At 37.9% G+C, this 132,487-nt stretch overlaps 4 protein-coding genes across 9 annotated transcripts in view; 2 read left to right on the top strand and 2 right to left on the bottom strand.

Moving 5' to 3' along the window:
• Positions 1-34,088: 34,088 nt before the first annotated feature.
• Positions 34,089-96,667, bottom strand: tfap2c (transcription factor AP-2 gamma (activating enhancer binding protein 2 gamma)). 2 transcript variants are annotated; one of them, XM_055221728.1, is made up of 8 exons: positions 96,662-96,667; positions 44,521-44,574; positions 43,638-44,099; positions 43,091-43,142; positions 39,956-40,178; positions 37,935-38,053; positions 35,807-35,948; positions 34,089-35,232 (listed from the first exon to the last, which is right to left on the bottom strand). In XM_055221728.1, the coding sequence occupies exons 2-8, from the start codon at positions 44,566-44,568 to the stop codon at positions 34,947-34,949; spliced, it is 1,332 nt and encodes a 443-aa protein (XP_055077703.1). In that variant the 5' UTR covers positions 44,569-44,574; positions 96,662-96,667; the 3' UTR covers positions 34,089-34,946. The 2 variants fall into 2 exon arrangements, with proteins under 2 accessions (XP_055077703.1, XP_033823006.1); XM_033967115.2 differs by lacking the exon at positions 96,662-96,667 and having other exon boundaries at positions 44,521-44,869.
• rtf2 (replication termination factor 2) lies at positions 52,711-63,968 on the bottom strand. Its single transcript, XM_033967004.2, has 9 exons — positions 63,831-63,968; positions 63,019-63,113; positions 62,802-62,895; positions 62,130-62,269; positions 61,964-62,042; positions 55,256-55,366; positions 54,727-54,781; positions 54,573-54,638; positions 52,711-54,257 (listed from the first exon to the last, which is right to left on the bottom strand). Exons 1-9 carry the CDS (start codon positions 63,897-63,899, stop codon positions 54,076-54,078), a joined length of 891 nt encoding a protein of 296 aa, XP_033822895.1. The 5' UTR covers positions 63,900-63,968; the 3' UTR covers positions 52,711-54,075.
• gcnt7 (glucosaminyl (N-acetyl) transferase family member 7) lies at positions 57,536-60,969 on the top strand. Of its 2 annotated transcripts, XM_055221729.1 has the most exons (5): positions 57,536-57,733; positions 58,170-58,424; positions 58,800-59,535; positions 60,281-60,376; positions 60,740-60,969. In XM_055221729.1, exons 2-5 carry the CDS (start codon positions 58,224-58,226, stop codon positions 60,967-60,969), a joined length of 1,263 nt encoding a protein of 420 aa, XP_055077704.1. In that variant the 5' UTR covers positions 57,536-57,733; positions 58,170-58,223. The 2 variants fall into 2 exon arrangements, with proteins under 2 accessions (XP_055077704.1, XP_033822893.1); XM_033967002.2 differs by lacking the exon at positions 57,536-57,733 and having other exon boundaries at positions 58,143-58,424.
• Positions 96,668-111,056: 14,389 nt separating the features above from the next.
• The window catches only part of eya2 (EYA transcriptional coactivator and phosphatase 2), a 34,634-nt gene continuing 13,203 nt past the window's right edge, over positions 111,057-132,487 (top strand). Inside the window, exons 1-8 of one of the 4 annotated variants that reach the window (XM_055221934.1) lie at positions 111,057-111,413; positions 122,872-122,947; positions 123,534-123,582; positions 124,373-124,495; positions 124,572-124,688; positions 130,851-130,927; positions 131,010-131,190; positions 132,330-132,466. In XM_055221934.1, coding sequence (XP_055077909.1) covers positions 124,393-124,495; positions 124,572-124,688; positions 130,851-130,927; positions 131,010-131,190; positions 132,330-132,466 — 615 coding nt within the window. In that variant the 5' untranslated portion in view covers positions 111,057-111,413; positions 122,872-122,947; positions 123,534-123,582; positions 124,373-124,392. Of the gene's footprint in view, positions 111,414-122,871; positions 122,952-123,533; positions 123,583-124,367; positions 124,496-124,571; positions 124,689-130,850; positions 130,928-131,009; positions 131,191-132,329; positions 132,467-132,487 lie in introns of all 4 variants that reach the window. The other 3 variants (XM_055221936.1, XM_033966603.2, XM_055221935.1) reach the window with 3 other exon arrangements.

Here is a 132,487-nt window from a genome sequence, read left to right as displayed (position 1 = left end):
GTAACAGTCACTCGTTCATCCACTGATCCAAAGATTGACAGTTCGAATCTTGCTCTTGACATAAGCATCATCAGTAGAGCGGTCAAATCCACTGACCCACAGGTTGGCGGTGCGATTCCAGCTCCCTCAGATGAATGCTGTTGTTGTGTCCTTGGGCAAGACACTTAACGCACCTCGCCTCCAGTGTCTGTGTACACCGGTGTATGAATGTGTGAGTGAATGGGTGAGTGTTTCCTTAATGTAAAGCGTTTTAAATGCCTTAAAAGTGTAAAAACGATATATAAAAATGTGGCCATCTTACATTAATCAGTTTCTTGGATAAAAGTTCCATACTGTAGCTTTAAAAAAAATACAGGGACAACAAAGAATTACATTGCAAGGTTTAATTCTTAATCGTCAAAATGCCATTAGTTTGATTTGTACTTTTTGGCTCGTGTGAAGGAGAACCTGGCACAACATTAAAAGTCTTCTCCGTCTGTACAGATAAATATAAATTAAACGATATATTTATAGATTAAAATCATCCCTTGACCTATTTCCACATCGTCAAATTCTTAAACGTCAACCGCTAATCCAGGAGCCACTAAAACAGCAGTGATTTTTTTTATTCAAAATTCCCACAGCCCATGAAGTCGGCACACCTGAGACAACAGAGACGAGTAGTTGGACAACAAAAACATACCAGTCTGTAGTACACACAGGGAGAGGAGAGTTTGTATAGAGCTTTATGTGGTGAACAGGTCCAGTGGATACATTTAAAGGGATTTGATGATAGGATCAGATGGTATTCACACAACTGGCAACCATTCTCCCTGATATTTTCCAATCTCTAATCACAATAAAGTGCAAGTTTGTGTAATTGTTTGTCTATAAGCATGGGGGTTACTAGGTTACCAGTGTTAAAATGTTTACAGGTGTAGCTAAGAAGATGAGACAAGCATAACACAAAAAAGTAATGTGAATGTTGAAGGGAGTTTGCCTGCCTTGTTTTAGATTTAATTTATCTGATTTCTGCATTTCTGCAAGAGGAAATGCATAAATCTTTCTACTTACTAATGATTTAAGTTGATTTGATTGCCAAGTAATATTGCTTGAGCTGAGTAAAAAAGTAATGTGAGTGGTAACTGAATTAATAATAATAATAATAATAATAATAATAATAATAATAATAATAATAATAATAATAATAATAATAATAATAATAAATTTTAAAAAAAATAAAAAAATAAATAGTAACCTGTATATTGATTATTGTTCCCAAAAATACTGTAGAATATTATAGCCAAAGGAACAGGAAAAGACCTCCATCAAGCCAAATAAGAGTCAGGTCTGTGGAAATGCAAGCCCACTCACAGCAACGGTGCAGTTTTGTGTTGTTTTTAAATATTTTTCAGAGCAATGAAAAAAAGAAGAATTTTGTAGTAGTTTATTGTATTTATTGTAGTCTTACATGTTATGCAGTGGGAGGGCAAAGACTTCCTTCCCTCTTTTCATTCTACCTTCAAACAATGTTCCCATTTTTATCTCTGCAACATATTTGTCTAACATTGACCATGTGATCTCGGGTGATGTCTTCTGACCTGTATTTGTGTTTTGGAATTGTTTCTTTTGTTGTGATGCAGTTTTTGGACCTAAATCGTGTCTTTTGTACAAATCCAGACAAATCTCCCTGGTTGTGTGCAGCTGGATTCCAAGAAACACTATAAGGACAAGAGTCTGGGAAGAGCAGACAACATGGCCGCCGTCAGAACTGCTGTTTGTCTTGGAAGTGTCCAGCCTGAGGGGAGGACAAGTGTAGCACACAGCAGACTGCTCACGACAAACCCACCTAAAAGACACTACAGAAGTACACATATGTGAAGTCTGTGTGGCATAACGGTGGCAGAGAAAGCAAATCATATCAAAGAATTTATCTGTTTTGACACTGGTATAATTTACTTTTTTTGTTTTCAGGCACAAAAATCCTAACAAAATATGCTCAATTTGGTATTTTTCTTGAAGGTCTGCCAGTGTTGTCATCATGGATATGTCATTATTTTGCATGGAATTTTCCACAGTATGGTATTATACTATCTATCTCCATGGAGACAAGCAGGTGGCACCCCTAAGTCAAGTTACAAGTCATATCTGTGGAGGGGTGGCCCTGCTCATAGTAAAAATACATATTTTTCCAGGTATTTTAGTTGGAATAATTGCAAACAATGTAAGGCAGATCAATTTAATGTTGTTAATGCTGTGGAACATACGTAGAACACTAGCGTCTTCATGGAAACGAGCATCCAACCCCAGACTGAGCCCCACTGGAAAAGTTACATAGTGTATCTTTGAATATCTTAAGAGTTATATTGATTCAATGTGCAGTAGTTTGTGCTGCTCTCACAATACTGAGACCTATCACACATATTTTCTTGGGTTTCTGTTATACAAGCTTTCAACACCACTGTACAAGCTGAGAATAATAATCTGATGTTGACCAGTTGCAGTGTTAACATTTACAAAAGAATCCATCTCAGACTTCATTTGGCATGTCAAAAATTGTACTTGCAAATGACAAATTGTTCGTGTAATGTCACTTTCATACTATATCAAGAAACAAAATGCAAAAACAGAATCTATTTATTATTTTTTTAATCTCTGTGTCAACAACATACACATTTACTTTGGCGCTACTACTGCCAAAGTCAACCAAAACATAAAATGCTGTTTTATTTTTGTGTCCGCATTGTCCCTTGATAGCGCATCTCCTTCCGGGCTTAGCTTCACGCAGGTCAGTGATGCTAAAGTAAAACATATGGCCAAAGCAGATGTAAGTCAAAGAAAGCAAACAGATCCACGACTGTCGGGCTGTCCGCTCCGAACCTCCCGCGTCAGATTTTCCACTGGGCTTTCCATCAGAACAAACAGGCTAAATTTGAAACATCCTCCCAATTGTTCCCATTTTCAAGGCCCCTAAAGTCATTTATATACAAGTATGTTCGTAATATGTCTGTCCTCTTGTGTGGGCCGTGGTATATTGGCATTAGAGCAAGTTGGGTACAGTGTCTTGTGCTTTAGGCTTTTCCAAAAGGGTGAATGCAATATTGCTAGGTTTGGCAAATGCATAGTTGACTTCCTGATCTTACTGTCTTAAAAATGTAAAAATAACCCCAGAACTAGTTCATTCTAAACAGTTTGCAGTGGTCCAAACGCACTTCTCACTTTTCAGTTGCAGTCCTAGCATCTTAACTAGTCACAACAATTTTTTTTAAGTGCTTTTAAGAGTTTTTAAGTGCTTTCCGCAACTTTCGGAGGCTAGAGTAGAGTTTGCCATCAAGGTAAAGCTAACAATAACTAGTATACTAACAGCGCACTTCCTAGTTCTTCGAAAATGCCCTCATGAACACTTTGTAATTAGATGCAGACAGTGCAGAGCCGTGTTATTTTGCTCCTATGAGTTGATTTTACAAAGTTGGTGTAATCTCTCAGTCAGGTTAGATCCATAGTAAAAGAATAATTTTGTTCTATCAATTGGACAAAAAGTTCACCCAAGCCGCTTTTTCAGTTCCGGTCAGGTTGCTGGTGGACACTGCCTTATATCTATCTGAAGGGAGGAGATAACTACACTGAAGCTAACACATCTAGGTCTGTTGAGCTACAAAAGTGTGAACTGTGCCTGAGTCATATTTAGAATAATCATTCAGGCCCCTAATGGCTGTTCTTACACTTATTAGAATGCTGCCTAGCCCTGTTGTTTTCTTTGTTTTGATCTAGGTCTGAGGATGGAGTTATAAATAGGAGATAAATGTCTAAACCCCCTGATCCTGTTCTTGTACTTTGATTTCACATTATATCTATAACTATAACTATTTCTTGCTGCTGTGATAAAACATGCTGCAAAATGGCCTAAGGATTTGGTCACAATGCACGTGCGATAGGTTCAAGGCCGGCCTCGGGATTATGACATCTTTACCCGATTCTGACAGTTTGATTAATGTCTACCCACTTCACCGCCGTTTCACACTGCTAACTGTTTGGTCTTGCAACGAAACATAGGCTAAATAAATAAAAATCAAATGCAAGTATGTGCATGATTACATAATGGAAAGTTGTACTGACGGCAAGTTGTAGTTAGCCCAACAACAAGCTAACATTGGCTTTTGCTTGCATAAATGTGGTCAGTGAGCATCGCCAAATAGCAGTTTTGTACAAATAAGGAGAAATTGGAACAAACAGAACTTGGGACTATTTACTGTGCAACATGGTAGTACTTCAAAATGTAATAAATGATCTTTAAACATTCCATGCAGGTTACTTACACATAAATATAAAAACTTTCTGAACTGCCTAATCAAATTAAATCTGCATTCTCACATAAAATAAAATAACTTGCTAATGCTTATATCCCTGAATGACAGAAATGCAGTTTTAGCCTTAAGTCGTCATCGTGTACTAAAATCTCGTCCTTGAATTGTTGAGGAAAGAGTGAAATGGGATAAAAAGATGTGAGTGGATATGACAAGAGGGACGTTATAATTTGGTTTGACATTTGGGTCACAGTGTTTCCAACTGCTGCTGCTCTGGTGGGCTGTGTCTGGTCTGCTGTCAATATCTGTCAGTACATCAAACACGACATAAGATCTGTCTGAATATAACTAATGTTGTGGATACAAGTTTTTTGCTATAAAGTTCATGAACGAGTCGGCTCTTTTGAACGGTTCCTTAGCGTGACCGGTTGGAACTGAATCTTTTTCTATATATTTATTTTTGCATTTTTATAATGAACCAAAACAAGAATCAGCACAGAAGCAAAGCAGGTGGCACGAGTGAGAGATCTGTGCTAAAAAAAAAAAAAAAAACCTATTTGACATCATAATTACAGTTTTAAAATTATCATTACTGTAGTGCAGTGTTTTATAATGATAATATATATGCATAATTCCAAAGAGTAGACACACTCCCACTCTCAGTTTGAATGATTTTAAACACATTTAAACCTTGGTTGTTTCTCTCTGTGATTAGTTTGTTGTTAAAATGAGATTTCACATTGACTTCTGTTTTATAAATAAATATTAAAAGAGCCAGTCTTTTGAACGGCTCTTTGATATGAATGGATCCAAAAGATTTGCATCCCACAAAGGAGCTGAAAGTCCCATCACTAAATAAAACTACACCATGTGCAAATAAATGAACAGTTGGGACAGACTTAAAGCCATTGCATGTCATTTTTTGACAAAAATGGATGTTTTACTGCTCTGAAAATCACAGAAAAACATGTGTCCTTACTGAGAGCAGGCTTGCATCTCCACAGACCTCACTATTATTTTTCCTAGAGGAGGGCCTACTCCTGCTTGTTTCCATGGATATGTTACTCCTTTAGCTATAATATTCCACAATATGGAATAAACCATTCTCCATATCAGGGAGAATATTCTGAAGTATGGTTTTAACTTCCCACGAAATCTTTCCACCACCAGAAAGTTACATATTATCACTTTAATGTTACTGAACTGAGTTGTCCTAAAACATCTGATGTGCTACTTGCTTGTCTGTATTTCTTTCCATGGAATGTTCCACAATATGGTATTAGGCTTACAGGTCAGGTCTGTGTAGAGGCGAGCCTCACAGTACAAATGAATGTTTTTTACGTCTTAACAATAAAAAACCTGTAATTGAAAAAATGCTAGAAACAGTAGATACATCAATTTAATACCATACTGTGGAACATTTCAAACAAAGCCATAACATCTAAGTCAAGCAAATTAGTGAACCTTCAAAGAGCAATTGTCCTGAAAGTTTTAATACGTTGCTTTTTAACAAAGTGCTTGGCCTGGATTAGACCTAAACCAGGTCTGTGATTTGATAAACAATTCCCAAGTTAAATTAAATTAAATCTATGAAATGATACAGCCACCAAGTATTAGTCACATGTGTGCACTGTAAAGGACTGCTGTCATTTTCACAGTACTTTACTGTAATATCAATAGTATCATACTGAAAGTTACTTTTACTGTAGTTTACTGTAATTGGCAAAGGATGCTGGGATATAATTAGTTGGTTCAGTGAAGTACTGTAATATTACAGTAAGATCTATGGAACTGTAAATTACAGTAAGGCTACAGTAAAAACTACTGTAAAAATAAATATACTACAGTAAATATTTGTAGTAAAATAGTACATTATTGTAAAAAAAAAAAAAAAAAAAAAAGTACAGTAATGTAACTGTAGAAGGCTATTACAGTAGTGAGTTTAGGTGGGAAAAAACTGACCAATCACAGGAGAACTTCACTTAACAGACGGTGGAAGACAGAAGGAGAGACATTACTGTTCCTCATGGGGGAAATGAGTAAGTGTATTTACATTTTATAACTATTTATAAGTTATGATTAGAAACAGAATAGTTGTGAGTTCAGCAAAGATAATAGTGAATGTTATTGTTCAGTTATGTCAAAATGTTGATAATAATGTAATTTAGTCGTGGTTCTGTAGCCTATGACGATCTGGCAATAATGTACAGGCCTGACTGTACAAATGACACCTTCAAACATCTGGATTGTAAAAAGAGTTACATTATCACTCATTTTCAAACTGCTCTTCACTGTAAACTGTCAGCACTACTGTAAGTCTGTATTGCTGTAGTTGGACAGTAAGGTCTTGGAAGAAGAAGAAATTAAACTATCAATAACTGTGCGTGAATGAGAAATGCAGTTCATAGTTCAGTCTCATACAATACAAGTGTAAAGTCTCTGTACTTTGTAAGTTGCATTCCTTTATATTGTCTGTCTTAGCACACTGATGAGTGGAGTATCTGTAAACTGTATTTTTTATATGAATTGTTTTTGTATTTCTGATGATTTTTAAATTATGAAATCTTTCTGTTGTGATATTTTCAGAGCAACTCCAGAGGGATTGGAATGTAGTCCATTACATGGGCCTATCTTTGAGGCTAGCAGTAAGAAAGGACAATATACACAAAAGTTTAAAATGTTTTATTCATAAATGTATCAGTTAATTGTTTGTAATTGAATTGTTGCAAATTTTAACTTACCCATGTTGTCTGCCTTAGGTGTTTCGGCCAAATGCGTCCCTGGGGAGCCGAAGCACCTTAAAAAGGTTCCGGGGCAGACAACTGGGTGCTAACAAGGAGGGGTGTCCTATATTTTAGCTTTTTCGGTGTTTAATTAGTGTTCACTGTTAAAATAAAGTAAAGTAAACATAGAGCTCTGCTTTAACTAACAATTTAATTAAATACATTTGTACACTGTTTGGAAAGAGCTAATTTTTAACAATAGAATTGGATGTGGGAAAACTTACCTGTAATAAAGAGTGGGCTCAGCCAATTAGGGAGGTGCTCTATAAAAAGAGCAAACCTCAGTTGGGTAGGAGAGGGTGTAGTATGTACAGGATGTACAGCCATGCTGATTCTTTTAAAATGTTTCCTTGGTTTTTGTAAATATTTTTGATGTTTAAATAAATGCATTTGGGTCTGCACTGGACACACTGTCTCAGCTCTGATCTGTTCCTCATTGAACCGCTAAGGTTACTATCCAGGTGATTACAGGGATCAAAGTGAAATTTCTGAATCAACATTGAATTAAAGGGCCCATATTACGCTGTTTTCTGATCTCTGTTTCCTCATCACAAACATACCCAGAGTCATGTTTTGATTCATTCACACATGTTTAACACACAAATCCTGCATGTTTAGGGTGAGTTCTCTCAGTTCACCCTGTTCCACCTTGTCATGTCATATTGTAAAACAGGAAGTGCTCCACCCCATACACCTTCACTAGAATCATTTAGATAAATTCAGCTCTGACATTGCCCATCTCTGCTGAACAAAAGGTAAAAGGCAGCTGATAACTTGAAAACTATCACTATATGACATCACGAGGTGGAACAGAGCATTTTGACCTTTGGAGATGTACAGACTAATAATAAGGTGTTACTCAAACCTGTGTGAATGAAACAAAACACAACTCCAGGTATGTTTTTGAAGAGGTAACAACATCATAACAGGACTTAAAGCCACTTAAAGAGTCAATTTTGTGTAATATAAGCCCTTTAACCCTTCGCTGTATCATTTAATGCGCTGTAGACTGACTTTATAATAATATACTGTAAAGTCCATGTCACGGCTGTATCGTTACACTACAGTAAGCATCTAGCTGCTGGTAAGTTACTCTAGTATCTACAGCAAACTCTTTACAGTGTAGTCTTTCCTTTTAAAACCATTGCAAGTGTTGTCATTATGTTGAGTTTGAGGTTGTGTTGGGGTTGGGGTCATGCCGTCCTGTCGAGGTTAAGTCTCTGACACGTTTGTATTTGTTCATATGCGTGTGAGATTTAGTGTGTGTCCTTTGTGTGTGTGTTGTGTATGTGTGTTTTGTGCGTGTTTGCGTGTCCGTGCTCCTCAGACATCCGAGAACAAGCAGTGTCACAAGTCATTTGGCCTTGATGGAGCCACGCGGCACGTTGGCATTCACTTCAAATCAGCTCGCCACAGAGAGATGCCCCGTCAGGCCTGGAGGGCACACACACATATACACACACATACACACTCATATACACGCACACACACACACATACACAAACATAGCCCCCTCGCTCCCCTCACCCTGCCCCGTGTGCCACAGACGGGACAGGCTGCGGACCCTCCCACGCCTCTGCCCCCGACCCCCCCAAAGACACCAGGAGGAACACAAAAGGGAGGAACGAGTAGCATGAAAATCAAGAGTGTTAAATTATTGTTTTGGTTTTTTGTGTGTGAGATTTGGAAAAAATTATGCATTAAATTAAGTAAATATAGCTCAGTTCATAATGCTAATGTCACTGCCACTACATATTGCTATTTATTTATTTTTATTTAATAATTGAACTGTATTTATTTAATCTAATGAATTTATTTATTGGAATTATTTTAGATGCATTTTAATTATTTATGTGATGTAATATATTTGATTATGTTTTGTTTTTTTTGGGTTTTTTGTTGTTGTTTTTTTCCCCCCCAAAACAATGAGTCCAGCTAGTGCCGCTCAAAATAATACGGAAAATCTGAGCCTATTTATTTATTTATTTATTTATTTATTTACTTGCTTAACACCAATACCTTGAAGTCAAAGAAACCCTGCTGCTTTAGGCTTTCAAATGAGGTCATATAATAGTGTAATAGTTTAGTCTTTGCTATTTACACTCTTCTGCCTCCACCCTTCTCTATCTCCTTATCCTCTCTATACTTTTCTTCATTTCTTTTTTTTCAGCGATTTCCATGAAAATAGCTGAAGGCCAGATTAGAGCCTGGCTGCCTCTTTGCGTTACGGGCAAAGATAAGTATTCCCAGGACGGCTGTGATTGGCCAAAGGGAGCGTTCAGGGGTGAGGATGTTGCACTCTGTTCCTCCTTCTCTTTCCTTCCCTCTCCTTCCCTCTCTTCTTCCCTTTCTCCCCCTTATCTACTTCCCTCTTCTCTCCTTCCCTCTCTCACTCATTTTCTCCTCCCTCTCTTCTTTCCCCTCTCCCCCTTATTTCCTTGCATCCTCTCTCTCACTCCTTCCTTCTCTCCTTCCTTCACTCCCTTTTCTCCTTCCCTCCCTCTCTCCCTCTCTCCCCTTAACTCCTTCCCTCTCCCCCTTATTTCCATCCCCCCTCTCTCCCTCACTCCTTCCATCTCTTCTTCCCTCTCTCCCTCTTCTCTCCTTCCCTCTCTCTCCCCTTATCTCCTTCCCTCTTTCCCCGCTCTCTCCTTCCCTATCTTCGTCTTCTTTCCTCCCTGTCCTTCCCCCTCTCTCCCCACTCTGTCCTTCCTTCTCTCCCTCCCTTATCTCCTTCCCTCAGTCTCACCCCCTTATCTCTTTCCCTCTCTCTCCCCGCACTGTCCTTCCTTCTCTCCCTCCCTTATCTCCTCCCCTCACTGTCCTTCCTTCTCTCCCCCTTATCTCCTTCCCTCTCTCTCCCCACTCTGTCCTTTCTTCTCTCCCCCTTATATCCTTCCCTCTCTCTCCCCGCTCTGTCCTTCCTTCTTCCTTCTCTCCCCCTTATCTCCTTCCCTGAGTCTCACCCCTTATCTCCTTCCCTCTCTCTCCCCGCTCTGTCCTTCCTTCTCTCCCTCCCTTATCTCCTTCCCTCTCTCTGTCCTTCCTTCTCTCCCTCCATCTCTCTGCCCTCAGTATATGACAGAGGGGATCCCCGTGTTTATTTACCTGCCGGAGCGTCACCTCCGATCCACCTGCTGCTCCGCTCCAGTCCTGTCATGGCGGATGTCGAGGAGGTGAGAAATAGAAACAGATGCTAGGAGCTGTCAGCGCCGCAGAACGCTACAGGACAAAGGTGAAATCAATGACTGTTTAGTGATAGATCTCCATGGGGATGTTCCGCAGTATGGCATTAAACATATCTATCTTGTGTTTTTTCAGTTACATTGTGCTTTGCTTCTTTAAAGACGCTGTACCTGATTTTTACTGTCTTAAAAACGTGGAAAACACAACTAGTTAATTTTAAATAGTTTGCGTTGGTCCAAAGTTATTTTCCACTTACTGTATACATTCTGAGCATGCTAAGTATTCACCGTGAGGAAGTACTTTTCACAACTTTTTGAGATCAGTGCAGACCAGACTGTGGCAGTAAAGCTAACAGCAACTAGCATGTTAACATTGTTCTTCCTGATTACCGGAAATACAAAGCTTTATAATTAGATGCAAACTGCAAACAGCTGACTTTTTCTTTTTTTTTTAACCTCAAGAGACTCAATATTTCTCAAAAATTTGACTCAGATACATAGGAAACAAGCAAATACAGGGCCTTTAAAACATACCTTGTAACTTGGCAGGTGGGCATCATCTGATTGTCTCCATAGATGCATAGGATTAATGTCATATCATGGAACATTCCAGGCAAAACTATAAGAAAATAAGCAAGTTAAAGTGATTAAGATGTGTTGAAGGGTAATCCAAGAGCAAGTGCAAGTCCAAGTCCACTGACAGTTTATGGAGTGTATGGAGGACGGATAAGAACTTCCTGGAATACCACCTAATGATGTCACATGGTGGAATCAAGTGTCCTCATAATAACTCAAAAGGAGGCAACATAACAAGATAGGAACATAACATAATAACCATTACTTGCTTAAAAAGTCAGTTTAGCATGGACCTTTAAGTCAGAAATCACATTATTTAAACATGAGAATAAAATTGTTTAAATTTGAAGCCTGTGAATTACAAATATAACTTGGCTTTTAAATTTGTACCCAAGTAAAATAAATTTAACTTTGGTAGAATAAACTGAAGTCTATTTATCGTCAGTGCGAGGCCTGAAACTCATAGATTTGAACCCAAGGCAAGGCACGGCAAGTTTATTTGTATAGCAAGGACATTAAAATGACAATACAAACAAATCAGAACATAAATAATCACAAATAATCATCATAAAATTAACATTAAAAAAGAAGAGTGCAGAATAAAAACCTTTCAGTCGTATGCAAAGCTAAACAGAACCATTTTCACGGTTGTAGTCAGGACCCCCAAGACACTGTGATAGTATTGTCCATTCCAATCAAATTCAGTCTTGCTATGCTTCGATTGTAGGGAGTATTATACCTCTGATGACGTAAGCCAAGATAACGAGAACTTAGCTGGCAGTGTGGGGCTGGCATAGCAAAAAAGTGCAATTTCTCTATCATTAACCTAACCATACTGTCTTCTGTACAACGATAAACACTTATTAAAATACACCAGAATATTCATTGTGACATCTATGGAAGCTGGCCAAGTATCCCAATGTTCCTTCTACGTACTCTGAGTGACAGAAGGGCCAACTACAGCCCTCTTTTTAGCATTTGAGCAAGACCAGATATGGGCCGGAACATTCATATCACATAATTACAACAGAATTTGAGGTGCTTACGATAAAACTCTGTATGATTTAAAATAGCAGCTAAGAATTTTTCAATAAAAGCATGCATTTCCCGGTTAGTGGTTTGTTTCTCGGTGAATGCTTGCGTACAGGGACACTTGCATGCGATTGGATTCAGATGTAGATTAGACAGTATAAGTAGTGGGTTCCAGACAGGGGTAACGTAAGGAGAAAGGGCAAATGGAGCAGAGGAGCAGGGAAGTGGTTTAGCTCACAGCAGCAGTGACCCGCGGACACAGGAAATACACTTATGCTGTAAACGTACGAGCTAATTCACAAAGCTCCCAGAGGACATATAAGAAGCTTTTGTGCACCAGGCCCACGTCTATTTCTCGTCTGGTTCTATTTAACCAACTTTTATGGTGGAGAGCCAGATGTATGTGAGTTTTAATGCAGTAATTGTTTATTTCGTATTAGGCGTATTGCTTTGGTTTGTGCTGCAGTTCGTTTTTGAAAGCGAGAATTTGTTTTTAGTCGGCAGTCGAAGTAGCATTATGGTGATGGTTGGAGGGGCCGGTGGCACAGATTGGCAGCCTTGTTTCAATCACCCAACCCAGCTGAGGTGACACACACAGGGGCATTTATAGGAAGTGGTCAGGGTGGACACAGGCCACCCCGATATATGATTTACCACCCCACATAGAGAGTGTAGTGGTGTATTATAACCGCTTTTTAAAACAGTTCTTATAAAATTGGACCAAATCATTCACAAAAAATATTACATTTAAGTGTTAAACCCAAAATTAAAGACTTGGGCTGGCTCTACTACCACCTTAATGCCACCACAATGGAAAAAAGCCTCGACACGCCCCTGGACTATGAATGAAAAAACACAAATTTGAGATGTAATTTTCGATTTGTTTCAGAATTACGGTCTATATTTGTGTAAAGACATGGTATAAATATGGGAAAAACACAATTTCTTCTTACTTCCTTGGACATTAGGAACCCTCACCTTGTTGTTATGTATTACTACTGTGTCCATTGTGAAGCTACGGGCTGACAGCAGAAGTGCAGCAGTTGGTGGAAAGGAGAAAATGACAAAACGTGTCAGAACAAGACGGATGAGTTCAGGCTGTACATTTTTCTCTCCGCACTGCTCCTCACCAATGTCTGTTTGGACAACGCAGTAACTACACACAAACAGAGACACATACACACAATTTATACAGTTTTGTAAAGTTTTATTCTTTGGATTCTTTTTTTGAAACACACAAGGAGAGGAAGTAATAAGTATAACAGTTTCCAGAAGTAAAATACCTATATTTTTTCTTTCATAGATTATTATTTAAACGTAGCACAGCAAAGAATAACCAGCGACTGTGGCTTCAAACTGTATTTAATTCTTTAGATTTTATTATCCTGTAGTCATATACTAAATTTGATCAAATAAAAAACACTTTAAATGGTAAATAGTCACAATTTTAAACAGCACTTTTCCACCTTCAAGGCACTTTACATTAAGGAACCACTCATTCATTCACACACTCATACACCAGTCACCACAGACACTGGGGGCGAGGAGGGTTAAGAGTCTTGCACAAGGACACAACAATAGTGTTCATCTGTGGAAGCTGGAATGACACCGCCAACCTGTGGATCTGTGGATCTGACCGCTGTACTAATGGTGTTTATGTCGAGAGCGGGATTCGAACCACCAACCTTCAGTTATTGCTCAGTTATTACCTCTTATATTGAAAATAAAGTATAAATGTGATATAATTAATAATAGTTCAGTCATGGGTTTCAACTTTCTGTTAATCTGCAACATTTTGAGGACATTTCTTCATTCAAAAGATATAATAATGTGTTTGGTTGATTGCTATGGTAACGGTGCTAATTTGTCACCAATCTGCAACGGATAAAAGTAAGATGATTTTGTTTGGACTTGCAGAAGCGTTTTGGAGACCATAGTATTACTTATTCACATTGTATTACTTGTAATAACATCACTAATTACAGTGTAGACAAAATGTGCCCAATTGGTAGCGCGGCCGACTGTCCGTTTAAGGCGGAAGTCTAAACGAAGCGTGAGGTGTGTTCTGTTATTGTACTGTCATATCTCATTCATACTTATCCATTATCCCAGTGACAAACAGGTTCTGTCCCATCTGCTCCAAACAGCGTGGGCCAAGAACTACATTTCCCAACATCCCTCTGTCTTTGTTTGAACTACAGCGATGACATGTCCTACGACGTGTTTGAGTTCCAATAAGCTGTTGTGTAATAAGGATGTGAAAGCATGTTGACATTAGCAAAGGTTTCATATATGATCGCACACATTTTTGGTACTTTTTTGCTCATCTCAAACCACAATATTTGACTAAAACGCCATGTTGACAGATAACAGGTCAGTTAGCTTTTGAGTAAATTGTAGAAAGTCTGCAAAGTCTCTCTTACAGTGGCATTTCATTAGCGCGCAGACTGTCATTTTTGAATGTTATTTTTAAAGGACCACCAGTAAGTACAGAAACAAGGGTGCAGATAGGTGAGGAAATGGATTTTTTCTAAGCGCCTCAAATGCAGAACTCAAACATGCATGAATCACATTGCCACTCTAGGTATGTCTGCGTAATCCCTCAGTTGTCCAGGTATGCTCCATAGCAAAAGAAAACTTCAGATCTGTCAACTTTTTGTCCAGTTGACAGATTTTATTTATTTTTTTGACTCTAGGTATGTTAATGATGAAGGGAAGCCATTATATAACATGATTAAAAGCTCATAAAAGTCAAATATCTCTTTTAACCGAATGCATTTTTAAGGTTATTCTTGAACACTTTAGATTATAATGCTAGTCTCTGCGTGCACTGGTTGATTAATGAGTGACTGGTTCCATGTAAAAGTGCTCTGAGTGCCTTGAAGGTGGAAAAGTGCTGTATAAATAAAATGTTTGTGTGATAATGTTCTCTTTTGGGACTTCAGCATGGTGCTCCTACACATTGGAACGCTTTACAGAAGACGATTAAACTCAAGTAACCTTGTATTACCCAATTTTCCAAGTTACCATTCTTTACGATCTGAAAATGTAGTGATTCATCTTTTCTTATATTGGCTGCTCTGTTGCGTGTTGTAGTAATACCAGTTGCCTCTTGGTAAAGTTTCCATGGAGAAATATACCACGTGCAAACATGATTACATTCAGAACGTCCTCCTCTTATGTTTTCTGTTAAAAATGTTTGTATTCTTAGACAAATCGAGTGACACTATCTCACCAGACAGTCCGGATTAACACTACTATCAATACAAACACAGAGATACAAACTTCACGCTCGTATCAAACCATATCAAATCCTCTATGCAGGTCTTCATTTTCCTGTTTGGTTACGTAATCTGAACCGTTTTTCAAGGAATTCCCACATCTTATAACTGGACAGGTTATTTGATAGCGCATGAAATCCCAGGATCCAGAAAGAACGTTGTAAAAAATATGTTGTTATGGTGAAGCACGGTTGGTTTAACACTTATCGCTATGTACACAGAGAAAACGAAGTCTGCAGCCTGGAGATATGTTCGCGCTTCCACAATCTGACGTGCTCAAATGGGTTTTGGCTTTGATCAAACAAGCACTGGTTTTCAGAGTTGTTAGGTTTAGTGTTTATTTACGCTCTCGCACTCTGTCTCATAGCACATTGTAAACAAATAGAGACACATGGACCTTGTTTTTTAATGTTTTTTGGAGGTTTTAGAAGAGGATAAGGTGTAAAATGTGTGTGAAGAACAGGGAGAATATTTAGTAATTTGCAAAGGATCAATCTCATCATGCTGAGGTTGGTTCAGAGCGGGGCATTTGTGCAGCAGTTTAAACCACAGAACTATCGGGCAGCAGGAAAAGGCTGGTTTGATTTGTAAGAAAATGCCACAAATTACTGACCTAGTGATTACCGTCATTGTCATCAAGAAGAAAATATTTAGTTGCTACAATGGTGAATGGGAAAGTGTATTGCCCAAAAACACATTGTTACTTTATACACCTTATTCCGGGAGTTCCCATGGGCGCCATCATTGTCATTTGGGTTGTATTCATAGGCTGTATATATAAATGGATATTGCTAACTCTCTAGTCGCTGCGTTCCAAATAGAAAGTGAGCATAGGCTTGCTTCAGGCTCCATCGACTCCGGCTTCAATTCCCTTTGTTTTGAAAAACTGTTGCCCCTCTGCTGCTGTCAGGCTTGTCATTCTGGTCTTAAAATGTTCGTATTAACCCGCTCTACATGATCCTGGTGTTTTTATTTTGTATTTCGTCCGTAAATCAAGATATAAACATTAATAACAGACAAATCAGGCGCCTTCTTTTCCTGAGGTCGCTCCAGTTAGGGTTAGCAACAGGTTTGATTGACAGCGTTGCTAAGCGCCCGTTACCTGCTAAATCAGTGGTGCAGGTGGGAATGTGGCATTACCTCCAAGAGTCTTGCTCTGGATTGGCTCTTTGGTTGCCATAATTCTTCTGGTCGAAATTCAAAGTATGGAACTCAGCTTCAAATTTGCCCCTATAACTGCTGACCTCAATGAGCCTCGATGAGCTTCATTTGGCTGGAACTGAACGCTATGGCTGACGTCACACTACTACTTAGTCCATTTCATTATACAGTTTATGTTTGTATTATTTTACGTGGGGCTGCTGATCTTGACAGTAAATAAGTTCTATACGGACTACAGAGCCATTTTAAAGTCTCCTAGAGAATCCTTGCAGACTTGTTGGTGCACATGAACATTTTACATAAATAAACAGACTTTATATCATATTTTAGTGGTGGGACTTTTCTCAGATTCCTTTGTAATGAATGGGATTGCCGCTTAAATGGCAGTGCCACCACAAAGAAAGTGTGTGGTAAAGTGAGTGGGGTGAAATAAGGCAAGTAAAGCCAGTGGAAGTGAGTGAAGCACTAACCTATTGGGCTATTAATTAACTGTTTTGAATGAATACTTACAAATTATATTGTTCTTTTCTTCATCTATTGGATACTTCTCACTCATTTACAGACCAAATAGTGCGCACACTCTGGGGGCTGAGATGGGTCAAGTGTCTTGCCCAAGGACACGACAATACAGACTGGTGAGTGCTGGAATCAAAACCAGAAACATTTTGGTCAATGGTTGAAAGCTCTACCAACTAACTTTACGACAATGCAAACAATTACAGGTGACATTAATCCATATTGATGTTTTTGATATGCTGCTATGCTAATTCAATCCTGACCAGCCAAAACCACATGCTTTGGCAATACTTTACAAAGGCATGTGGGTCTGGAACTGTATCCTGTCTCTCCGGGTGCAGATAGGCGTGACTGACAGGTGGATTAACCAATTACAGAAACACATGGCCCTTTTCGGTTATAACAAACACAGTAGTTTATGAATAAAAAAGGAAAAAAATCGTGCAGGCGATTGAGAAACAGCACAGATTTCTGCAGAATCAACAATCGGAGCACTAAACTCTCATGTACCGCAGAGGCAAAAGAAGTGAAATATTTTGTTCAGAATAATACAAGAATTTTGAGAGGAGATGCCTTCTACATTTAACAGACATGTGACACAAATTAACGGCTGTGGTTGGACCGTCTCAAGTTGTGGGCGACAGTCATTCAGTCACAGTTTGTAGAGTGTCTGTTCACTGACCTGAAGGTTGGAGGTTCGAATCTCGCTCTCAACATAAACATCATTGGTAGAGTGGTCTGATCCACTGGCCCACAGGTTGATGGTGCAATTCCAGCTCTCGCAGATGAGTGTCGTTGCTCTGTCCTTGGGCAAGACACTTAACCCACCTCACCTTTAGTGAATGGGTGAGTGGGTTCTTGGTGTAAAACACTTTGAGTGCTTTAAGGTGGAAACGAGCTATATAAAAATACAACCATTTACTATTTGTGGTTGGACCGTCCCAAGTTCAGACGGTTGTTTGACCCTTTTTAAGGTCCGGTTGCAGACCCTTCAGCATTTGAAAAGGATGTAGGAGGGACTGGCTGGTCAGGCAAAATTCTTTTACTATTTCATGCCTCCCACGTTGTACACTGATATCAGTATTTAACACTGACCTGCATTCACGTCGACACAGCAGCCATATTGTGACCTCTCTAAACGTCTGTACAGCTTTCCAAAGTGCGGCCTTTCCCTGGCGGTGATGAGCACTTGTGTCTGTGTTATGGTGCGCGCTCCAAACAAGTCCGGACAGCTCAGTGTCTCATGGCCGCGTGGATAAACACAAGCAGGAAATGAATGCGGTTAGCAGTGGTGATTCACTCCATACTGGAAGCATTTGCTCTCAAAGAAACGCATTCAACGCCAGCTTTGGGCTCACGTGTTTACTATTTTCTCCAGCTTATTTAGGAGATATGGATCAGGTTGGCAATTTCCTATACCCCCTGAACACACCTTATAGTCTCATAGAGGGTTTAATGAATTTGTGCGTAGGGTTTTGCTCAGAAGGCAAAGCGAGGTAACATTAAAAGAGAAGAGTGCAGAATAAAAACCTTTCAGTCATATACACAGCTGAACAGAACCGTTTTGAGCCTGGATTTAAACACTTACACGTTGAAGCCTGTCTCACATCTTCAGGAAGACTGTTCCAGAAGTTGATGGGTTTTGGTTGTTGCTTGTAAAATGACGAAAGCTGACGATACACACTTTTTTTTTATGACGGTGCATGTATTTTTTAGTAGGTGTTGCAGTATTGTGAAATAACAGAAAATGCAATCAATTCACACCAATCAGCCAGAAGATTATGACCACAAAAACTGTAGATGGAAAAGTTTTTGTCTACTATTCCGAAGGTTGGAGGTTCAAATCTCACCCTCGACATAAATATTATTAATAGAGTGATCCACTGACAGGTTGGTGGTGCAATTCCAGCACCCACAGATCTCAGTGTCTGCGTACACTGGTGTATGAATGCGAGTGTGAGTGGGTGAGCGAGTGGTTCCTTGATGTAAAGCGCTTTGAATGTGACTAGTTACCATTTGCCATTTGCATGACACTGTAAATGTGAAATAACCAGATGAAAAGTGTTATTAAAAAGCAAATGGATTAGTGATAAATTGTGAATCGAATGGGTCCCAACAAGCAACATTTGTACAGGTATAAGATAAGATAGCCCGAAATTTATGACCGCAAACTGTATCCACAAGGGAGATTATGTGACACTGTAAACATGAAACAAACAATATGAAAAGTGCTAGTAATAAGCAAGTAGAATACAATCTGTCAGTTATATGAAAACCAATGAACAAGATTTCTACAAATATACAGAAGCCTTAAAAGTCGAGTATTGTTTTCAGTTGTATACTCTGTCATACTTCTTTGCAACTGCTGTACAAAAAGGTGTATATAATAGTAATGTATGCATCTCTTGCCTTTTTTATTATAGTATATGTACATCTTTAGATCACTAAGTCAAATGAACTTTAAAACCACGCTCATGCTTTTTGCTAATGTATGCTAACTTGCTTTATTCACATTTCTCCTCAGCCTCATTTTGGCCATGCTCCAGTCCGCTCTGTTCTCTTTATGAGTGGCGAGTTGAAATGCCCGGGGCCTAAGCTGAGACCATGCAGTACAGCTGGTTAGAGGCTCCTCAATGGATAATGACTTTTACCTTTACATGAACCATAAAGACCCGTGCCTGCCTCCGGGCTTTCAGACTCTCCGTTAGAGTTTCCCAACTTGGGGGACAAGAACCCAATGAGCAATTTAGAGGAGGCATGTCAAATGATTTAAGAAGTTTAAATATTTGTAACTATTTATCGTGTCCATTTGTTTCTTTCCAACTAGGGGGTTGTTACTGAATTTTCCATACTTAAAAAAGGTTCTACTTCAATTTGTTTGTTGTGTTGTCATACAGATTGGTCTTTATAAATCAAGATGATATTTTGGCTAGGATTAAATATAATTAAAGGGCCCATATTACACTATTTTCTGATCTACGTTATAATTTTGTTTCCTTATTAAAAACATACCTGGAGTTACATTTTGTTTTATTTACACATGTTTAACACACAAACCCTGCATATTTAGCACAAGTTCCTCTCTCAAACTGAAAACACTCTGTTCCATCTTGTGATGTCATGTGGTGATACAGGAAGTTCTCCACTGTGTTTTTGAACTCCATACACTGTCGCTAGAATCATTTGGATAATTTCAGCCCTGGATTTTTCAATCTCTACTGAAGAAAAGATAAAATGTAGCTGTTAACTTAAAAACTGCAACTACATGACATCACAAGGTGGAACAGGACATTCTGAGTTTTGGAAGTGTAGACTAAAAATAAAGGATTACTATAACATATGCAAAAAAAAAAAAACCAAAACAAAACACAACTCCTTGTACTGCATGTTTTTTGATGAGGTAACTATATTATAACATAGCTTAAAGGTTACGAGAATCCAATTTGTGTAATATTTAACCTTTAAACCAGGTCTTAAAAACATCAGTAATTTCTCTGTTGTGCTGCAGATACAGTTTTTTAATCTTTTCCTGTATAATTTAATGCAGACAGCACATATGTAACTCATTTCTATCCTAAGAGCTACTTTTACAATATATCTGTACTGTGGGACAACACTACATGCACAAAAGTCAGGTAGAGCCACTTTAATGGAAGTAATGCATTAGATTTACACTTAGATTTAGCACTTTTATCTTGTTATCAAACCCGTTATTTGTCATTTCACACAGATCAGTTTACTCAACGCCCATTTCTTAGTCCCTCCATTGAAAGTTACATTGACCATCCAAACTGGGGAAAAACCTGTAGCTTATTTATGATCATATAGCTCGCCCATTGTGCACAGCGGCGTCATGTGAAGCCTATGACTACCGCATCAATCACAAGAAGAAGAAGAAGTCCCCAACCAACTTCCATCGTCTCTGAAGGAGCACCTTATGACCAGCAGCACGCCCATGTAACAGTGGGGGTTATAAGGTGACATTTAACACATGGGACTGGACATGTACATCGAAGGACATGGAGAATTATCCTATAGTCTTATGACTGTTTGTCCTAAGTACTTTATGATAGGTGTGACCAGATCTTCATCAGTTGCTGTACACAACTTTTTCCCCATGTATTTGAGCAAGATTTAACTCTGCTCTGGTCTCTGAAAGTTGCGAAAAGTGCTTATAAACTCATTGTGGTGGATAATTAGGACGCTCAGAATGCGTAAGGTAAGTGAGGGACCACTGCAAACCGTTTTTAAAGACGGTAAAAATCAGGTACACCGCCTTTATACTTTTACTGAGTAGACGTAAGTAGCTCAGTTTCACAAACCCAGCAAAAACGTCTTGACTAAGTTTATTGCAGTTAATTTGCAGTGTGTGCATGCTGTGTCATCATGGGAATGAGGCAGATCTAGGGGACTTCTACAACAGTTACAGTAACAGTAACAATAACTGGAAAGTCCCATGTTGTGTGTACGTGACACCATATGACAAGATCCAAGATGTTGTTGCGTTGCCTGTAATGTTCCACAGTTTGACATTAAAAGCATCTATCTCCATGGAGACAATCAGCAGCACCACCAGATCTTGTTACAGGTCAGATCTGTGAAGTGGCATCCCCAGTCACAGTATCAATGCATGGTTTCCGGGTATGTTTGTGCAATAAATAACCAGTATTTGAAGATATGCTATAGACTGGTTTAATTGTGTAATAACATCTCTATGGAGACGACCACAACTTTAAATCCTCCATGTACTGTACTAGAAATAATACAACCAAAAACATGTGTACAAGAAATATCAACAAAGCAATAACTGTTTTTATCATGAGACAGACTGGCCAGTAACCAACCAGTTAGACACACTCCATTCTGACACAGTTCCTCTGATTGGTTGGTCTGGCCTGGGAACCGCCCATATGTGATGATCTAATGAAGTTTAAGTGAGACATGAACCGATCAATAATCCCTCCTAATCCTATTAGTCCTAACAAATGTTACTTTTCAGATCCTTTCGTTACAACGTCATTCAGGTTACTGACCAATGTTGGGAAGAATACTTTGAGAATGTATTTAGTTGCATAGTTGTGAAGTTATATTATAGTCATTTGTGTAAAAGTGCAACATGTGAATAAACCAGCTTGATGTGTGTTTCACTGTTTATTATGTATTTGTTTATCATGAATTATTGAAGAAACAATGAACATGCTCTGAACTAGAACCAGGAAGTACAAGCACATAAGTTCTGTGCTCAGGTCTCTGCCCTGGCTCCTGTGGCTCAGAGAATAGACTTTAAAGCAGCTCTGTTTGTGAACAAGTCTCCCCATGGCCTAGCACCAAAGTACATCTCCAACATGTTAGTGCCATATGAACCATCTCACACTCTGAGGACTTCAGGGACCGGCCTCCTGCTGGTGGTCAGAGTCAGGACTAAACATGGGGAATAAGCGTTTCAGTTTTATGCAGTTAAAACCTGAAACAGTCTTCCTGAAGATGTGAGACAGGCCTCTACTTTGACAATGTTTAAATCCAGCCTCAAAATGGTTTTGTTTAACTCTGCATATGACTGAAAGGTTTTTATTCTGCACTCTTCTCTGTTAATGTTAATTTTATGATGATTATTTACGTTTTGATTTGTTTGTATTGTGATTTGAATGTATTTTTTAATCTGTAAAGCACTTTGAATTATTTTGTGTATGAATTGTGCTATACAAATAAACTTGCCTTGCCATGTGCTAACTATAATGTCCCTGTAATGCCGTTAAAACCTGAAATCCTGCAAAATGTTATAATGCTGTTACTCAGGGTTAGTATTCAGAATATCTAGTTTTGATACATTTATTTACTTCACAACACTGGCGACTACTTTTTACCTTTACGCTCCTTTGCACATACAAGCGGATACATGTTGCATTTACTAGGCTGTTTGTTGACCATAACAGCTTGTTCCTATTAGCGGGGCCTAGGTGAACAGGACTCTCTATAGTAGGCCTATGTTTGTTAGGAGAGGACACATGCGCTTAATTACATGTGCAAAGGCATCCATCCTGTGTAATTTATCTGTTTTCACGTCAGACTAAATGAGAGAATTAGGAGACGGTCCCTTTACTGGTAACAGAGTATTGGTGTGCAAATGATCTCCTCTGCATGTCCCTAATGGAGGCTAAGAGTTTTCCAATGTGGAAGACACAGCGGAGACATCCACACGCAGGGAGGGGTGGACTCGTGCAGATCGGCATTACGGATACATCTTGGGACTTAGATAGGTAGATATGTATACTGTATTAATCCAAGGAATCAATGGAAACTCATTTTTTTTAAGTTCAGTTCAGTTCAGTTCAATTTTATTTATATAGCACATTTAAAATACAAGTTAAGAAGCCAAAGTGCTTCACACAAAGTCAATAAAAACAGAGAGGATCTGACAGACAGAGGGAGGCTGTTCCATTGTGTGTGTTTTCCTTTTTTTATTGCTCCTTTACAAGAATGATTCAAATCAGATGTTTTTTCTTTTTATTTTTATGTATTTTGACACATATTTACTCTAAATGAACTCAAGAAACAGCAGGGAAGGGGAAGCAGATCCGGATTTCATTAAAAAAACCCATCGCATCTCCATCCCATTAAAAAGTCTCATCACGAATACGCTACACTTTTACACTTGTTGTCATCTGTTTGTTCTGGCTAAACTCTGTTGCCTGTTAAACACATCACTTTGGTTTAAGCTGGGTGCCACGGTTTCCTCAATTTTGGCCTGATGATCGTGGGGGAATCTTGTGTCATAGCTCAGTCATGAATTACAGGTCTCGTAGAACCATCGTACAACTTTATTTATTTATTCTGTTCATATGCTGCACTGTCACTCTTATTGTACATAATAGTCTATTTTTTTTATTAGAGTCTATTTTTAGTTTATTTTTGAAGTCTATTTTAAAATTATTTCAAGCTATTATCTATTATCTTATTATATTGCATGTTACCATTTTCCTGCTGTTCTTGAACTGTGCGGTGCAATACTGGAATTTCCCCACTGTGGGTCTAATAAAGGCATATCTTATCTTATCTTATCTTATCTTAAAGTCCACCGACAAACAGAAGGTAAGGTAAGTGGACCTTTTGAGTTAGGGGAGAGAAAGGAAAGGGGCATGGCCAGTCGGACATCAGCAGCGGGTGTGTGGTGGCGGGGTCTTCATCGCCACTTGCGACTTTAATTTACAATCATTATGAGCACAGGTAGAGAAATCTGTTTTTATTGATGTTTTGTGCAGTACTTTAAAAATGTCCAGTATATAAAATATGCCATATACAAAAAAAGCTTCTGACCACAAGTATCATAGCAACCAAAGAGCCAATCTGGAGCGAGGATGTTGAAGGTAAAGCTCCTTCCCACTTAGCAACGCTGTCAATCAAACCTGTTGCTAATGCTAGTGGGAGCGACCTTGGGGAAAAAAAAGCAGCTGATTTATTTGTTATTAATGTTCATAACTTGAGTTACAGACACAATAGCGAAATAAAGATACCAGGATCATTTAGAGTGAGTTAATACAAACATTTTAAGACCAAAATGATGAACCTTCCTATTTGGAACGTGGCAGCTTGAAGGTTAGCTATGTCCATTTATATATGCAGTCTGTATTTTGATATTATAACTTAAAGCTTTGTATTAACCACATTGAAACATGGGTCACATGTAGAGCATGAATAACGTGTACTTTAACCTAACCTAAGGTGCTATTTTAAGCCAAAACAGTAGAATGTGGGTTACATGTCGTGCCACTACATACAGGTCACTCTACACAAAATATACATCAAGAAGGCCTTTCAAACTGACCCGACCAAATGCAAATGGACCAGATAATATGCAATTTGTGCCACGTTTGACTGGACACTAGTGAGCAAAGTGAAGGGTCTTTAGGAAGAGTCTGTAAGAGTCCAGCGCCTTTCCCTGAGAAACTGAGACATCTGTCGTCTGAGGCCGGATCAGGGTCCAAGGGTCTGCCCGGTGAACAGGCCGCGCGGACAGGCTAATGCTAACTAATTGGTCCAAAACTACACAACACAAAAGAGGAGGGGTGAGTGGGCAGATATCCTGGGAAGAAAGATGACAGGCTGGGGAATTCTCATAAAATATAGGCTTATAGTATGGCCTGTGTTTGCTGAAAGATTTATACTTGATGTGCTTAAGTAGAACTGCAAAAAAAAAAAAATATTAATGTTAGTTAAAAGTACTACATTCAAAAGATTAACAGGTTTCAGAAGTAATATTTTTTAGAAGGTTTAAAAAAAATAGTGATTGACCTGTTTTAACCAGTGGTGGAAGAAGCGTTCAATTTTATTACTTAAGTAAAAGTACAGATAACAGAGCCCAAAAAATACTCAAGTAAATGTAAAAGTATCACATGAAAAAAATCTACTTAACTAAATGTATTAGAGTATCCATTAAAAAAAAAAAAGTACTTCAAGACAAAAAAAGAAAAAGTATTTTGGGCGTATTTTGAGATCTAATGAGGCTTCGAATGTATTGATTTTGATAAATACTTGCGCAGAATTTTGTTTTGTTGATCGTTTTTTCTAGCTGTTTTTATTTGTATATTTTTGTTCACTCCAATAATGAAGCCTCAGCCTTTTCAGCAGATCTCAAACTATAATACAAAATACTTTTACTTTTCAGTCCTGTTAAAATGTAGTGGAGAAAGTACAGATATCTGCCCTCAAATGTAGTAAAGTAAAAAGTACCCACTTTGAAATCTACTAAAGTAAAAAATATATAAAATATACTTAAGTACAGTTCTTTACAACTTTACTTTGTTACCTTCAATACATACTTAATATTTAACCTCACCTTTCTTATTTCAATAAACATTTTCTTGACCATAAATGTAAGAAAAGATTGCATTATTTCTGTATTTATCCATAATTTTCTATATAATCTTTTAGCATATGGAAGAATGTTCTTGCCTTTGCCTTGTTTGAAAATGTGATGTTGTGTATTTATTTATTAATTTGTGCGTGTGTGTGTGTGTGTTTGTGTGTGCGAGACAGTGCATGCAAAAATCTCATTATAATCTGATTTCTGGACCTTTGAGATTAATTAAATGACATGTAATGGTAGGTAGAGACATGCACATCTGATAAAAAGTTCCGACTGCGTGCAGCGTCCAGAGACAAAACAGCAGAAAGTCTGAAGAAGGGCTTGACCCCGAAACGTCACATTGTAGTGCCATAAAATAATCAAAAAATTGTGAGCGTCAAAGAACTTGAATGACATGTACAGATACTGGAGTAAAAAAGTCCTCAAGTAAAAGTAAAAAAATCAACTTAAGTAAAAGTATTAAAGTGCCTGTTTGAAAATGTACTTAAAGAGTAAAAAGTAAAAGTATTTTGCGCTGATTTTCAGATCTATAATCAAGCTTCAAATGTAGCGATCTTGCTAAAGATTTGTGCTAAATTTTGTTCAACAGAAACAACTGAATCTATCGTTTTTTTTCAAACCGTTTTTGTTTGTATATTTTTTTTTGCTCCAATTATGAAGTTGATCAAAATAAGTAGTAATAAAAAATACTTTTACTTAGCAGTCCTGTTCAAAATGTAGAGTAGAAAGTACAGATACCTGCTTTCAAATGTAGTAAAGTAAAAGAAAAACATATCCACTGTAAAATGTACTTAATACCCCAAAATTTTACTTAATATCTGCACTAAACTGGACACTTTATATACCGGTCACATTAATAAGTCATGTTGCACTGTTGTTCTGAAACTGCTGTTGTATATATTTTCTACCTCTAAGTATTTTATTTTAAGCATATCTTTTTTTAACTTTGTGCATGCCCTTATTTGTATTTATTAAGTGTGTTTTTATGTTGCACTTTATCACCGAAGTAACTTTATCAACCTAGTCTGAGCTGTGTTCACTGACAATGACAATAAAAGTCTTCTGATTCTGATTAAGTACAGTACTCTACTACTTTTACTTTGTTACGTTCCACCACTGTCTAACTACCCCATCTAAGTCTTATCACGACCCTTATATTTACTCAAATTCTAGTAGCTCTCTGGCATTTTTGTTTCGTAAATGTAGCTCACCAAAAGAAAAAAGATGGACCCCGAAAAATGGGACAGTGATCAGAAACAAATCAGATGATGTTGCTGTTTACATGTCATTTTGATACACTTATAACTCCAAAAATCTGATATTAATCCAATTTTGCGTGCATATCCGCAGCCAGTGACACAGTCGATAACTATGGGCCCACTAACCACATGATCACTAGTTCAAATCTATCAAATCACAGTGTCTGGTTTTCCCAAACTCTTGACAAGACAGAAGAGAGATTTTGAATAATAAAGACAAAAACCCTTCACTCGACTTGACCATTTTTGGCTATTTTGGCTCGTCTCCCCATACCCATACTGATAATAACAGAGTACACAGCAAAAATACTGCTGTAAAAGTGCATGGTGACTTCCCTCCTGTAGCCCGGCAGACCAGACTAGCTTCATGCTTGTAATTTAGATTAATTTCTTCCACATTTTCCTCAGGGATTAGCCCCCCTGCCCTGCCCTCAGACTGGGTTCACCCCCCGCTATAGCCGCTTAATGCTCTCATTATTGCTGTACGCTCCCCCGCCCCTCCCCCCCACAACCCAAAGACACGCAAACACACTACAGCAACTCCAGATCCCAGCAGCGAGAACTTTTACTCATACATGAAAGTACAAAACAATAGTGAATAACATTTAATCGTGGTTAAATGTGCTATTTTAAAGTACGTGTACATATGGTATTTATTTGTGAGGATACTGGCTCAAATCAGCAGTGGTAATAACATGTACATTCAACTCTACAAACAAACGGAGTGATTTTAAAGTTGCAATATGTAACTTTTCTGGTACATCTGCTTGTCTTATAACTCCTGTCCAATTATGATTGAAGTCAGACGCGTTTTCTTTCTATTTTGTATGTATTTTAACCCAAATTGAATCCGAATGAACTGAAGAAACAGCAAAGATGCCTTATTTTTATTTCATTCATACATAGCTTTCCTGATCTGCCATGTGCTTGTCTTCGTGGAGATGTTATCGCTTCGTTTGGAATATCCCCCTCATCTAGGGAGTTATTGCTGAGAAAAGAAAAGTTGTTTTTTGAGAGTTATTTTTGAACAATGCAAATGCCTGGAAATTAATAACAGGCGAGATAGATGTGTTTAATGCTGTGCTGTGGACATTATAGACAAAAACGGGACTAAATCAGGACTACAACGGGTCAACACGTGTGCAAGAAAGTACTAAAATTAAATTCCTAAATGTAAAAGAAGATTTAACCGGTTCTACAGTTTGAAAACCACAGCTAACACACTGGTATATCTCTGATGCTTGATTCCCTGTCTAAGTTTCTTTCGTTTCGTTTCGTTTCGGTGAGACTCGCTGCTTCCACCATACTGCCGGGCCTGGTCTCGTAAAGTGGTTTTGGTGGTGGTGCAGTCGTGAGCAGTGATTAGTCTGAGTGCAAATGAGCTTAATGTGCTGCAGACTTCTGGTGACGACAGGGCTGATGGAAAGGCTGTGAGTAAGGAGCTAGGTATCTGGGAACAACTCAAGTTTAAACAGTCTGGAGATACGAAACTTCACTTGTATGATGATTAAGGATGCGCAATGGAAGAAAAGAGTTACCGCACGGCAATAGATAAGTTTAATGTTTTACTGTTGAACATTCTGGCCCGAGTATTAACATCTCCATGGGGACGAGCAGGTGAAGAGTTACAAAGTGCACCTTTTTTTTTGAGTTCTGAATATATTTTAGCTCCAACTTTCACAACACAGCTTTCGGCGACTCAATGGTAAAATGGCTAATAATGAACTAATTAGACAACCAGCTGTAGCACAAATATTATCAAGATTAACAAATCCTTGGAGAAGTGTGTCCAATTCAAAGCTTTCATCAATTGCACCTATGGGAAAACTAGATTAACAAACACTGAAATAACATGCAAACTCCACACAGAAAGAGTCCACCTGACTTGGGAATTGAAACAGACTTTCTTTCTTTGGTAAAGGTTAATTCTGTCTTCAGTTTTAAGTTCATATTTTATTTAACCTTTATTTAACCTGCTAAAATGTTTGAGAACTAATTCACATTTAAAAAAAACATAAAATAAATGCGTAAAAGTAGGAAGCTTCTCTAGGACTGTATTCCAGGCGTGGGGTAAGGTGTAGGCTCCCTCGTCACGATTTATGCTCCTTGGATCTCGTTTGTGGATCTCGCCGCCCCCTCTGATTAAAGACACGTAACTACACCATCACGTGACACCTTTGAGGGAACAGGAAGTAGCTGAAACGTGTAAAGCAGGTCAACAAAATGATCCCGTTTGACAAAAAGAACTGACAGGGACCTTCTTACTGTGAGGCGAGAGTGCTAATCAGCCATCGTACTTCGTGTTGCTGCCACCAAAGAGAGCACATTCTTTGCCATAAAGTTAAAAAAAATGTTTTCAATAATATACCAAATTATGATTTAAGAGGTTGCCTGTAGATCTTAATGACTTTCTGTGGTGACCCCTGTTTTTTTCTCATTTTGACATCCTAAAATACATGAAAACTCCGCTAAAAACAAACTTCCAGCCAGCTCACCACTGCACCATCACTCTTTTTTGTCACATTCCCCATGCTCCTCTCTGACAGCCCGCTTGGTCATGTGACTTCTCCGCGCCCTATATAGAAAGGTCATCAGTCAGGGACGGCATGAAATACGAGTGCACTCCAGTGATTCGCGAGATGACACACGTCGCCCGCGGCAACGTAATAAGATCAGAACATGATATTAGCGCAGAGCCACGGAGGGAAAAAAGTAGTATTTGATGAGTATTGGGCTCATCCACAGCAGAGGTAACAGGGAAGGCACGGACAGGCCCGCACTCGCCCTGCTCTCCTCGCTCGGAGAGGTGTGTCACAGGTGAATCACTTTGAGTTTGGAGCAACACTTCGGACAGTATGACGTCGGTAGTGGAAAATTATACGCGGCGTTCATGGTCGTAAAGTAATGTGGGGTAAACCTTTAAAAAGCACAATTTGTTCTGTAGCTATTGTTGTGAAATTGTAATTGGGATGTAATTTGTGATTGAGGTGAATGGATTTCCAGTAGTAGTAATAGTACAGGAGCTTTAGTAGGAATAGTAATTTGTATCTTTGTGAAGTACTTTGGTTTGCTCATGCATGAATAGTGCCAAATAGGTTTAGTAGATAAGTACATGTTTACAGACTTCCACATACTAAAATACTACGCCATAATTGCAAGTTTGTACATTATGCTCTTAAAAAAACGCATAAATGTGTTTCCGGTTTCTAAGGGCAAGAATAGATACTCAAATGCTAGTACTTTAAAAGCGTATCAAGTACTGGAAATGACTACTTATGAGTTTCAGCTTTATTATAGGTGTCATATTGAGCATTTTCAAGAGATACAATAGGCCTATATTGTTTAGAATAGTCCATTTCCATGGCAACCCTTTGATAAGTTTATAGCTACTTCTACCACTGAAATACTAGTACTGCTAAAATACTGTGATTACTAAAAATAATGGGAAAAATCAAAATGGTGACCAAAAATACGACCATGCAACTTTACCATACACGTTTACCACTTTACACGTCTTTCAAAATTAAAAAAAATCCAACTCCATGGGTCGTACTCGCCCCGCAGTTTGAAAAAACACTTCTGCGGTTGGTTCTGTGTCAGCACAGGTAGGTAAAGTGAATGACATTTAATAGCCCTTGCTGTCAAAACAAAGCCGGTCTGTTTCAGACTGTCAAAGCGCCAACATGAAAGACACCGACAACAGGAAGCCATTGGACAAAACCTGTTGATCTAAACTCTCCCCATCACATCCGCAAAGGTGGGTCAGTGTTTTCGTACGGGGCTATGAAATTCTGTACTCTCCAAAAAAAAAAAAGCAATATATGTTGGTTAATAACATGAACTTTTAGATTTCATAAGATTTGATTTATGTGGTGAGGTGACACTCCCAAAATGAAGTGTTATGTCATCTTGCTTCACGTAATTAGTTTATTTATGTTGATCCAGAGCAGATATATTAAGTTATTCTGCTAAATATTTACATGTCATACTAGCGCAAATAGACTTAAATGGAAAAAAGTGAACATTTCAGCGTACATAATTGGAAACATTGTCGTATGTTTTTGTATCTGGCAGTATTCTTCGCCATTGGAGTAGATGGTGAAGTTGTTATTTAGCTTTATTTTAGCATCGCAATCGAAAAATACCTTGAAATTTAAAAAAAGTATTGCAACTAGGAAATAAAACCAACTTTGCACATGTGAAATGAGCTAATACTGCCCATTTGAACTATTTATTCTGCAGTGTGCGTTTTCAGACCTCCACCGGTTTCGGGTTGATGAGAAATTCCGACCGTTGCCATAGCGATTAACAATTTAAAACACTATTATATCGTTTGAATGGGATTAACTCTTCACAATGTCGCATATAACAGGAAGCTGAAACTCGTGAATACAGCCGCATAGATAAGTGGAGTCAGTTATCTGGGCACACACAGAGTAAAGAGAGTGAGAGAGGCGGCTGTGAGTGACAGGTCTGGTTGGACAGGTTCTGGGGAGCGGCTGATACTTGTCCTAACTGCAGCGTTTACAGCTTTTACTGCTGCAGCTGCTCCGGCGATCGGCCCACAACTGTTTCCCCAACACGCCATTCTCTGCGGAGTCACTTAGAAATGCTTATTTGGCAGCTACCATTTGAAAAGGAGCTCTGCGTTGTTCGTATAGATACAAACGCTGCAGGAAAAGCATGGTTTAGCTGTCAGTTTTAAGTAAAAAAAAGATGATCATATCATCAAATGTTTTATATCTGTCATATTTGATTTTTGCTGGAGCATAAGTAGTTAATTTAGTGGTCCAGAGTTATTTCCCATTCATAGCGTCCTAGTAAATCCCCCAAGATTGGTTTAAAAGCTCGTTCACTATAATGCAAGCAACAACTACCATGCTAACAGCACACTTCCTGGTTATTGCACGGGCTACTACTATTGTACTATCAGGGAAATTTGCTATCTTTCAGTCCTTCTGCTGAAACAATTTCAGACCCATCTCCAGAGCTTGAGCTTTGGTCTAGGTCAGGAGTACCTAGCTAGGGGATTCGTTTTGGGTTGATCAGGGGACCTATAGACCACCCAGATGAAACCCACCCAGACAAGAATAGAACAAAAAAATTTGACGGAAGTATCAGATCTGAAATAGCAATGTTTTTGAATTTTTTGTCCCTTATTATCTCAGCCAAAATTCAACATACTCATTATTAGCAATTATTTTAGGTTGATAGAGGAAACAAACATGTAAACCTCATGGATCTTTCACATGAACTGAGGACCGGAAGTCAACGGCAAATGCGTCATCAAATCAAACCTGTAATTACAAAAAAACAAAGTGTCAAAATTCAAAACAGTAATGGCAATAATACCCATGGCACCTGTTTTTTGAAGTGCGTTTGTCAGCAGCCGATCCTATGACATCCCCGTGTGTCACAAGCCGCCAATGAGTCTGCTTTCTTTGTAGTTCCCTATAGGTCTCGTAGACTACAGTGACATTTGAACTCCTCTTTGTTTGTTTGGTTAATATTTTGCTTTGTGTGGTAATAATTGATGCTATATGTTATAAATGCTTGAAAAAGTAAACTGTAATATGCACTGTTTCTATTTTTCTTGGTTTTGTTGTAGCTACCTCCATCCCATCTACATCAGGTACTCTTCACATCTCTAGGTTTTTACAACTTGCATTATTCCAACAACAATGGGTATTGCTTTGTCTCGAATGTTCCACAGTATGGCATTAAATATTAGGTTATGTATCTCGATGGAGACAAGAGTAAGTGACACTATCAGGCCAAGAATTAACAGTCAGAATGCTTGTTTTTTCAAGGTTGAGCAAGAAACACATGAAATTCAATAAACTCTAGATAGATATGTTTAAAGCTATACTGTGGAACATTCTAAGCAAAGCAATAACGCACATGGAGAGAAGCAGGTGGCGGGTCCCCTACCAGAAAAGTTGCACCTTCATCAGTCTTTGTCAAATTTTGCTATGGAATTTTGAAAGTAAATTATACTTTATAGATGTGAACTTTATAATGGGTTTAATTGGGCGATCCAATTTTAAACCCCTAATATATAATTTTAATTCCGAGTTACAGTCACGGAGCATTTTCCCTTCAGGATCAAAAAGATTTTTAAGTCGAAAATGTAACTTATATTCCAGCTCCGCGCAAAACGCACATATGGTGACAGTTAGGCTCTACATTGGTCCTAAATCATTTGAAATGTTACGAATAAATAAATAAATAAATAAATCTTCAAAGCATGATTTCAGTGTCTTTCAACTCTGACACACCATTTTGTAAGTACACTTGAGCAGAGACCGTTGGGTGAGTGATATATGAGGCAACCTGCTTTCAAGTTTCAACCCAATTTGCATATTTTCTCATCTTCTTCAGACCTGTGAGAAACCTCCAAAGCCAAGTATCCCAAGAATGAAACTAAAATGCGTTGACACCTTAATTGTAACAAGACAAACCACATAATCCCTTCAAAAAGATGAAATGCTGACCTTAAATTTCCCCCGTTTCATTATATTATGTTGATCCAAATCTGTATATGAGCTCATTTAAAGGTGCACTATGTGACTCTTCTGTCTTCTGCTTATGTCCATGATAATATAGTTTCACCTAGAACGTTCCAGTGTTGCATTAAACTTGTATATCTAGCATTTGTTCATTTAGAGGTGTTTAGAAGTCTACTTGCATCAAACATCATTTTTTTTCACTGCTAGTCAAGGGTGTAGCACCAAGTTTAATGTCATACTGGGAAACATTCAAAGCAAATACATAACCATGGAGATAAACAGTCAATGGACCCTACCAGTAAAGTAGCATATTTAGATTTAAAAGGTGATATATTGTATTTAAATAGGGTTGGCATGCCATATTTTAGAGTGCTACTGTCTTAAAACTACATCACTGCCCGGTAGCCTATGTCTGATGATCACAAGATGCGCTTTTGAGGTTGTATTCTACCACACAGTGCCTATTTGTGACGCGAGGGCGAATAAAGCTAGCCACTGTTCCCTGTTAGCTTTAAGGGCATTTGCTTGTTTATTTCGAGCCTTCATCACATGACTAAAGCATAGCACTGCTCAAAATGGGGCTACAGAACAATATCACTTTCCACTAACAACTCCTGTGTATATAAGTTTCAACACAGAGTCCGTAAGCCATAAGGGGCATTTATTTTATTTTCCTAAGTTTTTTTTTTTACATAATTCCAACATTCAGGCCCGCTTCCTAACTCGTATAACTGGTAATTCAAAAACACTACCCGCTTAAAAAAACAAAAACATTGTAGTTGTTGTAATCATAAAAACACCATTAATATTTACATAAACCTATTAAATTACAACATAAATTAGAAAGTATTTACACCCAGGACCAATACTGGATAAATTTCTATGTTGGAAATTTAATGTCTAATTTAAAACATTTGCAAAGAGTGAAATATGTACAATTGGGCATTCACGCACATACATACATACTATACACGCATACACATGGCAGGACTTGGCTAATGACAACTCATGATTTTAAATATATACGAAATAGTAGTGGGTTTTTTGCCTCGCCACTGCTCGTAACAACAACTTTAAGAACACTGAATACTGAAGTCATTGTAAAGACGCTCCGACATAAGATTTGAATGAACTCGTCAAAAATGTACAATAACACTGCAGCCATTTTGAGGAGATGGTACAAACACACAGAAAGAATGAAAAGTTAGGTCTACTCTCTCTTTTCCTGGTAAAAATTGCTGTCCATTGAGACACAGGAAATCAGCGGATTTGCCTCCAGACAGCAGCGGGAGGGCAAGATAGATTCACAGCCACGGTTTTGCCTTGAAATGTTCGAGTATGAAAAAAAACTTTGTCTGTCAGTGTACAAGTCCTATGGTTGCAGTTCGTGTTTCTGACAGCAGTGCATCCGACTTCGCTTGGGAATCCTCAAATCACATATACACCCATCTCTCAATAGCACGATACAAATAATAAAAAAAAAACTTCACATAAAAGTTCATTTTCGATGCTTGTCCATTTTGTCGGAAGATTTGTTGCCGCTGTCCGAAGAACCCTGATTATCGCTCAGGTACATCTTGTCTGCTTGTTTGAGGGCTTCGTTCAGGTAGTTTTGAAGAGAGGTCATGGCGGCGCAGATTGCGGGGGCACCGAAGCCGTGAGTGATGAGGCTGAAGTGGGTGAGGCAGCCCTGGATGCCCGGCTCCAGGATGGGCGCTGGGCGGGAGTTACCCAAGGGTGAGCGGTCCTGGGTGAGGAGGTCGGTGAACTCTTTGCAGATTTGCCTGGAGAGCAAAAAAGAGAGAATGATTTAATTCAACTGTCAGTGTTGTTTTTGAGCTTGATGTTTGTTATACTAAGACTCATTAGCAAAACAAAAAAATGTCTGATTTATAAACTTTAATATAGTCTTATAAATGAGTATTCTTTTTAGTACCATTCACAAAACACATTGAGAAAGGAAGCATAGTATTTCCTAAATCTGCCCTAATCTATGGACATGGGTTTGGAATTGTTTGGAAAGAGAACTAAACATATATATATATATATATAAAAAGTTCATGTTATGGTTGACATTTTGCTTCTTTTATAAAAATGTAATCAATTCAAATTCTCGTCTAACTATTACAAGCACGTTCATGATTACATATTACATCACATTTTGTCAACGCCACTACTTAAGGCTATGAATTCCTTATTTTCTTGATACATATTCTTAGAGTGAGGTGTCAATGTTTAAGAATAGCTTTCACGCGATAAACCAAGCCCTGCAAATATTTGAAAAATACAATGTGTTTCTTTGCCGCGGGTGTGTTAGCATGTTAATTAAAGGTGTAACCATGCACAATAGGTACTCACTTGGCAGCTAGGAGCATGTTCTTTCGGGAGTTGACTTCGCTGCGATCCACGTGCGGCCGACCCAGGTACTCTGCGATAGCTTTGGCTGGAAACTCAGTCTCGCACACGTAACCAAAGTCTCTGGCTAAATGAACAGCTTCACCTGAAAAATAGAAAGAGAATTCAGAGTTAGCTAAAGTAATGAAAAACACTGTAAAACCTTTTTGCCGTAAATAAAACAGCAAGATGCTACACAGAACCTCATTTTGAGTAGTGACATCAACAGGGTCAGAAGAAAACAGTTGAAGTTGACCAAAAATATAATAGACTCCATATGTTTCCATTTATGGGTGACATTTTGAGGACCTTTGAGTTTTGGCCATTTAGAACTTTTAAAATTTCTGTTCTAAGTTATCATCACTCTGAAACTCATGGACAAAGAAAAGAAAACCCTAATTTTAGCTTCCAAACTTCAAACAGCTTCAAGCATTTTTAGAATTTAGCCTTGCCAAGATGAAATTTCTTAAAATGTAACTTTTGTGAGCAATACCTATAAACAAATATAAAACAAAAAAAAATGTTTGCAGTTACACAAAATTTGATTTGAAAATATGATTCATTCATTAAGTTATTTTTCAAGTATTTCATGCCATGTTTGGAGTACATTTTAGAAATTTGAGTTACTACACAATAAACAATTACTCACAGAATGGAATGACATCGGGAACTACCCCCAGAACCACAGTTTAAAAGTAATAGGGCCTAATAAAGAATTTGACATTTCCAAGTAGTGAGACATCTGCGATAAACTACCACAGAACAATCATCTATGCTTCTCGTTCCAGCTGGGGGGCGTACGCAGTGAGATAGCTACATTCAAGTCTGCAGGGTGGTTTTGACTCGCATGGTCCTAATAATAATAATAATACTCTTATGTGTGCAAATGCTAGCCCAAGTTAGCCCACGGCGCTAACAACACTGCTTATTGATAGATGCACAGATCGCCGGAGGATGCAGTGGGCTAAATGTGTAAGGTCATCTGGTGCTCCTGGCCTGATGTGCTCAAGATAACAAAACCTAATTCAGCTTTGAAGATCTTTAAATAACACAACCCTGCAGCCTTTCCTCTGCAAAGAATACTATGTCCATTTGTAAGTATTGGAGCAGTGCATGACTGTGAAGATATTAGCCTATGGCAGGTATGTATGATTTAAAATGATAGTTTGATTGCAATATTGTTCAACTGTTAACATGTGATCAATTAATCTTATTTAGTGCTTATAGTTAGGATTGGGACATAGGCATCGCTGTATATAGAAATATAGAGGGATATTGTTTGCGTTAAAACTTACACACACAAGCATTGATTTTTTTTTTTCTTTCAAATGTGGAGAATGCGTCAAATAAACAGCATAAGCCCCTGGCAGGTACAAGATGTGATATACAGTTGCTTCATTGCATGGTTGTTCTCGTAGCAAATGATGAATTGTTCTTATTTAGTGTTGTAGGCAAAGTTGTGATATTTATGTGTTATGAAATATTGCTTACTACTACATTCATTTTCTGCTGTACTAGTTAAAAGGATGTTCAAGCTGGGAATGTATTTTAAGAAGAAAATGTTTTAGGAATAGCCCAAATGTTGAATGTTGAATTGTGAGACTTGTTTACTTTTATATGCATTTGTAAAGTTACGCAATCTAAATTTTCTGGTAGAGAGCATGCCAACTACTTTACTTTGTCTAGCATGATACTAGCGGGTTGACGGCACCAGACCAAGTTACAAGTCAGATCTGTACTGAGATGATCCCACTCACAGAAATAATACATGTTTTCACTGTATGTTTTGAGCAATAAACACTCCTGTATTGACTAAATGCAAGATGAATATATTTAATGCCGTACTCTGAAACATTCCAGGCAAAGTGTATATTAGAAGCTTTTATATTGTTTCGACATGTTTTCGGGTTTGTCAGGACATGTGTTATGTTTTCTGACAATGTGCAAAATGTGTGTTATTTGGGGAATGCATTTACAAAGCAATTAAATAAATGCATAGGTTAAAGTTCCCACGTTCTTGGAGCCTTAAAGCGGCATTCCTAAGTGCGAAAACTGCAATTAAAAGTGTTCTGTTTTGAGTGAAATGTCATACCTTCAACTAGAGAGGTGAGCAGAGTTACATTGGCTGCTTTCCTTCGCCCCGCAGGCAGGTTGAGCCCAATTTTATCCAGTTTTTCTCTCAGCGATCGGCCTCCATTTTTCGACTTGGCCCTGGAGCGAAACAAGAAATCAAGACTCATTCCTTGGAAGCAATTTTGACACATGATTATAGAGTTTCAATCACTTTCAAAGTGTAATAAAAATGCTGAAATTTTGCCACTTTGTCACAAATTATGTAAAGACTGACAACATATGATATTGGCCCGTATAAGGAATTTAAAATATATGTATTGGTAGAGTTCTCTGATATAGCACTGATTTCCAGTTCCAGTCTCTGTGTGTCTTTATAAATAAACTAATAAGTTACAATGATAACAAAGGAGCAACGAAGCTGAGGTGAGTGTACATACACATACACATTGTCTGATAATCAGAAAGCATAGGGATAGCATGTTAGTTGTTGTTAGCATTATCGTGATGGCAGAACTCGACTTTGGCATCTAAAAGTTGTGAAAAGCACTTATGAACTCATTGCAGTGACAAATTGGGATGCTCAGAACGCATAAGGTAAGTGTTTTTTCACCTTTTGAAGACAGTAAAAATCAGGTATGGCATCTTTAAAATTGGTCATGAGGCACAGCATAACTAATATTGAGTATCGGTGTAAATAATCCTGTTTGGGGTAAGATCCTGACCCAAAAAAACATAACTGCCCAGTCGATATGGAGGACAAATGTGCAGAAAACGTTTAAACTCTCCACTTGCCATCACTGATTCAGTTTTACGCATGACTGAAGGCCAAGCTCTTTTTGCACACAGCGGGCGAGAGAGGCAGCATCTTTGGGGAGGCGAGGGAGTCTTTCCCCCCACCATCAACACCCCCCCAACCTCCCCCCTTCTCCTCTTTGCGCTAACGACCTTTCAGCTACAGCTATATGACCTACTTAAAAACTGTGAATGCATGCTAACTCCATCAGCTCCAGCTTAGACACAGGGGAAGTAGAAAACATGCAATTTAAGCAAAAAAAAATACATCCAGGTTTCAAAACAGACTGCTTTGTAAACATATGTGCCGTGAGGTTAGCTTCATAGTGGAATTTAAGCTAGCAGTGTTGTGCAAAAAATGGCCACCAAAAAGATACACTCTCATCTGCAGATTGGCACTAACTATCGCGGATGTAACTTATCCTCAGAGGAGAGCGTACAACCAAAATTGCAGACCACACAAAGAATGTCACGAACGTAAAAAAAAAAAAAAAAAAATGAGGCTAAACAGAGACGAAAGCAAGCTGTGTGTTTAGAGACTGCTGGCTGGAAATAATAATGCTAAGATGATGACGCTATTACTTTCAAGAAAAGTGTTTACTGTAAGTTACAATTAAAGTAATCAAGTGAATTTTCTACAAATGAATACAATTGTGAAAGCAGTTAGCATACAATGAAATGATATGTAGCCTGCTATATTTTAGTAGCAACTTGTAGCGACTCGTGAACAAATGGATCTTTGTAATGATGCTATCCTTATTTGAATATTGTCCAGCTTTCAATTAAAATACTGCTAATTTCATTATTGCAGTTTTTAGTTTCATCAATAGACTAGACTCCCTTGTACATAGCTGCATCATTCTGGGGTATACGCAGTACAAAAAGTTTCCATTTACACTTGTACACTTGTTTGCTCCTGGTTTGAGCTCAGTTTAGTCCTGACTCTCCTAGTCCTGGTCTAGTCTAGGTCTAGTTACAGGTTTAGTCCCAGTTTTGATGTGGTGTGTGCAAGTTCTATAGGAAATAAATGCATTTAAATTTATTTTCTCATGAATACATTTAATAACCATAAAGAACTTGCAAAAAATGAGAGAAATCTATAACCAAAATGTCTTCCTAAGGATCTTTTCTTTAGAGCAAAGTAGAATGTAGCCTATTGTGTCTGGAGATTTGAATTCATCTTGCATGTGTTCATTAATACATATGTAATATGTACAAATGAAGTTTTGACATGAGAGTAGCTGTTACCTGCGTAAAACTCCTCCGAGCAGTGATGCGTTCAGGCACTCTGGGGGTAACAGGCGTCTCTGCACCTCTGCCACAGTCACTTTGTATTTGGAGGTGGAGCTGAGCAAAGACAGGCGGCCTGGCACGGAGCAGAACACCTCTGTGGGGTTGGACACCATTCCTAACAGGGACTCTTTCTGGAAGGGGAGGCCTACTGCGTTTCCTTTGGGCAGCGAGACCGGTCCTGGAGAAAAAAAAAAGAACAAGTTGATTTTTTTAAATAGAATGTTGACGGGTAATACTGAGGGCAAGGACTTTGATGATCTTTTTGGGGTTAATGAAGTTTTATAACAAGCTCAAAATATTACTAGAGTATAATTTTAGAGGTTTAGTAATGCAACTGACATAGAACTCTACCAAAAAGGTATTTGAATATGTAACATACTTAAATAATTATTCCGGGTTTTCAGACATTACTTGTCCTTATTATGCGTGTCATTTTGAAGGCAGTTACCATTCAACAGATTTAATTGTTAATTGCTATAGCAACTGTCCTAATTATACAAATGTTCTCTCTGAAACCCAGTTATGTTGTAAATCAATAAACTCTTGCTGTATAAGTGCAGTGTTTGAGAAGATTTTAAGTAAAATAACAGAATAAAATAACAAAATAAGCAACTGGCAAAACTAAAACTCAATTCTTTATATCTCTCCAGTAAGTTACCAGTTACCAGACTCCTTTGAATCCCAGGTCCCAACCCTCCATATACACAGCGGTTGTGCAATGACATTTGTTAAGTAGCACTCTTCCTGTGTATGTGCCCATGCCTTAATCATATAATCCTTTACTGTTTGATGGATGTAATAACAAGGGAGAGTGTGCGTGCGCGACTCGGGTCAACCGTGGTAACCCAAAACACTCGAAACTTACAGCGGACCTTTGAAATATTATGTGGCTTTGCTAAACATCGGTTGCTGCTACAAGAAGTCCCTCTCGCCCTTGTGCCAAAAAACACCGAAACAAACAGGTATACTCACACAAGCCTTGTTCAAAACCACAAATTAAGAAAACAAATGTGATACTTGCAACAATCACCACGGTAACCACTGACAACGACAAACAAAATTCACTCCACAACATTACATACACAAAGTAAAATCTATAGCTTCGTCCTCACCAGCCAGCATGCCTCCCTCATAATATGTCCTCTGAATGCGTTCAAGGTTTCGGGCACCTCGTAGGCCTAACACTGAGACAAAATCACATAGAAAAGTCATTACATTGCAAAAGAACTGCCTTCTAGTCTCCTCTCCGGCTGGGAATGACATGCTATTGTTTACAAAGGGGAAACCTAGATGGCCCATAGCGTGCCCTAGAGCCTGGGAACTACTATATAATGAGGCATCGGTGACTCCATGTAACCAGTCTGGTTGGTTTGTTTGTATAATGTAGTAAGAGTAGATTGTTGCCTTGTCTGTTATGCTTTTAAAGGTTTATAAAATTGAGTTTAGGTTTACAGAATGAAAAGAAAACTGCAATATCCTAAAATGTGATAGTATTTCAATACTAGTTTAACAAGAAAAATTTGAGCTAGAGCAATGTGGCAACAATAATAATCTTGTTGCTAGTCAAATTTCTTCGCCAAAGCCTTAACTATGCTCATAATACATGCAGTTACGATGTAGCTGTAAGCCTTTCCATTAAAAAGACCCACACGTATCATTAATGAATAGCAATGACTGCATCTCTAGCTCTATAAACGTCTGTAATATTAAGTGAGATTACTCACTGATTTAAAGATAACTAGTACTGGCATTTCATTGTGTTGTTTACTACAGTTTTCAAGGCTTGCTAAATTATTTGCTAATACGATTCAAATGAAAAAACGCCCAATGACATAAAACATAAGAAACTAGAACAAGCTAAAATATAAAAAGAAAAAGAAACATTGACTTAGAAGAAGTTGGCTATATTTTATGAGTCAAACACCGCAGCCCAAACCACAAAATGCAATATAATCCTATGCATTTGTCATATTTTGAGAGCGCTTCTCTATGTCAATAAAAAGCCATGAATCATGCCTGTAACGCTAAGCTGTGGCGTAACATTAGCACCGGTGATCAAGCTAGCTGTGAGTCAAATTTAATAAAACAGACTGGGAATCAGATCACACTCAAAACAGTTCAAGTCTCGACACATTAGTGAAACATCCTTCACATGCAAGCCCGCTGACACACCCCTCCAAATGCCAAATTCAACTTTGCCATCATAATTTCCCTGTAACTGGATCAAGACAAGCAGGAGTAAGCATCCTATACAAATAACTCATTTGGTGCTACTTCTTGGACTAGATTTCTGGCACCATACTTTAGTTGCTATACTTGAGTAGTATATATATTATTAAGAAATATCACTCCTACTTTAGCAAAGGTTTATGTTGCTCTTCCAACTCTAAGTAGGTGTTAGTTTATAAAATGGCAAAAAGTTTTACGTTGATAATAATTTGTGCTTCTTCTATCTTATCAACAGATATGATTTCATTTTTGCCCTTTTTGTGGTGTACTCTTTGGAAATACCAAAATCTGTGCTTTGTTTAACATTTTGCCTATTTGCCTGTTTTATTCTAAATCAGGTGTTAATTTCAGACAGTTCATTAGATATTCGAGTAGTAGTTGCCCCATGTAAGTACATATAAATACTTGTTGCTTCTACTTGAGTAACAGTACTCTTAATTGAATACAATTGTGGCTACTTTACCCACCTCTACTCCTATGAGGATTTTGGGGTGGCTCAATTTCTTGACAGCTCACCTGTCAGTTGTTCAAAAGGACTGCATTTTGCCAGTGGGCATTCTTTCAAGCACCTTTACAAGAGAAAAGGCTAAGGGATCACGGCAAGCTTAGATAAGTGCGTCTCTGGGGGATTAGCGTTTGTGTGCAGTTCAAGTGCAGAACAGAAAGGCTCCTGCTAGCTATCGTGACACACGGCTATATAAGTAATTGACATCTCAAAGTGGAAAAAATACACTTCTTACGGTAAATTTCCAAACCCTTGCCAGTAATTATGGATCGTGGTTGCACAAAATGGTGTGTGTAACCCAGGGTGCGCTTTCCAAAACAGTTTTTCAAAAGACAGCATGGTTAAAATACTCTTACCTTTTTTGATGACTGTCTGATCAGCCATAATAATACTGTGGTCATCTACGTGCTGTGAAGGAGAGGAACAGAGTAGGCATCAGTTACGTGAGTTGTCCAAAAGGGCATGCCTTTTCGTAAAATGTACTGTGACATTTCTGCAAGATTCCATGAAAAATGGCCGCTATATTTAATGCACAAACACTAAATGGATTTATTTATTTAATGCCACTGTATAACGCAAACTAAAACCAACAGCTTAGAGATGGCCTTATTGGTAACAATAATATTTATAAGCTATACTCTGTGAAGCCTATTCCATTTAAATTATCAATGGAAAATGTGTATTTTATTTAAATTTTAACAGAAAAAAATACTTAGTTTAGACTGGCCATTTATATTTCAGGCCACATACATTACATAGGATTTCTTATAATTTACACATGGATGGTGAAACGACCATAGTACTTTCTACAACCACTAAAGCTCTGTCTGAAATGAACGTAAAAGAAAACAGTGGTATAGCTAAAAATCATCAAATTAAAATCTAATATTAATGCGCACTCACCTGAACGTCATCAAGTCCGTGTCCCATATCGTGCATTCCCATATTATCACCGATCACCGACGAATCAATGCCGTGTCCGTGGGTCCCCAGCAGCTCGGGCCGCCTGAAGCCTTCGCCCCTCCTGACGCCGGACGAGCCTCCCTCCAGGCCGAGGATCTGACTCGCAAGCCCGCTTCTCCCGTGCGCACCGAGCCCATCCTGTCCCTGCCTTCCGGACCACGGCTGCTGTTGGTTCGAAGACTGGGACTGGTGCAGGGTGTTGATGTTGAAAGGGTCACCAAGATGGGCGTAAGGGTCACCGGATTGCGGGTAGGAGATGGGCTGGTACGGAGGGGGGAAGTAGGGCGGCTGGAAGTCCGAGGCGGCCGAGTGTGAGAGCGAGGGAGACGGGCTGTAGAGGTGCTGGCTGACCGCGGGCAGGTGAGGCAGCCGGGGGTTGCCATTACTGCTGTCATGCCTATCCTGGGGAAAAAAAAAAAAAAAGTCATAAACATACACGATGTCAATTGTGGTGAAATAAAAGTTTAAAAATCGTGCGTAAAAGCTCCAAGTACAACATGGCAGTTACAGTTAAACTATAGCATTTCTAATAAAACACTAGCCTAAATTTTAACAACGTAATGCGTTGCGATTAAAATAATGTTTAGACTGTATTTTTATTAAATTATTACTAAATTTGTTGCTATTTTTTTATTTTAACCCCAAATAAGCACCTTTTGCCCCCCCCTCCCTTTGTGCATTTTTGCTAATGTTATGTTAAGCTAAGTTGCTATAGCATTAGCATGACAAACTTTTCGCTAAGTACATTGGGCGCGTGTTCAAATGCAAAGCGCGTTTAGGCGTCAGCTCTCGCGGTGAGTTTTTCCAGCGTCTCGAAACTTACCTCGCAGTCATCCTCGTATTTCACGTTGTCCGCTAATTTCCACAACATGTTTGCCGTTTCTCCTCGTTACAAAATGATGTTAAAAGTGAGAGAGAGTTTAATCCAGACGCGTAAAAATATAAACCTTGAAATAGTGAACATGGAAAAAGTTGAAGGTAAAAAAAAACAAAAATGCAGCGAAGTGACCTAGCAGCGCTTCTCACCACGCTGCCACAGGAAAAGCAAGAAAAAATAAGCACGTAAGACAGGCTATCCTCCTCTCTACTCCAAGTGCAGTTTGGTTATGTTGTGTACTCGAGTTAAAGCGAGCATTTAAGACACTTGACTCCCTCTTTTGGACAACACACAGATGTTCAGTCCCACTGGAGCAAAGCAGACACCGGAGCTCTATAACTGCACAGCGAAGTGCAGTGGGCGTAACCGTGCCGTGCGCCATGACGTCACCACGAAAGAAAACCGTAAAAAATTGCTGATTGGCGGGGGAACTGTCCAATCACAGCTCTGTCCGTCTGTTCACTGGCAGCCAGGCCACTCATGGATTGTATAGTCTTCTTGATAGAAATCCATGGGCCACAGTGCTAAATAGACTGTTTTGTCAATATATTATTTACGCTTACGTTTGGTTTTAAATTTTACCCCTCAATTTGCCGATTTGTATTGTTGTTTTATTTTTTATTTTTTTCAATTAGGCAACATATAATAATATAATCATCTCACTGAAATGTATATAAAACACCGAGTTAGACCCACTGGCCGATCATTAAACAAATATAAACATCGTAGTTTAATATAATTGACACATGCGTAATTGGTCCACATACAAACTAGTTACATGGCGCCTAAGTGCTATACACAATTTAGTGAAAATGCCTTAAGGCCAAACACGTGATAGGTTGAGTATTATTATTATTATCAGCAATTGCATCTAAACAAAACTAAATTGCTACTGGTATTTGTAACCTTTAGGGAACGCAAAAGAAAATCGTCTATAAAGATACTGCTAAATCATTATTGGTATGTTTAGCTTTCCTAATAAGAAAAAAAAATGTATATACGTAGACATGTTGTGTTTTTATTCAACTGATTACATTAGAAAGTAGAGTAGTTCATTACTTTTACGCACAGTTGTGACTTAACCACGCAGCGTGCAAAATAAGTCTGTGGATAACGTTAGCATATTTTTTACTTAATAAAACACTTAGGACAGATGTGTAAAGATATGTCAGGCCTTTTTTTCACAGTCAATATAGTATTTACCCCACGGATTCATTTAGAAAGTATTTTACGCACTACTTTTACGCACAGTTTTAACTTAATCACCACACGTCCAAAGTGAGTCTTTGTAGGTTATCCTATGTGCCCTCACCAGTGACACTTCAGTCATATAATCAGTGTGAGAATAGGAATAGCAGGTATTGAAGTAAACATGACATTTTAATGCAGGTGTCTTCGCGGAGACAGCTTTCATAAACCGCAGATAGGCCTCGGGGCTTGGCTGCACTGTTCTCTCCCTAAACCTCTGGAGCTCAAAGCGATCTCAACAAACAGCCTTTTCTTTCGCTCATTTACATTTTTGGTGGAGCTTTGTCGTGACCCAAAACAAGACTAGCTGCTTTTAAGCCGTGATAAAAATCTATAGAGAAAAAAATGAACAAAAATGAACACGATTCATGATTTAATTTGATTGGAACCGATTAGCAAGATAATATAGTTTGATTCATTTTATGTGCGTAATATTATCCCAATTCATTAAATCCATTACGCACAGCTGTCACTTTTAATTTAGCATTTTGGATGGTGTATTTTTGTTTTCTTTTATTATATACACTCGTAAATTAGTAGTAACGTTCTGAATGTTTTATTAAACGCCTTGCAACCGAAACTTTGGAAGAGAAGGCGACATTTATTGAGATAATCTTGTGCGTTTTGGTTAGTTGGTTGGTCACTAGTTTGCTGTGATGCGAAGCAGAAGAAACTGACTCCTGCACGGATTAAATGTTATTTTACGTTGGACCAGACACAAACACATAAGCAGGCACTCAGGATGCAGGCCTTAAGGGAGTTATTCACGCTTGGCCTCACGTTGGTGTTTGGGACAGTCCCGGATGCGCAGCCTGTCACTCCAATCAAAGGCCACTGCTCTGACAAACGGCTCTTCTGCAGTGTAGGTGAAAGGATTACACTGATCCGGGCAAATTAAAAGCGTCAATTTAACAGCAGGGGAAGATTATAAGTGCTTTTGTAAATATATTTATAATTTTAATCCATTGGGCTGCGTTTTGTTATATATTTTTTAACAATCGCGCCGTGCGTAAAATCTCAAATTACGCACGGATAAATGGCACACATAAGGCTTTATTATTGTACATCTGATGAATGTGCTGATGTTTCCAGTCATATATAAAAAAAGTATTGTTCATACTACACACACACACACACACACACACGCACGCACACACCCCCACACACACACTCTCTCTCACACACACACACACACACAGAGCCTAATTAATTTCGAAAATCCATCCAACTTGGTAAAACACTGATAATAAAAAGCATTGCAGGTTTATGGAGAAGATCTCAGCAGTAAAATAAAAAAAGTACGGACGAGAAAGGTTGACTCACCCTCCAGTCTATCCTCTCGATCACAGACATGTGGAAGACTCCGGTGCTACAATCCCACTGAGACACGCGCAAAGAGTGAATCCATCACAGCTCTACGGCGCAGACTTTACCTGGGGGTCGTTCAGTGCGCATGCGCACGTTCAATTACACCTGAATGGGGAAGAGCAAACCCTTTGATAAAAATCTGTAGCAGAGATTCTTTTGTGGGAAGGTTCTAAACTTACAGTAAAGAAAAAAAACGGCGGGGAGTGGAGTCAGTGCGTTTAGATGAGAAGCTACAGGGAACAAGGTTAATCTACATAATGTCTACACAGGCCTAAACTAACAATATTTGCATAAAATTGTGTTGCGAATTTTAGGTATGTATCATTTAAAATTAGGCATTTAGGGATTTGGGATTTTGCATAAGAAGTGGTTAAGGTAAGACAGCCCCATAATGCAACTAAATGAGCCAAAACGCATAGAGTTTGTTTTTAGATTACACTATAAAAATGTGACAGAACAAAGTAGACAACAGCTTGCATTTTATTTTAGTATTTTTTCCACACTTTTTTAATAGCCACTGCTTTCCTGCTATTAACAACACAGCGCCCTAGAAAGTCTGCAGCCTATAACTGCACTCCCCAACACCCAATGTAGTGAATCATTGTAATTATTATGTGTTACTAACATTGTTACAGAGGTTAAAGTTAAAGAAAAGGTGAAAATGTAAACACGGGGGGAATTTCAGAATGAGGTAATTCCACCCCCGGAGTCAGAGCGCCCGGGGCTGACCAAAAGAATCTGCTTTCAAAAGCTACTGAAGCTTTTTAGGCCGAAAATGGCTCGTGTTATCTGATCTCCCAAATACTTGAGCTTAAAACTAATGATCACATCAAAGTGACTCTCCCATGGCCCTGAGAAACTGGTTGTCGGATCAGACTTTTACATTTCTAATCCACTTTGCTTCACCTGCCATAAAAGTGCAAGTCCTGTCCGGTTTTGGATATTTGCAAGTTTAAAATATTATCCACACAATTCCTTCCTTTTATTACTTTTTATTTAGCTTTTTTATAATCCAGACTCATTTGCACAACATAACTCAGACACACGGTGAGATAGTTCTGTGCTGGGTCCGGTGCAGAGGCGCAAACCAGAGGCGCCAATCAATGCGCACTCCTCTGGCGCACGGAGCGAACATAAATGACTGCTTGGGATTTGGTTAATGAGGATTATTTGCCTGATCGTAGCCTATTTGGACAGTGTAGTCAGGATATTTGGGTCAGCTGAGTGCACTTTTGATGAAGTGATGGACATTTACCATAGTCTACTATCGCAAAAAAGTGGTAATGTTGAATGTTGCAATGAAAAACTGTATCCTATGCGATTAACGGTGCATTATATTGAATTCTCTGTGCTCACGCGGGCCGGGACACGGGTAGAGTAGCCAGTACCTCGGAGAGCAGTCAGAAACTCGGTATGAAGTCTTGCCTGGTCTCTGTAATCTTGAGACCCGTGTCCAAATGTCTTAGCCTGGAGATCCACCTTATAGTACAAAGTTATTAGTCTGGGCGCACCTGCTACACTCCTGCTCTGGGTGACTCTACTCCTGCCACAGTCCTGTTCTGGGTGCTCCTGCTACTTTCCTGTTCTGAGTGCTCCTGCCACAGTCCTGCCTCGTCCAACTGAAGAGTGAAGACATGTCTATGCTCTGCTATGGGAATAATTCTAAACTATTGCAAACAAGAAAGACATCTGATCTTAAGAGGCCGGTCAGTCACATTCTCTTGTTTTTTGCACTGCTATCTTAATTCATGATACTGCCCAGTGCACTCTCCATATTTTTGTCTTGATATGGGGCCAAATGCTCCAAATGCCCCCCATAGGTCCGCGCACATTGTCTGTATTTTGTTGTCTGGGCAGCAACTTGAATAACTTGGCCCGGTTGCAACAATTATACTTGGATAATATGTGTAAAGCGTGGGGTAAAATTGACTAGAAAAATACTAATAAAACAATAGGGTCGATGATCACAGCTGTGGATACATTCCCACGTAAATGAATAGCCCACAGCTTTTACATTTTCATACATATTTTGGTTTTGTCTCTTATTTCTGCAGTCTTAATTGAATTGTTGTTAGTTTTATGAGCCTAGTTTGAGCCTTTGTGCAAAATAGACTCTATCATTGCCTTCAATAAAGCACATAAGCTTATAAGAACACATATATTTAATTTTGGTGGCAAGACAAAGAGAATGTAGCTATAAATTATTATCTGGAATTATGAATGATTTGACAGTACTAGATTTGTGATGAAAGCTTTTGGTCAATAACAATATCTCAGGGGCTGCCGCAGGAGGAGGACAAGAAGACAAAGTGTTTATTTGAAATAGAGCCACAGCAATTGGATTATTTATGGTGTAACATTATATTGTGTAATGAGAAGCAGACAAATTCAGTTTGCTTGTCCTGCCTGGCTTCAGCAGATGCCACGCTTCCATACTGAGTGGTGAGTTGCCCTCTGCTGCCGCTCTGTGGTCACTGGCCTGCATTACTTTTCTTGCCTGACAAATACTAGTAAACTGCATAACTACCCTCTAATAATTGTCAACATTGGAGGTTTCCCATCATAGTCGTTTAACAATTCCAGCCTTATCCTGAGAGGAGGGGATCACATCTGCCTTTTACTGGTTGCGCTATATAAATACAGTTTACTTACTTATGTGGATAGTCTAAGTAATTATACTATCTGAAAACAAGGTGCATTTTGAATCTTACTCCAGCACATTCATCTCCTTTTTAAACAACAGGTGCTTTAGAATATTAGAATTTTGTAACATCTCATTAACACACAATAAACCCCTTTTGTCACCTTCTGTTCAGCCTAATTTTCCTCTGTTTCATTTGTCTTGTCTTTTCTGATCAGAACTCATGGTAAACTGTGTATTACAGACCGATCAGCTGTAAGGTTCCTCGCCTATGTGAATTCTCTTGTGATTTTTTAGGCTGGAGTAATGGGTAAAATGTTACAGATTGAACAGCTGAATGGTTTCTATTCTGCGTGTTCTGTTATAATATTTGAGATGAGTGGAATTAGTCAAGTCTGTCTTCCAGACGAACAGCTGAAGTCTTTCACCTGTGTGTTCTCATGTGTACTGTAAGTGTACTGTGAGTGTTTTTGACAAATGTTTTCTCACAGATTGAATAGCTGAAGGGTTTGTCTCCAGTGTGTGTTCTCATGTGAACTGTAAAATCACTCTTCTGTACAAATGCTTCTTACAGATAGAACATTTGAATGGTATCTCTCCTGTATGAGTTCTATTATGATATTTGAGACCAGTAGATTGAGTAAAATATTTCTTACAGATTGAACAGCTGTAAGGTTTGTCTCCTGTGTGTATTCTCATGTGAACTGTAAGACTACCTTTTTTGTGAATATTTTCTTACAGATTGAGTGGCTGAATGGTTTCTCTCCTATGTGTGTTCTCATATGAACTGTAAGATGAATCTTTCTGGTAAATGCTTTCTTACAAATACAACAACTGTACAAATTACCTTCTGTGTGTCTTCTCATAGGTATGGTAAGATGACTCTTTTGTATAAATGTTTTCATACAGATTGAGCAGCTGTAAGGTTTTCCTCTTGAGTGTGTTCACATATGGACTATAGAATTAAACTTTTTGGTGAATATTTTCTTACAGATTGAACAGATAAATGTTTTTTTCTCCTGTGTGAACTCAATTTGTGTTTTTGTAAAACCAGTTTACCCCCAAATCTCTTTTTACAAACAGAGAACTGGTGTTTCTTCCTTTCAGCTCCTTCAGCAGTTCTTGACCTGTCTCCATTGTTTATAGCGGCACAGGTCTCTGGAACACACTTATATTTGAGGGACAGACCTGAGATTTGTGCAGCTGTGTTTCTGGCTCTGGCTCCGTCTGCCTCTTTCTTCATCTGTGCAGCTGAGCAGCTGAATGGAGGTCTCCAGTCGTCCTCATTGTCAGCGTCAGAAGAGTGCTCTGTGACACCCTCAGTCTCGAATTGGAATTATGCCTCTGATCTGTCTTCTCACTATGTTTCCTTTCTCTGGTCACTTTGTCTTTGTTGTAGTAGTGAGAACTTGTCTTCTGTCTTCACACAAACAGGACTGGACTCTGGGGCAGACCTGAAAACCTGATTTGAAACTTGACACACAATCTCTCTGTCATAGCCTGCAAGTGAGGGGCCCTTTTTTCTTGCTCCAGCGGTATCTTAAAAAAAAGAAGCAGTGCAGGGGCATAGTTCAGAAGTAAATGTGCTCAAAACATTTTACTTGAAATCCTCACTCTGGTCATATTGAATAGGACTTGTCTGGCCCATCTCTACACTGACAGAGTCCATTTGAGCCAGTGCATGGTGCTGGGCCCACACTCCTGCTTCAGCCTAGAACCATGCCACAGGAGGAACATCAGTGGGTGTCTGGGGAAACCTGGAGCTCCAGCACCATCATCAGTTGTGGTATATACCACCTCAGCCCTCCCTAATATACCAGCACCCACCCACAGCAGCCAGCTTTTTGGCACAACCCTCACAGGCTCCAGAAGGCTCCACTGCTTTGCTCCAACAAAGGCTGTACCAACACTGAGCACTGTTACAACCTGGTCACAGCTGAACTTGGCTCAGAGCTCTGACTTTAGGTTCATCCTGACACTCCTTTATGTGGCACTTCAAGTGTGATATTGTCAATATGATACTAATGAGTGGTCATTCTTTGGTTTCTTACAGACATGCAGCCTGGGACATCAGGGTTATAGGCTTCTTACCAGAGCCAGGCCTGGGGGGATGAGACCCCAGGGCCAGTTGAAAGAAAAGGTGTCACAGGGTGGAATTTATGGGAGGTTTGTGTGGTGACAATGGTCGAATTAAAGATAGCATTTTTACTGTTAAAAACAAATTAAAATAATGTGCATATTTAATGCCTTACATAAGCTGTAAACCCTAGACTCTTTAATGTTTCATGTCATGATACATATGCAAGATTTTGTAACGAAAATATTTAATAAAAAAAACAAAAACAAAAACCCAAATACAATACAAATGTCTTATCGAGGATAAATGGAGAAGTTTCAGTATGTAACACTGACCTTTTCTGAAAAGGGGAAATCATTAATAATTAGGAAATCACACTTTTATCTTATTGCGTGCAGAGTAAGCAAAAGAAGTGTATCTACAGTTAATGTACAATATAGGCTACTACATGATGGCAGTCTATGGGAGAAAATAATCTTATACAAACCACACATGAGTCCTACACACACACGCATGCACACATGTACACACACACACTTATTTTTCTAAGAGAAATTGGTAATTTATGCTTTGTTTACAAACATTAGTATAATTATAATTGGATATTAAGATCAAATATATCAATCAAAGTCAGGAAATTTGGTCAAATAATAAAGATTCAATAAAATAAAAGTAAACAGTAAATAAGAAATGAGGAACAATCTTGGTCGTGTTGAGAGTGCCCTTTGACCAGTCACCACTTTTGGATCTTTTTGACTCTTACTATATTATCTGTATTTTATACATATACTGCAAACTCAATCAAGTATTTGATATTTTATTAAAAAATGCACCAAAGGACAATTCAGGGAACAAACATGTTTTTATAGTATGTGGATTAAAAAAAAATCCCCTCCCCCAAAACAGTTTTAAAAATTAAATGCAGTTTTAGTGCTGCAAATAGTAACAACAATGTTTAGAGAAGATAAAGTAAAAGAGCTAAATATAATTCCTTACTAATCAATATAGCCACTGTAAATTATTCCATCAAATAAATACCCAAGTATTTTCGTGTCAGATTCCCATTTTAACTTCTTCCACTAGGAGTCAGCATTGTATTGAGTGATGTACGACACAGAGCATTGCCTTAACTTAGAATCGACTCCCAATGAATACAAACTCAAAGGACACATATACACAGGGGAGGTATTAGGTTTCAAAACAAAAACTGTGAAGAGTCAGGGGATCTATTAGGAAACATGTTTATGATGCGAGCATAAAGCTAAGAGCAAATTGAAGCATTTGAACAGAGTACAGGCGCACAAGTCAGACATTATATCTACTATTACATCTTATTTTGTGCCATCAGCCAATATCTGTTTAACATTTGAGGTTTTTATAAACAGTGACAACAGGAAATATTTGTTTCTTTACATTTCTTTTAAAAGATGTTTTTGTTTTGTGTTTTTTTTCTTTCCTTATCACTGCAGTGAGTTTATTGACGTGCATGTCCTAAGAAAAATCCAGCTGGTACCAAAAACCCTCCTCAGTGCAGACGGCACAAGGAAAGAAGAAACACAATTCTTCGAGGAATTCCCAAAATTTTACTGAGCTAGCTAAATTTTAAAAGGTGGTAGTGATCGCAAAAATCAAAACTGGCTTGACCATCCTTGACAAGTATGCGCCTGCCATTATTTTTTAAATATATAAAAAAACTTGAGTGTGTGCTCCCTCCAGAAGCCACTGCAACTTCAAGTACTACATGACACGATTACAAACATTTGACTGCAGGGGTGGAGTCTGAAGTGTGGATCCCCGTTAGACCAATCACACTGTTCTTACACCCCCAGACCCCGCCTCTCCACCCCCCCACTCTTTTCTTTAATCCTCCAGGTATTGCCCAAGTTAGCAACAAAAATGTGGCTGTGGAAGTTTTGGTGTTTAGTCCAATTTTAAGAAGGGAAACTTGGAATGAGTTGGGAATGAGTTAAAAAGGTGGAATTGGAGTTACATTTTCTACTAAAATTTTAAAAATGGTTGTCAATGGAGTTTATTTGTAATTTGTCAAAGCAACTTATTGTTCAGCATGTTCCTAGGACAGAGTGGAGACAATTCAACTACTATGTCTCTAATATTCTGAAACACTGTATCAATGCAAAACCATACAGCACATTTTTGACTGACAGTATTAAAAGTGATAAGGGGTATGTGTGACCCAGTTGGACATTTGGTCTTTGGTGCGCTTGGCTGAGCTGTGGCTGGTGAAGATGGATTTGAAGGCCTCAGATTTGTCCTGCATTTTTTGGATGGAACGTTTGGAAGCTCCACTGCTGCTACTGCTGCTTTTGGAAGAGCTTGGACCAGCCACATCTTCAGGGGAGCAGAAGAAAATAACCATAATTAAATAATAATAGTAAATGCTGTTTTTGTGGTTGATGATACTGGCATATGAAAGTTACTAGAAAATTTAGTGTTTTATAATAGCAGCAGCATGTGCATTTTCCACAGTAATGTAAAGTATTTGGAAATTTGTTTACAAGACACACAACTATAGTGAGGCCACTACTGTGCTTTCACTCATGTCTAGTCTCAGTGAGGTCACGGTGAGGTTAAGGTGAGGTCAACATAAACTGGTATGGTCTAGTAGTATGGTCCGATCACAACTTTTTGCAAGATTCAAATTACCTGGATCATTGCTTGCACCATTTCCATTCTCAAGAGAACTTTCCGCTTTTGTTGAGCTTGTTTCATCTACAAGTACAAATTTATATGAATCTGTGTCCTACTCTTTATTACCAAGAAAAGGAAGTATGTAAAATACAGCCACACAATCACAAACCTTTGGATTCTGGTGGTGCTGACACAGTTTCAGCTGCTTTGCTCTTTTTAGATTTCTGAGAACAAAAGACACATTAAAAGACACATCATAGAAAGAACACAACAATGATTATCAATGTCTACTTCGGAAATTTGGAAATTATTCTGTAAAAAGTGTACCCATTTTTCCCCAGGTATTTGAGCATTTGTCTCGCTCCAGTACAGATATATTGTATAAGCAGCTCTTCAGGGCAAAATGTCTGCTGCGTGTGCGTGTTGTCTGCATACAATTATTGTCTAATAATCAGGAAGTGCTAGTTGTTGTTGTAATTAAAAGTGACAGCAGTGACCTTCTGACCACCTAATATTCTAGTTACAACAACTGAACTGTAAACTACTGTAAATGCATTTTTGTTGTTTAGTTTGTAGATTAAAACTAAAGGCTGAATTGGATGGCACCTGGCATAAAGATAAATGCCAACGTAAGAGTGTAAATCAATGCGTTTTAGAGGTTTGCTGCTTTTCAGTTGTGCTTCTAAAATGTATCTTACTTTAGTTTTAGCTTTGGCTCTCTTTTCTTCCATCTTCTCTCTCAGCTTGTCCACCTCCTCCTTTGTGCCATTGAGGACCACAACATCGTCAGTTTTAAATGGGTCCCCGCACTGGAACAAAACAAGTAAAAGTACATATGGTTAAGCCTGTCACCATAACACATTTTGAAGTGCTATATTTTGCAGAGGCAATATTGTCACTGATACGGTAACTTCAAAGCAGGTTTATTATCAGGATACCATATAAAAATGTGTGCACCCATAAGTGAGTACATTTACTTTTTCTTATCTCTATTGAGTATATTGTAAAGACAGCACTAAAAATCTGACCGCTGCACCCTGTCTACATCCACCTATTTAATATTTTATCAATCACAAACCCAGAAGAAAAAGCTGAACGAAGAGTGTTTGCGCACCACTCATGCCATCGATAAAAAGCCGTTCTAAAGCTGTGCATATCCCCAAATATTAATGAATTAAATGGTTTTGTTTCCATTTGTTTTTTTTGTTTTAGTTTTATCATCCTACTAATGCTCCAAGTACTGCCAGTAAATGCAAGTAAATAATGTGAGTAATGACATCATTATAATAAAAGACTCACTGTGGGTTTTAAACATGAAAATGTGAAGAGCTGGTGAATGGACGCATCTGTACTTTGACTTGTAAAGCATGGTTTTGTTTGTACTGCATATGGAAATATTTGGAAATGTTCTTTGCATTTTGTTCATCGTCATTTCCATAAGCACATAAAATATAATTATTTAAGTCTTTCAATTCCAATAAGTAAAATAAAGTTATATAGCGGTACAGTCATCACAGTAAAATAATGACCAGGATCAATTTGACTGTGACTGAGACAGAAATACAGCACAATTAACATACAAAGAACTTAAAACTTTAAAAATGCTTCTCATTTGTTGAACTATAGAACAATGCAGTTAGAAGTTACTGATAATTATTTGTCTAATGATTGATCTAAAGGCCCATATAAAACAAGGAAAAGGAACTACTCTCTAAAGTCCAAACACCAACAGCAGTTCACCAGGCTTGTAAAAAGTAAAACCACCTCAAGTGCAAATGAAGTAGCGTGTGGGAAGTCTGTTGTTTCAGTCTGTGTGGTCATGTGCTCATGTCCAAAACAACAGGGAGCACCACAGACGGTCACTGCTGGCCAATTACAGCAAACGACCTGGGATGCTAGCAAACTGTGCACCAGCTACGGCCCCCACGTAGATATGTGCCAGATTCAGTGGGGTAAGTTTTATTATATTAATCCACAGATATATACACATACTATGAGGAGGAAGTGAACAGAGGTGGTAAAAAGAAATATTAACAAAACGATGATTAGCATTAGCACATGAGACTAGTTGTCAGGTGGCTTTTTATTTGATAAGCTGCATATGATGTATTGATAAAATATTTTGGTCTGTCTCAGCTGCTATAATAACTACTGTAACATAGGATTTGACTAAACTTAGCATGTATTTATTATTAAGTAATACTAGCTCATTAACAGTATTTCAATTAACAAGTAGTACCTGACACTTGTATGTTGTAAACGTTACCTACCCATGGATATTATATATTTTTTCAATTGTAATTTGGAGTGAAAAATGAGTCTTTAGTTTTGTAATGGCAAAATGAAGTATGGTTTGCAGAATGAAAGTAAAACATTTGTGGTTAATTAAAATGGTGTGTCCTGTAATATTTATATGTATTTAAAAGTGCACTGTAACTTTTCTGGTGGAGGGTTCGTCATCTGCTTGTCTCAGTGTTTTGGTTATTGCTTTGCAGGTAATGTTCCATAGTATGACATTAAACTTACTCATCTCTAAACTCATCTCTCCACTGCCAGTATATCAGTGGCAGTGGCAGACCCCCCACTAGAAAAGCTACGCAATGCACTTTCAAATATTAATGTATGCGTTAAAATATTATGATAAATACTAAATTAACCCTGATATGTAATGTATCATTGTAAAATAAGGTTAATATTGTTTTCAAAAGATTTCTATAAGCATAAAGTAACTGAAATAAAGAGTGAGAGCTGATGAAAATTAGCAGATAGATAATGCTATGGAGAAGAGGGGGAGTGGAAAGCAAAACCTTGGGGGGAAATCATTAGTGGTTAGTGTAGTGTGGTGTGGTGCAGGTGTGTGCTGGTAACCAAGAGCAGGCAGCCACCTCTCCTGGGGTAGGTGGGAGTGACTAAATCTCAGTCAATACACTCCGAAAAGCAGATAGACCTTTCCTAATCACCAAATGCAAAATCCAGCATGTGCACTGTAACCTCGGTGCTGCCATGTCTCAGCACAAACAACCGTGATGCTCCCCCGGTAACCAAATGAAGAGTCTAGTTGGTATTTCCATTGTTTTGTCGGGGGCTGATGACACAAGTGGAAACTGCTAATGTGAGGATTCACTGGTTATCTCCATCGCAAAGATACAGCACTGAACTGGGATTTAAGCTCAAAGGTAAGGTCACATTCAAATTTAATTTGATTTTCAAAGCCTACCGCAGAATCGATCAGTTTGTCTCTCATTAGTGTCACAAACAGTACTACTAAAATTTGACATGCACATTATTATATTTCTATTGTAAAATATTTAGTAGTATGTTTTAGTGTAACTCAAAATATGGCACAGGTACAGTGACAATAAATGCAGGCCTTTAGTTGTTTAATAAGTTATTTTTTCCACATACAAATCAATTAGTACTTTTCTCTATAAAAAAGTTGTTTGTGTGAACTCCTTAAAATCCTTTTATATTACTTCATGCCTCACTGTAAGGGTTCAAGCCATGAACCAGTTTATATTAAAAAGGGGCTAAATTTAATATGCTAAACTCAGACCTAAAAACTGACTTAGTTGATTAACGCTAACCCACATTTTCAACCTAATTTATTTTCAGGACCACTCCACAGGAGTTTTGTCAGTGCTGGTGCAGAGGTAAAGACAGGCAATTATGTGCCATCTGGAGCCTACTAAACGCATCTTTGTGGTCTGCCTGGGAATAAGTATTATGGTGTGTTCACTTATTTATCTGAGTGTTGATGTGCCAACCGAGCCTAAGTCCAGAGAGGAGTGCAGACCCTTTGCTCCTCAGTGTAAGCCCTTTCTGGTCGGCTACAACAGCGGGCTGAGATGGCGCCGACAGAACTGCCAGGTAAGGAAAGGAAAATCAATCTTCTTTAGGAAAATATTCTGATATACATTATTTATATGGACATTGTTTTCTTCTTATGACAAAAACGGCTGTCTTATACTCTCATGAGCTAAAGAGTTATATTATAGTATATTACAGTATATTTGCCAGACAGCCTCTACAGACTTTTACAACACAGTAATTTACAATGTAGTTATAGTCTGCAATTATATCCTGTTTCCTTGATTTCCAAAGGGCAACGTGAGTTACAGGCGGATTGATCAATTAGCTGACCTGTCAAAGGTTGTTTCACAAAATGAAAAGTGCTACCCAGCCGTGGAAAAAAAGAAACCATCCAATTTGGCTAATAAAGACATGCTTTTTCCCCTTTTCCAGGTGGAGCACTACATCACAAACAACAGTCTGGACTGCTCCAAACTCATTATGGGCTTCAACTTTATCACTGCCCCCCTAAGTAAAGAGGAGAAGGACTACCCTTTAGCATTCATTCTGACCATCCACAAAGAACTGGAGGTCTTTATACGATTGTTAAGGGCTATATACATGCCCCAAAATGTCTACTGCATTCATGTGGATGCCAAAGCCCCTCTGGAATACAAAGTTTCCGTTCAAAAACTGGCAAGCTGCTTTGACAACGTCTTTGTGGCCGGCCGAAGCGAGACTGTTACCTATGCTGGCTACTCCCGTCTGCAGGCCGACTTGAATTGCATGGGCGAGCTGGTACAATCCAAAATCCGTTGGAGGAAAGTATTGAATCTTTGCGGGCAAGATTTCCCCATCATGAGCAATCTGGAGCTGGTGCGCTACATGCAAAGCGAAGAATGGAAAGATAAAAACATGACTCCAGGGGTCAAGCAACCGCCAAAGTTTAGTTCTCGAACTAGGATGCAGCACATAGAAATGGTGGATAACTCTGTGAGGAGGTCTGGGAGAACAAAGGACCCCCCACCACGTAGAATGCAGGTGTACTTCGGGACAGCCTATTATGCACTCACAAGGGAATTTGTGAAGTTTGTTCTGACAAGTCAAGTGGCTCAGGAACTGCTGATGTGGTCCAGAGATACTTACAGTCCGGACGAGCACTTCTGGGTAACACTCAACCATATCAAAGGTGAAATCAATAGTTTAATGTGAGATTGTTAGGACATAGATACAGAATAGCTCACTCAATACTTATAGGAAAAGATGAATGACATGACTGTGCGAATTAAATGATATGGTTGTGTGGGCTGGTATTTATCACATTGTAGGGACCAAAATCTACACATTCAATTCATGGGAACCTCCTTAATGGGACAAAAATCAGGTCCCCAGAACATAAATTATATATTATAAAATCAACATTTAACGTTAAGATATGGATTAAAATAGGTTAAGGTTAGGCAAGTACCGGTAGTAGGTAAGGTCAGCACCATGTTACACAAGTACTAACTATGGTTAAGGTTAGGCTCAATCACCAAGAATGAAATGTATGAAAATGTAATATTCCCAAAAAGCATGAAAACCTGACATGCGTGTGTGCAAGTGTGTGTAATGTCACTTTCCAAAATGCATCATTACAATGTTTCATGAAAATTTTCCAACAATACTATTACAACAATATAACTATAATATTTACCAAAGTTGTTCCTATTTTTTAACACTCGAATTGGCTTTAAAATGCATTATTCATTCACTCCAATTGAATCCTTGGTTCACTCAAATTCAAAACATTGGCTGTCATTCTGCAACGTCCAGCACTTTCATGCACTTAAGCAGTAATGCTTGCCAACTGCCTACAGTCGCTCAAATGTGTTATTACAATAGATAAAATGAGGAACTAACATGCTCTTATGTTTTTCCTCTGTGTTTTTCAGAAGCTCCAGGTAGTTACCTGACAGGAGGATGGGGAGGAAGCATTCGTGCCATTAAATGGTCCGATCAAGAGGGAACATCACATGATGGGTGTAAAGGTAAAACTAAAACTTACAAGGAAACAAACTTTTATCGTCACTGACCATTAACTAAATTTTTTATTTGTTGGAGAGGCTTTGTTTTGAAACATAGCCAACAAGTTTACTCCTACATAACCTCTTAATTTTACATTGAACTAGTTAAGAAATAGCCCTGTCGTCTTATTTTATGATGGTACATTTTTGACTATTCACAATTACACTTTTAACTTTAACCAGCTCAACCATGTTTCTCATAATACATTATGTCCAGCATCTTAAAAGGGGAGACCAAATGCATGTTGATCTGCATCATTTTTAACAAAAGTTAAGTGGTTTTCATTTCCACATGTATAGTAAGTCTAATGCCCTTATTGTTTTTAGGACGCTATGTTCGGGACATCTGTGTCTATGGGACTGATGACCTGCCCTGGATTCTAAAGAGCGCTGCCATGTTTGCTAATAAATTTGAGAGTGGCACACACCCTGAGGCGCTGGACTGTCTAGAGCAGTGGCACCGAATCAAAGTCCTCAAGCAGGCAACTGTGCCTATAGATCCAACATGGCTGCTCGCAATACCATACAGCAATAGCACTGACATGCAAAATTACTGATAATCGAGTCATAAAGAATTGCACTTTTAGCTGTGATCAATTAAATGTGTTAAAAATATTAAAGAAAATGCATCTGCACTAAAGCACAGCATTTTTGTTTACAGACTAATTTGTGACAGAATTTTCTCAAATGCTATTTTTATCGGTTGATTTTTATAAAATAAAATACTTTACTTTAGAGGACTCAAGCTTGTTTTATATAATCTTTTTTACAATGTGATGCAGCACACTGGTAATGAATATTTTAGGTATAAGCATGATCTGTGGTTTGTGGTGGTCGGAAAGGGTTTTTTGGGGGGGAATGTACTTAACATTCAATTAAAGCTACATTATGAAAATTTTCAGCCAAAATATACTAAAATAAAGCATGTTTTAGTTTTTTTGTTTTTCATTTCAGTTGCCTTTATTGCACTAAAAAAACATGCAACATGACTCTTACTTGGCCTGGAGGGGGACCTGCCCCTACTTGTTTCCATGGAAATGTTGTTCATTTTACTATAACCTTCTGCAGTATGCCATAAAACGTATCTATCTCTATCTTCAAAATGTGGTTTTAGCTTTCCATTTCCATGGAATCATGCAGATGTGCCACTTCCAGAAAGTTACATACTATACATAGACACATTTTCTATTAAAGCACTGATTATAAAACTAGGATTAAAGTGGGTCATTATTATCTCATTAAAGCAGAACTTTCTCTTGGGAGAAACGATTAAATATTACAGAAATAACAAGAAAATCATAGCTGATAAAGCAAGGCCACATAATCTACACAATACGGATTTAATAAATTGCAACTACAGTTAATCTTAAATAAGTCAAATAAGATATTGCTCAACTTTAAAGCCCACATAGGTGCATTAAATTATTACTACACAATCCTTAAGTCTATGTGCAGTTATTGTTGGTAACCAGATAAATCCTTGCTAAACCTATAATGGTAGAAACTCAAAATCCAAAACTTGAGTGCATTAGAGCAAGAGATCTTGCTCACCTTGTGGCAAATCTCGGTCTTGACTTCTTTAAGAGCACGCTCAGAAAACACACATCCACAAGTCTGTAGGTAGCAGAATCTAAACAATAATTAAAAACAACAAACAGGTTTATATAAAAGAAGTTATGTGTCAAACAGAAGATATTATGTTGGGATATTTTCTTACCTGTGTTTGCCATTCATCTCCAATCCAACCACGGGACAAATGAACATGCCGCAGTGAATGTCCTCATATCGATCTCCTTTGGTGTTTCTCCTCTCGCCCTCCCACTCAGGGTTATCAGTCAGATTCAGCTCTTTAATGTCCTGCACAGGGAAGTGCGACAAGATAAAGTAAAGTAATATCATATTATTCTTATTGTAAAAAACATAGTTAAGTCACAAATTTATAGAATGGTAAAAGACAAGAGTAAATTTCTGGAAATATGGGGGAGAGATATTAGGATAAGTAAATAGTACAATTTAGCTTGCGTTGTAAATGTCACAAGCAAATAATCAGAATATAAACAATAACAATAATGCTCTTATATAGTCGCTTCATAATTTTGTGAATTACTTGTTCAGGTTGATCTTAGGCAAGGCACTCAACCTTTTTCCACTGCTGCCCACTGTGGCACCTGATCCCATCCAAATACTAACCAGACCCAGCTTTGCATAGCTTCTGAAATCTAACGAGATTAGGCTTGGATAAGGAAGTTTGGCTGTATAAAAACATGTATTCCAAAAGTTTTATACTATACCAGTATGCAAATTCAGTACATTCCATCAAGTCCATCAAGACACCGTCTCCCTCTCTGGTGTCACAAAATGCCACTGAAGGACAATAAAAAGCTTTTACCCTTGTGCCTCGGATGTGTGTTACTGCCTCAGAATTCGGTCTCTCTGCAGACTTGTCCAGGAGGTATTCGATGATGGAATCCTTATTGTAAAGCCTGAAACAAGCAACAAGAAGACAACATTCAGACCAGATAAACAGATTAATCATGTCTACAGAAAATATAAGAACTATTATGAAAATGCTAAAATGCTGTTGTACTGGACAGATTATACCTTACCTTCCCAGTTCACAAGCAACAATGGGGCGCTTGAGCTTCTCTTGACTTAGAGCACAGTATTTCCACTTTGCTGCCAATTCTGCATTTTTGTCCACCTGAATGAAACACAATCAACTAAGAATATTAGTCAGTCATAAAAATGCTGAGAGGTGGTGGACAATGTTCTAGGACAAACATACCAGACATAACAGAACCATACATTATTGTGGAAAAGTTACACTAAAATATAGAAAACAGTCTACTAAATGACTAGTAAATGAAAGTGAATTTAAATTGCTGAGTTTTCCCATTAAAACTACCTCCCTTTGTTGCTCACTGTATGATAAGATATAAAAGTGACCACACTGAGCAGGAATGACAGCTACAAGTTTACATATAAATAGTAGTAAATGTCTATTATAGAACAGAAATTGCTTAAGAGGAAATGAATCATAAATCATTTGTGCCATAATAGTCTCATTAGAATCTAAATAAATTATGAAATAGGTAGTTCTACATGACAATAATAAAAGAAAGAAATCTCAGTAACGTTAAAGGTATTTGAGGGCTAAATGAACGATTAGATGAGTATTGCGTGAACTAGCCAACTTTTCTCTATTAGCAATTCGTGAATAAAAAAAAGTGTGACATTATAAACCACACATCATCCAACTTGTTTCTTTAGTTAATTTTAATCTCTTAAAATGAGCTAGAAAGAATCTACTGCGGGATAATATGCGATTAACACTCAGAAGCTAAAGCTAACAGTTAAGCTAGCATGAGTTTATTGACGCCAAAAAACATCAACAATAAACAAACTCGACTTTACAAACCTTCTCTACTTTCTTTGGGCCTTTCACCAACTCGTGTCGTTTAGGGATCGTTCCGCCGTCACATCCCATTTTGAGTTATTTCAGGTTTAACTTCTCAAAAAGCGAGCTACCGCAAACACGAAAGACAGACCGGATGTATCTGAGGTATAAACAAACAACGAGAGCTTCTATCGTTGCAAGGAAGGCCCCGGCACATTTGTACACTGACATCTAGCGGTTAAAATAAAAAGTGTCGCATTCAATAAGTGATTCCCGATTTCTACCGCTGAGGGGTAGCTTTGTATCAAATATAAGTGTAAAGACTTTGCTGAAAAAACTAAAACACAGAAACCAGCAGAATAAGCATAATTTATGACACAATAATGCATAACCATAACAACAACAAATAGTTAATATGCTGCCCCAGTAGCTTAGGTCCATTGGGATTTATTTGATGGGCAGAAATTTCAAGTAACATTTTACAGTTTTAGGCATTTATCCTAATGTTTTTGTTTTTTCTTATTAAATGCTGGATTATACAATTCTTCCTTTATTTTCATAAGCGTATTGTAGGCCTATCATAAGTTTGTGCTGCTATAGAGCAACATAGGGTGCCTCAGTGGACATTTTCAAATTAGGAGCAGTGAAATATCTTGATGAAGATGCACTGGATTTATATAGTGCCATTCAAGACACTCCAAGCATTTTACAGTGCATTATTCCTCACTCCACACTGGGTGGCGGTACATAGCCACAGCTGCCCTGAGACAAACTGATAGAATATAAGCTGTAATAGCGTAAGCTTTTTGTTTTCTAATCATGGGTTTCAACTACCTGCTTATAATATTTTTAGTTCCCAGTTCAAACTATGTATTATTTTGCTGTTAATGGTTCATTGTTAATTGCTATGACTACTACAATGTGCTCAGTTTTCATCCCTCTGAAACCCGTGAATAGGGATTCGTTATGTTAGAGGATTTCTGCAACAAACAGCTTGTCCATACTGTTATTTCTTACCCTCCCTCACGACCCCTCCACTCTTAGAGCCCTGGGGCCACTCTACTGGTTGCAGCGGCAAATGCTATGCCACTACACTCCAGTTAACAGCTCCACACAAATGACTCCACTCCTCACTTTAGCTCTCCCTATTAGACATCTTCTCCATCGCCCATTAAGTCCAGTACTAGTAAGTGACATTAGTCTGGCTTTTAGGCCTGTGTCCAAGTGGTTTAACGATGAAAGTTTCCTTGGAAGATAGTTCGATGAGTGGTAATCAAATCAGTTTCCTGTGCCCTATAGTCTTGTATTAGTTTACTATCGACGGTGGTGCGCTAGAGTGACCATTAGTTTGGGGGGTACCTCAGAGGAGACATCTTTGGCGGCATGACCATGAATGTGTCTGCAACCTAGTAGAAAAGATAAAAAAGATTAATGGAGACATGACAGTAAATACATAACTTAAACCATGATTCATATTGTAAAAAAAAAAATACAAAATAGCAAGAAAAAATAGCAAACAAAACAAACACTAGACCATTTCACCTTCGATTGGTTCTTCCTGTAATTTATAAATCACGTTATGTGTCTTATTGAATTTCCCCCATTCTCACACGCAGCTAAATGTTTAGTATGGATTTTCATTAGAGACAATGGAGTGAGAGCTCTGTTAGCAAACTATCTCTGAAAGTGCAGTGGTCCAGGCAAGGCCTCAGTGCACACTTACACCTGAGAGGAGCACAATGCACATCAGACAATAGACAATAAACAGGCAGTAGTTGTGAGGTGTTCTGGTCTTAGACGAACCTGTGTGTTCAGGCACATGAAGGACAGATGCAAGTCAACATTTATAGTGCTACAGACTACTTGCCATTTTAGTGGAAAATGCCATGCATCCATTTTCTTCCACTTATCCAGGGCTGGGTCAGGGGGGCAGAAGTCTAAGCAGGGACTCCCAGACTTCCCTCACCCCAGACACGTCCTCCAACTCCTCCGGTGGGACCCCGAAGTGCTGCTGAGAGACATAGGAAAATATTAAAGTTTTTTTTTTAAACAATACATTGGTTACATTTTTTCTCATTCTTTCACTTGATAAAATACATTAATTAATTGCAATATATAATCTTACAGGTGCTTTATGTAACTTTTTAGGTGGTGGTTCCCGTCATCTGCTTGTATACGTGGCTAGGTGTGCCTATGTATGGAATTTATTAAACTTATTGATAGGCCAGTCACAATAGCTAATTCTGAAGCACGATATATAGCTAAAGAGATATACTGCGATAAACACAATAACAATAATGCAAGATAATCCCGGTAAAACATTTTTAATAGGCAATATCATTAAAAGGCATGAGCTGCAACATATAATGTACAATTGCTGATCAATAATTAGCCATCAAAGTCACTTATTCAACCTTTTACGGCTCAAATGTTATTTTTATGTTATTTTTATTTTATTTTTGGTGGCATATTGTATATATTGTATTGAAACAAACCATAGATTATCATGTCAATAATCCCATGTTACAAATAGTTCAGACAGAATAATTTCTTATTTAGAAATTCACTTTTTCCAATCTCCACTAGATTCCATCACTTTCTCTCTCTTTCTAACTGACCTCTGCTTTACTTTCCTATCTCACCGGCCCTATATTCTGTCTCCACAACTGACCCAGCAAAACCTCCAAACCACCGGCGCAACGTCCAATCTCTTGTTTATACTTCCATGATGAGTCCAACCTGGCCAATCAGACTCCCTCAGAGCGCCCTTGAACTGAAACCGTAACCGTCTTAGCCATCGCAGTCATCCGGGGAACACCACCGCGCCATTAATTGCACATACCAGCGTGAGTCCAGCACCGAGTCCAATGCATTTAGCGTTTCTAATTGGGAAGGGATTGCTATGTTTACATTGGCACTGGTTGATAGACTAGGAACCTTTAGCCCCACAGCGAGCCGAGCTAAGACCCAAAGAGGCCGAAATTGTTCAGTACTCGGCTGTAAAGAAATTATGGGATATTTGCATGAATGTGAGTGCAAAGTAAAGTGGTGAAAAGGTTCATTGATTTTTGATAGAAAGTGTCAAGCGCTCACTGGCTTTGGTTATGGGAGATATCAAGGAGTGTGCTGAAGAATGAAAAACGTAGTGAAGATAGTTTACCATGGAAGCGTCAGGCAAGTTACAGGTCAGATCTGTGGAAAGGCAGTCTCACACACAGAAAGAATGCGTGTTTTTGAAGGTATTTTGAGTAGAAACACAAATAAATATCTAAGTTTCTATTCTAGCCAAAGCAGAAACATCTCCATGGCAAACAGGTGACATGTTTTTACACAGTTAATGTATGCTGATTCATATCTTGCAAGGAAAATGAGACCAATTATTTATTTATTTGTTAATTTACTGTATGTCTTTACAGAATTTTAACACGGGTAAGTCAAAAGCTACAGCATAATACAATTGCATTATGTGATTGCCGCGCACCGTCAGACTTCAGAGCGGTATCACAACACAGTCAGAGTACATGAAACTTTGGGACATCGCATCAGGTTTGTGAAGTCGTAGTGTATTGTTTTATAGCATGGCATGGGTGACGTAGACTTGTAGGCTAAGCTTTGCACAGAATCATAGCACTAACTGTAAGGAGGGTTAGAATAGGGTCTGCGAGGTTACTCAAACATGCATGGGTGACATATAAAACCTCTTAAGGTGTGTTTTTGATGAAGGAATCGCATTATAACATGATAGAAAGCTCTAAAAAGTTGATTATGCTCTTTAATATGCATTAGTTTAGCATTAGATCCTTGCAGGCCTGGAGACTAGCGAAGGTGAGGTGGAGAAAATGGACAAGCTGAAGAGGCTGATGGTTTTGCTGCTAATGGAAAAAATTATGATAGGAGAGAGTCAGCGTGTATTTATAAGAATATAGCTTGGATTGTTAAGATGCAACACAGCAGACGGTGATTGGCTGGTAACAACAGACCGATGACGAGATAGGAAATACATTTGTGGTTGAATTTATGCTATAGCTTCATTACAGCACATTCCCTTCTGTAATTATAAGGTCACTGGAGAAAACTGGAGTACTAAGTTCACTCAAAGTCGGTGTATCAAGTGAGTTCATGGACCTGACTTCTAAAGAGGAACCCAAAACCCTGGAAAAAGCACAGCACTTCCAACACACAGCCTGTATACCGCACACACAAATCGACCACAATTATTCTCCCATTCGCTCCTCTGTTTATGTTGAAACTCACATAGCTAAAATTATGTCAGTAGGAATCATTTTTGCCTTTCTGTTAAGTTAGTGAAGGAACTTTAGCTTAAACTTAAAGGGACCATATTACACTATAATGTTGTTTCCTCATCAAAAAACATGACACAACAACGTTTTGTTTCATTCATACATGTTTAAGACACAAACTCTGCATATTTAAACCTGAGTTCTCAAACAGAAAACACTCCACCTTGTGATGTCATGTGGTAATACAAATGCTCCACTGTGTTTTTAAACTCAAAACACCTTCACTAGAATCATTTGGATGATTTCAGACCTGGAATTGCCAATCTGTACTGAACAAAAGGTAAAAGGTCACTGTAAACTCGAAAACTACTGCTTCATGACATCACAAGGTGGAACAGAGCATTTTGCACTTTGGAGATGTAGACAGACTAATAATTCAGCGTTACTTAAGCATGTGAATGAAGCAAAACCCAACTCCGGATATGTTTTTGAGGAGCTAACAACATTATAACATATCTTACAGCTCATAAGAATACATTTTGCATAATATAGGACCTTTACTTGCACAATTTTTTTCCTGGTGAAAGGTTTCCCAATTGCCTGTCTCCATGGAGATGTTATTCCTCTGGCTAAAATGTCCCACAGTATGTCTTAAAACATATCTCCATGAAGACAAATGTAAAGCTACCAGGAAAAAATAACCAACCATCCTGTGGAACATTCAGACAAAGTAGTAGCATCTCCATGGAGACAAGAAACTACGCAATTACACATTTGGTCATCAATATTAACCCTGCTCATGATTATAAACTACAATTATTAGTTTTTACTACTAGGATACTATATGCCACACCCAATCAAATTATTGCCTAGAAATGTCTAAGAATAAATGGCTGTTATAAGAAGCAAAATCTAAAAAGCTTCTGAAAACATTTGACTCCTAACAAACCCATCCAAATCTTTTTCCACTGCTTTGCACTCTGACCATAACCCGCAAACAGATAAACAGCAGCACACACGCACCCTTATGTAAACAATAGCGTCTGTGTAAACAAATGCACGCACAATCTCTTCTCAGTGACACTGGGTTAAAGGCAATTCTCCATAGAAAAGAATACAGGGCGCACATGAGTGGAACTATCACTATGGACCCTTCACTTCCCATTAGGCTGATGGGACGTGGGAGAGGATCTGACAGGATGCTGGCTGAGAACGCTTTAGCCCGGGGCGGTCGGGACATACCTGTGGCCTAACTGTGTATTCTTTGGGCACGTGGCAAACTCAGAACACACGGAGCAGTGGCGGAGGAGGCCTGGCAGGAGCAGAGAGATTTTGGATGCCTGTACCAACTACCAACCAGCTCCACCGTACAGTAATAATAAATGTGTCACTATTGACTCACCGCAGTGCCCCTGGTTTCACACTTGAGCCTGCCCACATGCGTTTTACGTGAGCGAGGGGAGAGGAGGGAAAGTTTTGGGAGTTATAACGCTATTTATACCATGTTGTTGAGCTCACGGTGTTTGATCAGTGTAGTTTTGAGCGCATAAACTCTTCAGCTTTTAAGACGTCTAGACTCATTCTGGTCATTTCAACGCACAGCAAATCAAATTGAGGGTATTTTTGTCTAATTAAACCAGCTTTGTTGTTCATTGCAGTGGGAGCTCTTGCGCCTTCTGCTGCTTATTCATTCATTTAAAACAAAGACAGTGCACAGAAAACATTCATCTTGAGAGAAAAGATGCTCTGCGCCAGATTTAGTTACAAGCCACTTTTTATCTGCAGTCCTTTGGCAGGCAACATAGACTGTATAAAGAAGTGAGTGTGATGTCACCAATAGCGTTCGGCTCCAGGCAAATAAAGCTCATCGAGGCTAGCAGCTATAGGGGCGAATTTGGAGCCAAGTATATTAGGAATTCCAATCACGAGTATCATAGCAACCAAAGAACCAATTCGGACCGAGGTGGCTGAAGGTAACACCTGTTTTCCTGCGGATGCTTAGCAACGCTGTCAATCAAAGCTGTTGCTAATGCTAGAGGGAGCGTCCTCGGTGAAAGATTTGAGGATTTGTTGCTGATATCTTGATTTATGGACACAATAGCGAAATAAAAAACACCAGGATCATGTAGAGAGGTTTAATATGAACATTTTAAGACCAAAATGGCGAGCATGACAGCAGCAGTTAGAGAAAAAGGGGCGACAGTTTCCCATTATAAGTGAATTGTAGTCGGAATGAGTTGATGGAGCCAAAAGTGCACCCATGAGCACTTCCTATTTGGAACGCAGCGGCTAGCAGGTTAGCTTTGTCTATTTATATATACAGTCTATGGCAGGCACAGAAGATATTAAAGAGCAACATAACATTTCATAAATAGCAAAAAATAACCACTATTCAATTCATCATAAAACATTTAAAACAGCCCAAATACATTAAGACAAATTTTCATAAATACAACGTTTCAAATTCGTTATATTGATGATCTTTTAGTAGCTATTTTCCATTTGGCTTAGATTTTTTCCCCCAAATTGCTCGCCCTATCTTTACTTCCAAGTGCTGTATATTTGAAGCACTGTGTTTTGCCCACACCAACAGGGGGCAACGCAGATCACTTCTTCCCACAACAACCTATTACATGAGGTGACTATTTCCTGCTTTATTCAAGATTAAATTACCATAAGACACTTTAAGATTTAAGATTTCATATGCTGACTTCATATGAAAGATCCACTGCGTAACTTTTCTGATAGAGGCTATGTTCAAAATTCTCACTTGGTACTATTTTGAATAACTTCCGGGACTCCATACAGTTCCTAAATATAACACACGTATTCGGTCTTGTATCCGTCTGTCTCCTTCACTTCTTTAAACCAACTCCTCTGCTTGTTCATTCGCCCTCCTCCCCCCCAAACCCCCCATACCCACCCACCTCCACGTCTTTCCGAGGCACGACACATGTTTTCAATAGCGGCCCAAGCGCCTGGCCTTGCGTAAATGTTTAGCAGCGTTCCTTTGGGGAGCGGGGGCCCGTCTTTACTGAGGGCCCTAATCAGTTGTAAATTCTACCTTAAAGAGCCACAGGAAGGCACTGAAGGAGTTAATCCTCTGAGAATTTTGCACTATTTCTTTGTCTGTTTACTCGCATGCTATAGGGCCATGGTATTTTTTCTCTCTGGAAGTTGACAACATGGCAGAAGTCCATAGTTGGAGGATTTGACAAATGATCTAATAAAGGCACAGTGAGATTACAGGCTGGCGGCCCGCTGGGAGGGGAAGTGGGGCTGTAAATTTCTTTTTAAAGCTGTCGATAAATGCAGTGTTGAGTTTAGGGGAGTTTGGGAGTGTGGGAGATTTGGCTTCTGTTCAGGCTGGATGGATGAGATGTTAAAAAACAAACATTTTCCTGTATTTTTCTGTGAAGCATTAAACAAACAGCCGTTAGCGCTGCATTACCACTGGAGCTAAGTTTCTTCTTATTCCAGTTCACTTCCCGACATAAATATAAAAATTATTATTTTATTTTTTTTGTACATTTTTAGCTTTTTTTTTTAAGTCAGAAATGGCAATGAGTATAAAATGTATTTCAAAAAAGAAATTTGTCTAGTTATAGAATTTAATTTTCTTTTGCTAAAGAATTTACCTGGACGTCTGAGGGACTACACAAATATAATAAATGTAGTGAAATGTTGACTTTAAAGATTATATCACCTTTTTTCAATTTGTATGTCCAAAGCAAATAAATTGGAGTTTAAGATAATCATTTACAATACAGTATGTGATTTTCCATCCAAAATAAACTTTTTTTTAGATATATACAGCTTATAGATACGTGTTTCATATTTCCATCATAACAACTTACTACAAACACAACATTTTAATTTTAAATAGCCCCTTATGATGGAATAACAACGATAAAGAGATATTTTACATTACTGCCTGATAAGGATGGATGAAGGCTACAGTTTTTACAATGGAAAGGGAATTTGTCAGCTGCTCATAAAGTTAGCAGACAGTGCAGCGCTCCTTTTCCCACACCTTTCAGCAGTGCTAGGTCCTGCAGCCTAATTACACATGATTTAAGACTTACCTGCATGTGTGTGTGTGCGCGTGTTGGTTTAAAAGTCCCCAAGGCCACTGCTCTTCCTCTTGACTGGTTGACTGATAGTTTGATGAGATAATGACACAGGGTTGAGGTCTGAACCCTGCTCACCTGCTCCAGTCCTGCACTGATTGAGTGATTGGGGAGATAAGGAGGAGAGTCTGAAGGAATGAGAAGGGAAAAGAAGAGTGTTAGGGATGTTGGCAATCAAAAGTGTTTTTAAAAAGTGCAACATGTAACTGTGCTTGACTTAGTGGAGATGGTACTGTGTGGCCTGGTGTGTTCCACAAAATTGAATTAAATGTTACAATTTTTATTTATTCAACATGTGATGGAACATTCACGGAGACAAGCAGGTGGCAGACCTTCTACTAGAAAAGTTGCACAGTGCAACTTTAGGTAAAAGTAGCTCACTTTGTACTGTGAATACTTAAAGACATCCTTTACACTGTTATACTGTTTTTGTGTGTTTCTTAATTGCTTATAATATTGCTACTAGCATATTAGCAGTGATTTCTGGTAAAAAGTGAGTGTTTTGTCCACTGATCTGAAAGTTGGTGGTTCGAATCCCGCTCGCGACATAAACATTATTGGTAAAGTGGTCAGATCCACAGTGACCTTCAGTGTCTGTGTACACTGGTGTATGAATATGTGAGTAGTTCCTTCATGTAAAGTGCTTTGAGTGCCTTGAAGTTGGAAAAGCGCTGTATAAAAACTTGACCATTTACCATTTAAATCTAATCAATAAATAAGACAAGATTAAATTTAAAATGCTAGACTTGATGGTGTATTATATAGCCTAACTTTTCTGGATGGGTCTGCCACCTGCTCCTCTTCACAAAGATGTTTTTGGTTTGCCTGGAAGTTTCCAAAGTAGGGCATTTATGTCTATTTCATTTATTCAGTTACAAGTCTTTTATTGTTAAAAAAGTAAACACCTATAAACACTTGCTTGTCTACAGTGAGATATTCAAGTTTAATGCCCTCTACCAGTAAAGTTCCAAAGTGCATCTTTAGATAAAATGAAATATAGATTGTATATTTATGTACAGTCATCTACAAAAAATGCATATTGATTCACCCTTCAATCCTGTGGTATTTGGACACGTCTAATTGCTTGATTGGATGAAGCGCCGGCATTTGGGTGGAAACTTCAACAAAAAGCAGAACTGCCACGATTTCTCTTGTTAAAAACACTGTGAGGAAACTGAAGCTAGCAGACCTCCCACACTCAGACATAACACTACCATTGTGAGCTCAACTCGTACGCCTTTTTTGGACCAGCGCTTTGCTAATTTTCATCATTAGCGGTTATATTATCAAAATAAAATTAGCTAGCTTTGTGTGAGGTATTTTTATGAAGTCTGGCGGGACTATTAGACTATTTGAAAAACATGAATGTAATTGTTGACTTTATTAATAAGCTTATAGATGTGGTCAGCTGAGATATGATATGAAGTGATGTTTTAACGCTATAGTTGCTGGTATAGTTTCTGTTCAGTAAGCATATAGGATATTCTAAAGGTTTTTCTGTTGTCCACTGACCTGCAAACTCACCAATACCAAGATCAAGGTTCAAACTTATTTCAGATGAGATGGATTAAAACCAGAAGTTCAAAAGTGTTAAACTGGAACACAGAACATTAACAAGAATGGACAGTAAAGAAATTCAGACTAGTAGGCGTATCAATGCAAAAAAAAGCTTGAGAAATTGTGAAATAAATAAGTGAGTAAGTAAAATGATCAAATAAGTTCTCACCTCAGTTGGAAAATTGTAACGTGAATAGAACAACAGTGAATAGAACTAGTGTAGTCTGCATTGGCATAAAATAGGGGCAGGGGGTATCAAAGTGTGTAAAAAGGTAAGTACAATCTGATCAAAAGAAGTAAACTCAACTAAGTAAACAAACAACCAAAAAAACAAAACAAAAAAAACAAAAACAGAATTTAGTTCATTCAAGTAAAAGTATTCTATGAAACTTCTGATGGGTAATGTGGAATTTGCCATCCCATGCATCGTCGGTGGGGCATAACCAAGTAAAAGTTTTAGTTATGTGTACTTTACTTAAGTGAATTTTAAAATGGATATGTTTTGGTTTTACTTTACTACATTTGAGAGGAGGTATCTGTACTTTTTACTTCTAAAAGAATGTTGATGACTGAGCAGGACTGAAAAGTAAAAATATTTTTTATGATTGTTTGAGACCTACTGAAAAGTCAAGGAGTTTATTTTTAACATGTTCATAATTTGAGTAAACAAACATATAAAAATAAAAACAGCTAGAAAAAGAAAAAAAAACTACTATCAATTCATTTGTTTCCTTTGAACATTCAATTCTTTATAAAAATCACTCCTTTTGAAGCTTTACTAAATCTCAGTCTATGCAAAATACTTTTACTTTTGTACTTTTACTTAAGCATGTGAAACTTTTACTTTACTTTTTAACTTTTATTTTTTTTGCTCCAATATCTGTACTTTTGCACTCACTTTGTCCACTTAGTAAAAAAGTACTTCTTTCACCATTGGTCTTCATAAGGACACTTCCAGTTCTATCCTTGTTGACATTTCTATGTTGTTAGCTCTACTACAGTATTTGTGTTTCTTTAACATGGTCATGTCTCTTGGTCCACTCATTTCACAGAAACGATATGCTAAGCACTTTTCATTTTATCTTGGCCAGCTTGTCTCCAAGCTGTTTCACAGTGTTACATTAAAATAATCCATCTTGCATTTATTCAATTAACATTGTTTTTATTGCAAAAATACATTACAAACATGAATTTTTCTGTAAGCGAGGTCACCAGTCTCCATAGAGATAGTTCAGTTCAATATGGATCATTACAGACAAAACAATAACATCTCAAAGGAAACAAGCAGGTGATGAGCCCTCATCAGATAGAATACAAAGTTCCACCCAGTGCCTTATTTAGTACAAAACACTATTGTTGACAAACGTAATATTGGTATCTTTCTCTGCTAACCCTGCCAATACTAACCAATCCCTACCACCAGCGTAAGTTCCTAAATGGTGCCAGAGGTGAGAGTTCATGTGGCAGTGACATTTACACAGCTGTATGAGCAGGAGCGGGTGCTACTAAAGAGGACTCAGCTCCAATCACATCATCTGCAGTCTGACTCACTTCAGAGAGAGCAGCTCCAGTAGTGTCCAGTTTCACCACCACAACACTCCAACAACTGGGGAAATAAAAGAAATATAGCTGAGATATAGATGTCATCTTTAAACAATCGAGCAGAGATGACGAGGACAACTTACCATGAATTTATGGAAATATTTTGTTATACACAGAGAAAATGAAAGTGATCAAGAAGTTGGTTAGTGATACTTTAGCTTTTTCATTGTCATCTGGTTTAAAAATTTACTGATCATGGTTTGGTGTTTGGCTGGCCAGTCAAAAATTTGCGTATCTCCAATATTTTACAAAAAGTATAGTCTGGATTGTGGATTTATCTCCCTGGGTTGAGATGGGTGTTATTGACAGGTGAATTTGCCAGTTAGGGGCACACATCGTCCATCTTTAGCAATACAAACACAGCGGCTCACAAAAACAACATAACACAATGTCAATCTGAGGTGAGAGAAGTTTGAATTTGTTCTAAATGATTTATGCCCAATGAGGTCCTTTGTTTCCCATGTGTCACTGAAATAAACAAACCTGATTTGACGGCTTTGTGTGAATTTGGCCTGGGAAACAGAGGAGGAGGCGGAAAAAAAACGTATGAATCATTATTTAGATATTGATGAGTGAAAACCATTATAACAGTTGTCAACATTGTATAATATATCTACTTTAAGGTCTTTTATCTTTTTACTGCCTTAAATACGCTTCCATAAACCCTGATTTGTCCCATTTTACACAGCCATCAATAACACAATCCTGTCTGAACTGTCAAGGAAAAAAAAAAGCTGGAAAATTATTTCTCGAAACAAGTGGGAGCTGTGATTATGTCTGCGAGACCATATCATGTTTTTCAAAGTTATTATCTGTTTTTTGATGGGCAATTGACTTTTGGAGCATGCAGCGGGCTTGTGCGGGCTGACTGGCGGATTTTGTCTCCACTTGCCAGAGAAGTTGCTCGGGGGCCCTCCTTCTCTCCTCTCCTCTGCGCTCCGTGAGTTTAGCTTGGCCCGGCCTGAGCACTTGATGGTTTATTCATATTCAGTGGAGCAGGACGCGGTGCCATCAACCTCCCCTCACACTCCATCAGTCTGCGGAGACGTGACAGGCGCGAGCTAGCAGTTCCACTTTGGCCCCATGTTTGAAAATGTTCCCTGTCCAATCTTAAAACAACCATTATTTTCGAAAGTTGGGTCCAGGAACGAGATTTCCACGTATGTGTGTCCCAAAAGTGCAGATGTTTTATAGCTGTCAAAGCAAATGAGTGGTTTATGGCTCACGATGCCTTCACTTACCCATATGCAATTTGGTTTGGCGTTTTTCAAAATGTTGCTACACTTTGCGCATGACAAGACAAATGATGTGTTAAGGGGAAAAGTGAAATGTATTGATGTTTGTTCAGTGGTTGGTCGATGTGTAGGTACAGAGTTGACTATTATTGATAATGGGAGTGTTGGTCCCAGGAATCTCAAGGCCAAAATAGTTATGTTTCCTGTTAGATTGTGCTGGTTGTGCCAAGGACAATATTTATGGACAAAATGCTTATCAAAACACAGAGAATTCACAAGAAGCCATTGAATACAGTGAATACAGTAAGTGAATATCAACTTCTGTATTTTTATGAATGGTTTATAATTTTGGCTAAAATTATACAACAACATACAATATTTACTCTAAGTACAGGTGCACTTTTCTGGTGAAGTGTCTGCCACCTGCTAATTTCTGGGCAACATATTTATTGATATTTCTTTGCTGTGCCAACCCCACACTGCCAGCTCAGTCCTTGTCATATTGGCCTATGTCATCAGAGGTATAATACTCCCTACAAGCAAGCATAACCAGGCTAGACAAGACTAAAATGGACAATACTATCACAATGTTTTGGGGGTTCGTGTCTCCAGGTCCCATACTGGTAAAAAAAAAAAAAAAACGTCTCCAGTATTTCTACCCCAGCTTCATGTTTCTTCTTCCTCTCTGGCTACTTCAATTTATTCTATATTTATCGAGTGTTTGTTTTAGGAATAGCTGTTTTTATTGCTTGAAATACCTTGAAAAAACATGCTAACTGTGAGCGGGGTCACCATAAGAGAAGTTACATACTTAGCCTGGAAGATTTAAGATTATTTTTGATATGGAGATAAGGAGATATACTTTGACATTGTATTTTTGAATTTCATTGTGTTTTTTGTTTATTAGAAATTTGTCTGTAAAATGGTAATATTGTGGTCATTCCAGGTGATACTTAGATATAAAGCAATAACAAGGTCAAACTTCTACTCGGAGGCTATCTTTTCAACAGGTTCAACTCTGGAAAATCAATAAACGATAACTTATTCATTTCTACGTATCAATGATCAAAATCCCCAGCTATTACAATGCATTATCTGGTTCAGTTCGTGTGCTTATAAATGAATTCACCAATTAATGAACCACTTGCAATTGAAAAACAAACACTGCCGGCTTCCTCCGTACGGCGCAGTCAAAACATGCACCAAAGACTGGCTTGTCCACACTGGCCCACTTAATCAAATCCAGATGTCTCCTCTTCTCCTCCTCTTCTCTCCTCTCTCCTCCTCCTCCTCTCCTCTCATTCCCTTTCCTGTCTGAGATCTTGTAGACGGGCCGGTCCATTGCAGTCGTGATTTGGCACCGCTGTCCAGCCTCTGTCTTTTTCACTATTTCCCCTGTATAGTTCCTCATTCAAGGATGTGGGTGGTGTTTAGTGGTGAGCATTCATTGACTTGCACAGTTTTCAAGATCATGAAAAGTGAGAGACGTTGAAAAAGTTCGAATAAGGATATTTACTTCAGTTTTGTTGGACTGTGATGTGGTTCCATTTTGTTTACGTGCACTTCATTAGAATCAGAATCAGAATATGTTTTATTGTGATTGTCAGTGAACAAAATTCACAAACTTGGAACTTGTTTCAGCGGTGTGGTGTAATTACTATATCTGACAGGACATCTGCCTAAAGTAATGATAAATGCACAAACCTAAACTGCTTTTGAGTTTGAGTTTTGTTCCTATTGTGAAAATATGATGTCTGACTTGAGCCACACAGTTCTTGTGCTGTCTAGTTCAGTGTTTCCCAAATGGGTACACAAGCATTTACTAGGTGGTACTTGGAATGGTTTCAGATTTTTTTTAAAGTGGAACTGAATAGCATTTTAATAAGATGTACTATGTAATATTCGACACTTTTAATAATGTTTCTTTAGGTGAATTTTGGAAAATATAATAGTTACAATTGGAAAACGTTGGATTTATTGGATTTCCTTTTTCTTTTTTTTAAAAAAAATACTGATACACAATATGGGGGGTACGTAGGGGTAATGGAGAAAAAAACATTTGGGAAACACTGATCTATTCCACAATGGTGGCCTAAATCAACTGGATAAATAATATGTTCCTTTACCTTCTTATGGGTGGAACTAGTGTCTAGTGTCTTTGCCTGTCTCCAACAATTCTTGGACCTGCAGGCTATGGATCTACGCAACAGTAATTAATCATTTTGTTCTTGACTCATCCACGTTTCCATATGACTGTGATGTTCCAACCTAGAACTCAACAGTAGAAAGTTGTGACCTACCTGGTTGTTTGTTAAAATGTTAAAATGTTTGAAAGTTTAACTAAAAGCAATGGGTTGTTTCCTTATTTGTTACATTTGAATATTTTTTTTTCCATCCAGTTTCCTTTCATTTGGTATCACATTGTAATGAGTTTGATAAGAAAGTTTGAGCATTGGCTCAAACCCACAGATGCTTAAATTAGCTACTTTTATCTATGAAAAGAAAAGCCGTACCTTTTTTGGTGTATTCAGTAAAGCTCCCAGCAGTCACTCACGACCTTTGAGGCAAAAACATCACCATTAGACAAACAACAATTTAGAGGTGGTGTTATATATTAGCATGAATATGTAGAGGGGAAATAAAATTATAGCAGGTCAAGAGATCACACAAAAGCAAAGATAGGAAATATGCAAAAAAAACAAACAAACACGAAGAAGCATTGATCACAATGTTGATTCTTTTTAATGATTCAAACTTAAAAAAGTAGCTGCAAAAATGTTTTTCACAGAGTTCATGCATCACTGTGATTGGTTAAATCCACCTGCCACTCGCTGACAAAGGCTGACCAATGTGAGGAGTGAGTGAGAAAAAGTGTCTTGACTTTAAGCAAAGTTCTGCACATAAAGCAGTGAGTATGTTCCATATTTGGGATCAGATCATGATTCTTATCGCAAAGCAAGGCAAGGAAAGGCACGTCTATTTGTAAAGCACAATAATTCAAAGTGATTTACAGAATAAGAAAGACATTAAAATCATCATAATTCAAAACAAAAATAATCATAAATGATCATCCTAAAATGAATATTAAAACATAAGAGTGCAAAAGAAACACCTTTGTATGTATATGTATATGAACAGCAGAACAGAACCGTTTTGAGCCTGGATTTAAACCAGGAGTGTCCAAACTATGGCCCAGGGGCAAAATCCGGCACTCAGACCAAGTTTTGTTGGCCCTCAGGCTTCCAGCTGAATTGGCCCAAATGCTGATAGATAGTACTTTTTTACAGCAAATGAAAGTATTTCTACCCCTATAACCTCAATAACATCTTTTTGCATAGTGATAAACCTTATTGAAGATGCAATGGCTCCATCAAAACTATGTAAAAGACATCCATCTGAATGACTTGTTGTATTGCCCATCAGTCTGTGGCCCTCCGCTTGGAATATGTTTCAATATGTGGCCCTTGGTGAAAAACGACACCCCTGATTTAAACATTGTCAGAGTAGAAGCCTGTCTCACATCTTTTAGGAAGACTGTTCCAGGTTTTAGCTGCATAAAACTGAAATGCTGATTCCCCATATTAAGTCCTGACTCTGGGCACCAGCAGGAGGCCGATCCCTGAAGTCCTCAGAGTGCGAGATGGTTCATATGGCACTAACATGTGGGAAATCACCATACTGCCTAGCTCTGCATATGAGTCAGCCACACTTGTGAGCATTTACTGTAGTAACTCGAATCATAGGGGCCATTCTACAATGAAAAACAAGAAAGTAAAAGAATTGTGTAAGTTGACTTAAATCCCCATGACAAACACAACCTCTTCCTTCCCGTTTTGACGAGATGTCCGATCGTTTCTCACCACTTGCCCTGGCCTGCCCATCTCCCTAAGAGGTCCGGACTGCACACTGTTTACTTTAGCATAGGCCGTGTCCCTTTGGTTACAGCCCCTTTGAAGAGGCCAATCACAGGGCTGTCGACACACCATTCTCCCCATGTCAGAGCCGGAGCCAGCCAAAGCCAACGCTAATTTACTTTTCCACCTCAGCGCCCAGAGAAAACACTTTTTTCTATCCCGAGATGCAAAACAATTCAGGCATGATTTTTCTTTAAACTTTTGACACTTGCGTATAATCTCTCCATTACTACCACCCAGTGTGTTAAATGTAAATACTTATTCTCAAACTTTTTACACTGAGTATTTAAGGAATTGCCATTTTGCAAGAGGGCAAAATCCAGACAGACTAAACCGGAAATAAACCAGGAAGTCGAAGTCAACTAGAGCACCTATTTTAACACATCGTCTTATTAATCAAATTCTAAACTGGTTTTCCTGAGTACAACAGATTTTAATCCAAGGCTAAACCAGAACCAGGTCTGAAATAAGACAAAATCTAACCCAGTACTATTTAACTTGAAACTTGGATGAAAGTAGCTCAGTTGGTAGAGTGTTCCTTTTAATCAAAGTATGTTTGTAATTAATATTTGGCTCTTTTCAGCATAGCAGGTCAAAACTCAGACTAAACCAACACTAATCCAGTCCAGAACCAGGTCTGAAATTATACTTAAGCCGTTTCAGGTCAATAAAGCACAATAAAATGTAAAAGGATTAAACCACCATACTGTATATCATTCAGGCTCCCTAAAATACTTAAGACACCTGGTTGTGGTTTTGTTTGATAAATCAGAAAACTCCAAATGAATATCCAGCCAATACTAGGCAAGGTGGATGAAAGTATGCAATAGAGCTACTGTGGTATTTGCAATGATCTCCCATCCAAATACTAACCAGACCTGGCCTTGCTGAGCTTCCAAGATCTGACAAAATGGGGCATGGGCACTGTAGCTCATTTTCAACAGTTTACTTCTTTTTGCTTCTCATGACATTTGGATAGACTGACTTTAAAAACACAGAGGAGCTTTATGGATCATTGCCAAAGTGTACTAGTGGCATATATACCTTTAACTTGGACTAAATCAACTCGGGTTCCCATACTGCTGTTTGAGAACCACTGATCTAAAACATAAACAGCCCCCGGTGTTGTCGTAGAGGCCCAGGAACAACCCTGAAAGACAAATGAGTCCGTAGAGAAACTAAATAAAGCGCACTTCGTAGCTTTTGAAGTCCACGTGATTGGCACTCATAGGTTGGCTCTTTACCCTCTGAGTCCCAAAGCATTACGTGATGTTTCAGTGCATTAAAGACTTAGCAACGAGGAAGTGTCAAAATTTTTGGCAGTTGAACTAAGAAAAATAGTGAGCATTTGGTGAGAACGACTGAACACAACTGGAGGAACTGAACAAACTTAGGTCAGATTTGTCAATGTCACACTGTCATGAGGACTTCCTTAAATGTATTCAACAGGAATGCTTTACCATGCAATAGCTTCTTTCACTGTCTGTTGTATGTTCCTTTTATTTCAAAGAGGAACCTGAATACAGAGACGTTTTTATTTATTTATTTTTTTACTTTTTTGGACTAATATGAATGAAGGTAGATGGAGCAGACAGTTGAAAGAGGGGTTGTATGCAGTAGTCTTCTCGGAGAGCGGGGTCAAAGATCAAGGTCAAGGTGAGCGGGGTCGGAGGATGAGATGGTCGTACCGGTCGTGAAGTGCAGGTTCAGGGAGCAGGATCACTGAGGATACGCGGACGATCTTGCGCTGAGTGTTAAGTCCTCGGCCCATTTGTCCTCCCAGGGTGCGGCTTGATTACAGATGGGTTACAGGTGTGCATGGGAGGAGCCCGAATCTCCGCCCAGCTCCAGACTCTGACACAGAAGGGAGGGGGAAAAACTGCACTAAAACACAGAGCAGACTGGGATTATGATATATATTACACTTATTTTTGTTTTTTGGTTATTGTGACTATATTTTATCTCCTAAATACTGTCAACAAAGACTGTTTTCAACCTCGTAGTGTGGAATTAGTCCAAACTTTAAACTTTCTAGTAACCAGGCCTACTCACAATGCAGATAACGCCTCTAATTATAAGAGGACAATGTTTATAAGCCAGCCAATGTTCAAAAATGCTGTCAAAACGAATGTTATTGTAATGATCTGATATCCCATGTTTAGTTCAGAGCTGACACCTTTTGTTGTTCCTGTAGCTGTTTCCGTGTTACTGCTTTTGTATGTGACATTTGGTTGCTATGCCGACAAGTGAATGTGAAGGTTCTGTTTGTCAGATACTGGTCTGTTTTGGAGGAGTCATGACAGCTGTTGTTTTGCTCTTGTTTTGGCATGGGGTATTGTCTACAGTAGCCCTTGTGCTCGGAAAAATAAACAACCAGAAAAAATTTGTGAGTGTTTCCTTACACCAGAACGCAACATTATTATGCACAAAAATTTTGTATTTTTTCACTGCAGGTTATAGGCAAATCCATGAAGCATTTTCTTCAGTAAGACCAATAGCGACTTCACTTAGCTCTTTTAAATTAATTGCAAACCCCTATTCACCTTCCAGAATAAGGTGAATAGGGGTTTTCAATTAAATCATTCGGCTTGTTTTATTTTGAATGAGGCTGATGATCTTTAAACAGTCTTTAAAGCCCTCCAGAGAATCGTTGCAGTGTTGACTTGTTTGTGCACATACATAGAACTTATTACACAAATGAACCTACTTTATATCATGTTTTAGCTGCAAAGGTTTTCCCAAATTCTCTATTGAAATTAATGCTTAACTGTAAGTGCCATCACAAAGAGAGCACAGTTTTGTATTTACGGTAAAAGTGGGCGGAGAGGAATAAGGTCAGTGTTGACTAAATGTTTCCTTCTTATTGTGAACTTACCGTACATTTCTTTGTTTATAATAATAAAACCATCTCTATAATATAACCAACCAATTTAACCATCTCAGCACAAAATCATTCCTTGTATGCCACTCAAAGGGTGTGGTATAGTAATTACCGACATCACTATTGTTTGCTCTCCAAGCTTTGACACTTACTAATGTGATATTAACTACTGCACAAGTCTCCCCATCATATTGCCATAATTTGTCATATCCCAGATTTGTTAGTCCAGTATCACCTTCTGCAGTGGGCAAATTAGTCTTTAAATTGTTATTAGAACTTTATAAATTGTGACTTTGTCCAAATCGTTGCCCAGGTTATAATGCAACTCAACATAATGATGACTAATTACTTAATGAGCTGAAATTAAAGGAAAATCTGTACAAGACTATTTTCATTCACACTTTAAACAAATGAAGAGTAATACGGCATGTTACAGTGTTGGTTTAAGAAAAGACGTCTCCCAGAGGCCATTTAAAAGTCATAAAATCTGGTTTTATTCTGATATTGTTTGTATAGCCTCAGTTTGATACATTCTAAGACCCATTTTTCAGACTGTCAGGAACAATGGACACCAGTGCAGTGCCTAGGGTCCCATTTCCAAATCTGGAGCTATAGGCTTGTTCTGGATGCTGGTGGATTTTTTGACAATTGTGCATGTTTTGGGTTCTGACTGAGGCAATCTCCTTTTTGCGAGAAGCTGGTTTGTTCCACTGCTCCTTTGATTCTTCAAGTCTCATCGTCGCCTTTATACAATCAAGTATCTCCATAACCATTTCTAACTGCTGCTATTCTTAGGCAACTTCAAACTCCACACTACGTGCCAACAGGAGATGTAGGATCTATTCAAAATGTTTGCACTGATATACCATTTATTATTAAAACAACACTGTGTAACTTTTTGCAGGTGACATATCACCTTCATGATTCCATGGAAATAGACAGTTAAAGTCATATTTACGAACATTCTCAATCAATAGAGAACTTTTATGCCACACTGTGGAATATTATAGCCAAAGGAACGACATTTCCATGAACCCCAACATGAGGAGGCCCTCATCCAGGCCCAATAAGAGTCGGGTTTGTGTGTAAGCAACATGACGTTATTGCGGTTTTGTTTTTGGCTAAAAAGGGTGGAGCTTTAAGGTTCAATAGTAAGGTAGGTGCCGAAAAGGTATTGACAACAAGGTTTCCTTTAAAATGTATACTGTTTATTAGTCACTATTTTATGTAATTGTTATGACATAATGAGTGTTTTTTGCCTAATTTTGAGATATGTATCATTCAAGTAAATTCAAGTTTATTTATATAGCATTTTTGCATCATACTTATTATTGTTTAATTCTATATGTCCAAACATTGTACGTCAGTCACGTATAGCTGTTGACTTTGAAACTGAACAGAATATACAAGGGAACTGCTAGAGGCTATGGAACAGCAATCCGTGAATACGATGAACACACTTATTTTCCTGGCTCTTATCGATCTGGCCCTCACGCCTGACTTGTTGTGGCTCTAGACTTGGGCTTAGCTGAGACTTTGAAGAACTCAGAGGAGGGAGCAATGGAGGGATGAATGGATGGAGGGATGAAGGAAGGGAGCGGTGTTTTGAAGGGGACACTTGTGGGAAGGAAAGGCGGCTCATTGCGAGAGATCAGCTTGTGTAAACATTCAGGTTAATGAAGCCCAGCGCTAGGCCTAATCCTCCGTCCGTCTTTGGCCCCTATCGGCCCCTCTGGACCCCCCTCCCTCTCCCCAAAGACCCACCACCTACCCCACCTTCCTTTCTCCAGAGCCCACCTTTTGCAGCATAATCCCTCACAGGAGCAGCCCCTGTCAATCAAGCAGGCCCCAGGGAGGAGAGAGGGGGTAGTGCCTACGAGAATATTTGTGAAGTGTTTATGTCAAAGTTTGGTAAAGCTACTAGTTGCCAATAGCTACCTTGTCTAAAGTTCCATTTTAAATAAGCCAAAAAAGTAAAAAAAAAAAAAAAATGTCCTAAATAATTATCAGAGAAATTACAAACATACCCTTTAATATTTATTCTCAGTTAAGTGCATAACTGTATCACCTGCACTTAAAGTAGAATGAAAAAAAATGTTATTTTTATACAACAAAAAATGTCATTGTCAACTACAATATTTATCATGAATGTAAGAGAAAACAAAAAGATGGGCAAAACTGAAAAAAATCAACTACATTTTAATAATAAGTACTTGGTAGTCTTTTTAGTAGATGACAACTTTTGCTTTTGCCTGATTTTCTCTTACTTAATGCATGGGCTTGGGTGCAGGTTTTGACCCATGTTTGATATTGCTTTGGTTGAGTCCTATAAACAATGTGCTGTGTAAAGTATGCTGTTGATTTGGACTGAAGGGGTTTTCCAGCGGGGAAGCTTCAAACCAGATGAGAGAGAGAGATTGAGAGAGAGGGGAAAGAGACGGAGGGAGAGAGAGAGTGAGAGAGAGAGAGGTGGTCTAGACCTGGACTAGTGGTAATCAGCACCACATGAACTGTAAAGACTACAGGGGCTAGGGGACTGAAGGAGCGCAGAGGGCAAAATGGAGTGAGAATTTCTACCACAGCCACTATATATAACTTTCAACATTTTCCAATCATGAATATTATTTTGAGAGCAACTTCAAGTGTTATACAACCATGCTTGTTCAATAGAAAAAATGTAATATGTCTCAAATATGTAAGCCTATATTTTAAAGACAATGTGCATCAAAACATCAAAAGTCCATAAAAGTTGAATATGCATATTATGTCCATAGACCAGAGTGCCCCAACTTTTTTTTTAATCAAAAGCCACATCTCAAAACATATTCGAAGCGGAGGACCACAGACCAGTGATCAATGCAGTGTGGTGCTTTATACACAGCTTTGACAGAGCTGCTGTATATTAATAAGGCTTGAAACACATTCATTTTAGGTCTGTATCACAATGCAATGTGATGTTTGAGGATATAGTAGAAATAGTTTAATCTGTTGTTAAAAATACTGCTTATGATCAGTTGGGGTGGTTCAGCAGGAGGCCAATAAAACCGGGCCATAGTTTGGATACCCCGCCATAGACTGTATATATAAATGGACATAGCTAATGCACTAGCCATTGTGTTCCAAATATAAAGTGATCATATCTCCAATTCACTTTACAATGAAAAAATTCAACCCTCTCTCTGCAGTGAGCCTCGTCATTTTGGTCTTAATGTTCAAATTGACCCGCTCTACATGATCCTAGTATTTCGCTATTGTGTTCTTAAATCAAAATATGAACATTAACAACAGACAAATCAGGTGCCGTCTTTCCCCAAGGTTGCTCCCGCTAGTGCTAAACCAGCGGTGTAGGTGGGAAGGGGCGTTACCCTCAACAGCCTTGTTCCAGATTGGCTCTTTGGTTGTTATGATACTCATGGTCGTTTTACCAAATAAGAAACTCGGCCCTAAAATCGCCCCTATAACTGCTAGCCTCAATAAGCTTCATTTGACTGGAGCTGAATGCTATGGGTGACGTCACACTCACTTAGTCCACTTCTTTATACAGTCTATGGTTGCGTCTCCTTTAAGCCGCTGAATGAAAGCCAAGATATGGGGACTGTCAAAGAGGTACATGTACACAACTTTGTTCATTACATTAAATGCAGTAGAATCTTGTTAATCCCATTAGAAATTATATCAGAATAAAAAAATAATAAAATAAAATAATAATAATAATAATAAAAAAAATGAACAACTAATCGAATCACTCACAAAAAAAGGTACATATTACACCTTATTACAAAAGAGTAGCATTACCAAATGTGCACTGTAGTCCCCATACACCAGCTGACTTCTATTGCCTCTGTTTTAAATGAGGTCGCCTCCGGGATCCCTAAACAGTATTACCTCACTAATCCCTTTGCTGTCCCAACTTTACCGTGCCTCTGCTCCTATCCCCAACCAGGATACAGGCAGTTGGTCAGCAGCCGGTACATTACACCAGTCACCTGATAGCTCACATTTGTGTAAACACTGTATTATTCTCTAAAAGGATGTTGTGAGCAATACTTCCTTATTAGTTGCCTCCCAGTACTTTCTTTACAACCGTAGTATCACAGCCCAGGGATAGGGACTGGCCACTCAGCTCTGGTGTTGTCGCATCACAAAACAGCCAGAAGTGTAGTGAGCAAGTGCTGTAACCAAGCAGCATGTGAATTCTTTTGTGTCATATTATAAACATAAAAGTGAATGTACAACAGTGTAAGCATGGATACACACATGACAATTTCTGCATTATTTACTTTGTTACACTCAATAAAGGTAATACTTACACAATAAAACGCTTCATGTATTTTGAAATGTGTTTAGGTTAAAAGAGTGAAATATTTAATAAAATATTTTTGGAGATGTTAGTGTTTTAGTTTGTTTTTTTTTATCAGCTTTCTAGTAGATAATTGCAATACTTTTTTTTTTTACTTTTTTTCTCAGTGTCAAAATGTCTACATTTACAATATACGACCATAAGTTTATACAAGTTAGCACTGTTGTGGACAATAGTGCCGCAACTTTTCTTTTTCCATTTGTTTAACAGTCAAAGGACAATTTCTCTTGCAGATTTTTGATTACATTTTTAATCAAATAGGTTGAAATATGGTGACGGAAAGCTTCTAGAAAGATACTATTTACATATAAATTGTAGTATTACTGATTTTGGTTTTCTGACATTCTAATTTAATAATGCCTCTGCAGGTCCTTTGTGCGTTTTAGAGTCTGTATGGTCCAGTTAACCGTAATTCGTGTCTATTTTGAGCTATGTCATGGCAGAACAAACAGAAGGTGGTACAGAGATGAATACAATCTCCACAATCTTAGTCCAAGAATGTCTCATAAATGAAAAATTGATGCTCGAAATAGAGTGAGAACAAAAAAGACTTATTTTAACCCACTCCATTGCCAGAAAAGACACTTAAAGAGCCCATATTACACTATTTCTGATCTATGTTACAATGTTTCCTCATCAAAAACATCCTGGGAGTTGTGTTTTGTTTCATTCACACGTTTAACACACAGATCCTGTATGTATAAGCATAGTTCTTCTCTCAAAAAAGAAAACATCTAATACAGGAAGTGCTCCACTGTGTTTTTCCACTCTATACCTTCATTAGAATCTTTGGATAATTTCCTGCTCTAGAACTGACAATCTCTACTGAACTAAAGGTAAAAGGAGCTGCTAACTTGAAAACTACCACTACATGACATCATAAGGTGGAACAAAGCATTTTGAGTTTTGGAGGATGCCGACAGCCTGATAATAAAGTTTTGCTCAAGCATCTGTGAATGAAACAAAACACAACTCCGGCTTTATTTTTGATGAGGTAACATCATTATAACATGGTTTAAAGTTACAAAAGTACATTTTGTGTAATATAGGACCTTTAAGATAAATAAAAGAAAAGCTGCTTCTTTGTTCAATATCTCAGCAATAGAATACAATATATGATAGATAAGAACTATAAAAATACTATTATTATTCCAATGAATGACTGCAGCCATATTGAGGACCCAAACGGGACAAAGAAATATACATTTATGATATTTTTTTTAGCACAGATGATTCCTATTTAGGTTAATACAAGTGAGTACATTGTTAATTCTATCACACCTCCCATAGGCCTTACATATAAAGTCGAATCAAATCTTCCCTGTTGTTTTAATGCCCATCTCATCCATCTCTGTGCCATCCATACAAAATTCTTTATCCCTGCTCCCACACACAAATAGAAGCATGGACATACCCTGTCGAGAGCGTGGTGTGTCTGGCACTAAAGAAAACAGCCAGCTATGCCATGACAAATGCACCATTATGACCACATCTTGGACTTTTTTCTCACACTTCTCCTCTTTCTAACATATTACTGTCTTCCCTCTGGCTACTATTGTTTTGTGGGTACCTTAAGTTTGACAGCAGTTTTATGATGCCATCGTAACTGTATAATTTATGCTATTTCTGCGCCTAGAATGCCATAAATCACTAATGTGTGGAAATTAAAACAATATACCCCTGAAGGAACAGATGTGTCTGATAGGAATAGGATAAAATAGATTATGAAGTAGGCTATTATAATGTTTTAATATTTACTACCGTTATAACTCTTTATTGTTGCTGTTCTAAAGCAGTTTAAAATCATTAGCTTGACATAAAAATCACCAGATAGTTATGTTTCCATGGGTAGTGGAGTCTGTGTTCTCTCAACTTTTACCGCACTGTAAAATATTCAGATGTAAGAATTAAAATAGTTCATATAGAAAAAAAAATGTAAAATAAAGTGGAATAGTTCAGTAATTTAACAAACCTTAGGTAGAAGTTTTTGTTGAGATATTTGTAGGATTACCTACTTTAATAACAGAAGTTGTGCAAATAATTTAGAAGAATACATCTGAATGCATTTTCTGTATTTACTGTACTTATAGTCCCAATTCAGGTCAATAATTGCAGGAATAAAGATTAGCAATGAAATTTTGCATTGGCACACACTGGTGCACCAAGAAATAAAGTAATGTATCTCAGAAAATAGTAGTTGCTTAGCTACGGTTGGGTAATCAATAACAATGATTCACTACATAATCTTTAGGGCTGAAACATTTTCCATGCTCCTGACCATGCATGGAGGGCACCATCCCAAATCCAGCACTCTGAGACTGTACCCGAGCCATAAGGAAGGAGGCCGAGGATGAGTGAAAGTGAGAGCCACAGTCCAAAATGAAACATCCAAGACCCATAAGTACATCAAGGACAAGGCCCCAACAAATGACATGCTCAGAGAATGTCTCAGACAGCGGAGTGCAGAGGGAGAGGTACTCGAGGTACCGTCAAGTCCCTACATGAGATGTACCACCGGAACATAACTGAAGTGGCTGATTTCAAGAAATCCTACTAATAGCTAGCAAGGGGTCTCATAAGCCTCCTTTCCACTAGCACGTTTCACTTGGAGTGGGTCTCTTTGGGGCGGCTCCCTCCAGTCAAACAGCATTTCCATGCTTCGAGCATGGCTCCGGGTACAGAAGCAGGGCTCTGCTCCATGAGCCACTGACATCACTCAAACATAACTGATGTTTTCATAATAAATAAAATCTAAATTGTAATTATAAAGCCGATTTCAGCAATTCACAAAAACGTTAAATTCGTGGTAATGTGAGACATAGCTAAAGCTAGCATAAATACAAACTTCTTCCAATTTATCGTCAGGTTTTTGTGCATTTATTTTACTTATCTGCACCTCTATGCCACTTTTTTACCATCTCTTCATGTAACACATTGGGTTTAGTTCATGTTAGATGTATTTTGCACTGGAAATATGTTCAAACTTTATACGCCAGTGCCATGCATCAGTAAACAGGAAACAGCTGTTGTATTCATGCTTTGTTTTGCGACACATATCGGCCTAACATATTGAGTTTCAATAACTGATAATATGGCAGTTTATCACAAGATCAAGTCAGCGTTTTGTCAGAGATTATTATTTTCTGTTTATATCTGTTTTTTGCCATCTTGAGTCAGTGTTCTCTCTTCCCCAATCATCTTGTGTCTTGTGTAGCCTTGACCTAGCTAAAGCGATCCGTACCAATCTGCTGCAAAGCAAACCAGTTGAAACGAGGCTATTTATTAATGTATGAGGACTTCTTACTAAAAGTGTACAGTAATTCGCTCACAGTAAGAATGCATGTTAAGAACTGGGCAATAAAAACATGTGTAATTTAATACATGCTAAGACAGAAAGTGGAACATAGTACACCTTAAAAGCGCAAAATACTTTTTGAACCATGTGTCTATAACACGATTACACTATACATAAGGCCCGACCAGATTTCAAACCACGCCTCTCAGTCAGACTTATAAAACCATGTCAGGACTCATGTAGCTGTGGCTGTACTGGCAAACGTGAGCACGTCAGAGGAGGCAGGAATAGTCGTGGTGGAAAAGGACTAAATGAAAAAGTGGGCGGTTTGGGGTTCCCCGTGCTTTCTGCATTAAGCTCAGAAAACAAACATGAGCAGAACCGCATGAAGGCCACATATGAACTGCAGTCCAAGACCTCAGTTTCATCTAGGGTACAGCAATGGGTGGCAAGGCTTGTTCAAATTTGTGTTGCCATGTTCACACTGTGGATAAATGGGTTATAGATACAACCCAGGTATGGTACCATGGCTAGGACCAGTGAGCAGCTATGGTAGTTGTGAGACATATAGGCCAAAACCACAAACTCTGACTTTAACAGTCCATATTTAATACATAAGTTTAAGATATTAGGTGTACTTTAATGTCCTTGTAGGGAAATGTATCTTTGCATTTGCTCTATCCCTCTGAATCAGTGGGTGACCACAGACACTGCAGCACCCATGCAGAGACCCATCTTCAGATCTTTAGCTATGCTTGGTCAGATGGAGTATCTGCCTGGGGAAAATTCTCCCAGACAAAGGGAGAAACATGCAAACAGTTCAGCATAGGATTATTATAGTCTGGTCACCGTTGAATCTCCCTGTTTTCAAATGGGCGTGATTGACAGGTGGATTAGCAAATCAGAAAAATAAAATAAAAAATATATATCACAGGGGGCTGAAAAACATTGCAGATTTTTGACCAGTGAGCTCCTTTCTTTCACCAAAATGTATCTGATTGCATCACGTTTGACCAAGCTAGAGACACAACAGAGGATGTGGGGACCAGACTGATGTCAATCTGTATGAAAATGAAAAAGAGAGATATCATTCTGGATTTGCCAGACAAATAGTCTGGTTCAAAGCATCTCTTCAATGTTTCTTTGATTAATGTTCCAGTACATAGCCCTCGTAAAATGAACTCCACATAGTAAAGTCCACTCCTCATAAGGAGTCAATCCAAGATGTGTCTTTCTTGCGATGAGGCCAGAGCGATCAGTTGGATCAATTAGAAGTGAGTAAAACTGATGCGTGTGAATGTTTTGTTATATAGCTTGAAAAACTCTTTCCAACAAGTACTCATCCATCATTCATTACAGTATTGGCTTGCATTGCCTGATATCACGGTGACTCTTACCAAGGAGCTTGTAAATTGAATTCAGTCCCAACAGCGTACAGTTTTGTTGAATTACTGAATAAAAGAATCTGATAAACATGCCAAATACAAAAATCACTCTCGCATTCCTTGAGCATAAAAAAATGGACAAACCAGATCAGATAAACCCATATCTTTGAAACACATTGAACACTGTTGCCTTTTCCTCTTAGGAAAAGTATAATGGCAGGGGCCCGAGGACGCTGCAGGGGCCCCTCACCTGACCGAATTATCTCATCGGGGCTCCTTTATTATGAACTCGGCAGGATTATTATTTTTATTATTACCGGCCGCTGTTTTGGTCCCCACAATGCCAGGCCTCAGTGCACACAGCTGTTTCTCCTCAGCTCTCATGTTTTCTTTACTTAAGAGGTGCTTTTGCAAAATGCCGAGCACATATTTTTCTTCCTCGCCCCCCTTTCGTCCACTGCCTATCTTTACAATGGACCAGTTCTGTCTATTTTCACCAGGATTTGGACAAGTTTAATGACCATGTCTCGCAGTCCAAGTGACGGCCTCGTAAAATTATGTTATGTTACGAATGCAGTGGGCCAGATAATCATTAAGGTATGGAATAATAAATCGACGTTTGGCTGGTTTGTTTCAAGTTAGATGTTGAAATACAAAATTATATGAGTATTATATTTTTAGGAAGCCAAAAATAGTTTTATAACATGTTTTTTCTTAGTCACTTTTTTGATGATTATATTGAACTGTAGTTATTCCTGAATATAGCGCAGTGTGCCAGCATATTAAAAGTAAAAAAGTTATACAATTTTGGTGTTACAATAAAATAGCCTTAGTGTTATTCCAGATGCTCAAAGCGGTTTTATAATTCTAAACATTCATTCCCTGTCCTCAGCGATGAAAAGTACTTGAGAAGCCGCTGCCCTGGGTTAGACTGAATGAAGCAAGTGTGTCTATCTGTGTCTTCAGCCCCTCTTACAACCACCAATCACTCCCACTTATATAGTTTTTGTTCTTTGGCTTACTTTAATTTATGCCAAGGACAATGACATGAAATAACTTTGGTTAATTGGAAAAATAGGCTTTACATTCTTTACACGGTTTGAGTTTTGATTATTATGGTGTATTCCTTCCTCTGTCACTATAAGAGCTGTGAAGGAGATATAATGCTCATAACCCAACAGTGAAAGTGCGATCAATATCACAGATCAGGTTTCCACTATGAGTGAAGCAGCAGCTGTGAGGAGCGCCACTGATCACATTTAAGATATGCACATGTGGGGTCAACAGGACCAGACATTCAGAATCAGTAAGCAGTAAGCAATAGTTTTGTTCCACACAATCTTAAAAACATTAGTTTGTACTTGCACACAATGGTAATACATTTTGCTTAAGAAACTGGGGGCAATTGAGGGCAAGAAGTCTCACATGGGCCACAAAATATGAAACTATATTGGGCAGTAGTTATACAGCACAAATTTGTACTGAGGTAGAGCTTGCCTCTCCAGAGACCTGAGTCATAAGTCACCACAGAAATCTCATTGCCCTTCCCTGGAATATTCCACATGAAATGTATCTGCAATCTGCAAAAAAAAAGATGCAGTGAGGCTTTAAAATTAACTTTACTTTTATCATGTACCCACAGTTATCATCACAGGTAGCATATACAATACAAAATACAACACACACACACCCCCACACACCCACACACATACAGTTGAATACCATCAGAACTGAAGAAGGCTGTCTGTTCATAATAAGCAATCTACTAACCATTATTGCAATTAAGGGTTTTTTAAGATATTTTCTGACTCTATTGCAATCCAAAATGCACATTATATAATATCCTGTTTCTATATATTACTAAAGTACCAACAAGAAAAAGACTTTATGCTACAGTGGAAAAATGTCATAAACCAGTGCTTCTCAAACCTTTCTCACCAAGTACCACCTAACTTAATATTTGGCTTTGGAAGTGCCACTAGACCTAAACCCGGACCTAAGTTAGGGGCAAACATGGTCTAAGATTAGACTGTACGAGCTCCATAGACTAAACTATGGATGCGGTAGTTCAAATTGATGATTAACCCAAGACAAAGACAAAAACATGAATATTGTACCACAATTTGAGAAACATTGTCTTGGACATACTGGCATCCAAGCACCGGAAGTACAAAGTATCTTAACCTCCTTCATGGCGTATTACATGCTAACACTCCAGCACCAGCCAGGCCTTACTTAACAGGCTGACGCTGGTAAGAGTACACTTAGTAAAAGCAGGATGGAGCATCAGTCACAGAAACACTTGTGTGTGATTGGGTCTCCAGAGACGTGGCTCCACTTTCCTTCCTGCTGCTTTATCAATACAGTGATTAGCCTAATAGATAGAACAGGGCCCTTTAAAAGCCTTTGTACTTGTCCATAATTAAATCAGCGAATAGGCCCACTGTTCCCTGCCCTCTGATCACATCCATGCATTATTGATAAGTCTCTAGGAGCGCTGTCTGGTGGGCAGTGGTCATCAATTATGCATAATACAGCATCTGGATTAATAGGTTTTACTTGTCATATTCACAGCCACTGTCAATATTAACAATCTGTGCACAAAATTAAATGTTAACTCTATTTATTTGTCTCTGTGGATATGCTATTGCTTTACCTGAAATGTTCCACAGTCATTAAACATATCTAACTCCATAGACACAACCATTTGATGCCACCAGGTTAAGTTAAAGGTTAGATCTGTGGAGAGGCGACCCGGCTCACTGTACAAAATGCCTTTTTTTTCAGTTTTCAATGTATTTTTGAGTAATAAAAACACATATAATTGCGTAAACACATGATATATAAATGTAATAATAAAAATATGTACATATATAATAGAACACAATGGAATAAAATGGAAAATACTAGTCAAAGCCATAACATCTCCATGGAGACAAGCTTTTCTGTACCACAATTAGTTACCAATTACACAGAGCATCTTTATATTTTGTACATTTTAAGCATAATCTTACATATTGAGAATGTTGACAAGATTATGAGACCTCAGAAGTAAAGTAAAAATTATTACAATCAAAGAGTAAGTGTGACAAAAGTAGAGAATATCTTGAAAGAATGTACAAAACCTTTCACAGAAAATGTCTAAAGTATAGGCCACTAATTGCTCTGGCTGAGATCACTCTATAGACCAGGGGTCACCAACCCTGTGCCCGCGGGCGCCATGTCGCCCCCAAGCCCCACATGAGTCGCCCGCAAACCAGTTCTAAAAATAGCACAACTCACTGCATCTAAAATTTAATTTTATTCTGTTGCTATTTTTTTAATCACCCTTGCGTTTATATAGATTTAAAAATGACAATATCTTAAACATATGTTCATTATACGTGAAGTATAGATAGATAAGTTAAGGTGAACTTTGACCTACTCACTTCAAAGGTCAGTATTGTGCGCGTGACAAAACCAGTGCTCCGCTCGCGAGCGCTGTGAGGATGCGCTGAATGCAGTTTCTTACTCCATGGTAGAAAATAAAGAGATCACTTTCACAACGATTTAAGACTGTAAAAGAAACCTGCGCGTATCTCATCTGCGGAGCGACTGTGGTGACGGCAAAGCGGCACAATGTGGAGGGACACTTCACTATGTCTCACAAACGCAGCTTTGGGTAAACACCAGGCTTTTTCCACGACACCGGTGAAAAAGTCACACAACGCAACCGAAATTTATTTAAAAATATGTACGCTTATTTTTCTTTAACATTACATAATTGATAACTTTATGAAACATGGTGCAATGTATATTATTTATGTTTTGTTAAAAAGGTTTGTCAATGGATAGTGAAAATGGGACACTTTTCCTATGAGATGTAGTGATGTAAGTGTCATCTGGAAATTTAACAATTACTAAGATTAGTAAAGTTAAAGTGCTGAATACTGATATCTGTTTCCCTCCTTGCTCATCGTTGATAATTATTTTGAGAAATCATTAATGTGATCAGTGTCTTGCAACGTGATTAGTGTGTTCACATAGATGATTATCATTTATCATTGTTAATAATTTATAACTAAAGGCAAACTGAGCAAATGTGTTATTTCAGAAGAGCGTCTCAAACTGGTAGCCCTTCGTATGACTCAGTGCCCATAAAGTAGCTCTCAGGTTAAAAAAGGTTGGTGACCCCTGCTATAGACAGACCACAAATTGGGACAAAGTAAATAGTACATGAATAGAACTCATGTTTGAACTGTGAGTGGTCCAGAGTTTCTCTCCGTTTGGTGGAGAGTGTCCTTCCAAAGGCATTGTGGGTAATAACAGGGCCGTGTGGTGAGTCAACGCTCCTGCTCTCATTAGCTGTGGTTCTGAGGGCAGACACTGTGCCATTCAAATACATGCTTATATTAAGGAGAATGTAAATGAGTGACTAAATGACAAGACAGCAAATGTGTTTTGTATCCTGCTTTTGTATATTTATGGAGGATTGTCGTGTGGGAGCGTGGATGACGTAGGCTTGTGGATGGAGCATTGGACAGAATCTTAGAGCTAACCATAAGGAGGGTTTGAATAAATTACTAAAACATGCATGGCTGACATCTAAAACCTTAATGAGGGAACAACATTATAACATGGTAGAAAAATTCTGCATAATACCCCCAAATAAAGTAAAGTTAAAAAAAACAGTTCTAGTTATAGAAGATGTATAAAATAAATAAAAAATGTGACCAACCCGAATGTATTTATTATATTAAAATCTCATCTTCTTTCATTCTTCTGCCCAATCTCATGTCTAGTCTTGTTTTTACGGGAACTATGTCTTGTCCCATGCCTATAGTGCCAATGAATATAGTATTACTAAATGCAATTGCAGAGAGTCAAAATAAAAACTTGCGTACTTTAAAGAGCACTACGTAACTTTTCTGGTGCAGTCCTCCACCTTGTCTCCACAGAGATGATATTCTTTTGCCTGGAATGCTCCACAGTATAGTCTTAACTTATCGATTATTCATGAAGACAAGCTGGTGATGCCCCAAGACAGGTTACAAGTCAGATCTGTGGAAAGACAACCTTGCTCATAGTAATAATGCATGATTTTTCTTACCAATTAAAACATATGCAATTACATTTTAAACATATGTCATGTTAAACTATGGAATTTTTCAGTCAAAGTGATAGCATCTCCAAGGAGACAACCAGAAAAGTCACATAGTGCACCTTTAACGAAACACAAATACTATTGTAGTGTTTAATTAAAGTTAGCATGTTTAATTAGTCACCAAATTTATACAGTTTATCCTCATTAAAGTTAACACATTTTCCAGTAAATTCGTTCATCCTGCTTAAAAAATATTTGCTCATTAAAAAAGAAAATTGAATTCGATCAACTGGAGAAGAGTGAATATGTTTTTTTCAACATTCATCCAAGTAACAATAAGCTGTACAAACCTCCCCCAGCAGCATAAGTGTTAACCGTGCACCTCTTGTTCGTGAAGGTGAAAGTGGGCGGAGTTTTCACACACTTTTCTGACAGGACAAAGTGCAGTAAAAGGTGAGGTGTGCTGAAATCCTGTGCCCGAAGCTAGCAAGTAGACGCTAAGGAAGTGAACGTCTCTCTCTCTCTCTGTCTCTCTCCACTTCACCTGGGGCGGAGGTAATCCAAAAGGTCACCCGCTGTCCCCTCCTCTCGACCCCACCCGCCTTACACTGTTCTACAGATTAGAAAAGAAAGAGAGGGGAGAGCAAAAACAAGCCTGGGGGAGTTTCTGCTGGAGCCTAGGGCAGGTGGAGAGACAAAGTGTGGGAATCTGAGAAAATTACAAGAGTACTGGACTGCTAAAGGTGTACTACGTAATTTTTCCTGTGTAAAGTCCACCGTGCACCTGCTTATCTCCATCCTGATGATGATACTGCATTGCCTTGATGATTTTCCAGTATGACATTAAACTTGTCAATCTCCATGGAGACAAGCAGGTTGTGTGACGAGGCCAAATACAGGTCACATCTATGGAGAGGTGACTCCATGGAAACAGAACGTTAATACCAAACATGGGAACATTCTCAGTGGAGAAATGGGTGCTATGCCATACTGCAGAAGATTATAGCCAAAGGATTTTTCTTTTTAAAGTTGTCCCTGCACTGAAGAGTGTCAGAAGGACAGATCTACACAATCTCTACACATTCAAGTAGCATTCATGCCTTCAAAAATCACACCTAGTTACAAGTCAGATCTATGGAGAAGAGACCCCTCTTACAGTATTTTTTATGTATTAACCTTTATTCAGTAAGGTGAAAAAAAACATTGAGATCAAAATCTCTTTTTCAAGTGAGACCTGGGACAAAGCAAAACTGCAGCACACATCATGAAAAAACATTCACACATTTTCACTAAATTAGAAACAGCATAAATGATTTTAAAAGGACTACATTTAAAAACAAAGGCAATGTTTATAGGATTCACGCTTTTTGTTTTTAAAATTGAGCAAAAATCTGGTAAAAATGCTATTTTTAATTTGATTTGATTTTACTTTTTAAGTATGAATGCACGATACATATGATTAATCGTGCCTGTTCATTAAAATGCATTGTACCAAACAAATAAATAAATAGAATAAAAATGCTGTGGAACATTCTAAGTAAATCAATACATCTTCAAGTTACATAGTGCACTTTTAATCTATAATAGACTACCAATGAATCGATTTAAGACAATTAGAATGTATTTCCCTACCTTCTAGTGTGACCTTGATAGATATATTACACATTTTTTAAAAGACACTTCAACTAAATCACACTGGGAATAGAAGAGCCAACTATTAGAAAAAAAACAGCTCAGATTATGTCCTTTAGCCTCTCCATCCCAGTGCATTACTTCTCTGCTGTGTTCACGGCTTATGTTACATCATTCCTGTCCCATAATTGATTGCTAAGAACATTTGTGGGACCGCTTGGATGCATTAGGTTTGAGACATCACAGGTCGAAGGTCAAGGGTATAGCGTCCTCCATTTTCATTTGGAGACAGTCAATAACATTGTAGACAAAAAAAAAAACATATGGATCTGAATGGATTTGTAGCAGTAACCCATAAAACAGCTTGTTCCTCATAATGTTTATTGATGAAGATAAGTTGTTAAATAGAGAGTCATTGCATCATTTTTACATCATGGGAAGCACTGGGGAGAGGGAGGTCCAAAAATAATATGTACAGTATGTGAATCATGTACAGTTCTGCACATATTCAATATAAGATGGTGCCTGTGTTTGGAAAAAAGCAGAGCGCTCAGTCAAAAAGTTCACGCTGCTTGGACAAATAGTCACCACAAAGCAACAAATCAATCAAGCTGTCATCAAATCCAGAAAAGACAACCAAAGGGCACAAATTGTACTGAAAAGTTACTCTTTTAGGTTTTTGCAGTTTCTGTGATTATTGTGTACTTAATAATCATGATCGACTAACTGAATAAGCAGAGGAGGCAGCATTTCTCACTTTTTAGGAATATTTAGTTCCACAATAATTTCAAACCCTTAACCAAAGCCACACAGTAACTGGCAGAAGTTAGATATCACAGCGCTAACAAAATACAGCTCTGTAATATCAAACTGACATGGTTCGATAATAAAACAGTATAGTGTTTGTGTAATCCCTCAGTCATCCTCAAAGTTTTTGTAACACTTTTATGCATGCCCTTATTTTATCATCGTTTATCAAGTTGGTAGTTCACTGACAATAGCATTTTCTGATATTTCTGACCAGCCTTATATCTGTCTAAAGGGAGGAGCTCAGACAGATACAAAGCAGTATCACACGAGTAACCTGACCAGAACTGAAGAAGCTACTGAGTGGCAAAATGTCTTCACTCTAAAACTTTTGGCCAGCTAACAGTACAATCTTTGGCTGGAGCATCATACCTACGTTTTATTATCCTTGCTACCAAATTAGAAATTATTGATAAAATGTTTTTTTTTTTTTTTTTGTCTGAACAGATACACTTACTACTACTATTACTACTACTACTACTACTACTGATGTACTAAAAGTTGTGCAGACTCAAACAAATTAGCCAGGAGCTGTACAATATGAATTTTCCAACCACAAGACAATGCAACTTCCAGCTCAAGGTACATAAAATAGGACTAACCAGTTACTAGTCAGAAATCAGAAAATGCCATTGTCAGTGAACTACCAATGTGATAAAATATAATAAAATAAAGGAATACATAAAAACAGTGTCAAAAACACTTATACTGTATAAAGAGAACAGCAGATGCTGGTCAATATGTCTTCAAGTGCTAACCTTTCAACCAAATTTCTTAAGCCAATTTCCCAGTACTCTCAAACACTTCTGGGACACAGACTGATGCATTTACAAACCAAACAGCAAAAATATATTTCTCACAACTTTCCATTCATCAAAATATCATGCCCTTAACATCATTCTGCTCTTCCTGTTGCCAACGGCAATCAATGTTATGATTTGCTTTGCTCTTTTAAGACCCTAGTCACACAGACAAGCAGATACAGGCCATGTAATAAAGCCTGCTTCCTCCAGCCTCCAAGCCATGGGAAACCAGCTCCAACTATCCAAGTAACTATGACATCATGCAGTATGTAGTATTTGATAGAGTTCATACACAGAGCAACGCACTTTTTTTCTAATTAAAGATTGTAAGGAAATACAGCTGCTGTGTATCTTATGTCACAAGTATATTAAGACAGTTTAACAATAGTCAACTATTAAAATGATGACACAGTGATTATATTTTAATAGCAACTGGCATGAGTTTGACAGTTATGAAATTAGTAATATGGGTCATGTAGAGGTTAGCTTAAGCAACTGATCTTTAGTTTGATAAAGTTTAATTATTTTTACTCATATTAAGAAGTTACATGTTTGTGTGGTTTTAATAAATTAAATAATGTGAATTGTGTTTAATTGTAATTGAAAAAAATAAAGTTGTATAGTTCTGTATAGTCTTGGAAACATAATTTGAGTAGTTGCTTCTGACAACTTGCAGCATCATTTAGGTGTTTTAGGTGTTTCAGAATTTTCCTCTGAAAAACAACAACAAAAAACTCACTCCTTGTTATCTTGTCCTACGTTATCAGAGGTATAATACTCCCTACAACGGAAGCATAGCCAAACTGGACAACACTAGACTGTAATGAACAACAAAGTGTCTTGAGGGTTCACGTCTCCAGGTTTTGAGTCCCGTACTGATGGTAAATAAACTTCTCCTGCGTTAGAACTACAGACTCATGCCTCTTCTTCCTCTCTGGCTACTTCAGTTTTTTTTACAACAGGAAAAACGATAACACAGAGTAGCAATACTAACTACAATGATGGAGTTGTCATGCATTCTATTTAAGCCAAAATGGCTAATATGGGGAACTTAAATAAGCCCAAAAAAAACAACAAAAAAACGAATTGTTCTTGTTGGTTTCTGTCTCGGCTAGCCCAGCAATTAACTCAAAATGTATCCAAGATTTCACGCCTCATTACAAAATCACAAAAAGCTCTGTCAGGTGATGTTGGTAACTACTCAGAGATTTAAGTAAACTACACTGAGAGAAATAGTACCATCCAAAAATGCTCTGTAAATTGTAATCTTTGGTATATGCGATATGAGGAGGCACTGTTGGTGTTTTGGGCCCAGTTTTGAATATTGTGATCATTTGAGATTTCATTGTGAGCTGTAGCTTTGACTGAAAACTATAAGACAAAGTAAGATGGATTTGAGATTAGAGGTGGGTGATATCGACATTTAGAAATAATCAGACAATATTTTTTGCAATCCATCAGAAATATCCTGTTCAAGGAAGAATATATCAACACCATCGTGGAGCACCTCTGAACCCCGGTCCGCCGTACATCTCCATCTCAAAGACATTAACCACTCCTTTGAAGATAATGAAGTACAGATATTAGCCAGGGAAAAGAAATGGTTTGAGAGAGGAGTTAAAGAAGCAATTTTTGTTAGGAAAGTCAATCCTTCCTTGAACAGGAATGGGGGACTTAGACATCATCTATCTCCTATTTATAACTCCATCCTCAGACCCAATGTAAACAAAGGAAACAAAGAAAACAATAGAGCTAGCCAGTTGGCCCATTTAGTCTGAATTCAGATAGATATAAGGCAGTGTCCACCAGAAATCTGAACAGAACTGAAGAAGCGGCTTGGATGAGCAGTGAAACGTCTTCACTCCTTCAACTTTTTGTCCAGTTGACAGATTTAACTTTGGCTTTTATTATGAAGTCTTTTGCATTATTTTTGTGTTATTCATGAATCATTGTTACATGATTAATGATTATGTCAACTGTTCGAAGAAAACACACTTGTTAACTAACTAAGATTGGTTGAGTACTACAAAAGTGAAAGTACTGCTAGTTTCTCATGTTTTATTTTTATTTATTTATTTTTTAATCAACTCATTAAAACAACAATGATACAGCATGATACATTGTCCACACATTGCCTTCACTAAACTACTAAGAAGATATTAGTTGCCCTATCACTACAGATTTAGATAGTTGCATTTTCAACATATTCTTTAACCCTTATACATGCAAACTATCATTATCCCTTACTTTTTGTTTTATTCTTGGCTGACAAATTGCAATTGGCTCAATATTAACCACAGCAATTTCCATTCAGTGTAGCATGGCAGCCAAACATGCAATTTTTGAGCAAATGATATTGTTCTAACCTACGCTGCATCAACATGAAGCTATGAGAGGTATCTGCAGGAGACATAGTGTTCAACTCAGCGTGAAGCGTCAGCAAAAGTCTAGTAAAAATGTCAAAGTCAGCACATTTTCAGGAAGTTTTTAAGTTTGAGATTTTAGTTTTAATTTTATGATCATTTCAATATGTTTGGATGTGAGTATTGTAGTAACGCCTATTTGAATTACCTTTACCAGAATAACATTTTAAATCAACTACAGTACTTTACATTTCTGGTTAAGAATTAAAACAGATGTTAACAGAGGCCACTTTTAATAATACTGTAAATTGTAACATTATTAAAAAGCAGCTATGTACTTTCACAATTTTACTTTTGCTGCTAATTTGCAGATTATAAATAGTTTTGTCTTACATATTACAAGCTAAATTAGATGTCGTGTTCAAACTGTTGTCAATCCAAATATATTTCCACTTTTAATATTTGCTACAGTCCATATTTGGGGTTTTCTTTTTATTTCTACTTGAGTAAAAATTTTTATTAATATTTTCGCCTCTCTGTCTACATCAGGCAAATTTTCACCAAAACTACTAAATGTTCACCAAAATTCCCACCCCAAACAAGTGCATTGTCAGCAAAACAATAGCTTGCGTTGTTGTGAAACTATTCGACTGCAGAGTACATTTGCGGGGTGAAACGCGATCCTTGAGACACACCTCATCTTTGTATGTGACAGTCACTTCCCTGTGCTCTCAGGACGTCCCTGATTCTGAGACTGCTGCAGCCCCGTGGGAAAAAGTAAAAAAATGAACACACCTCTCGCACATCTGGGGCAGAAATGAAAAGGGTACTAGAAAGGGTACTAGCCCGTGTGATATGCCATCTCGTGTGTGATTTAACAGGTTTTCCCTGAAAAAAAGGATAAAAAAATAAATACAAAATAAAATAAAATAATAATAATAATAATAATAATAATAATAATAATAATAATAATAATAATGCTAAAATGTAATTATTAGTGAAACTCTCTTACTCAGCTTTTTTTTATTTCATTACATAAAAATTACACACATGAACTAAATAAATCAATAAATGCTTTTAAAAAAATAAAATTATGCAATTAAGTACTTGTTTTTAAGTTGTTAGTAATTTAAAATCTTTCAAAATGTATAGCAGTTATTGTAATCATGTATTAGCTTTAAAGGGATTAGAATTAACATTTTCAAGTAAATGCACATCCATGGTCAGTACATACAAATAATGACAATATTTTTCTCTTTAAAAAAACAATTCACAGAGTCAGACATGTTTATCTAAAATTACATCAAAGTTTCACTCAGGGCTGAGTGCACCTGCAGTTTACGATGCCTGCAGTGCAACTCCTGACTGTTACGCTGCTGTCGTGAACTGCTGTTGACTCACACGGCAGCGCAGGAGCTATTTTCTCACACACGTCTGTTTGTACACATGGGAAAGTATGGTGCAGAGTGGAATGAATACCTGCCCCGGGGATGTTCATATCGATGCATCCGCTCAGACATTCCACAAACTTTAATGTAACTCTTGGTGAGAAATGTCACTACAGATTCTGCATTTTCTCACGCCTCATTGGAGGAAAAAGAGGCTGGGTCTAAGTAACTGCGTGTCTGACACTATTAGCTCCTGGCTAAACAGACTGGAATTGATTGTATATAGAGCACATATTGGAAAATTGGCTGTTGGGAATGTGCTGAGCAAAGAAAAGATTTCCGTTCTGTAACTTTAACTCAAGTTGAACTCTGAACTCTGCATAAAGCTATGCTTTATAATAAAGTCATCTTTGGTTTGATGAATTTTGGTTTGATATTTTTTGTAGGAAGAAACTAATTTGCTTCACATGCACAGCAAAACTTATTGCAATGTTTGTTAGATAACAAGTTCGCAAGAATCCATTTTGCAGTCCGGCTACATTTGAGCTTTAGTGATGGATGACAGCGACTGGGCCAATCACATGGCAGCATTAAACCAGATTAACTAAAACAAACATGGCAATGTGGATGGATGTACTATTTTAGAAAAATCATATATTCCTAGAAATTCACATTATTGTTTTGTTTGTCTATTTTACTTGGATGAGCTTGAGACCCCAATTACAGAATTCAAAAAAACTTTTACTACATGTCAAATGATTTTATAATTATAAATAACTAGACAATTGCTCTAGTGTGTGTTTTAGCATTTAGAAATAAGTTTCTTATGTGTTTTATTCGTTTTCTTTATTTTACATCACACCACACCACACCAAGGGCGCTTATTCTTGTGCATGGGATTGATAGAAACAAGTCATGCTGTGGAGGTTGGCAAAAACGGTGCAGCAGTGTGTATTATGTACTCACTCATTTTATATAATGTGTTATTTCCTGTAATAACCACATAGCTCTGTTTAATAGACTCTACTAAGTTACAGCCATTTTCTTTAACCATTTATAAACTCACTGTATCATACTAAAATTTAAAGGCTGATTATGATACACTGACGCAGAGGTAACATGTACCGCCCCCACACGTCAAAACACACATCTACAGCCACTTTGTGCAGTAAATCACGCAGCACGCGGCAGCTCCCATGCAGAGGCTGAGGTCTGGGTCCCGCTGAGAAACCCGCTCCGGCGCAGACTCACGGCCCCAAACATCTGTTGTAATTTCTGTCAAATTGAACTTTTATTACCTGATCATTAAAGCCACGGCAATGGCAAAACCAGATGGCTTCTTGCTGACCTTACAACTGCGGCGTTTTTATGATGTTGGTGAAAATTGAACCAAAGGAAGCCCAGCGCTTTATAAAATTAAGAGCAATCATTCCCACATTCTTGAGACATGGGAGGCACAGATGAGGGTGGGTTGGTAAGGGGCAGAATGAAATGTAAGGGTGTATTTCTTAACTCTTGGCATGTGCTTTAAATATAGTATCTGGACTTATAATGTATATTTAATGGGTAAATTGCTCTGGCGAACTTGAAGTGATGTTGTGTAAGTGGTAGTAGTGAGTCGTACAACATACAGTAGTAGACTCGGGACACATGCAGCATTTAAGGGATGCCATCTAATTTTTGTTTTGAGATTTTTTTGCATTTGAGATTTTTTGCATTTGAGATTATTTATCATTGTTTAATCATCCATTGTCAATGGTAAATTGTGCATTTACTATGGAAATTAAGTTTTTGTGAAAAGTAGTAATATTACTTTAGTGCAAATGAAGCACACTGTTACATTTAAATACTGTAAAAAGAAGGAATTGTTATGGTATATTGTGTTTTATAACTTTAAATATTGTAAACTATGTATGAAAAACTAAACTCATTCAAGTCTATTATCTGGGCACAAAAAATATGAAAACGATCACTGCTACCTATAAGCAAGATTGCAGTTTGAGCAATTTGAAATTGAAATTTGAAGAAGCACAGTTTCTAGAGAAGGAAGGGCATCATCTCATAAAATCATAAAGTTGAACAGAGAATATAAGATAAAATAAAGGTTCTCTCTTCAAAAACATATTTGGAGTTGTGTTTTGTTCCGTGTGAAAAGTTTAAGTTTATTATTAGTCTGTCGGAATTTCCAAAGGTCAAAATGCTCTGTTTCACCTTGTGATGTCACAAAGCAAGCGTTTTGAAGTTAACATCTACCTTTTACCATTTGTTTAGTAGAGAATGGAAATTCCAGGGCTGAAATGATGCAAATGATTCTAGTGAAGGTGTGTGATTTAGTAATGAATTTAAAAAAACACAATGGAGCACTTCCTGTATTATCACATGACATCAGAAGGTGTAACAAAGTGCTTGAGAGAACAGCTCTCTGCCTAAATATGCAAGATGTGTGTCTTAAACATGTGTGAAACAACATTATAACATAGATTAAAAAAAATAGCATAATATGAGCCCTTTAAAAATAACAAATGAAGCAATGTATATTTATGATGAGAAAACTAATAACAGGTTTATTTAACAAAATATAAGCACTTTAAATCGAAACAGGTCATGATCAAAAATATTAATTTCTAAACTGAAGGATTTGGGTAGAGTTTAGAAAATAAAAAGTCAAAAACATATTACCTTTTGACATGTTTGTGTCCTGGGGCTTCTCACATCAGGAGCCAGTTTGGATGAAATAACTGTCCCACCAGGACGAGGGCTGTCCCGTCATGAGATAGGGTCGCTACATCACTGCTCCCTGTGGGACGCTGCTCTGTTTATGAGCTGTAGATATGGGAGAACTCAGTCAGTTCTCAGTTGATATGAGCGACAATGTGGACTAGATTTACTGCATTGATTTATATAACAGACTAGAGCAGAATTTTGACTTGAGCTTGAGGAATGAAACAGAAATAGAGTGAGAGTGGTCCACATGTGCATGTTAAATGATGCCTTTGTAGAAAGTAAGACTGCACAATTAATTAATAAACATGTTCATTAACATTTGCCTGAGCTATGAACTGATTTCAATACATATTTATAGAGGTCTAATCAAGGCATGCAGTTTTTTTTCCAGATCACATTATAGTGTTATACATCTTGCAATGAATTTAAAATCGTGTTTAGCAATATAATAGCAAATGACAAACTTATCAAAGCAATTATAAATGCCGCACACTGTCGCAATAGAGTAAACTGACAAAAGTGAGGCTGCCCCATCCAATTCACCACCAATCACTCACACACCACATTCATTCTTAGGCATAGGTGTCTTGCCCAAAGGACAACAGCATGCACCGTTTGGACTTGGAATGGTTGAATGAAAGCAGACATTGTGTGGACATATCACAAAAGCTAAGTGCAGTATACAATGTGACACTTTCAAACAATAATGATCTATTATTACACAGTACTTAATTTTTACCATACTTTGACCTAATATCTTGTTATATGATGGTACAATGAAAATATTTGACTATGAGTAAGAATGCCAGCAGATTTGAGCAGCTGGCAGATGCACAAACACTGAACTCGGGTGATCGGAGGAAGAAGCAGACAATGGCAGATTTGATTTCAGCACCATTTTCAAACACACACACAAGAGCTACACATGCACAGACATATTCCTGTTTGGGACCAGGCTGCTGTTTGAACCAGAAACAGACTGGTTCATCTCGTCTGGGCCACGGGACTTCCCAGACATATACTGTCACCTGGCAACTTTTCTGCATTGTCTCACAGTGCTCACAGTGTCTCAGTAGTCCTCTACTATTGTTCGCTCAGACATCTTGACAATATTAAGAGAAGTCTAAAGTTGGTTACTTGTGTTAAATTAATAGTTGTATAAAGACTGATGCTCCTTCTCCTTCATTTCTATACAGTGATGCAATGTTTTTTCTATAACTAAGATAGTACTGAATAGTAGATTCAACCAAAACAAATCACCTTTGTGGATTTAAATGTTGCAGATAAAAAAAGACATGTCAGTTTATGGCTATGGATGATCGATACATTTTTATAAAAGGCAGTTTATAAGACTTGATGAAGAAGTTGAAGAAATTAAGGTATTTAGTGTTTTAGTTGCATACACAATTCAGCTAAAATGTGCACATTCAAGGTAAAAATCTGTAGTAAATCAAGGTAAAAGTTTGTCATCAAAATGATTGAGATAAACTGGAACCCACAATAATATAATGAAAACCACTGCTTAGTCTTAAAGCTGTAAGAAGGCCCAGTCCCACTAATTCAATATGTTTTTTTCTTTATTTTGTATCCATTGTTCTAACTATGTGAGTGTATTAGCAGTTTATTGAGAGGTTTGCGGACAGTCCAGAAGTGATAGGAGAGACCAGAATGCATTGCAGTTGCTACAAGCCATCGTGCTCTTTGACTGAATGTCGTAAATCATTTTCCCGAATGAAAAATGTCCTTTCTTCCTTATTGCTGTTGCCATCAATCTAAAGGCTGACTGCTGCCAAAAGCTACAGGTTCAGACACTTTCTTTGGGGAATTTTGGATAGGGCTCTGGGTAAAGACCCCAACTCATAAGGAAGCTACAGGTAAACTAGGCTATATAAGCTAACAACCAAACTACACACTACTTCAAAAAATCTATTTTAAAGATGGAGTTTTATGAAAAAGGAATGCTGCTTAAATCTATACTTTAAATGTTTATATCAAAACATTTAGGCTTTGTGCAGTTCATTTTAATGATAAGCTTAAAGATGCATATGCATGTAACTTTTCTGGTGGAGGGTCTACCACTTTCATGTGTCTATGGAGATGTTATTGCTTGGCCTTGAATGTTCCACAATCTAGCATTAAACTTATCTATTTAGCAGTTATATTATAACATTATGTGTTTATAGTGTACAAAAATATGAAAACATTCATTCTGTGATCATATTCACCTCTCCACAGATCTGACCTGTGCTGAACTCATCTGCTGCTTGTGCTAAGGAGACAGATAAGACAGATAAGTTTCATTCCATATTGTGGCACATGGAGATAATTCAGTGACAGAACCTTCACTAGAAAATGTACAAAATAGTGCACTTTTAACATAAGAAAATCAATATTGATCCTTATGTGTTATAATAATGTCTTATCACTCAAATCCACAAATGGTGAAAGTAAGCTATACTTCTGCAGCCAAAAAAGTTACATAAAAGAGACAGAAGTAAAAAGAGGAAACTCTGATTAACATCAAAAATTTACATTATTAGGTCATAAAATATATTGGCTGATCAAAATTTAGAACATTGTTTCATGTCTAGATATATTTGGAACATTCTTGATGCCTCTATCATTATCCTTCTCAGACATTTCTGTGTGTGAAAACATATGGCTCATAAAGGATGTTATGAAATGGGTCAGTGATGTGATGCTGTTCTACATACATGCACTCTGTGCCCATGACTCAGTCCCAGGTGGTGCTCCATGTCTTATCCGAGATGTGCAGTTTGGAGGTGGTGTCAAAGGGCCATCCTGTCCTCGCTACAACTGGCTTCCTCCAAAATCCTACTTCCAGGCTGACACAGTTCTCCTTAAATTACAGAAAACACACAAAGACAATTGTTCATAAGTTGGACATGATAAGAAAATATTGTATTAAAAACATGGGCAGCTGGCAGGAAGACACCTGCGTCACGCCTGGAGTGCGACAGCTGAACTCTGGCTTTTGGCTGGTTTAATAGGTGGGATAAAGAAAGACACAGCTTGCTTTGTGATACAGAAGATGTTTTTTTGTTTTTTTTACTTTGCGCCAAAATTAGGCTATGTGGAATCAAACTTGGAACCATTCAAGTAATTCTAAGTAATACCTACTAGAATAGTCACATTCTGTCTGTGGTGTGGTTGGCGCTGGTCAGAGCGGCCAATGGCGCAGATTGGCAGCTTTGCTTCTGTCAATTTACCCCAGGGCAGCTGTGGCCACTGGTATATTTTATTGTCTCTGATTATAGGGGGAATGAATGATGGCAGCTAAAAGACTTATTTCTAAGCATTTTAAAGAGCAATACAATGTACTTTTTATTTTTAAACAACACTTTTAAGACGCTTCTACTCTTTTGGGGATTTGGGAACTACAGTTTTCTTTTTTGTTTGTTTTTTCCACTTTTTAATCATAGAGGCCTCATGACTACTTAAATCAACTTAAACTGTATGTTAATTCCATATCATGCGCCCATTATGTAGCTGTTTGCAGGTGCATTACAGCAGCTCCCACTGAGATAACAAACAAGGCTGATAAAACTGTCAATAGCCTTAAGTTAGCACAAACTAACAAATCCCTCTATCTCCTGCGCGGAGTGGGATCTCACAGCTTATTCAAGGGAGCCCCTCCATAGTAGCTGCAGGTTTAGTAAACAAACTCAAGAGAAGAGCCCTTAACCAAACACAGGGGGCTTAAGAGCGGAGATATACCTAAGAAGCATCCATGGAGTGAGGTCCTTGTTGAGAGGATAAAGGAGGAGCCGGAGATAAGCGCACTAAACACTTACAGAGCGATAGAGGAGAGAAGGGGCAGAACCAGTGAGCTTTGAGGGCGCATCGGGAGGAGAAAACGCGAGGTGAAGGGGAGGAGGAACGTAGAAATCTTCTTAACGACAGGCTCCCCACCTCCGGGAAACAAAACACGCCGCGCGAGCTGTAGAGGAACACACGGGGTCTATCTGTCAACCGCGCGCGCAGCTGGACTGTTAGCTTAAAACGCATTTTCCCACCACGAAGTTTACTCATTTTTACGATACTTTACGACAACTTGAGCTGTCTGTTTTCAGTGCTTCTTCGCTGGTTACGCGGGACACTTGCGCAGAGGCGTGCGGGCATGGAGGCGCTACAGCTGTGAGAGACGCGCGGATTTCCCTGCGATATTTCACTGTCAATAATGGTGAGTAGACAGCTAGCTATTTTGCTTTAAGCTGAAGGACATTTGCGAATTTGTTTGAGTGTTGTTTTGATTATAACAGATGTACGGATTTTCTTCCCCGTCCGTGCGTAAAAGTGATAGTTTGCTTAAGTTTACGCGCGAGTAATAGCCCGATTAGCATAAATGTAGCCTATTATCTTATCCTGTCTTATCATATCTTATCTTATGAACACATTTCTGCAATTACAAAACTGCTCGGCCTGGTTGAAGTTTATAGACTGAAATGGAACACAGTGAAGTTGGCTAAACAGGCCTAACATATATACAACACATATTTCTATTTCTGTATAATGAAAGGTCTTTATAATACCTTGGATAATGCAATTCACATTCAGCATTTTTACTCATAACTCAATCTCTAGCAAATATCTAATGCAATTATCAAAAAACACCTAGGATTAGATGTAATCCCCTCTCCAAATACATCAAACTAAATGACATTAGCACAAGAATTACCCTCTTTTCAATTTGGGTCCTTTGTTTTTCTTGGTCTTGCTTGAGTCATGTGCAACAACTTTTTTTCTCCTTTTCCCCCAACTTAAGTACAGAAGATTACACCCAAATCACATGGACACTCCCTGGGCAGGCAGAGACCCTCATTAAGTGAAATTAGGGGAGACTCGCTCAGCATTTTTCAAAGGCTGGTATTCATATTTTTCAAGGACCCCTTCTTCATGGAGTCCAGACTGAGAAACGCACCCACTGTTTTGCCAAGCGTTCAAAGCACATTTAAAAAGCTACTCCCTCAAGCTGAGCAGTTGGCGACACAGGGGTTAATGGGGCCTTTTGGTATTAGAAATAGTAGTATAGTGTGTTTTTTATTTATTTTTAATATTGTGGTACCTGGGAGTCTAGGAACAATAGACAAGTAATATGCCAGTGGATGTTTCTTAATCCTTATGGAGATATAGCAAAAGTACAAGGATGGATATTACGTTTACATCCAAAAAGTACAAGAGAGCGCAATCTGCAAAAATACAACAATACAAAATACAAATAAAATCAACTTATAAAAAAATGAAAAATAACTTAGTTTTAAGATGCCTTTATTGTTAATGCGATGTTGTCTATAATATTTATCAAATTTGTGGTTCAGTGGACCAGTGGTGTCATACAGTGAGGAAATTTCAATGTTATTTATATTGATAATTTTTGTAAAAAAAAAAAAAAGCCTTTTGCAAAGCTGTTTAATACATTGGCTGTAAAAGTAATTTCTAACCGATGTGACCTAAAAGTGTGTCGTAGGGATGTTTTCTATAGTTTTAATTCAATCAGTATTCATCTATTTATTAATCTATTACTAATTCCACAGCAATATAATTAAAACTATTTTTGTGTCTTGTGGGATAGTATTACAGTTATAACTATTTTCCACCATTGTTTAAGTTCAAATCTGCACTTGTAATTGCAACCACACAATCAAGCCCATTTTGGCCTTTTCAAATAAATTTCACACACTGTCTCGCAATGTCAGTGCTCATTATGCAATATAAACCAGCTCCGCGCAGCAAAATATCAAATGTAGGTACATGACGCATTGTAAATCTTCCCAAATCGCCTCTATACCTGTATTTTAGCCCATAATATCCAGGAGCAGTGACCATAAACTGAAGTTGTATTTGATTTAACACTGTGGCTTGTCCCTTAATAACATTATATGCCCCGTTTTGCCTTTCTTTCCTCTCTGCTCTCTCTTCTCTCTCTCCTTGGACTTCATGGTTTCTATTACTCGCTCTAATAAATTGTGAATAAGCAGAGGCCCAAAAGTCCGGTGGAGCAGTTCAGAATTCCCCATCCTGCAGCTCAAAGCACCCCTCTTAAGAAAACACAAATTAATTCCAACGCCGTCCGTGGCCAAACGTTTGTGGAATGGTAAATATTTTTGTAGGAAGCTTGGCTCTTCCTGACTTTATCTGCGGCATATTTTTTATTATTTTGCACCAAACGTCTTAATGTCATCCACTTCTGCGCCCTTTCTTTCCTCTTCTCTGACTGACCTGATCACAATAAGGCTCAGAAATGGGCTGTCAATATAAAACTGTAGTTGCACAAACTCTGGAGATCTTGCACATTTATAAAGTACACATTAAAGGCACCATACTATTTATTTATTTTTGTTTTATTTTAGGGATTTCCATACTTGATTTCTTGAATTAGTGTCAAACTGCAACTCGTATGTGTGTGTAATCCCTCAGTTGTCCAGTACAATTTTTATCAACTGGACAAAAGTTTTTTTTGCACAGTTCACACTTAGTGGAGTTCAATAGACCTTGCCAACAAACAGAAACTGTAAACAAATAGGTGTGTTAGTTTGAGTGTTGTTAGCTCCTCCCTTCCGATAGATATAAGGCCATTAGCATCTGACCAGAACTGAAGAAGCAGCTTAGATGAGGTCTAAAAACCTCCTGTGCAGTTGACAGAATTGAATAATCTTTTACAACTCATCTGTGCTACATAATGCGCCATTGTCAAGAACCAAACTGAAAAAAAAGCTACACAAAATTACTTCACTTTACAAGGTATCTCATGTCAGTATTGGCATAATAATTTTCATTGTTGAAATATCAGTTACTGAAGATGTACATATCCCGTGCTGGTTTTGAATGACAGTGATCATGTGACGCCTCAATCAGGAAGTAGTACATTAACTGTTCAATAGTAACAATTAATTTGATATGTGTTCTACATTACCATTAGCAACAGTGCTTTGCTATTTTTTTATTCCTCATCTCAATGCCTATAAAAAAATTTTGGTCAGAAATGCACCAGGATAGAGTTTTAAAATGAAATCTAGATTTTTCTTTCTCAGTGCTAAGTGGAAGGTTTCAATCCCACAAAAATGATATGACTCTCTCACTCTCATTTTTTTCTTTTTTCTTTAGTCTAATCAACAGTATATAATTTGCCATATGATTTTTTTATGTTTATGTTAAGAGGTTGAGTTTGTAATGTTAGAGTAGCACATTTTTATTCTTTTCAAATAATAAGCAAAGCCACACATTTATTCAAAAGAAAAATCAGCTATTACATTTCATCTGCCATTTCAGATTTTTTTTTTATTTTTTTATCACCTACTGTCTTACTAACACAACTTGTGCTGTCATCATTGCAAGATTGCAAGATCAGCAAACACCTCATTGAGTCCGTAATGATAACGCTGATGGCCTCTGTAGAGTTATTACACTTCCTCCTAAATGTCTTCTCCTCCTCCTGTAACTCCCATAAGCCCCTGGGAGCGCTTGGGGAGCAGACAACAGCTGTCTCCGAGGCCATCTCCGCTCTCCTCATCTTATCCACTCAACCACTGCCACACACAGCGCTGCACTGTCACCTACAGGGATCATATTTCATACTACTGCTAATCACTTTGGGGGTGGAATGCCTACTGGAAATAAGTAATTTTTTGAGGGTCATATTTTTTTTTTTTACTTGGTGTGAATTGGTTTGGATAGGTCTTGTAAAAGAGGCTCTCTTCCTGTATCTTCCTGGCTGTAGTATTATGTTAGCAATAACCTTTGTAATTTAATTTGCAAACCTTTATAAGCTTAATAGGTCTTAATAGGTCAACTTAATTTTGGTAAGAGTTTTCTGCAGCTACACCTGCTCGGCTGTTAGCAAAGCTTTTTGTTGCATTTCATTCAACTCATTCATCTATGTTCCAAAAATGTATTTTAAAATAGCTTAGAAACAGATACATCTCCACAACTTCAAGGAACATAAAACAACTAGCAATTAGAGGTGCTCGATTTTGTCAATAAAAATGTATCAGTATTATTTAAGTCATTAATGAAGAAAACCTCATAGAAAAAATACTGTTGTAAATGTGCACTACTAGTAAAAAGGTACAATCAGGCAGTGCTGTCAAAAGTATCAAAAATCAGATACTCATTTGAGAAAGTATCAATACTAAAAAAAATACTTTCCTGAATAGATTTAGAATGATCTTGAGCTGTATCAGAACAAGTTTAAGACCAAATAGACTAGTATACAGCCATGGACCACTATGGAACCTACCTGGACGACTGAGGGATTACACAGATATAAAGAATATAAAGAAAATACTATGATTTAATGTTGAAAAACTCATTCCAAAGAAGAGAAAGTTTTTTTAATCATCATCGTGGGTTCGGAATCAGCAATGAGTCTGTTCCTTATTATCGTAATCAGGTTTGAAATTTTAGTATCGTGACAAGACTTTCACACCCATTGAACACACATAAGAGTTAATAATGTTAGTAATGTTAATAATCTTGATTATTCAGTGACACTAGTTTTGTAATTGATTTGAACAAAACTCATAATTGTAATTAGAATTTGATTAAATGCACTGCCTACAAAAAGAGAATGGTCTATAGTTAAGTAACACAATATCATTTATAATTTTCCAAGTTCATTCAGATCGTTACAACTTACTTTGAAGCCTAATGCAGTTTACGGAGGAATTTGCTCTAAATTAGCATTGGCTGCTTTCAAAGGACTGTCCACTGTCCCACAGAAGTTCTGAATCCACCGCAGCCAAAACACATTTTTACAGTGTAACCAGAGCTGCATTCATTTACAAATTTGTAGCGTCCGTTCACTGTCTGGCCAGCTGTTAGCAACTAGGGCGGCCGCTTTGTCATCTGCTGCCTTGGCTAGAACAGGCAACTCTCTCTGTCCTAATGACTAATAAAGCAGTGAGTGTGGGACTATAGTACTTTTTGGGAGGGGGTCGTTAGCAGACGCAGTACCGGCCCGTGCAGTGAGCTGGACCATGTGCGACCACCCGTTCGTCACCCACCCACACCAGATGTTTTTACCTGGAGCCAGACCACCATCTGAAGGGGTCAGTCCAGTCCTCCTGCCCAAGTGAGGCGGGCCTGTTGGGAGGTCCTCCAGCTGTCTCTCGCCCTCTGTCACTGCGTGCATGGTGGTCGTTACATGTGGGGATTTGGGATGGAATATTTGTGTTAGATTTGATCAAATAATGAATGTCAGATATAGGTCCACGGAGGTGTCAGGTAGATTTTTAGTTAATAAAGGGTTAAGGGTTAGAATGATGAGAAATTAGGATTGTTGCCATAGTGACTTTTCAGAGCTTTTAATCATGTTTCAGTTTTTCCCCTTCTCATTTACCCTCTTGAAGGTGTTTTCGGAGTGATTTGTGCATGTTTGAGCAATCTTTAATCACTTCTTTTCAAGGTGCCATATTGTCGATCAATCCCTGTGTTCACCGCCACTGGTATATGCCCACCGCTCTGTACTTACTTCATTCTTCATTTTTATTTTCTTAATCTGTGATATGCGTAGGTTCTGGCAGCTTTGCATGGTAATTTTATTACAGATGTTTAAAAAATCCACTGCTTGTTAGCATGATCTGCAGCTACCCATAGGAGGGGCTGACAACTACACGGCTCTTTGTTGTGATTATGTTTACAGTGACATCAGCTCCCTTTGGTCACTTCTTCTTCGGTTTTCTAATGTCGAAGTTAGTAGACTTGTTTATTCCTTCTTATAGATGAATATTATGATTTAAAATGTGCAAATCATAATATAATAATCCACAGGTGACATAGATTATAACTATATAGCAGACACAAGCACAATGTGCTTTAAAAGATAATAGTATATCTTTTAAATGAGGAAAAGTCCTCAAAATGCTGCATAAAACAGGAACCTGTATGAATACCAAACCTAAAATTCTATTTTTATAAAACCCCAAAGTACCCAAACACGTTTTAACCAAATGTTTGATTATTAGGCTGCACTAACAACACACACCAATACAACCTTGGAACTAAGGACTAGAGCTGGAATAACCAAGTCTAAATCATGACTGAAGCTAGAAAAAACCAGGCCTAAATTTTAGAACAAGTGGGAAAGCCTAAGAAGAAATAGTTAAGGTGAATAAAGGTTATCCTCTTTTGAGACTAAATGAAATTATCTTTTTAGCAACAAAATCCTATTCAACTGACCAGATAAAAACTTTTAAACCTGGGGCATTTGACGCTGAGGCTGTGTGGTAGAAGTTACTCAAATGGAAAGAAAAGGACACGAGTTACAGAGCTAAAATTACCTACAGGGCAAACAAGTTCACCCCAGCGTTTAATAGGGACCTCCTAATGAAGAGGTTTTGTTTATTGCACACAGTGCTGCTATTGTAGCGATAGAAGGCATCATTGTTTAATATTTCATTCATTTCATTACATTTATTTCCTCTTTATTTGCACTGGTCAGGAACTTTTTAGAATAAGGAACATGATTCATTACAGATACAATCTTACTACTGAAGTGTTTCAATGTCATATACATTAGAGATTGGTCAGTGTGTCAGTTCCAAATTCGGTATTGGTGATATCGAATGGTTTTTCCAGATATCAGTAACAGTTCAATATAGAAAATGTAGCCGATATTTGGCAGAAATGCCTCAGTCTGTGTACCCTTCCCTTGTGTCATTCCCAGTTTGTTCTCAGGGCATCAGATGTGTTTTTTTTAACAGAACAATGTGTAAACACAAGCAATTTGGCAGAAATATGGCTGCATGTTTAGAAAATCTTCTAACAAATTATTTTATGTGCCAGATAAATGCATTTTGCTCCAGAATGAGCTGTCAGCTCTGCCCAGTTAGTACTTTTCCTTTCTCTGATGTTGAACCATGGCAGAGAAACAACTCTCTGGCATATTATCAGTCAGTTGTTTCCACATGGTTCTCATCCAACAATTGTCTTTTCTAGTTGTTCTTTCCTTACAAATCTTACTGAGCTAAATGCCTTTAAAGACAATATTCGTCCTATACACAGTGCCTTGGCAGATGGTCCTCCACACATATAACTCACAGACTGGGCCCTTGCCTGATATCCTTTATCAGTGACAGAGGCTTGAGTGCCCCTTCCCTGGGGCTGCTTTAGGCAGCCTGTCCCGGGTCAGCTGAGTGCCCCAGGTGGGTCCCCATATGGCTCTGTAGTCCACACACCGTTACCTTGTCACTCGACTAATGGAGAGGGGTGATGACGTTTCAGTGAAAGGTTAAAGGTCTTGGTAGTGGTGCAGGAGTGCCAGCTGTAGATGGGTTTCATAGTTGGTAGAATTAAAGCACATTTCTGAGTCATTTATTGTGTTATTTATTTTTCACCAAAAGCAATACATTTCATTAAAAAGTTAGTAGAAGTAGGGCTGAACAGTTGAGGACAGTTGAATTAAATTAAATTTCTATGATGTATAACATTGGCTAGCCCTGTGTGTGTCTGTGTGTGCATGTGTGTGTGTATGTATGTATATGTATATATATATATATATATATATATAGAGAGAGAGAGAGAGAGAGAGAATGCAATCTCTAATTTCTTCTTATGTGATCAAAAAATATTTGTAAAATGTATTAATCCAATTCATTGTTCTTACTGGGGGATCTAATATTTTACTTTGCATTCGACACATCTTGTATCTTTGTTTTTACTGCCCTAAATGAGTCCAATCCACATCAGCCCATTGCAACTCTCTGACCGATCATATAACAATTCAATTTATGGCACAATGCTTTTTCACGTGTTGCAATCTCTCAGCACAGAGCGCATCATCTGATATCCGTGAAAAGCTCCACGCTGCCTCAGGAACACCAAGCCCGGGTTAGGCTGTCGGACCTGGCCTCCTCCTCCTCCGGTGCCTCCCTGTACCCCCCTCTTCTTGATCCTGCTGGGTTTGTTTTAGCTTGTGTTTCATTCTCCTCCGCTATCATGTTGTTCCCATGGCCTCTTGCGCTCTGTCACAACCACACCCTGAACCAGAAAGTGATTTTTACAGTCTATAAGGGTCAGTGTTGGGGTCAAAGGGCACAAAACAGGCGTCCTGGTCAGTTTGCTGCCCCATAGGAAGCACCACTTAGTTTCCTCCTTGTGCTGCTGGGTTTGTGTTACTTTGAACTGCACTTACAAAGGTTGAGTAAAGGTCTCTAATGGTCTTTGGACAGGCGCACGGGTCACTCAAATGAAAGCTGTTGTGAGATGAGGTCAGTGGTTTTCAAATTGTGGAACGAAAACTTGACATTGTCTGTAGTTGTGTCTGTGTTTACTCTAAGTAATTTGGTCTTTTTATATGTTCTACTTTTTTTGTTTTAGACATTATACTTATAACCTACTTAAAACTTGAGTATTGTTGAGTTGAGTATTTGATGTCCTGGTTGTTCAGGTGTTACTTGAAAACCCCACTAGACATAATAGTTGAGTTTCTAGTAAAATGTGTATTTGGTATTTAAGCCTAAATGGAGTTGTTCAAGGTGGTGTTATTTTGTTGTTGTTTTTTTTTCAATTTATTAATACAAAAATATCACATTTTATGGCTATAGTTTTTACAGTATATACTCTAATAAAAGTAGATCTTCAATGTAAGGTGTCCACAAGATCTATCTACCGCTACAGCTATGATCAGTCACAGATTTCTATTGTTAAAAAGAATTAAAAATGACTTTCAGTCGTAATTTAATACAAATAAACAAGGCAAACTTTTAGTCAGTGCCATTTAACACTAACACTAACATTTTCCCCTCTAACTGGTTGTAGACATCTCAATATAAAAGTTGATTATTGACGATTTGATTAAAATTCAATTAATTGCTTAGCCACCTCTTAATATAGTGTAAATAGTTAGTGTTTTTTTAATCCATACAACAGTAGCACTCACTCCCTCACCCTTGAGTTTAAAGCGCCCTGAGCCTAAGGGTATTTAAAGTTATTGTACGTCAGCTTAACCTGACAGTGCGTGAGATTTACTTCCTTGTCTCCTGCGTGTTTCTCCAAATCGCTGTAACACCCACATTATTGCGAGTGCTGTCAACCGCAGAGGGAACGCTCCTGTTGATGAGAAAACTCCCATAATGACTGTCACATCATTTGCTTTTTTCATGGACAATTTTGACTTCTCTCCCTTCCCATAGTTGCTTTTATAATTCTGCGCCCATCCGTCTCTGTCTGAGGCTTGTCAGCAGGGCCAGGGGTCAGACAGTTAGCTGCAGTTTTTGCCAGACTGGAATGGCCCCTAGGCACCCAGAGAAAGAGAGAGTCAGATTGCCAGGCATTGCTTTGAATAGGGCCATAAATAATAATGATTAATAACCGTAGAGTGAAAAACATCAGGTTTTACTATTAATGTGTTGGTGTTTTCCAAATGGACTGAAATATAAGACAATGCAAGCTACATGCATTAGTCTTACTCTGACAGGGACGATTTGATTTCAAATGACTTGTCAGCATATTCTGTGATGTAACTGATTTTATGATTTACCTATTGGTTTAGATTGGTGTCTTATCTTATATCAAACTTATAAGGGACATTTCAGCTTGTGATTTGCATAAAAACAAGTGCACACTAGTAGTTAGTGACAGCTGGTAATTTTCTTCTATGTCTTTCGAGAATTACTGGTAAACATGATCTTCATGATAACATGCACTTTTCACAACTTTCAGAGACAAGTGTGGAGTTTGCCGTGAGTGTCAAGTTAGCAACAATTAGCAATAAACTACTTTCTAATAAGATGCATACAGCACACAACAGGTTTATTCTGGGCCCAAGAGCTGCGTATACAATAGATCTGTATTGGAGCAAGACAAATTTTGCTCAAATAAGCCTATATGGAAAAAGAATCGTGTAGAGCAGGGGTGCTCAGACTTTTTCAGTATGTGAGCTACTTTTAAAATGATCGTGTCTGAAAGATCTACCACCTAATACAAAAATGTTAAACATATATTTATTCGTAAATGTATTATGAATTCTTACATGTACAGTGCATTTTGATGTACCTTGCACAACGTCATGAGATAATACTGCACAACACAATTGAACTTCTTAAATGTTCATAATTACTGTATGATAATTACTGCTCTGACTTACACTGAATAGAATCAGTGAGGGATGCATAGTTCGGGCAGTAGTAAAATTGCATTTTTCATTTGAAAGTGATAACAGAGCTAATCATGTTGATTACGATTATGTCTTTTTTTATAGCCATAAAAATCATGTTAAGCGAAGTATCAGAATTTACTGCATTTTTTCACAGAACTACTTCTATTTTACACATCCATCTGTATTTTTTTTCTTTTACGCATCGAATAAATGACTGGGAAAATCCCCGCAGCCCCCGCGCTCTCATTCGTCACCTCCGAGGGACACCAGAGGCAGATTACCGTAATGATGGTAAAATATTTAGATAAGTTTTGCCTCCGCTTTGAGACGCCGTTTGAATTTACATGAGAGCACGACTAGTTGCAGAGTTACGCGGCTGGAAAGTCCGCAACTGCGCTCTATCGGCGACGATAGGATCCGACGCTATAGGGTTAAACTAACTCGTGCTTGTTTATGCGTGTGCAGCGCCCATGATGTGACCTAGGGTCAGGTGTCATCTGACTGTTGTCCTGTATATTAGTCATGTGACTGGATGGATGACGGGACGTGATCTACCCAAAATGCCTTTGCGATCGATGTAATGAACACCCCTGGTGTACAGGCTCTTAAATAATAAGGTAATATATTTTTGGTCAACTAAGGTGCCATCAGCCGGTTCAGTACAATATGTTGTGATGATCTTGATCTTGTTTTGTACAGTAACCCTTGTACTCAGAAAATAAACATCTTAACTAACTTAACTAAGTGAATGTAACTTTATTCAGGCTGTGAAAAATAACTACAGATAATATTGTGATACATGGTGATACAGGATATATATCTCTATAGAAATAGTATGCGAAAGAAAATTTATAGTACATTTTGTAGCTTGTTTGGAAAAAAATTGTGTTTATTTTGTAAAAAGCTTTAATAAATACAGAGATAGATAGATATTGTAGTAGCTTGCTCATCATGTACATCTTGTAATTTCCTAATATTGGTATCAAATTATATTGTGATTCGCTGCCCTAAAGTTCATAACCTCACCACACCTCTTTTTAAACACGCTCTTGCTCCATACCTGTTCATTTAGCTGGAGCATTCCTCTCAGCTCCAATTTGTTTATCACTTTGACCCCATCCGGCTGCGTGCTCCAACCACTTCACGTATCATTGACCTTTTGACCCCTGACTCTTACACCCTCCATTGTTTTGTAATGATGGCATTTATCCTGCTGATGATGACACACCTTTATAACCTGTGCGTGACCTCGTACTGGCATTGGTTTGATTTTATTACTCACAACTGCGCATGTGGTGCCAGCAAGTCAGCATTTACATGGAAACAATGTCACCTGTCTAGTTTGTTCAAAGTTGTAATTTCAGCTGTCAGGGAGGCAATAATGAGTGCACTTTTCACATCTCTCTCTCTCTGTCTCATACTGTTTATGTTTTTGGGGCTTTGTACTCTTTTGAGTTAGTAATCCAGTTGAAAACCCTTTGGCTTCACCTCGGGGAGTTTTGGGGGTGTCAGTCACTAAAATGGCATGTTGTCTTTGTTTTCACAGGACAGTTGATGGCTTTAAAAAACTCTGACTGACTCGAGTGGGAAAGGATCAAGTGGACGAAGCCTTGTGACGAGGGGTAGGTGAGAACATGCAGAAAAAAAATATTATTATTAGGACTACACAGTATATCACAAGCAAAATTACAATTTGAATGAACGTAATTATCAAATCACCAAGGCTGCAATTATTCAGACAGCATAATATCCTCTTTTAATAGAAAAATATTGCTCTATCTATACATTTTTTATTCAGAAATTCATGGGATTCTTGTATTATTTTATCAGTTCATATCTGAGTCTTCTCTCAAACTATAATGCCCCTAAAGTGGACAACAGAATTACACTTTTTAAACATACATTTCAATTGCAAGTATATTTTTTCCCAGATTGTGAATCCTTACACATATTATCTTTATTATAAGTGTTATCCTTAATGTGTTTTCTTTGAATAAACTGTAGCTTGCTTTCAATCAGTATAAATGACAGAGATTAAACTATTTTATTTGTCTGTAATAACGTAAATTACAAGCCATTATAATGATGAAACTGTTTGTATTGCTTCCAAGTGGGAGATAGTATCAAAACACATCAACTCGACAGGGCTATGAGCAATGCAATTTCCTGTCAAACGTGTAATATTTTATTATTTTACTGTTTTTCCAGAAGGTCTTCTCTTGCCTCACTTCTAGGACCTACTACATTATCACTGCAGGTGAGTACTGCCTACAGCACATTTGAGTTGGGTATTGCCAAGAACCTCATATTACAATAGAGCTCGGTCTTATGGTGATGATGGTGTTTCCACTTTGGTGATATTTTCTGATTGTGAGTCAGTGTTTCTTTGTTCTAAGTGAAAACACAGACACTTTTCCCAACCCACTCCTATTAGTCAACATCTCTAAGGCTCTGAGTGAGTGACAGATTGAAATAACATAGTGAAGTGTGAACTCACAGAAAAAGCAGATGACTGAGCCAATATAAAGATACTAAGAAAGGGGTCCTAAACTTTTACTCAATTGATGATTTCATTGTGCTGAGTAGGAAAATAACATTTGAATTTCATGTCCATAATGTGCTTTATATCAGAACAGAATTGAGTCATTCATTTTTATCTTAGCAGGTTCTATATTAATGACATTAAGTGACTCTGAAATGTATAATGAATTTAAAATATAAGTCCGTCACAATATATTGCTGTATCAATGTTCTGAGTCCAACCCTACAGTAAACATCATATTTGAGTTCCTTTTTTAACTTCATATGATATCTATATAATCAGGGTTAGCTTTCATGCTATAACTTGGCACCAGCATATTTCCTATGACTTTTGTCTTGGTTAATGTGTTATTGTTCAATAACAGATAAAAGCATGCCATACCATACCAGTCAGTCCTTCCCTTCTATTGTATTTCAAATGAATCCACAACAGAAAAGGAACACAATGTTAACATAGTTCATTTCCTATTTTTTATCATAACCCAATTGTTCCTTTACCAGGGCAGTTTCACAAGGAAGAAGTGTCATGGCTGCCTACGGACAGACTCAGTACAGCCCTTCGATCCAGCCGGCAGGACCCTACGCACCCTACACCCACCACGCACAAAGTTACAGCGTTCCATCCTACAGTGAGTCAAAAATCCTGAAATATTCATACATTTCAATTACAATGTGTAGAGAAATGTGCGTATTTTATTCCCATAGATATCAAAACAGAAGATGGTCTGAGCCACTCTCCAGGACAGACAGGCCTTCTGGGATACTCAAACTTCAGCAGCACTCCTCCTAGCCAAAGTCTCTACAGCTACTCGCATACTCATGGTCAGTACCAACAATATATGTACTTGTTTTTATGGGGACTTGTACTTATCTATTTATTTATTTTTATTTTTTTATAAAGGCTCAATTCGTAGCCTTAACAATTGGAAAGTGCATTTTGTAACTTTTCTGGTGGAGAGTCACCTGCTTTTTTCAGTGGAGATGTTAACGATTTGCCTATTGTTCTGCAGTATAGCATTAAACTTATCTATCTCCATGGAGACAAGCAGCCGTCAAATGCAGTTTTTTAATATTAGCCGAAGTATTGAGTATTACTGGGCAAAAAACATCCACAGTGAGATAAATGCTAGATAGATAAGTTCAATGCTGTGGGGCCTTCCAGTCAAAGAAATAACAGAAAAGTTGTACACTGTGCCTTTAAATGTTAGTGACGTTGTCTTTTACCTACAGTTTACGCTTGAAAATATACCATCAACCATAACCATATACCATTAACTGTATGTGAAGCTAGTGACCGACATAGGGCAATTGATTATAATTGGTTGTAGCTATTATGGGTATGATAATTATAGTTGTTGCCATATTGTTTTCAGATTCTTTAAAATTACTTAACTGCAGAAACCTGTATATTTGCATTAGGCAATCTGATGTTGCTGGTAGATCTAAGAGTCAAACATGTCAAGATTATTCATTTTGACCCATAAATTATTGTAGATATGATTAGCAGTGAACTTCCAAGTTTGTGGTGAGAAGAATAGAAGAGCACTGTTGATTCTTGCAAATGCGGTTGCTCAATAATAAGAAAGAAAAAAGTTGCTTGCAGAATGAACAATAATAGAACTATTTTAAGAGACATACAGTATTAACTTACCTCCCTGGTGCCATGCTTTTAACCGTGAGCTTTTGACCTTCTATGTGCAATTGGGTTGAAGCATATAATTTCTTAATATCTGGCTTTCAATTACTTTTAAACACTTTCAGTTAGATTAGGAGTATGCTATACTTACATTATATATCTCATGATTGACTGGATGTTCTAATTTGATATGGTTTTATATAGAAGTGAAGTCAAAGTTAAGTTCACAAACTTTCACCTAGGCTTCAAATTTTAAGCATGCTATATCGCTACAGAGAAATATTGTGATAATCGATAATATTGAAACTACTTTATGCCACTAATAAAGATTTGAATAATGTAAGATAATCCCAGTGAACCATTTCATTAAAAGACATGAACTGCAACAAATAAACAGCAGGATGTACCGATAATTAGTCATAAAAGGGACTTATTCATCCCTCCACAGCTCAAATCTGATTGTACTACAAAAATACCCCAAATTGCCACACTTTTACGTAGAAAAAGTACTCATGATAAATGTTGAGGCCCAAAATATATTGTTCCAGCTTTCATATATTGAACGAAAAGTCGATATAGCAATAATCCTGACAGGGCTACTTTCTTCTTTAGTAAAAACTATAACAAAACATATTTTTGCTGAGATTTTATAATTTAGTTGTATGTTTTATCATGATTTCTAAGCATGCCGCAGCTTGATTGTTCATCTCCATTAGAAAGGTTAAATATTTTGGGAAATTTTACTGATACCGATATATGAAAACATCCCACAGTATAAGCACCAATATGAGCCTTGGCTAGTAAATTCCAGGCAAGCTAGCATGTGAGGTGTGAATGCTTAACTCTTATGATTACTTAATACATCCACATTGGTCCTGGCATCACCTCTGCCTCCCCGTGCCACACCTGTTCCCCATTAGCTGCGGTCTGGACTCCTGGCGTCGCACGTCTCCCCACCCGCCTGTACTTTCTCTGGGTCATCCCCCCTCCATCCCTCCCCCTTTCCCCACTCATACCAACAACACAGCATGCATCCTCTTGTCCGCTTGCAAAAGACACAGGCAATCCAGTGAGAAAACATACGCTGGATGGGAAAGTACTGCAGATAGGAGGCCGAAAAGGAACAATGAGCAAAAGGTCGTGGTAAAAACAGCAAATATTTGAAAATTTGGTGCCTGTGTCGTACGGGTGTTTTGAGTGGACCGGGGTTGCGCGCATTCCTCGAGTAAAGACGGCGCCCAAAGCATGACTCGCTCAGTGTGACTTTATGGCCCCAAAAGCAGCGTGAAATTGACCTTGTGTGAGCTCGAGGGGAGAGGTTAAGGTGCAGTGCATGGGGGACTGCTGGGGTCGAAAATAGAGATAACTAAGTATAGAAAATGCCAATTTAGTAATATGGGAACGATGTGAAATGGCTTGTGATGAACAGATCATTCAATTATATTATGAATTATAGTATGATAAGGCCAACAAAAGTAGCGCCGTAATGATTAGTGAGAGAATTCTAGGTCAACCAATAATATTTTCTTAGCAGTAAAAGAGATAGCCTTGTCCTCAAATGTTAAAATTGTATTACAAGTGGTGTGAAGCAGAAGGGATTGTATAGAATGTATCCATGGGCTTCAGAATGATGAAAAAGTAGGACCATTAGCAATTAACCTTAGCAATTAACTAAATATTTCTTTTTGAATGGGAAAAAGTCCTCAAAATATTGCGTTTAACAGGAAGTTGAAACCCATGAACAGTGTAAAACATCTCGTACAGAGTAAACATCTTGTTACTTGTGTACTTGTACTTCAGACCAGGTGATATGGTGATAAAAATTGAATTGTGAATTGAAATCTCATTTAAGTGACGATATGAAATTGTCATAATATGATCATTTTCTGTTTGCTGCAGCTCAACAGCACAGAGAATTTTTCCAACTCAAACCTCTTATTGGTCAGGCTATGTAAGGATTTAACTAATTACAGTAAAGCGTGGATTTTTGAAGAAGTAAATTACTTTAACAACCTCTTTAGGGCAATATAAAGATACTAAGTGTACAAGAATTGTGATGAAATCAAACCGCGATTTGGATACAAGAGAATTGTGATGTGATTTTAGGCATATTTTCCATTCCTATTTGTACTATGTAGTATTTGTGAGTTATGAAGTTCATTGAAGCAGTTTAACCAATTTTACGTAGTTGATAAACCAAGCCAAGTCGAGCCAAGCCAAGTCCAATGGCAGAAGGTGCTTGCACTAGTATTAATAATTCTTTTGGATCTAGACAAATGTTCATATACAATTTCTCCACTGCAATGTGTATGACTTGATGAATATGAACAACAAAAGGCTGTTCATGGCATGTTATGTAAGACTAGCGGATTTGGTTCCCTTCTATAGCCTGTCGAGCAATATGTCATTATAAAACAAAAGCGGTCTTACGTATTAGGTCTTATTGTGCAATGATGACCCTAAATTACAGCTTGACAAATCGTCTCTCTAAAACATTTCAATCCACAAATATGACGTGTTTTGAGATGGATCATCAAAGTTCACCCTAGTTGAGTGCAAAACCCACAAACATTTAAATATGCTGCAGTTTGAATGAAAAAAAGAAGTTTCCAAACAAAATACTGATTTGTTTGAATATTTTTATCCATATATCATTAGCTTCAGACTTCAAAACTGGCTTTAAAGGGGCCACAACAACCGAATGTTTGTTGCATCTGTTTCCATGTCAGCCATTGTAGAGTATACATACAACATAGCAGTGGGTGAAGCCAGGCCAGTGCATGAGAAGACTGGCACAAGTGAAACCAAATGGGGTTGTCTGTTTATCCAAGATCCTTCTGTATTTCTTGTTTAGGTTTCGGACCAGGATTTTGGTTCAAGACGGATCTGCTGTGTTTTGTCTTATGAGCTGCTGCTCCCTCAATATGTTAAGTGTATTGAAGTATGTTAAGTATAGCTCATCAGTATAAACAAATTATACCATTATGGCAGCAGCAAAGGCAATGTCCAAAACACAAGAAAACAACACAATACCTATTCCATATAACTCTAATTGAGCTGAGTTTTTTCTTTATTAAATTATAAAAAATAAATAAATAAAATAAAGTACAATTCTCTGTTATAGCCATGATATTAAGTCATACTTTTTTCTTTTTTTTTCCTTGTTTTTTTTTTTTTCTTTCTTCTTAGTAAGCACCACCTCTTCATAGTGAAATTTCAATGTACCCAACAGCTGATTTGTATTGTTAAAAATGGCTATGCGACATGTTTTACCCCTACATGTATGACTTAGAGTCCAATTTTTGGAATAAGTGCAAGTTATTAAAGAGCAGTAGTGGGCGGAGATAGAGGGTAGGTGAAAACTGAAGTTGGCTGAGCTCTCAAGTCTCAAATGCAGGTCAGGTAACATTAGTCAAACAAGCATGAATCAATCAAAATACAACTCCAAATAAGCTAATGATGAGGAACACTGTTCGCATGGTTAAAAGCTCATAAAAGGTGCTTTTACAGAATAGAATATCCTATTAATATTGTTTCTGCTGTATTAATTTTGGTTATCATATTATGGATTTCTAATGTTGTTTTGAATGTTATACTACATATGTACTAATAAAATGTTTACTTAATCAAATAACAGTGAGTTCCAGGATAAAAGAGACTCACCTACTTCTCCTCTCTGGGTGCCTCAGTAAACTTATCATTTATAGCGTCAACTAAAGAAACTGAATCCTAATTTGACGTCCCAGATAAATATATTGAACAAATAAATGAATGAGAGTGCACACATTCAGCTGTTAGCATGTTACTTAATATGTCAGTTATGCTCAACTGAAATCAGATATAAAACACATAGCACTTGATAGTTAGTGATAATATCTTAAGTGTATCTTGCCAACATGTCATGTTCAGGGATGATCACATACAAATAGTAAATTATATGTTTGTTTAATGAACAGGTGACATTCAATTTTCAGTTAAAATGTTTTCGCAGCTACTGAAAAACATTACGGAATGTTCATGAGTATTTTTGCACATGTTCTGAGATGAATGCGATTCCTGTCTTTATTTAGTCATTGATATTTTTCTATTTTGTTTGGACACATTTAAAATTCACTGTGATGTTATTTACAAAAATAACCATAAATCTAGCCTAAATTAGAATATATGTTTTGATATTTATTTGATTTTTTTTCCAAAATTGGGTCCCGTATTCAGACTTGAAGAAAACTCTTGCCTGACTGTTGGATAGATTCAACTCCACCCTCAGCTGTCAGCTACAATATTTAACAATACATGTACTACCAGAGAGACAATACAAAACGGTTACCAGGTTATTGCCCACTGCTGCAGGTGAAGACAGTTAAGTTACCTGAGAAATAACACAACAAAACACAACAGTTTGTTCTTTTGGTTTATGCAAAGATGCAGGGTGAAAAGGAGGGTATGTTGCTGGAAGGAAGACATTCTTTTGCTTGTTTTGAGTGTAAAAGTTCCCAGGGAAGATGTATTAGCCACAGCAGTAGGCAACCCAGATTCCCACCTGTATAGTGATGTCAAACATAACTCAAGCTTATACCTCCTGAAGCAATGAACTGTCAACACTAAGACATTTAAACTCATTATATTCTCCACAAGCCTTAAAAGATGTAATGAGATAATACAAACTTAATCTGAATTGTGCTCGCTAAAATCTGTTAGCGTTCTGGCTGTAGGACTGTCACAATAATGATACCCAGTTACCAACTGATATATTAAAAGATGCACTAGGCAACGTTTCTGGTTCAGGCTGTCTCCATGGAGATGTTATTGGTTTTCCTAGAATGTCCCAGAGTGTGGCATAAAACCTATCCATATTACATTTCTTCAGTTACAGATGATGCCAAAGATGGATAAGATAAGATTTTAGACTAAGCAATAACACCTCCATGATGACAAGCTGGTGGTCTCTACCTGAAAAGTTACATTATGCACCTTTAAACTCATTTGAGCAGTTATCAGTAATGAAAAATAATGATTAAATGGAACAGATTTAGAAGAAGTATTACCAAATCTGTCAAAGTAATTTTACCACAACCTGATTAAATGAATTAACAGTTCTACCATATTTGTGTTAAAAATGCTGTAGGTTTAGATTTTTTATTATTATGATAATCTAGGGAAAGCATTACTATTACCATACGCTTTTATTGTTGTTTTTTTTAATTGTTGTTTTTGTTTTACTATGGTTTCAGAAATCGAGTATCAAACTTTATCTGCACTATCCAAATTCGAAATGTCTGGAAAGTTGGTTTCAGTGTTTTGTTTTATGACTCCAACTCTCGAAATTAAAATCAAAATATCTTTTTCAGGTGGTGGCATCTCATCAGGAATTTTCCAAGGCAGCCACACGCTTTCCAGTTCAGCGCCATTTAACCCCACCCAGCAAGTAAATCATGTGATAAAATCTAGGATAAATGTATCAATATTAAGTTCATGGAAAGATTAAACAACTGTGTGTGTTTTTGCAGGATTTTTCTGCATATTCCAGCTACAGTCAAGGCCAGTACTCGTCGTATTACAACTCACACTACAACAGTCCATATCTAACCAGTAGCAACATCAGTCCCGGCGCCATCACAGCTCCAGTGGCCTATCAGCATCCAGAGCACTCCGTCATGCTGCCCAATCACAGCCCAGAGTCGCACACAGGTACAAACATCTGTTAGGTTGATGCCTTCAACTCAGTCGCTTAATTTAAGGATTTTACACCTGAAATCTAAAACAATACTAGATATACTGATGTTGATACTGTGCACATTTTTATATATGAATATGTATAAGTGTATTAATTTCATGTTCAGTAATATTCTATATGGTATAGCCTGTCATTCATCCAGGGGTGGTTCAATGTAGAGAGGGTTTTAACAGTGGTCATCTGGATGCTGTTTTTGCAATCAAGACATCTCAGCTCCATCCAGAAGCCATTTTCAACTGAAAAGGATTGAGGGATTGATGGAGGGATTATGCCGTCTCCTCTAATAAGATAATATAGAACACTATTGAATTGGCAGAGAAATTCACATATAGAAATATTCATAGATAAAAATGTGCATGCTACATTATCTTATTAGCTTCATAAAAGCTTCCTATGAACAGATGTAGAAGATTAACAAGGCTATGGTTATAACACATTAAGCAACACATCTTGTTTGCATATTTATTATTTATTTTTCCAAATAAAATAAATCATATGAATAAATAAAATATAGCAAGTACCACATTAAGAATGTATAAATATCATTCATATGAAAATCCATTACCAGCGGCAATTGATTCAAATACAAAGTGGCATAAAATGTTAACAAAAACAACACCAGCTGTTTTGAATAACGCCACACTGACTCAATACACACTGTATTACTGAGTCCAAGTTCAACTTTCACTAAAAGCTTCTTTGCTTAAACACATTATTTTGTTGCAGCAACAGGTACAAAAGCATAAAGAACTACACAGACCATGATTCTTGGCTCTGTTTCAGTGCCGTCAACATGAAGAAATAACTTATGTAACACCTTTTAAACCTTAGTCTTTTGAAATATGACATGTTAGTACCAAAAGCTTGTCAATGTATTTTAAAAGGAAAAAAGTAGCATATCTACAATTCTGTAAGCCTCTTCAAAAAATCGTAACCCATATTGTACTGTGAAATAAATACAGTGATTAAATAATACTGTGATTAAATAATGCACCATTGGATTTGGAAACTGTTCCATCCCTAACACCACCACATTAATATGTGAAGCCTAAACTAGTATAACCATTCTTGTATTTCTTATTGACCAAAACAGGAGAGTACCACACACCCCCAAGCCCCCCTACCCCGGGCAAAGAGGAGGGCGTCCCTGCGAGAAGAGCCCAGGATGGGAAGCTGCGGGGAAGGAAGAGAGTGAATGACCCTGCGCCTCCTCTGGACTCGGACATCGAGGTACTCTCCACATGCTGCAGT

The sequence above is a fragment of the Periophthalmus magnuspinnatus genome, chromosome 5, assembly GCF_009829125.3.
Source record: "Periophthalmus magnuspinnatus isolate fPerMag1 chromosome 5, fPerMag1.2.pri, whole genome shotgun sequence".
Classification (NCBI taxonomy): Eukaryota; Metazoa; Chordata; class Actinopteri; order Gobiiformes; family Gobiidae; genus Periophthalmus; species Periophthalmus magnuspinnatus.
The sequence above is the reverse complement of the archived record's forward strand: the minus strand, read 5'-3'. Positions and strand labels throughout refer to the sequence as shown.

Coding starts and splice junctions, on each gene's coding strand:
- tfap2c (XM_055221728.1), bottom strand. CDS start 44,568: ATGTTGTGGAAATTAGCGGACAACGTGAAATACGAGGATGACTGCGAG. Junction 43,143..43,637: donor ACGGACTTGATGACGTTCAG/GTGAGTGCGCAT, acceptor TCTCCTTCACAG/CACGTAGATGACCACAGTAT. Junction 38,054..39,955: donor CTCGGAGGAGTTTTACGCAG/GTAACAGCTACT, acceptor GTTTCGCTCCAG/GGCCAAGTCGAAAAATGGAG.
- gcnt7 (XM_055221729.1), top strand. CDS start 58,224: ATGTGCCATCTGGAGCCTACTAAACGCATCTTTGTGGTCTGCCTGGGA. Junction 58,425..58,799: donor GGCGCCGACAGAACTGCCAG/GTAAGGAAAGGA, acceptor CCCCTTTTCCAG/GTGGAGCACTACATCACAAA. Junction 60,377..60,739: donor ATCACATGATGGGTGTAAAG/GTAAAACTAAAA, acceptor TATTGTTTTTAG/GACGCTATGTTCGGGACATC.
- rtf2 (XM_033967004.2), bottom strand. CDS start 63,899: ATGGGATGTGACGGCGGAACGATCCCTAAACGACACGAGTTGGTGAAA. Junction 62,270..62,801: donor CACACATCCGAGGCACAAGG/GTAAAAGCTTTT, acceptor TTCCCTGTGCAG/GACATTAAAGAGCTGAATCT. Junction 54,639..54,726: donor AGCACCACCAGAATCCAAAG/GTTTGTGATTGT, acceptor TTGTACTTGTAG/ATGAAACAAGCTCAACAAAA.